This window comes from Miscanthus floridulus, chromosome 2 (assembly GCF_019320115.1).
Source record: "Miscanthus floridulus cultivar M001 chromosome 2, ASM1932011v1, whole genome shotgun sequence".
NCBI classification, from domain to species: Eukaryota; Viridiplantae; Streptophyta; class Magnoliopsida; order Poales; family Poaceae; genus Miscanthus; species Miscanthus floridulus.
In genome coordinates this window covers 130,355,574-130,499,752 of record NC_089581.1, presented here as the reverse complement: position 1 = coordinate 130,499,752, position 144,179 = coordinate 130,355,574, and the positions used below count along the sequence as shown (strand labels likewise).

The following is a 144,179-nucleotide window of genomic DNA, read 5'->3' as shown; positions in this document are numbered from 1 at the left end:
ATTGTTTCCCGCCGGCTATGATAGGTAATTCCCCTCCATTTCGACAACCTTGAATGGGACTGGCGTGCCACCGATATGTCTTCTTCGGACACTAAGCAACATTAAAGGAAGAAACATTAGAAAGCGGTATGTGTGATTAGAAAATAATATGTTATTAGGATCGCTTACTAATTCAGCACTACCACTAGTGCATCTAGATGATGAAATGGTTTTTTCTCTGAGTCCCACACCTCGATTAGATTTTTGGCAAGATTGACACAAATGAAGACAAAATGGTTGCTACAATCATAGAATCCTAATTATTAAATAATCTTAACAAAAAAAGAAGCATAAAATTAAAAGCTGAGAACACATACTCGCAGTTGTAGGCTAGAAGTATGTGGGTTTTCTTCTTCTTCATGAATTTATCGAAAACATCAATCAATCTCTGTTTCAGGTCTTCCACATCACATCCATAGAGGCCTAGACATCTCCTCTCATTGACTCATAAGGGGTCTAAGAAGCCTATGTAATCCCATTTGCTTTTTAGAATGTAAAATTTTGCTATACACCTACATAAAATCATGGGAAGTGCTCAAAAGTTAACAAATTGTCTCGAGAGAGTAGTTAATTGTAATATCGTGCGTGTAGGGTACTTATATAGTCCACAATGTTAACATTTGAACATCGAGCGAGTGTTTCTAGTATAGTTGAAACAAGCACTCCCACTCGACATCTAACTTCTCTTCTTTAGGATAATGGAAAACATGTGGCGAATGGATAATAACCTCAAAACCAAAGTCGTCCGTCTCTGTTGCTTGAGCCATGCAATATTCATGCAACTAGCGCATATATGTTGTCAAATTTTTATACTCGTCATTAAGAACCAAAAGATTGCCCCTTTCATACTTCATTGTCGGTGTTCCCATCCCTTGTACATCATAATAGATGTTCGTAGCCTCTTCCATGGTTAATCCTGGGTTGTCTTCGATGTACTTCTATATGTTCCTTAAATCTTTATTATGTATTTCTTCGTCTCTTGTTGTAGCGTATTTATTCTATGTTTGCCTTTTGAATTCGGAATTTAACAAATATGAAGGCAGTGAGGCACAGAGATTGAAGAAACTAACACAATCTTCCTTCAAGATGTGTGCTGTAAATTTTTCTTTCATCAAGGTGGTAATGCTGCCACTGAACGACCTTTTTCTTTTCTGTTGGTCCACTTTGGGAGCATTAGCGATCGAATCCAAGGACCTTTTCTACGACTTCGAGGATGTCCTTGATCTTGTTTTGGGCTGAGGTGGAGGAGGAGGAGGAGGATGATGATGAGAATTCTATTTTCCCGGTTCTAATGAAGATGGAGGAGGAGGGGGAGGAGGAGTCTCTTTTCTCGAGGCTGATGAAGATGGAGTCAGACAAGGAGGAATAGAAGGAGACCTCTATCTTCTCAGGGGTGATGGCTCTAGATGAGGAGGGGAGTGATCTCTGTTGGGAGATAGTGAGTGATCATCGTGGGTGGGTGAAGACTCGCAGTTATCCTCATCATCAGAGGATAATTGATGATCAAGCTTAATGAAGCGCTTGCGTCAGGCCACTTGAGAGCCCTTATTTTGACCAAGTTTTGGCATGTCTACCGCTATGGGGTACTCAATGGGTATCTTGTTAAACTTCTTATCAAGTATCCTGTCAATGGTGACGCAAGCGTACCCCTGTGGAATTGGGCGGCCATTAATTGTCTCGTCTCCTGTAGGCTAGGCCTGGCCAAGCGCCACCTTGTCCTTTGTCCATTCCTGACAGATGTACAACTTGACATTGATGAGTTTAGTGATGCCGTCCACCAGATGAGGCACATTCACCTCTTCTTCATCGAGCGGGGTCGATCCGCAGCTGCTGCAACCCCTAAACTGTGGGCTAAAGGCAGTAAGAGTAGGGTTTTGTGGTACTCTTGAGCCCTTGGATAGCAAAATTTGCTCGACTCGTGCTTCAACAGTCGTCGCAATCTATGCTTCCATTCTGTCTTCCATGTCTTTTAGTCGCCTCAAATACTCTGCCTCCTATTTCGCTCTACCCCTTGAGCGGCTCTGGTAAGTGTTAGATTCTTGGGGGAATGCTAGTTTCTAAGGTACAACATCGGTTCCTCTAGTGCGACCAGGGTGCTCCTTGGTTCTGAGTGCTTGGGTGAGCACATCTTTCTCCCTATTAGAAGTGCGAGTCCCTTGTCTCACCTCTTGAGTTACCTAGGAGATCCTCTAGATGAGTTCGCTCATGGGTTCATTTGTGGAGCTAAAGCTCCCATCCTCAGCATGCCATACATTCCTCCTCATACAGTATAATACCGATCTGGGCTCCCAATCGACTGTCTCAACCTGAATGCCTTTCTCAGCAAGGCGATCCATCTTTTGAAGTTCTACTTCAAATTCTGGCATCTTTTTGGCGTAGTCACGAGAGCCGAGATGATGAGGATTCATCATTTTCTGTGAGTTCTCCTTATTCGTCCTGCTCAGTGCTAAGCACTCCTTGAATAACCTATATTCCTTGAAATCCTGCCAGAAGTCCTTCTACTTGCTAAATTGTCCACCATTGAAATCTGGCTCTTTATTTTGGAGGACAAAATTCTTATACAATGTCCCCTTGAAATTCTTGAAGCATGTCCCCATGATTTCTTTTGCTTTTTTCTTGACTGACTCCCTGTCATACTCGATTGGGAAAGTGAAATACTCTGGGATCTTGACATCCCATATGTAATCCTTCTCACTTTTGGGAACTCTCCACTAGTCATCATCTTTCCCAATCCACTTCCTATACCTAATCGGGTTGAAGTCCCTAACAAGTAACCCAAGGATAGTCTTGTATTTGGTCAAAGCTATAGGCGGTGAGAGTAGATCCCTGAATTCATCGAACTCAGTAATGTGCCAGTGTGCATTCCTACCAACAGGAATCTTTAACACGCCTCGCTTGGATCTGGCCTTCCTGCTACCCGAACCCTCTGGCTCCTCAGCCAGCAGAGGCTCCTGCTAGAGACACCAAGTAAGCTATTACCCTCTCAATTGATTAGCGTGTGTGGCTACATAGTCACATGATACCAAAGTTACCTAGCCATCTTAGTCATTTTGACCCAGATCGAGTAGGCCGAACGGGGTCCATGGCTGCTTGTTCTCATTGACCTGATTGACACCGTCACCATTTGTCGGATCATGCGGCTCTCCCGTCCTAGCGATATCAGCCACTTCTTGTTGCCGATCTGTTCTTCGGCGATGGGGTAACAGGCGATGATGACTCATGGCTGTGACATGATCATGGTTAGTTTTGGCCATGGACAACTACTAATAGCATATGTTCATATATATATAATATGTTTAATGCAAAGTCTAATAATAAGTCCACATACACCAAAGTCAAATAATAGCATATGTTCACCTAGAACAAATTCATTGTTTGATTGACCACATACAACAAAGTCCACCTAGTGTTCTACGAAACTAAGCCTACATCAATTTCCGAATAAGAAAAGTGATGACCATAGCCATAAATAAAAGTATGACATCTTTCCAAGACCAAGGAGCATTTCTCCTAATCTTCACATCTCTAGTGGGTCTTTGATCTCTAGTGCCAGCGATGGCCATGGTTTACATTCATTGGACCATAGTAGGCTGGTTGCCCATGGTTTACAAGGTAGGCCGGATGACTATAGTAGGCCCTCAAAGCTTCAGCTTCTGTGTTGTATTTTTTATGCAAATTACCATGGTAGCGATTGACTTGAGGATAGCAATCTTCCCAGGTTCGATAAATCCCAGGCATGTGACCAACATACACTACATACCATGCCATGGTTGCCTATATATTTAAGTAAATTAGGTTGTCATTCAAACATGATGTATTCTTATACAATTTAATATATTTACGAATAACACACAACCATTACATAGATAGGAGTGTTTGGAAAACGGCTATTCACGTGCCTTAGTAATAGTTGTTAGATGTAGGAAAGATATAAAGAATATTTTTATTCATTAAAAACCAAATGATGATTTAGAGAGCCAGTTTAAGACTTTTGGATATACTCCTAGAGATGTCTCAGAGTCTTTAGTCTCACTATAAATCCCCCAACCATCGGCGTGAGGTTCTTTCACAAGTATCAGTGCAGATAAGCATCTTTCCAAATTAGTGATACTTTGATCTGAAACTTACATGGTTGGTAGGGGAAAATATGCATCTCATACTATCCCAAGAAAGTGACATGTAAAAACTCATAATAAGATAGGATTGTTGGAAAATATTCCTAGTTTAATGCACAAGGCTACATAACTATGTATTACTTGTAATCTTGCATAAGTTAATAATTATGTATCTTTATGCTGATAGCATGGAGAATTCCATGACAAGTTTGGACATATATTAGTTCTATAGGTCTAAAGTATATATACTCCATCCTCACATCCAAAAACATTGAGCATCGGTGGCACAGTTCCAAAAACATTGAGTTTCCGCCTGATGGGAGCGCAGTTGCAATTGCAAGCTACGAGGTGAGGCCAGCCATTGGTTTCACATATGTATCCGGCCAAGCTCCAATGATGCACAAGATGGTTTCACAGAGAAAACGTAAGTTTGTTTCATAGAGAAAATACAAGTACTCCGAAAACAAACTACCATTAACGTTTAGAGAGCAATTTCAATCAAGTATTATGAGTCCCTGCTATGTTTATCCTGGTAACCAAAAATAAAATTATGCTTTTGTTCTTATTAGTATACAGATGAATAGAGCTGAGCAACATGCTACTAAGTAACAATATAATACTTACTAGCAATGTGTCTAGAAACACAAAGAAACAGACAGCACACACTATGTGGCAAACCTAGGTTCTAGCATTCACAGCTGCATGATAAAACTGTTTGACAGCACACACTGCATGATCAAACTGATTCAAGTAAGCGGATGTGGGACATTTCATCAGACACGTAGCGGGCAGTGAGCCACGCACTCACCGTGGGGGTGGGAAAGCAGCTGTCCGTGCACTCCTGAAGGCCTCGGCGGTGGGACGGATGGCGCGGTGCTCTAGCTTGGCACAAATAGCATGGTCCTTTGGCTTGGGGTGGTGGACGGCATGGGGTGGTGCTCCGGTGTGGGGTGGTGCTCCAGTGTGGGGAGGTCGACGGCGTGGGGTGGTGCTTCGGCACATGGTGGTGCTCCGGCGGCATGGGGGGAGGGGTTGGCACGGGGTTGAAATGAATTGGGATAATTTCAACCCGTGCCACTTTTATAGTAGTAGTTCATCACTGCTAGTTTTGCTTGCAAACCGATAGTGATGGGGTGCATCACTACTGGGTCACTCCCCAAACCGATAGTGATGTGCTGTAGCAGTTAGGTGTTAAGTAGGATAAGTTTCCGTTTTGTTTTGAACTCCGCCTACTGGCGCAATGGTTAAGACCTCTCAACTTAGCCCCTGAGACCCGTGTTCGAGTCCCAGGCGGCCCAATTTTTTTGTTCTATTTTATAAATTATTAATTTATTTTAGGAAATAGCTCATCACTGTCAGTTTTGCTTGCAAACCGACAGTGATGGGTACATCATTGCTGGGTCATTCCCCTAACCAGCAGTGATGTTGTGTAATAGTTAGGTGTTAAGTAGGATATGTTTTCGTTTTCTTTTGAACTCCTCCTACTGGCGCAACGGTTAAGACCCCTCAACTTAGCCCCCGAGACCCGTGTTTGAGTCCCAGGCGGCCCAAATTTTTTTGTTCTATTTTATAAATTTTTAAGCGGCCTAAAGGTCAAAAGGAAAAAGTAAATAACCCTTTGCACACATTCTATACTAGCGCAGCGGTTAAGTCTCTGAACTCTACAGCCCGAGACCCGCACTCGAACACGAGGGCTAGCATATTTTTTTTTAATTTTTATATATCACTACCGATTTTCAAAAATAAACCGACAGTGATAACTAGTATCACTATCGGTTTATTCTCATCAATGCTGGTTTTTTGAAACCGACAGTGATGTTTATATATATTAAAAAATATCTTTTATATACTAAATAAATAGAAGCATATGTATTCTTATGTCAAAATGGCTTGAAATTTTTTTGGCAAGCTTATACACCCAAATTAAGACCTCACACAGGATCTTAGGTTTTTCTGATTAGTTTTTTTTATTTATTATATTTTTCTATGTGCTGAATGAGACAAAAGAGGGTGAATTTCATCTTGGACCCAATACATTTTTTCATCCACCTCCACAAAATTTTTATCCCTAGGGTACATTAGAGCCTTTGTAAAAGTTTGGCACCATTCCGGATCTTTTCATGGATAGACTCAGTTCAACATATAATTAATTGGTGCCGTCGCGCGGAAATTCAATTAAACCTTGAAAAGTAGCAAATCATCTTCAGAAACTCCCAAACTAGGTGTTTCCTTCACACGTGGCACGTGCAAGCCTAAGAAAAAGTTTGAGACCAATACGACACTAGAATGCGTATGAACCACAGAAACCTTGATAACCTATGTGTATAGTCATGGTTTGATGAAAGGGCGCATGTACCTCTGTGAAGCATGTATACTCCGCCTATGTCAAAATGGCTTAAAATTTTTTTGGCAAGCATGTACACCCAAATTAAGACTCCACACAGGATCTTAGGTTTTTCTGATTAGTTTTTTTATTTATTATTTTTTTCTATGTGCTGAATGAGACAAAAGAGGGTGAATTTCATCTTGGACCCAATAGATTTTTTCATCCACCTCCATAAAATTCTTATCCCTAGGGCACATTAGAGACTGTATAAAAGTTTGGCACCATTCTGGATCTTTTCGTGGGTAGACTAAGTTCAATCTATAATTAATCGGTGTCGTCACGCAGAAATTCAATTAAACCTCAGAAAGTAGCAAACCATCTCTGAAAAATTCCAAACTTGGTGTTTCCTTCACACGTGGCACATGCAAACCTAAGAAAAAGTTTGAGACCAATACGACACCGAAATGCCTATGAACCACAGAAACCTTGATAACCTATGTGTATAGTCATGGTTCGATGAAAGGGCACGTGTACCTCTATAAAGCATGTATACTTCGTCTATGTTGAAATGGCTTGATTTTTTTTGACAAGAATATACACCCAAATTAAAGACCCCACACAGGATCTGAGGTTTTTCTGATCTTTTTTTTTATTATATTTTTCTTTGTGTCGAATGAGACAAACGAGGGTGAATTTCATCTTGGACCCAATAGATTTTTTCATCCACCTCCACAAAATTCTTATCCCTAGGGCACATTAGAGCCTGTGTAAAAGTTTGGCACCATTCCAGATCTTTTCATAGGTAGACTCAATTCAACCTATAATTAAACGGTGTCGTCGCCCGAAAATTCAATTAAACCTCAGAAAGTAGCAAACCATCTCCAGAAAATCCCAAACTTGGTGTTTCCTTCACACGTGGCACGTGCAAGCTTGAGAATAATTTTGAGACCAATACAACACCGGAATGTATATTTCTAGTTGCCTAACAAATGTTACATGAATTACATGCATGACAATAATTAAACACACAAAGACGTACTTATTAAAATTAGAACCCAATTAAACTACGACCTTGAAAACCTAGCTAAATAAATATTAATTACAATCAGAATCACTGTCGGGATCGATCGTCCACAAACACTAACATGCCTCTGTAGCCATATATGGTAATTGATGTCATGAATTATGTATCCGCTTGTATCGATGAAGTCCAATGCCCGTATGAGTGCACTCTCTCGTGCCTCACAATACCGAAAGAATGGTCGGCCATAGATATAACCTACTAAACGAGCACTACCCCTGTTAGTAATCCTTATGCAGTACTGGCGTCCTTCAATAGTGAGCTGGCTGAGGTTTCCATTGCAGAAGTCCCAATCGTACCCGAGTTGCTCCATAGCTTGGTCTAGAATGGCCCACAAGCCACATACAGCATAGGTAAGGTCCTGGAGCGCAATCTGCATGCGGAGAAAAAGAAAAAAAAATTAGAGAATGTTATTACAATAATAAACAACAAATAACCACGACTCAGGTATAAGTGACCATTTTACCACATCCGTATGGTTGTAGCTCACAAACCATTCGCTTGCTTGTAGGACGAAGATATCACTAGCATTCAAAGCAAGTGCCTTGAAGTGCGAGAAATCAGGCACATCATAGCAAATACATCAAAGTGCCTCTAAACAGATGCGCACGACACATAATTGGGCGCTTATCACATCCAAGCTCTGTATTCCCGTCCCGTGGATATGGTTCTAATGATTTGAACCCCTCACAGGTATGGAAAAACTGAGTTCACACGTCCATAGCCAACCACTTGTATTAGATGCCATGTTCTCGACGATGTCCGAGATAAAGAACCAGCTAAGTGCTATTCGCAGCCAATCTATTGGGGATATAGTCTGCTACATATATGCATGCAACAATGATATTAAACTAATTACACTTATTTGTTAGCATCAAAAAAACAAAAGATGTTGGAAAATATTTCATACAATAGCTAGAACAGGGAACCGTGGAATGGCCACATTAGAAGTGAATGGCTCATCGCTAGAGTGGATACCTGGTTCTTGTGGTGGGGGAGGTCCGTTGTTCATACCACCTGATCGATAAAATGCAAAAAAAATATGAACATAAAATATATGCACAAAAAAATCTTCCAAGTAAAATGTGGCAACATAATTAAATATAGATCGAATGCAAGGAATAAGAATATATATAAATGTAGAATGCAAAGAAACATGAATATAAATATAGATCAAATGAATATAGATAGAATATTGGAGAAGACAACATATCAATACCATTGAAAAATACAGGAGCCATGATCAAATCACTTAGAGAGAGAGTGGATGTCTTGAGAAGTGAGAGTGAAATGTGATAAATGAGACTAAGAGAGTTCGTGGGTGGGTGGGATAGATGTATGTGGCTGACATTTTGTTTTATATCGGGGGCATGGACATCACTGCCGGTTTATTGTGAGAGGAAAACATTATATCATGGATGATAAGGCCTGGCTGAAACCAACATGCATAGCGAGGCTAGCTCCTGGCTGAGGGCCATTTTATAGGGGCTAGCAGTCGTGGTATATTTTTATTTCTAAACTAAAGTTGTCGGGGTAGGTGGGAGCAGTGTTCCAACTATTGTGGTTATGGGAGCACTGTTGGCATGTGAGGAGCATCTACATATCACTGTCGGTTTTAGTTTAAAAACGACAGTGAATTGGGCCTTCTATGTCGGTTTAAGCAACCAACTGGGTTAGAAGCTATCACTGCCGGGTTTAAAACCAAAACCAGCAGTGAAGGGCCCTGCCGCCATCTTTTAGTAAAAAAAATATAAAAAAGTTTTGGCCCACCTGAGATTCGAGTGTGGGTCACGGGGTCGAGAGTGCGCGGCCTTAACCGCTGAGTTAGGATAGGGAGTTCGGTTAGAATGGTTTTATTTTTTTCTTTTATCCCATCATAATGCACTACTAAATAATAAATGTAAAATCAAAAACTTTGGCCCGCCTAGGATTCTAGCACGGGTCTCAGAGTATAGAGTGCGTGGCCTTAACCGTTGAGCTAGGATAGGGAGTTTGGTTAGTTTACTTTTATTTATTTATTTATTAATAGAAATAATGCAGTTAGTTTATATTCTAAAATAACACAAAAATTTGTGTCTTAATTATTTAATTCTATGATAATTAATTAGTGGTCTATAATTATCAAATAATAGTGTTTGTCAACATCATCTTAATATTTGATTACATAGTCAATAATTAAATTGTAGAGATGCGCACAAAATATAAATTAAATATTCAGTGTGAATTACTGATACAACATCTGCATAATGATTACATAGTTAACAATAATCTAACTATCTTTAGGTGCATCAACAATGAGGGCCTCATTGTGATCAATTCGTATGTAAGCAGGTTCATCACCCTCTTGAAGGATAGGTAGGGGTACGTTCGCCCTGAATGGATGCATTTCCTGATAGCCCCTGCAGTCTTCTTCGTCTGTCACTCTATCGACACCGACAATCTTCCTTTTCCCTTCTAGGACTACTTTTAGCCTTTCTTTTGTCTTGTTGTCCCTTGCATAGAAGACTTGCATAACATCTCTTGCAAGGACGAAGGGGTCGTCTCTATATACGGTCTTAGTGAGATCAATGGTAGTGAACCCTTTGCTGTTAGTGTTGATTTCCTCGAGCTAGACCCACTGGCAGCGAAAAAGAGCTGCCTTCAATGGACCATAGGCTAGCTCCCATATCTCCTCTATGAAACCATAGTATGTCCCCTGTTTTTGTCATGAGCATCAAAATGAACACCACAATTTTGGTATGTGCTCTTTAAACCTTGCTTTTTGTGTAAAATGTGAATCCATTGATCTCATGCCCTTGGTACTTAAGATATGTACTTGAAGGCCCCTTGGCTAAGGCATCCAATTGATTACCCAACTTTATTCCAAGCAAGCAATGTCGCAACCAGCTGACAAATTCCTCCTTATGTTTTTTATCCAGCCAAGCCTATGACCTGCTCGGATACAGAGTTTGCAGCGATTGCCTGTGCTCGTCAATGTATGGTATCACACCCTCGGCTTGCTGGAGAACAGCTAACTGTGCCTGTCTAAAATAAACATGGTCATTTACTATAATAGATTTCTCCCCGATCGTTCCTTTGCCACGTAGTCTTCCCTCGTGATGAGATTCTGGAACTTTAACCCTTTTGATGTCCAGATAATATGTGCAGAACTCAATGGCCTCCTCCGTTGACCATCCTTCAACCATGCCCCCTTCTGGCTTGAATCTGTTCCTAACATACCTCCTAAAAACTTTCATCAATCTTTTGAAAGGGAACATCTGATGCAGGTACATTGGGCCAAGGGCTCTAATTTGGTCAACAAGATGAAAGAGCAGATGCAATGAGATATCAAAGTAAGTCGACGGGAAATGCATCTCAAGCCTAATGAGAGTTTCGGCTGTCCCACTGTAGTTGCTCTAGCGTGGACACATCAATGACCTTTTTTGAGATTGCGTTGAAGAACGAGCAAAACTTTATGATTAGGGCATGGACCTTTGGGGGGAGGATACCACGTAGGGCAACAGAGAGCAGATGAGTCATAATGACATGACAGTCATGGGCCTTCATAGGGCCATAGTTGAACTTGAGTTCTCTCATGTTCACTAGCCTTTTCGGGTTCGCACAGTAGCCCGTTGGGACATTGAGTTCATTGAAGAAAGAAATAAGCGCACACTTTTCTTCCTTCTTTAATGTCCATGATGCAACCGGAAGTTCAAACTGGCCATTCTCTAGCTCGATGGGATGTAGCTCCTTCCTGATTCCCAAGTGTTGCATGTCTAGGCGTGTGGCTAGTGAATCCTTCAATGTCCCCCTGGTGTCCATCAAGGTGTTAAGAGTGTTAGCACACACATTTTTAGTGATGTGCATGGGATCAAGACAGTGGCGTACACTTAGAAATGGGTAGTAAGGTAGTTTCTAGAAAACCATTTTTTTCTTCCAAACGCTCCCATCAGGCGCTTCTACTGCATTGTCCCCCTTCCCAAGGACAACCTCAAGTTTGTTGAGTTCTTAAAGTATCGCAGGCCTGTCTCGATATTTTGGAGCTAAGCATTTCTTAATAGTACCGTTGAAATCTTTTCTGTTCCTATGGTAAGGGTGATCCTTAGGTAGGAACCTACGGTGTCCCATATAAACTATCTTTGAGTTATTTGGCAGATTTACCGCATCGGTGTCATCCAAGCACTCGACACATCCAGTATAGCCTTTTGTCTTCTCTCCGAACAATGAACCTCAACCTGGCAAGTCAGTGATTGTAGCGATAAGTACTCCCTTGATCGTGACATGTTCTTTTTTGTACTTGTCCCAAACATCCGGCACACCCTTTTCAAACATCTCCACTAGTTCATCGATCACTGGTTCCAGAAACACATCGATGTCATTCCCAGGTTGTCTTGGCCCTTGGATCAGTAGTGGCATCTGGATGTACGACTGCTTCATATAGACCCAAGGTGGAAGGTTGTATATATAGGGCATCACTGGCCAGGTGCTATGATTGCTTCTAACCTGGTCAAAAGGATTCATCCCACCTGTGCTCAAAGCAAACCAAAGGTGCCTTACCTCTCCACCAATGTCCTTATAGAACATAGTATTGATAGTCCTCCAGTCATGCCCATCGGCAGGTTGCCTCATCATTGTATCTTTCTTACGCTCTTCGCCATGCCAGCGCAACAACTTGTCTGACTTTGCACATGCAAACAACCTATGCACCCGGGGAGCTATAGGGAAATACCAAATGACCTTTATGGGACCTCCTCTGGTCTTGGTACCCTCATCTGACGGCCCTTCCTTGTACTGTGGAGCTTCACACTTGGGGCACTTGTCCAAGTCTTTGTATTTTTCTCCACGATACAATATGCAATCATTGGAACACACGTGGATTTTTTCAACCTCGAGGCCGATGGGGCAGATCATTTGCTTGGCCAAGTATGTCTTTTTCTGGCAACTCATTTGTTTCTAGGAACATTTTCCTTATTATACCTAACAACTGATCGAAGCCTTTATCGCTCAATTCGTTTGTCGATTTAAACTCTAACAGCATAATGTCGGCTTCTAGTTTGCTCATTGGATAATTCCTATACAATGGTGTTTTGCCATCTTGTCTCATTTTCTCTAGCTTTCTCAACTGTCTTTCACTAAGACATCCGGTCTCTACATTACGTAGCAGCTGAGAAATGCCATCGTTATCCTTGGTGTCGTCAGCTAGCGTGTTCCTAAACACATTATTAACTGTGGCCATAGGTTCCATGTTGACACCGGGTTCCTTATCAGCATCATGAATGGCTACATCAGGCATGTCCACATCGTCATCGTTTTCCTGCAGAACATTCACACCAACCTCGCCATGCATAGTCCATATCGTATAGTATGGCATGAACCCCCTGGTAATCAAGTGCGATCGTATAGACTCAATTTGACAAAAGTTCCTTTGATCCTTGTAATCTTTGCATGGGCAGAACACAGGGTTCCCATTCCTAGCATGGGCTTTGGCATTGGTGATAAACTGGCTGACGCCATGCATGTATCGCTTGTCCATTTGGGACAGATGCATCCACTCTCGATCCATCTATGCACAAAAAATACTGAGACAGTAAATACAAAGAATTAATAAGAAATTGAGCTTCATGAACAACAATTGTAGCTCAAAAGTACCATTTTTGGAAAACATTATTGTACACTAATTATTAGAAAATTGAAATTGGTAGCCCCGGCCCTGTAAATTGAAAATCATAGTAAAAAATAATTATTGCACAATATTGAAGAACAACTATTCTACTCTACTTCTAAGAACTAATTATAGCATCACATACTAACAATGATGATCTTGACCACCATGGAATAATTAGCTAGGAATTTAAATGTGTTCATAGACACCAACCTTTTGGATGATGGATTCACCACAATTTGAGCCTTGCACAAATGTCCAATTGGAAAAGTGCTCTCTAGAATGGAGAAAGAACTAGAATGAGAATCAAGTAATGTAGCCATCAAAACGAAGCTAATTAAGCAACAAAATCAAAGGAGTGAATGTTTGTTACTAACCTTAAAGCAAAAAGATCGAGCCATTCTTCAAAATCCAAGCACTAGCTTCATGGTGAAGAGCAGCCACAATAATGGAGGGAAGGGTCCAAACGCGCACCTCTATTCTCGGGATGGAAGAGGAGGAAGGAGAGGACGGCTGTAGCCTTTTTGTGTTGTAGGCTTATCACCGTCGGTTCTTGGCTAGAATCGATAGTGATAGAGCCCAATCACTGTCGGCTCTTGGCTTAAACCGGTAGTGATGAGTGCCCGCCAAAACACTGCCGGTTCAAGCCACAAACCGGTAGTGATGTGGTCCTTCACTGCCGGTTTTAGCCCAGCCCCAATCATTTTTTCATTTTCAAGCTCATAACCGGCAGTGAAGGTACATCACTGCCGGTTCTCACAAATCCGGCAGTGATGATGCCGGCAGTGATGTGCAAATCTAGCGTAGTGCTAGACATAGTGATGCATCGACCCGCACAGAGAATTGATCCATCTGCATACCAGGATTTGCATAAATAATTAATCGATCTTTCCATAAAAAATGCCCAATGCTTGTTGTTCTTCCAATAAAATCTTACATTCATTCTTGCAACCGAAACAAGAATAAAGGACAAAAAAAACATGTTGGCAAATCATTTTTACTGGTGAACTCACCTATCTAGGTATGCTTGAAGGCTCCAAGGGCCTTTGCCTTTCTAAGTGGGCAAATGGCAAGCTACACCCTAAGATCTCACATTAATCTGCATAGGAGGGGCATTTGTCACAAAGTTACCAATTTGAATGCACAACAAATAATATTAGAAGTAAGGAATATCTCCCCCTCCCTCAACCCCTCTTTTCATTCAAGAGAGCTTTGCTAACTACCAATGCATACAACAAATTTCAAGTAGCATAGTTGTAGCAGCGCAACATACTTAAAAGGGAATTTGAAGGCAACATAATTTGACACTGTGTGAACTTTACAATTGCACATCTGCTCAAATAAAAAATGACATGCAGCTACAAGTTGCATCAACATTTATGTTTTTACGATACATGTATTCAGACAATGTGCTGGTTTACATGATATTCAGATATCTAATTTGAAAAATAAATCAGGCATACCCCTTGAGGATATGGAAAATATAATTAAAAACGTCTTAAACTGCACTAACTAACCAACCTACCATCTCTAGCGAATCAACATGCACACTGTTTAGACATATACAACAAGTTAACAAGTATCCTAGTAATGCTAAAAGAATAACTAAGTCAAATACTGAAAGAATACCTTATCTGAAATTTTTAGACCAAATACCTTATCTGATTTTTTAGACAAAATGCCTTATCTGAATTAACTTAAATAATACCTATATAACCAGCCCCAAACCAATCGCTCGAGAAACACATGCTTCAACAGTTATGAAAAATCCATCTTGGCACTAGAGCATTTGAGCAAACAGGTTATGTGTGCACGCATCAGACAAACCAGAAGTGTCCTGTGCTGGACTAGAACTCAACGACTATGCACTGCGCCACTATCGCTGTGGAAGCCCACGGGTGTCCATCTTCATGAGGAAGAGTACCTTGTGTGCGCATGGTGCCGCCACCGTGGCCGTGCCACGTCAAGCCCTGCATATGGGGAAGAGAGAGTGGAACTAAATGGGAGATTGAGGAATGGAGATGAAGGGGAGAGAGAAGATCGAAATAATTCCCCATCGTGGAAGTTGCTGCACACCTCACCGTAGTCGCCGCGTCATGCATCCTCCACCGCCATGACCCGCGCCTGCTTGGATCTGAAGCATGGGGCCACATCATCGGTCCTAGGGGCGGCGGCGTGGTCCGTGGGAGGCGCATGTTGTTGGGGGCGGCAATAATCAAAAGGTTTGTGACATCATGTATGTGCTTGTGTGATCTAAGCATGAATAGCATGTAGATGATACTAACCAGCAAGATATTGATCGAAAACTTTACTGGATAGCAAACAATAGAAACATACCCAACGACTGAGTTGGATGCACTAGTCGACATAGTGCCCATCGGTGTAGTCGTCCCATTCGATGCAGTGTAGAAGGGAAGCAGTGCCGATCACCAGAGAGCTTTCATTGTGTGCCAAGAAGAAGACCAACAAGACACCTAGGAAGAAGAAGACATAGTGAGTAGTCATGTCGTTAGCGACACTCCCCAAAAACATGAGTACCATCTTCCACCTGAGCAGATGAACTCGTAGATGGCAGGCATTTCGGAGGCCTACTCTCCCAGGACTTGTGCGTGCAAGTACCGGGACAGGGAAAACCAGAGAGCAGCTGAATATGTGGCTGTCTCATGAAGCGAAGAAGAATGACTAAAGGAGGAGATGGGATTATATGCTCATGGCTAGAAAGCGAAGTGGCTCCTTAGGAGATCAAGAGATAGGAGACGAGAGAGCTCTCGCCATCAAGGTTCAGCAGCTATAATGGAGGAAACTCCCATCATAAAATTGCCACTAAATAAAAACAAAAGAAACTCCCATAATTATGTGACTTGATTGACAAAATGCGGTCCCATCCGCTTGACTCGCCATGCCCACGCCCATGTCCACGGCCTGGCCGGCGGCGACAGCGGCGTGCGCATGCGTGTGGCATACCAACATCCTTTTCTCAGCTTCTCAATATAGATAGACAATGTCCAACCATATAAACTGGGTCAATGTCTAGTTAAAATCCCATATGGTATTAAACCATATATCGCGTATTAATATGGGCCATAGAGTTTATTTGATTTATTAAATATTATATGGGCCAAGCCCATAATATATCCAATAATCCCCACCAAGCTCTAGGGTTCGTAGTAAAATAGTCTCAAAACCATAAATCTTTGATATACCAGAGTTTCGACGGAGACTGTTAAGTTGCACATCCGTATAGAACAGAGGCTCCACACATCCACAGCTGAATAATGGACTATGACTTGAATTAACAGTTTTGTGCGAATTGAGTTTCACCAAAGTTCTTCATGGTACTGGGCTGCTACAAGCATCCACTTTGTTTTGAAGCATATAAGTCACACTTCTATGCCTTTCATGAGTATCTAAAGATTACCCACATCTCATAGACTATGATTAGCAGTCAAACTCACATAGGTGTTTTCTTTCTAGGATGTTTTGTAGGACAACATCCCTACTTAAATAAGCCTTTCGAAATACATTAAGGAATTAACCATCCTGCCATACAGTATAGGAAAAACAGTGCATCTCATAATGATTTAGACCTTAAAATAATGGGTTTCTCCATCAGTCAACCTCTAGCTTGTTTCACTATCCTACTTCATGGGATCTCCGATCACATAGGATAGGTTACCACTATGGAATGACCTCAAGTGGGTCTCAAGCCCATCTCCCTTGATACACCATCTATCACATTGCGTGATAGTCCCTTTGTAAACTAATTTGCTAGATTCTTAGATGTATGGACATAGTCCAATGCAATTACTCTGGAGTTTCTTAGTTTTCTAATAGATTTTAGCCGCCTCTTCACATGCCTTGTAGATTTTATGTTATCCCTAGAACTGTTCTCTTTGGTTATCAGAGTCTGGTTATCATAGTTCATGGAAATAGCCAATATTGGTTTTTCAACCATCGGTAAATCTATAAGGAGTTCACGAAGCCACTCAGCTTCAATTGAGGCAGTATCTAGGGTTGTGAGTTCTACTTCCATTGTTGACCTCGTTAAAATGGTCTGCTTGCAAGACTTACATGAAATAGTGTCACCTCCAAGAGAGAACATATATCCACTTGTGGCATAAATCTCATCAGCATTAGATATCCAATTTGCATCACAATAACCCTCTAGTACCCTCAGATATCGGGTATAGTGAATGCCATAGCTCATGGTCCCTTTTAGATAGCGTAATACTCTCTCAAGAGCATGCCAATGATCACCTCCTAGATTTGAAACAAACTGACTGAGTTTGCTCAGAGCAAATGAGATGTCAGGACTCATTGCGCTAGCTAAATACATAAGCGATCCAATTATTTAAGAGTATCTCAACTGATCCTAAGCTATTCTTTGATTTTTCCTTAATAGCACACTTGGGTCATAAGGAGTTAGAGCAGGCATGCAATCACTATATCCAAAATGATTCGGCACCTTTTCCACATAGTGGGATTGCACAAGTGTTACCCCACCATTTCCTTCTCTCAGTAGCTTTATGTTAAGAATAACACCAGCCTCACCCAAGTCTTTCTATCGGGTATCGATATTAGGGATACCCAAAGCAAGAAAGTTAGCACCCACGCTGATTTCCCTGGATGGCTCAAGACGTATTAAAAGGTCTCGCCTGACCCCAAGGCTGCGGGCTCTGTCTCACCAGACCTCAAGGCCACGGGCTCTATCATGCTCGACCTTGAGGCCACAGGCTCCATCTCGCCCGACCCCTTGGGTGTGGGCTCCATCTCGCCCGACCCCAAGGACACGGGCTCTGTCTCGCCCAAGGCCGTAGGCTCCATCTCGCCTGACTGTAACACCTCTGGTGTTTTGACCTAACACTAAAATTTTACATGTCATCATGTGCATTGCAAAGCATTCATAAAGTAGAAAATTTTGAATGCATTCACTAAATAAGTGTTTTTTCATAATGTTGTTATTTTATGTGATGTGATTCAAAACCCTAAATAAAGATCATGACCACAAGGGTCAAATTTCATGTGATCATGTGAGGCCATGTGTCATTTGACTCAAATAACCCTAATGGGCCATGTTACTGGTCAAAAATCAAAGTTAAAGTAAAAAGGTAAACAAATCAAATTTGAATTCAAATTCAAATCAGAAAGGTCCTTTTTGCCCCCTTTTGTCTAATTCAAAATCCATTTGGATTTTGGGGTTGAGGCAAAAAGCAAAGTTGAAGATTATTTTATAAGGATCAACTTTGGTATTCAAAGTTTTTCAAGTTTACATATGAAATTTGGAGTAATTTTGAAATGATTCAAATGCTCAAATGCACCCCAAATTCAAATTTCAAAATGGAGGTAGAATTTGAAAATATTCCTTGAAGCAAAGTTGTAGAGTTTGAAAAATTGAGCAACTTTCATTTTCGGAGATTTTCAACTTCTTTAGAAAATTTGTGAGTAATTTGCAAAATGGACTCAGTGGCAAATCTGTAATTACTTCAAAAATCAAGATAACCACAGGACGCCACCGCCTCACCGTCGACGTCCTTTCTCCGGCCTTCTAGGCGTGCCTGCGACCGCCCTTGGCTTCGCACTGGCACGGGGAGCACGCTGCGTGTCGAGTCCGCGCGCTCCTGGCCGAGCTATAAGACCCAGACGACGTCGTCGGCTTTTCTTTCCTTCCCTCTGTTTTCCCGACGCCGCCGTCTCAACTCCGGCGAGCTTCTCTCATCTCCTCAGCGCAAGTTAGCCCCGAAAAAGCCGTGTTCTAGTTTCGCCCACTCCTTGCGTATCCGACTGAGCTATTGCTGCCGCTTGATTTCGCCGAGAGCTCGCTGTCCACGGTCATCTTCCTCGTGGCCGGCGACCTCAATGGAAACTTCGATTCACCATGGCCAGCATCATCCGGTGAGCCGTTGCCCTTACTTGTTGACTCTATGGCTTCATCTCAATGCTGTAGTGCTTATTCCACCCTTGCCTGCTTATTTTGCCCACTGTAGTCGCTGGAACATTGTCGTCGACGAGGCCCGCTCCACCGTGATCCCGGTCACCGTCGAAACGCGTCACTGTAGCTTCTCCGGTCTCGCTTGTTGCTTCAACACGATCGGGGTGAGCCACTGATGCTTCCTAAACTCTCTGTTTCACCGTTACCGGCCTTGTTTCGCTGGCATAACGCTGCTGTGCCACCGCGTCCGCCATGGCCGGTGTCAGCCTTGTTCCATGTCGTAATCAACCTCCAAAGTACCACTGATCGATGCGCCTAGCTCTTGTGAACATGTTAGTACTTTGGCCGTCGCTATTTGGCTCACCATTGGTGAGTTAGCGCCGGTCAGTGCCATCGAAGCCACGGTCAATGCCCAAGGTTGGGGATGACAAGTGGGGGCCGGCTGTCAGTGAGAGAGAGAGAGAGAGAGAGAGAGAGAGAGAGAGAGAATAGTGTATTTTGGTATTTTCTGATTTTGAATAGTGCTGAATCTTTGGAAATTTGTAGGAAAATAATCATAGCTCCAAAAATTCTAAAAATTTGTGTGTAGCTTCTGTACATGTTCTAGTATGGTTTAAAAATTTGAAACTTGAAATTTGAATAAATTTTTAATGTTCAAATATTCAGTCCATTAATTGATAAATGCAATTTCCATGATTTTTGTAGGCCACTGTATAATTCTAAAAATTATGAAATTTGTTTTGGTACACTAATTTGTCATGAGAAAGCTTACATAAAATTTTGAGGTCAATTGGAATAAGTTCATTTTTGGGCTTATTTCCAAATTAATTCAAAAATAAATAAAAGCAAACCCTAAGTGTTTGATTAGTGTTTGATCTTGTTTTGGTCATGTTTTGTGACTAGTAGGGTTTCAAGATCAGTTTGGTCAAGTCACATGTGTGGTTCTTGATGGTAGAATTGCAAGTTGGTTTTGTTGGCTTGCAACTGTACCGTGAAAAACAGTTGTATTCGAAGTGTTGTTATATTTCATGTACCATGATAGCATCATGTTTACATTATCATCATGTTAAAGCATATGTTATCATTTCATGTAGAACCTGAGAGTGAAACGATTCTAGTTGAGCAAGTTCTAGAAGAATCCCCGGTTGTCACAGGATTCGATAATTGTGGTACTGATCCGAAACCTGAGATCGTCAACAAAGGCAAGCCCCGGTTTATGCATTAAACCCTTACCTTGTTTACTTTGAAAAGTTTATCACCTATGTTACTTATTGCATTAAGTTGATTATGTCAAATGTCACCTACTTGATGCATTACCTACCTTGTTAATTGATTACCATCCTTGAAGATGTTTTCATTTACAAAGGCGTAGAATGCTTAGTATGCTTTATGGTAGGAATTCAAAGTAAAAGTTTTGATACAATCAAAGATGGCATACTGGCCAAAGAAAGAAAGAAAATAGAATGAACTAGAGACTAGTCGGTGACTTATCTTGAATGTTGGGTAATGTTACCGACTATGTCGCTTAAAGGCCACTCATTGTGGATCTTCTGAACGAGACACTTTGTAGTACTGGTCACATACTCCGGTAAGCCTACTTCGGCTAATCCGATACTAAGATGAATGCCCACGCACTGGGAGTGGAGAGATGGTGGGAGTAGCGTGTACCCTCATGGCTGGAATGTGGCTGGATTTGAGGTGTGTTGTGCTCTCGGGTGGCGTGGAGATGGCTTAGTATAGGAGGATCCGGTAGCAAGGTTGATATATGCAAGATTAAGTTCTACATATGTCATGTGATAAGGAATCCCCGGCTAGGACTTGAATCAATTCGAATTGCCGGTGCTCCGCGGATATGGAGACTCGATTCATTACAGAAGCAATGTAGGACTGGTGAATTACTAAAACATGAGAAAAGAATGGAATGAGAAGGAATGGAATATGGGAGATGTACATTTAGTTGAGATAATAAACAAAAAGGACTTAGGGGTAAAATTTGAAAATAGGATAAGAATAGTAAGCTTTTGGCAAAGAACTTTGAATCTTGCTACATCCTTACCTTGCCCAAACCCCTGCATCTCTAAAAAGTCTTACACCCCTTTACGTCGGGTTAGTCTTGTTGAGTACTTTTGTACTCAGGGTTTGTTAACCCTTGTTGCAGGTGAGTCGCATGTGCAGGCTTATTTTGGTCCCTGCTGCATGTTGGTGTTTGAAGTCAATGACGATGAGGAAAGATGAATGGCCTTTGGACAAGGCACTAGTTTGTATGATAAATAAAGTTAATGTAATATTATCCCGCTACTATGATTGTATGACACTTATGGTATTGTAAGTTTGAAAACAACTGGTTTGTAAACTATGTTATCTTAAGACTTCCGCTATCTTTTGCTCTGATGTATATATTTGAATAAACTATTGTAATCTACAATGTCTGTGATTGGGATCCTGTTCGAAAAAGAAACATGGATGATTCGGGTTTCCCGAGGACACCCGATAGACCTGTTAAGTTGTTGGGAACTCGTGTACGCTATCAAAGGTCTGTTGAGACAACGATAGATGCACATGGGCCCGATTTCTCAGGAGGTTCTGCCACACCGACCTTGAGGCCATGGGCTCCATCTCGCCCAACCCCTTGGGTGCGGGCTCCATCTTGCTAGACCCTTTGGATGTAGGTTCCATCTTGCCCAAGGCCACGGGCCCCATCTCATCCGACCTTAAGGCCACAGGCTCCGTCTTGCCTGACCTCGAGGCTGTGGGCTACATCTCGCCAGACCCCTTAGGTGTGGGCTTCATCTCGCCCAACCCCAAGAATGTGGTTTCCATCTCGCCCAAGGTCAAGGGCTCCATCTTGCCCGACCTCAAGGACGTGGGTTCTGTCTCGTCCACCAGGGACCCATACTGCCGCCAACCACTCTAGGTCCAAGCGTATGGGCCTGGGTCAACACTCTAACACCATGGAAGAGGCTGGCATGCCTTGATGTAACACGTGGCCATGATGGGCCATACCTAGGGATTTACATCAAGAACAGTGTCGGGCGTGCCAGTGCTATTTTTCCTAATCCTTGTACGGACGCTGTCAGGTGAGTCAGTTCACCACGATGTCCACCGAGATAGAGTGGAATGCCATGACTGGCATATGACGCCTGCACATGGCGCTAGTGATGAATAGGGCCATGACATGGAGCCATCCCTGATTGACATCTACAGGATTGGTGGGACCCGCATGAAGGAGAAGAAGGACCCGGTAACCTTGGAAGCCTTCTTCTCTCTCTGGTTCTTCTCCTTTTCATCCTCTATAACCCACACTTTTTCTTCGCCTATAAAAGGGGAAGCAGGGCACCCCATGAAAGAAGAGATCGAGACATAAGAGCATGACACAAGCACATGACTGAGCGGTAAATGAGGTCTCAGCACCCATTCACTCCTTCCACTAGAGACTTGGGATCCTTTCCCTCTCTTGCCTATTTGTAACCCCAATAGCAAACCAAGTGCTAGTAACACGAGCAGCAGTAAACTAAACCCTTATGTCCTTAGAGGACACCATCCGAGCTAGATGCGCAAATACAAAATTACTCGTCAGTGGTCCAAAAACACTGACAGTTAGCGCTCTAGGTAGGGGCCTTTTGTGCTTCTCGATGTCCACATCAGGCCTCGGATGGCTAGTCATAATGTCAGCTAGGACCCGAGCATGCATGTATGCTTTGGGAACCTGGACTTCATTGTTACGATGAAGGGAGAGTTGGCGTAGGTTCTCGCCACCGTCCAACCTCTCCACTCCACTGGCCTTGACACGATCATCGAGGCGCTTGAGGAGCTATAGCCGCATGGACTAGAAGCCTGTGCCCCTAGGAGTGACTAGCTCCTCAACTTCGATTATGGGAGGCTAGAGCATGAGCTCGCCACCTTCTAAGGACCCCGACCATCCTAGGAGGACCTGCGCCTCCTCACCTTCTCGTTCACCAATGTCATGACATAACTTGCTAGAGGAGAGCCGCTCTCCCTAAAATACTTCATCTAGAGCACCCCGATAGCACTCCTGTTCAATGTGCGCAACACCACAAAGATCGTTGGCCACCTTGTGGTGCAATGCATGCCCCCATCCCCTACAAATGATAAGTTCATGGGGATGATCGAATACATCGTGAAATCTTTCCATGACCTTCTCATAGGAGAATCGGAGTTGCCCTCTGACTCTGACTCTAGCAGGGGGAGCCATCACCCCTCGTGAGAATGTTTCATGGTAGGTACCCCTGAGGGATACATTGAAAGCATCCATGAGGGAGGGGCTACCCCAATAGATGACCTCGATGATGAGGTTGAGGAGGATGCAGGGGCCCCACCTCGTGTGCGGGTAGAGCAGCTAAGGGCGTAGCACCAGGAGCTTGAAGAAGCACAACTCTAGCTCAAGTAGGAACACACAGAGCTCGAGCAAGAGTTTGAGCGCCATGGAGACGGTGGGTGTGCGCACATCGTGGCCCATGACATGAACTAGAGGATCATCGAGGATGACGAAGCCCTCCCACACTTCACTAAGGCAAGCTAGAACATCGCTGCCACGATGGCCTTGCTATGGGGGCTTCTAGAGCCCATGACACCTGAGGATCGTTGGCCCATTGTGACATTCGCACGCTACCCGAGCGTGTGGCAGCATAGCAGGCCGAGAGCTCGCTATCTCAACAACATGAGCTCGACGCCAGCCAACGTGCGCCCTTAGAGCAACCTGATATGGATGTGTCAGTCCACCAGGCATAGCGAGGCAGCAGGCCATGTGCCGCAGCCTAGATGCATGAGTGTCTCAGCCTCCACCATGACGCATACAACACTCTAGATGCCCGTAGGCACGCCCATGGCGATGAGAGGGAGGAGGCTAGTCACGGCTACCACCCTCATCATGGCAGATGCTACAACAGTGGTGAGGACTGAAGCTTGAGCCCTGACTTGCTAGGACCTTAGGCCTTTGGTTGACACATCATTAATGACATCTTCCCACCGTGGTCCTGACCGCCGACCAACATCCCAAAATACTCTAGGGAAACAAACCCCGGACTATGGCTCAAAGATTATCGGCTTTCTTACCAAGCCGGTGGAACAGATAGTGACAATTTCATTATCCACAACTTTCCATTATTCCTGGACGATTCGGCCTGAACGTGGTTGGAACACCTTTCACCCAACCGAATCCAAAGTTGTGTGGACCTAAAAGAGATCTTCGTGGGAAACTTTGTGGGCACATATGCACGTCCTAGAAACCCATGGGATCTCAAAACACTACCGATAGAAGACTGGGGAAACTCTTCATGGGTACATCCGGCGCTTCTCCTAGCAGTGCAACAAGCTGCCTAACATCGTCGATGCCGACGACATATGAGCTTTCTTGTCCGGGACCACTTGCGAGTCCTCAGTTCACAAGCTAGGACATAAGGGCCCATGAACCTCCAAGGAGCTCCTCGACAACACCACCAGCCATGCCTCGGGCAAGGAGGTGGTCAAGGTGATTTTTGACCACCCCAAGGCCAAGGCAAAGTGGGACAAGGACGCTGGCCAAGGTGCCTCCAACCGCCCCAACAAGAAGAACAAGCAACGGAGCAAGGGCTCGCTTGTGGCCACTGCTGACCGCAAGCAGTGGCACGAGGGATCGCTCGTGGCTAGCTAGATGAAGCATGTGATGTTGCCCTCCTCGGCTCGGCCAAGTACTAGCAAGCATTGTGCCGGTACCACAGCCATCGAGTGCGGGGTTGGGCCTCACTCAGGGGCTAATAAGAGCATATCTATCCGAGCAACAAGAACTGCCACAAGCTCTCTCCGCCAAGGGAGGGACCGTATGTCATCGTGGAGGTGCTCCGACCAGGCACCTATAGGCTCAAGACCATCGATGGCGAAGTCTTTGTCAATGCCTAAAACATTGAACAGCTACATCGTTTTTACCCTTAATTTACGCACACTTTCTCTTATCGGTTTCGCTATCAACTCCTCGATCTTTAGTGATCCCCGACCCCAGCAATAGCAAGGGGTCAGGCCTCACTTGGGGGCTGATAAGAATATATCTATCTGGTAGACATTCTCTATGCCTGGCCCTTTCTCACGTTAAGATCTAGAAGCAAGGGTTGTGGAAATAAACACTAAGTAAAACTGGTCGGACCATAAGAAACATGTGCCCCAGTGGCTATGGCATTTTTGCTCACTAGTGTGATCAGAGTTTTTTGCCCACACCCTGAGCTTTTTAGCCTTAACTATGGAAAAAGTCAGAATACATTAAAGGGTATATCTTCCTGGCAAACATTCTTTGTGCTCGACCCTTTCTCACATTAAGATCTAGAAGCAAGGGTTGCAGAAACGAACACTGAGTAAAACTAGTCGTACTTCAAGAAACCTACGCCCTAGCGGCTACGGTGTTTTTGCTCACCAGCTTGATCAGAGTTTTTTCACCTGCACTCCGAGCTTTACAGCCTTAATGACACAAAGGGTTGGAACGCATTAACCTTTTTATACAAAAATGGAAGAAGAGCTAAAAATCTGTTTGGCCATAATGAAATTTAAGAGCTTGTCCACTTATTACAAGTTCACCGCCTAGCTTATCTACCTAACTAATTTCTTGGGGATGATCTCATCCTCTATTTTGGTAGGTAAGTCCTATGCCAGAGGGGCCACCTCATTCTCGATTTGTCCAGCATGGTGTCAATGTAGATAGGCGTGAGAACCATCATAGGTAAGGAGGGATACAGAGCTAAAAATGCTCCTATGGCCCATTTAGGCCTAGGACTTCGAAGGCTAGCCCTCCGATGGGTTCACAGCCGATCTAGGATGCCCTTAGAGTGAGGGTGGGAAGGGATGGGCCCATTAGCGGCCAGTACCCAGGCGCATGAGCGCTGCGGGCATCCTGGCCCATGTTTGAGTCTTGATCAGTTCCTAGTCCATGGTTTTTCCTCAAAGAAAGGCAATGAGACATTGGGACCAGTCAAATGGACCTAAGAACTATATAGATTGGCCACTAAGAATTTGGAGTTGGTCACTAGCTAACCCATGCCGGGCCCCCATGAATGGGAAGCTAGGGCCCCACTCGAACTAGCCCATTAACAGCTCACCGAGCACCATGTTTTGTCCATCGAGGAAAAATATGGCATGGCTCAGCCCCTCCGTTTTATCAAAAAAATTCTTGAGGGATGATGATCATAAAGATGAGCTGACCCCTGCAACACATGGGGGCTCGAGGGAAGTTGGACTCGCAAGGAGACCAAATGCGTGGTCGTAGGATGACGGCTCTGATCCTAGGGAGGGGTACGTACAAAAAACTAAGAATAACTTTCTAAAACAAAAAAAAACGCTTTCTCTTACCAGTTTTGTTATCGTCTCCTAACCCCAGCAATGGCAAGGGGTTAGGCCTCACTCGGGGACTGATATGGGTATATATATCCATTCTAAAATAGTCACCATGCCCGACCCTTTCTCATGTTAAAAGGCAAGGTTTGCGGAAACAAATGTTGAGTAAAACTGGTCGGACTGCAACAAACCTATGCCCCAACGGCTACGACACTCTTGCTTACCAGCATGATCAGAGTTTTTTGCCCACACCTCAAGCTCTACAGTCTTAACAACAGGAAGGGTCGAAATGCATTAACCCTTTTTACACATAAAAAGGGAGAAAGAACAAATTTGTTCAACCAAAACAAAAGAACAAGCTTGCTTAAACGAAACAAAAGGGATGGAACTTGTCCACTTATTACAAATGCGCCGCCTGACCTATCTGACTAAACTAACCCCTTGGGGGATGATTTCATCTTCTATCTTAGCAGAAAGAACATGCGCCAGGGGGCCACCTCCTTCTCAATGTCATCCAACTCAGCATCAGTATAGACAGGTGCGAAGCCTTAGCTCATCATCATCATATCGATGTTCTCGTAATGAGAATGGGCAATCACGAACTATCAGTGCAGAAAGTGACCAACACGTAAATATTTGTAGTTTTGTTGTACGTTGTGATCGGATATGGCCTAGCACTCAATGACATAGGGTTTATATTGGTTCAGGCAACATGCCCTTCGTCTAGTTTGAGTCAGTCGATGACTTTATTCCTGAGCCTAGGTGCTCGAAGTTTGCTATGGGGTTACAAACAGAAGGGAGAAAGATGGAGGGTGCAAGAGGTCTAGTCGGACTCTGGTCTAAAGGGCTGAGAGTGACAGAAGCTCCGCTGTGTGGTAAGTGTTCAAACATCTATTGTTTGTTGGGATCCTTGGTTGTTCGGATCATGTGTGTGTTGTTTGAGTTGTGAACTAATCGATCTCCTTATTGGGAGAGAGCGCATTCCCTTTTATAGATGAAGGAGACGACCTTTACAAGAGAGAGAGAGAGTGAGAGTACGCATGCCACTAAGTCTTGTTGCCTACGCCATCAGGTACAAGATGATTGTAGGCGCCCATAACACTATTGATGTCAGATGCATGTGGGAAGTTTTTACCGTGTTCTCCATGTAGGGCAAATTGATGACGCCTACAACACTGTTGATGCCTAGAGGCATGTGGGGAGCCTTACCATGTTTGTCATGGTATGGGAGTTGATGGTGCCTACAATACTGTAGGGCAAATGTCGGTGCCCACAACACTACTTGGGTTCTGACATGCCTGGAAGGTTGCAGGGCACCCTTCTAACATGTCCTGTTGGTACTATCCTGTAGGTGTATAGGGTACAGTCCTTGATTTTGTGATTGACTTGAGCGTCCTACTTTACTTGCTCCACCCATTTTCCTAGTCCTCACCGAGCGGGCATCCCCGATTGGTTGATCCCAGTCGGCTCCGACTGTGCTAGTCGGAGGAGACCTGTAAGCAAAGGTTCTGTGTATCCCTGGTCAGAGACGCGGGTCGGAATTGGAAGTATTATTGGTCAGGCCTTCCGATCGGAGTGGTGGGCTAGAGTTGGAAGCGAGGCCTTCTGGTCGGAGAGGCGGGCTAGAGTTGGAAGCTAGCGCTGTTCCTTCTTGGCCAGGCCTTTTGGTCAGAGATTGGATCGCCCTTCTAGCCTATCATTAGGTTTTTGGGCCAGCCCAGGAGTTACGCATCGTTCGCAACGTCATCTGCTAGGCCACGACTTTGTTGGGAAGCTAGTCCATGAGGGACCCTAGGTTTATGAACCCGACAGGAGCCCCCGAGCCCCCAGGAGATTCGGGTAGAATCGTCTGGGGGATTTTTGTCTTGACAGCGAGTGCGCGTGAGCGCACCCATGGGTGTAGCCCCCGAGCCCCTAGGTGATTTGGGTAGAATCATCTAGGGGTTTTGTGTTGCTAGCAGGAGAATTTTTTTGTTTTGTCCATGGGTGCGCGCGAGCGCACCCACGGGTGTAGCCCCCGAGCCCCTAGGTGATTCGAGCAGAATCGCCTAGGGGGTTTTGTTAGCGGGCTTGAGTGTGTGCGCCTTGGTGGGCATAGCCTCCTCTTTAGTTTCTAAGCCATCATTTCTAGGAGCGTGATCCTAGGCATTTCGGTCATGGTCAAGGGACTAGGTGAGATAGAGTCATCAACCAGGGCGTTTGGGTGCGCCGACGGTTCGGGTAATTTAGAGTCACGGATCCTGGGATCGAACAACCTAGGCATCGGGCACAGCCAAGGGATCGGGCGAGATGGTGACGGACTTGTGGACCAAGGCATTGGGCGTAGCCGAGGCATGAGAGGGATCGGGCGAGATGGAGTTGTGGATCTAGGCATTGGGCACAGCCAAGGGATTAGGCGAGACAGAGATGGACTCATGGACCTAGGCGTCGAGCGTAGCTGAAGCATGAGAGGGATCGGGCGAGATAGAGTCATGGATCTAGGCATCAGGTGTAGCCAAGGGATCGGGCGAGATGGACTCACAGACCTAGGCATCGAGCATAGCCGAGGCATGAGAGGGATCAGGCAAGATAGAGTCGCGGATCTAGGCATTAGGCGTAGCCATGGGATCGGGTGAGATGGACTCATGGACCTAGGCATCGGTGTAGCCAGGGCATGAGAGGGGTCGGTGAGGCAGAGTCACAGATCTAGGCATCGGTCGTGCCAAGGTGTTTGGATGTGCCGAGGCGTTCGAATGTAGGTGCTGTGCTCAATGAGGGATCGATCGAGCCGGAGTCACGGATCTAGGTGTTGGGCGCAATGAGGGATTGGGTGAGTCAGAACCGTGGATCTAGGCGCTATGCACAGCGAGGGATCGAGTGAGTCAGAGTCGTGGATCTAAGCATCGGACATGCTAAGGCGTTGGGCGTTTTGAGCCCCCGAGCCTCGTTGGGCTTGGTAGGGGTCGGTCGAGTTTCATGCGCTACCTCATCCATGGTTTCTCACAACCAGAGGGGCTGAGCTAACTTTGCTTGCCTCGATGGCTCTAGTGACATGCTCGGTGAGCTCGCTAACAGGCACGTTCGAGTGAATTCTGGGTCCATCATTCGTGATGAGGTCAGCATAGCCCTCATGTGGCATTCCACTACTCCTTAACCCGTAACCCAGTAGATGGCTATGTCATTCTAGAGTCTAACCTAGGTGGCCCACTGGCCTCCCCTCGATGGAGATTCTATGAGCATGGCTCAAGGTTAGGATCAAACGAGAAGTTTGAGATGACCCTGTCGGCTTTAGAGTGGACTAGGCGAGGGCTGCTCGGGGCTCATCTGTGTTTTCTCCCCTGGCTCTGTTTGACATGGGGTGGCCTCGAGCCCTTCGTGGGCTGACCTTCAAACCTCGATCGGTCATTGCTCATGTTTAATGAGGCAACTGCCGCTTCGTGATGCAACACGGAGCGTTGTGATGCATTTAACTGCATATGCGATGCTTTAGATGTATGGAATGAATGAATGCGTGCTTGGATGAATGAATGTTCATATAAAGAAATAGTGGGGGTTGGTAATGTAACCTTGATGACTCGAGTGATAGGGTTTGAGGAGCTCCTATCAGATATGTTCGATCAGGATCCGTGCTCGTCGTTCGTGATAGAGTCGGCATGGCCCACATGGGGCGTCCCTCTGCTCCTTACCTATCTCTCGGTGTTTGCCTAAGCTGTTCGATCAACTCAGGAAGCCCGATGGTCCCTCCTAGGTAGAGATCCTGTAGTTGGGCCTTTCCAAGTCCCGCCTGGGAAGGTGGAGAGCTGCCTACGCGTAGTTGCACCTTGTTTGACCTAGCACCATCTTGTCGGGTAGGATGTGTCCCATTGGTCAGGGCGTGTCCCTTCATATCCCATCAGCATTGAATGGGGGAAGGGAGAGGGTTTTTTTCCCCAATCCCTCGCATTTCCCAACTATTGTGCCTTCTCATTAAATAGGGGAAGGAAGAGGGCTTCTTGCCACAATCCTTTGCCTATTCTCCAACTGCTGCCTCTCCTCCTTCTTCCTTCTCACCAAGAGTGCTTGTGTGCCATGGCAGATCCTAAGTGAGAGAGAGGGTAAGCGAGGGGGAGAGCTCACAGATCCGTTTGTGAATCTAGAGCGCAATGTCGAGCAGGAGGCTGCCCGAGGTGGTGTTGGCCGCCTTCCCCAAGAAGGTGAGAGAGGGTAAGCAAGGGGGAGAACTCACAGATCCATTCATGAATCTAGAGTGTAATGTCAAGCAAGAGGCCACCTAAGGTGGTGCTGGCCGCCTTCCCCGAGAAGGGGCTACTCTGCCGAAGGAAGTGGCGCACTAGATCCTGTGCATATTCCTTGATGAGTGGGGCCTAGAGCTGCAGTGCCTTTATCCGACTGGGGTGCTGCGTGTCGTTGGCTTCATCACCATCTACGAGGCCTTCTTCAGGATGGAGCCGTACTAGACTTTTTCTGATGGATCTTCCTCGGGCGAGCATTGTCAGAGGGAAGCCACCCACGACCGTGCTGGTGGGGAGTTTTGCCCCTACAGCTGCTCAGGTCAGCCTGTTCATAAAGTTTGATGAGATGTCAGAGACATCCTCCAGCCATGGTAGCCATACATTTGCAGGCAGCGTCCCTAGCTAGGGGCTGCCCTGTCTATATGGGAAAGTCTAGAGCTCCATGTTCTTCTACTGAGCATCTATGGGGGCGACACCCTTGAGGTACCCGTTACGCTTCACTGAAGTCAAGGGAGCAGAACCAGGTGGGGTGTCAACAGAATATCATTAGCAGTCCTCTGAGGGGTATCCCACAAAGGTAGATTGATCGGTAGAGGAGCGTGAGATCAAGAACAAGAAGGCAACAGAGACACACGAGTTAGATAGGTTTAGGCCGTCAGTATGATGTAATACCCTACTCCTGTGGTCTATTGGTTTGTATTAGCTATCGTATGATATGCTGTGATTTTAGAGGGGTCCCTGCCCACCTTATATAGTCCAGGAGGTAGGGTTATAAGTCGGTTAGATCTAAGAGATAACTAGAAAGTAATAACTGATTACAGGAATCTTGGGATCATACATATCCTAACAGATCTCATAGTATCTTCAGGATATCTTCCCGATGTCTTGTGGAAGGCGCCGAGTAGAGTCGTGCCCCGCAAGGCTTCTTCTTGTGGGCTGGGCCACCCCTAGGGGCGCAGCCCATGTGGTCTGCCATGGGTATCCGGGGTCGTACACCCCACAGCTAGTCTCCGAGTGTCTTGTACCCATTGTGCAATGTCATCTTGAGCTCATCCGAGCAGGTGCGAATAATGCCGAGCAGTCAAGCTCATGGTCCAACCACCATGCTGAATTGTCGAGCAGCATGAACCATTACCGAGCAGCATTACCTGTCGCCGAGCAGCGTGACCTATCGCCGAGCACTGTGAACCATCACTGAGTAGAGTGACCCAAGTATGGCTTGCCATAAGGGTGTAAGGAGCTCAAGTTTAGAATCGACAATTTCTCCGCAGTGGACCAAGTGTGCCCACTTAGAGTCCGAACAAAGTTATAGGAGTCAATCTTCCTCTATAAGCACGCAGTCTTTGAGAAAAAATGCCACACACTCACCGTGAGGTGAAGTGTACCCACTTAGTCCCTGAGCCTGACAGCAGATGATGTAGTCATGTGGTGCCAGGGTCAGAAACTTGAAGAATAGTAGAAAACCAGCCGAGCAGGCAGCCAGTCCCTGGGCGTGGCCCAAAAAGAGACAAAACACATTCACCGCAAGGTGAAGTGTGCCCACTTAGTCCCCGAGCCTGACAGCAGGTGACGTAGTCACATGGTGTCAGGGTCAGAAATAGAGAAACAATCAAAGACCAACGGAGCAGGCCGCCAGTCCCCAAGCTGTAGGCAGAGTTATCGGAGAAATCAAACCGTGGAGAAAAAACCGGAGTAACGGTTGTACAATGTTAGTTACTGAACCTCAATAAATGGTGGAGAAGTCGGCGATATTTTGGCTAGGAACAACTGATGGCAGCAAAAAATGAGTGACATGGGCTGCAGTTTCGCAAAAGCCTAGGTAACAGCCAATATTCTGCATCGGAGAAATCAAAGCGGCATAGATCGTGGGAACGGTTCCCAAAAAACCCTTGAATGCGGAACGGCCAGGAAAATCCTATATAATAGTGCCACCACAGACCCCGTTCCCACCTTTTCCACTTCATCTTCCTCCTCATCTCTCGCGCTGCTGAATCTGCAACCACATTTGCCTCTGTCGCCGAACCCTAACTAGATCTGAGAGATGGCACCAAAGAGAGGAGCTACAAAATCAAAGAAGACGAGTCCCAAGAAGGCAGACACTATGGCCCGATGCGACAAGGAGTGGGTGCCATCAGGAATAGGAGAAGCTGAGCTGAACCGATTGGTGGAAGCCGGAGTTCTCCCCGACCGTGCTACCACCGGATGGCGGCCAGCTCTCGGTGAGTCCTTTCCCACACCTCATACTGACAAAGCAGTGGTATTTGAAGATTATTTCTGGCGTGGGTTAGGGTTTCCTATCCACCCATTTCTAAGGGATCTGTTGGAGCTCTAGGGGGTTACTCTGTGCAATCTCCACCCCAATACCATTTTGCACATCTCAATCTTCATCCACTTTTGTGAGGTATACCTCAGAATCTTACCCCACTTCAATCTTTTCCGTCACCTATTCTAGCTAAAGAAGAGAGGCGGCGCTGGTTCCAAGGTGGTCAGCGGGGTGTATCTCTAGCTTTAGGATGGGATGGTGAGTGAATACCTTACCATACCGCTGAACATGTTGCTGAAGGGGTGGAACTCCAGATGGTTCTACATGAAACAAAGCCACCCCACAGTTCATTGTAATGCCGACCACATCCCAGAAAGCTAGAGGAGTTGGTCAGACCTACCGAGCAGCAACGACATGGAACAAGTGAATGAACTCCTCGGCTTGATAAAGGGCGTGAAGACCAATGGCGGATTGGTGGCGGTGAGTTTCATAGTGCGCCGCATATAACCCTGTAAAGAGAGGGCGCACCCAGGCTTTGAATTCAAAGGGGAGACCGATGGTACCCGAGAGAGGCCAGAAACACTGTCCAGGAATGACGTCGAAGAGTGGACTGCCGAGCTATTCGCGCCGCTAGCCTCCTTCAGGTTATCAGGGTACACAAAGCCCTTCAATTACAAGAATCTACCTCCTCAGGTGAATATCCCGACTATGTGTTTCTGAGAAGTATTTTTTTATATGTTGTCATTTGCCGAGCAATAAACTGATCCTACTCATGTGAAGATCCATTCACAGGACAGGGCAGTGTATTTCTCGGGTGTGCTGAGAAAGGATTGGCCACCGTCAATGGATGTACGACGATCAGTTCAACCTAAAGAAAGCTCCATTGTCGTCTCCTTGGAGTCCGGAGGTATGGATACTGGTCTGACGGAGAGTCCTCCCCCAGTATCGGTGAAAACCTAGGGGAAGAGGCCGGCAGTAGATGAGCCGGCCCAGAAGAGAGGAAAAACAGCAGCGACTGCTCCCCGCAAACTAGGCGCATCTCTCTAGATGATTGACCAGACCAATCGAACACGAAGACCCGTGGTGTTCGATTAGTCTGACGACGACGAGATTCTCACGAACCCTCCTCCGAGCACGAAAGGGCCTCCACATAACCCACGCGCAGAGGAACAAATCGGGGTCGGTGAAGAAGTCCGTGAAGCTCCGACAAGGAGAGTCCCCGAGCAACGAGCGGAGGAAATTGCTGCGCAGCAGACGTTGGAAATCCCCATGGGGGCGGGCAAACGGAGGTCCCCAAGCAACAAACGGAAGCAGCCCCGGAGCAGCAGCGGAACTAAGGCCGACCGAGAAGAGCCGAGAATTCCCCCGCCGAGCACAGGAGACGACCCCGCTGCCGCGCCGGAGGCTCAGGCCGGCACCGTTGGTTTCAAGAAATTGAACTGTCAAACCAAACCGTAAGTGTCCTTGTGCTGACGTTACTTTGATTGTATTTCCCTTACTTCTATTGTGACTGAATAACTAATTTGGTACAGTGCAAAGCCAACAACTGATCTAGCCCCACCCGCTCAGACTGAGCAGCAAACAAAACTGGCCCTAGAGCAGTGGAGATGCCAGTAGACCACACCCTGGAGTCCCCGAGTGCTTGGGAGCATGCGGGGGAGCTAATTGCTGCCCCTAGTGGGCTTGATGGCGGCGGGCGACTATCTACAACGGTGAACGAGTCGGCGACAGCACCTTCGGCAACGGTGGAATCGGGAGCGGACAAGCTTTCAGCGCCGAAGGAGCAAGACGGCAGTCCCCGATGCCTCAGAGGGCATGGTTAGACCTGCTATCCAACCACCGAGCCCCTAGGTGGTGTCCCCAGCTACAACGGAGGATGAGGTGGAGGAGATCATGCATGATGAACCTCGACCCCAAGCAGTCCGGATCCTCCACAAGTGCGGCGATGAAATAGTGATTGTCGAAGAGGAGGACACCACCAAGGAGTTCAGGAGACTAGAGACTGCCCTTACCGGTGTGATGAAATAGATCAAGGTGAATACTTTGTCTGGAAAGGTCTGGGTTGTTTATTGGAATTGGTTAACGATACTGTCATCGTGCATTTTGCAGGAAATATCTCATGTTGCCGAGTAGCGTTGCCAGCTAATAAAGCGAATGGAGCCCCTTGCTGAGGAGAATGAAAAACTCAAAGAGGCCAGGAACCTCTCGGAGAAGAATATCCAGAGGGCCCATCGCGAACTGAGACCTTGCAGAGTCGAACACGCGGAGACCTGGAATACCAGAAGGGAGTCCTGACCGAAAAGTTGGCGGCTGTGTCCGAGCAGATGTGGAGCCAGTCCGAGCAGCTAGACGCTGTCTCTGACCAACTAAAAAGTACTTCCGAACAGCTAGAGAGGAAAACCAGACAGCTTAACAGTGTATCCAAATAGAAAGAAGGTATGGTACATCAATGAATGTAGTTTTGTATTACCGAACAGCCATAGTTTTGTTGACAACTGTTGTGTTTGTAGAGCAAGATGCTGAGCTTGGCCAGATGCACTAGGCCATCGACCAACTTTTCCAGGAGAAGGCAAAGGAAATAGAATGGGCGAACAAACTTGCTGAGGAGCTGAAAGGTGAATTCCTCCTTATCGGAATTACTGTTGAAGTAGCTTCCTTGTATAATGGATCATTGTAACGCTTGCAGGCTATCGTCATAAAGCCAAAGCACAGTTCTACGTGCTGGTGCAGGAGGCCAAGGTCCAAAAGGAGAACTTTGACGCTATCATCGCCGCAATTAAGCTGGTACTTGACTGCGTCGATCTTGAACCAGCCACTCAGCACGATGGCAAGCATCAACGTCCTGACACCATAATCCAGAGGTGCAAGACAGCATGGGAGAACTTCAAGACCTTCAACCACGATGCCATTACGACCGTCGCTACCCATGTCCTTGTGGTTGTTCGGTCCCATTACCCGACCATCGACCTTCAGTCGATATGGGGTGGGTTCACCGAAGGACTGGACGACGCGAGGACACAGCAGCTGGAGGATGAAGTGGAGGACGCAGCAAAGATGCTGGCCGGCGATATAGACCTGTTTGGTGAGATGGATGGTAACGGCGAAGCTCAGAAATCTGCTCAAAGATTATCATCTGTAAAAGCTTAACAGTGTGATTAGAACGCGCGAAAGCGCAAGAAATAATTATTCATTGAATAAATGTTATAAGGTGCATGTATATGCAATATATGCAGTTTGCTTGTAGTTCGGCAAAAAATCTTTGCAGCTACAAACCTGACGCGATTATGCATAGTTTAAATAGCGTCCGAACGGTTGGTCTGCTACTGATCCCTATGGCCTTGGCCAGTCCATAGTCCATAACGTCGAGCACCGAGCCCGTGCACATGTAGGAGTAACAGACGTGATCCAAGAACCGTAGCTGACCACCCATGACGTAGAGCATAGAGCCCGTGGCACGTGTAGGAAAAAATCGGTGACTAGGTCTTTTCCATAAAAAATAGCACAGAACGTGTGCTGCTCGGTGGTTGTTATACGAACTTAGAGATAAAGGCAGCATAAGCGGCGTCTGAGCAATGTATTCTATGTTGAACTCTCGGCCTTGGCTGACCTTTAGTCCATAATGTCAAGCATGGAGCCCGTAGACATGTAGGACAAATAGGTGTGACCAAGGGACCACAGCCGACCACTCATAACGCAGAGCGCGGAGCCCGTAGCACGTGTTGGGAGAGATCAGAGACTAGGTCGTCTCCGAAGAGAACAGAAAAGAAAGGATGTTGCTCTCCATTCAAGAAAAATGTTTAGCGATTTGGAGAAAACGTGCTCGGCGATTTGGAGAAATCGTGTTCGGCGATTTGGAGAAATCGTGTTTGGTGATTTGGAGAAATCGTGTTCGGTGATTTGGAGAAACTATGTTCGGCGATTTTGAGAAATCGTGTTCGGCGATTTTGGAGAAATCATGTTTGGCGTAGTTACGGCGATTACGCATTGGAGTTCGTCATGAAGTAGCATAGAGCTCGGTGACCACAAGTGGGTGTTAAACCACAATAGAGACAAAATGGAGACAAGTTATGGAGACTAAAACTTTACTGAATATAAAATTGTAGAGTACATATCTGTAGTGTTTCAAGGATAGAAATGTACAAGGTGTTCGATGTGCCACGAGTTGGGAACATTGACTCCTTCTAAATCACTTAGGCAATAAGATCCTAGTCGAGTAACCTCTTTGACGACATAAGGCCCTTCCCAAGGGGAAGAGAGCTTGTGCAACCCGTCAGTTTTTTGTTTTCTACGGAGAACGAGATCGTCGATAGCAAATGAATGACCTTTGACATTTCAATTGTAGTAACTCCGCAAGCCTTCTAGATATTTAGCTATACAGACGTAGGTGATTAGGTGTTCTTCCTTGGCCCTGTCGATGTCCTCAGACCGAATAGCCTCGGCCTGCTCTTCATTATAGTTTTCCACTCTAGGTGCTCGGAAAGTAACATCCGCTGGTAGTATGGCTTTGAGCCATAGACCAGAAAGTATGGAGTCACACCGGTGCTATGACTAGCTTGAGTATGCAATCCCTAGACTACAGCTGGAAGCTCCTTGAGCCATCTGCCCAGATGCTTTTCTTCTTTCTGATACAGGCGTTTTTTGAGGGCATCAAGGATCAAACTGTTAGCTTGTTCGACCTGGCCGTTGGCTCTCGGATGAGCAACGGAGACATATTTGACTGAGATGCAATGGTCTTCGCAGAAGTCCCAGAAGTGATGGCTAGTAAACGTAGTTTCGAGATCGGTGATGATGCTGTTTGGTAGACCAAATCTATGGATGATATCTTCGAAGAGCTCAACTGCCTTCTTTGTAGTAGCCGAGACGAGCGATTTATATTCAATCCACCTGGAGAACTTGTCAATGGTGACATATATGTAATGGAAACCACCTAGTGCTGGCTTGAAAGGCCTAATCATGTCCAGTCCCCAGCACGTGAAGGGCCAGGAAGCTGGGATGGTTTGTAGCTCTTGCGCCGGCATGTGGATTTGCTTAGCGAAGAATTGGCACCCTTCACAACATCGGACGAGGTCTTCTGCATCAGTGATGGCTGTGGGCCAATAAAAACTAGCTCGAAAAGCCTTGCCGACTAGTGTTCTCGAGGCTGCGTGGTTGCCACAAGAACCAGAGTGAATTTTGAGAAGTAACTTTACTCTCTCCTCTTGGGTGATGCATTTCTGTAGCATCCCTTCCTTGGCACTTTTCCTCATCAAGCTGCCATCCACCAACACATAAAGCTTGCTTCGATGAACTAGGCATTCAGTTTCAGTCTTTTCTGCGGGTACCTTGGCGCTGGTGAGGTACTTGATGAATTGCTCCCTCCAATCGGCGATCAGCGAAGGTACCGCAAGTACCAACTACTCGGCAGGAGGAACCTCTTCGACTTCCTTATCTTCTTTGATGGATGGCACCAGGAGATCTTGAACGAAGACCCCCAGCGGGATCGCGGCACGAGAAGAACCCAGCTTTGATAAGTGGTCGGCGAGTTGATTTTGGTCACGTACCACATGGTGATACTCGATGCTATAGAATTTTCCTTCAAGCTTTCTGATTTCAGCGCAGTAAGCATCCATCTTATTGCTGGAACAGGACCAGTCCATATTGAGCTGGTTGATAACCAGCGCGGAGTCCCCATACACCATGAGGCATTTGACACCGAGCTCGATAGCTATACGAAGACCATGGAGACACGCTTCGTATTCCATGGCATTATTGGAGGCCGGGAAGTGTATCTGGAGAACATAACATAGCTTATCCTTGGTCGGCGTAATGAACAGAATGCCTGCACTAGCACCATTGATGTTAAGGGCACCATCAAAGTACATCACCTAGTGTTCGGGGCAAGCAGCGACAATGGGCTCTTGGATCTCGGTCCATTCAGCGATGAAGTCAGCGAGCGCTTGTGACTTAATGGTAGGTCTGCTTCTGAATTCGATGGAATAGGTGCCAAGCTCAATAGCCCATTCAATGATGTGGCCATTGGCCTATTTGTTGTAGAGAATGTCCCCCAGAGGGAACTCAGTGACCACGGCGATCTTGTAGTATTCGAAGTAGTGTCGGAGTTTGCGCGACGTAATAAGAATGGAGTATAACAGCTTTTGTACCTGAGGGTAACGAGTTTTGGGCTCATTAAGTACCTCGCTGATGAAGTAAACCAGATGTTGTACTTTATAAGCATGCTCGACCTCTTCGTGTTCGACGACAATAGCTGTGCTCATGACGCGAGAAGTGGCGACGATGTATATTAGCAGAGTCTCATCTGGCCTTGGCGCTGTCATGATTGGCGGCTTTGTTAAGAACAACTTGAGCTGCTCGAAAGCTGAGTCTGCCTCCTCCAACTAGGAAAAGCACTCGGAGGCCTTGAGGAGCTTGAAGAAAGGTAGCCCTTTTTCACCGAGGCATGATATGAAGCGGCTTAAAGCAGCCATGCAACCTGTAAGCTTCTGTATATCCTTGACGCATGTTGGTCATTTCATATTGGTGATGGCAGAGACTTTGTCAGGATTAGACTCGATGCCTCAAGCACTAACGATGTAATCCAGCAGTATACCAGATGGAACTCCAAAGATGCACTTTGAAGGGTTCAGCTTCCATCGGTACTTGTTTAGGTTGGCGAAGGTTTCTTTGAGGTCGGTGATAAGGTTGTCGGCTGTCTTGGTCTTGACGACCACATCATCAATGTAGGCTTCAATGTTGCGGCCGATCTGTTGGTCAAGGCACACTGGATGGCCCTTTGATAGGTAGCCCCGGCGTTCTTAAGTCCGAAGAACATAGTTTTGTAGCAGTATGCACTGAAAGGCATAATGAACGACGTCTTGATCTAGTCTTCTTCCTTAAGGGAGATCTAATGATAGCCAAAGTAACAGTCAAGGAAGGAGAGTAGTTTGCAGCCGGTGGTAGAGTCTACAACCTCGTCTATCCGAGGCAAGCCGAAGGGGTCTTTAAGGTAGTGTTTGTTAAGATTAGTATAATCAATGCACATTCTCCATTCTTTATTCTTTTTTCTAATGAGAACAGGGTTTGCTAACCAATCTGGATGATACACTTCTTTTATAAACCCGGCAGCTAAGAGCCGTTTTATTTCTACCCTAATAGCCTCCTTCTTGTCTGGCATGAATCGGCAGAGTTTCTGCTTGATCAGTTTAGCGGTCAGCGAGACATTCAAGGAGTGCTCAATCTTCTCCTGTGGTACCCCCGGCATGTCTGCAGGTTTCCAAGCAAACACATCGGCGTTGGCACATAGGAAGGAGACAAGCGTGCTTTCCTATTTGGGGTCAAGGTGAGCCCCAATCTTCATGGTCTTGGAGGTGTCCTTGAGGCCGAGGCCGACCTCCTTGATTTCCTTGGACTTGGCGGAGGCACGGGGAAGCTCTAGCTCTAGAATCTCCATGTCATCGGTGGGTGCTGTCTTGGCTTCGGCGACCACGCTAGCCATCTGGATGGAGAGGTTGGTGGCTTTGGCAAGAGCGAGACTCTTTGTCTCGTAGGCATAGGCAATGGAGAGGTTGGCCCATAGAGCCAGGACTCCTGCAGGTGAAGGCATCTTCAACACCAGGTACGCGTAGTGTGGTACAGCCATGAATTTGGCCAGAGCTGGCCAACCAAGTATGGCATGGTAGGCGGTGTCGAAGTCGGCGATGTAGAAGTTGATATGCTCAACACGGTAGTTGCTTGCCGTGCCGAACTGTACTGGTAGGGTGATCTCTCCAAGTGGTCTGGATGCCCTTCCAGGTACCACACCCTAGAAGGAGGAGTCCGAGAGTGTGAGATCTGATATCGCGAGGCCCAACTCCCTTAGGGCCCTGGTGAATAGTAGGTTCAAAGCACTGCCACCGTCAACAAGGACTTTTCTGAAGAGCACCTTCTGGACGGTTGCATCAAGGACGAGGGGGAAATGCCCTATGTAGGGTATGTCTGCCCACTGGTCGGCCCTACTAAAGGTGATGGGGACTTGGACCATGGGCGATAGCTAGGGTCAGCGGTGGTTTCCTCTGAAGTGACGGCGAGCACTTGTCGGGTGGCGAGCTTCCATTCCCTTCTACTCTCAGTGGAGGCAAGGCCCCCGAAGATGGTGGTGACCACCTTATCGTGGTCCTGAAAGGCGTTGTTGTTGTTCCTAGGTGGTCGGTGACCTCCGGCTCCATCATTAGCGTCGTCATCGAGCCTCTTGTCTTGGAACTCCCTACCTAGACTAATGCAATCCTTCATCTTGTGTTTGGCATTTTTGTGAAGAGGGCATAGGCCATTGAGGATCTTTTGGTACTGTTTGTCGTAATTACACTTGGCACAAGGTTGACTAACGGCGGCGACGATGTATTCTGGCCAGCGGCGGTGATTTTGGCTAGGCCTATGTCCTCTTGGTCGATCACAGCTGCTATCGCGATGGTAGCTACGGTCATCGGGGCGGCGATCGCTATGACATCGGTCATCAGGGCGATCGTCATAGTGGTGAGGCAGGCACTGAGTGCCTGCATCCTCATTGAAGCGCACCTCGGCTTCCTTGGCATCGGCGTACTAGTTGGCGATAGTTATCATTTCACCGATACCGGTGGGTGGCTTGCGGTTGAATTTGGAGTGGAGCTCGCGATGATGGAGTCCTCGGATGAAGGCGGTGATGACTTCAGCTTCCGTGATGTTGGGAATAGAGTTCCTCATCTCAGAGAAACGCTGGATGTAGCTACAGAGGAGCTCGGATGGCTTCTGGTTAATGCGGCTGAGATCATGCTTCGTGTCGGGTTGAGTACATGTGGCCATATAGTTGTCAGTGAAGACTTTCTTCAGCTCTTCCCATGACCTGATGGAGTCTGGTGCAAGGCTGGTGAACCAGCTCATGGTAGGTGGCGTGAGCATGACGGGGAGATAATTTGCCATGACGCTGGTGTCTCCTCCGGTGGCATGGACAGCAGTGGCGTAAGCATGCAGCCACTGAGTTGGGTTCATTCTTCCTTCATAGGGCTTAACCCCGGTGATCTTAAAACCATGGGGCCACCGAAGTGTTCAGAGTGCTCTTGTGAAAGTTGGAGGCCCCTCAGGGTTGTTGTCACCATCGTCTATGGCGTTGCGGTCGGGGATAGGCTCGAGGGCTGAGTCTGGGTTACCGTACTCCTTTTTGTAATCCTGGTGGCGACGCACTTCGTCTTCATGGCGACCAAAGCGACGTTGCTCGATATGCCGTCGCACATCCCGGAGGTTGCTGAGATGTACTCAAGCATCCTATTCGACCTCCTAGTCATGCTGGCAATGGTGTTCAACGCGATGCCCCCGGGTCCCCCTAGAGAGGTAGCGACTAGTCGGCAAAATAGCTTTGACTAGGGTGGCGATTGGATCTCGACGCAGCTGATCGGTGAATCGTGCTAGTAGAGCACGAAGGTCTCTGATCCTCATGAATCTCATTGACCTAACAGTGAGCCACTTTAAGCACGGTGGCGATCTTGGCGAGCTTAGGCGTTTGAGGGAAACGAGCGAGCTCATTGGCGGCTACTGCCAAATTGGCGCTTGGAGTCTTGAAGACGTTGTGGCCATCGACATGGAGAAATTCTTCGTCAAGGTCATGGTGGAGTGGGAGCGGTCTTCCTTGAGAATCGAGCCGATTATTCTGAGCAGCCTTGGCCCTCGCGATGGCTGCCTTGTTTTCTCGCCGTTGCGCACGATTGATGTTCCAGTTCTCTCGAGCAACACGCTCCTCCTCGGTTTCGCCATTCTGAGGAGGGCTGTCGATGCTAACATTGAAGATCGCACCACCCTGGAAGGGTGGGAGGAGAAATTGATCGGAGAAGGTTTCGGCGTGGGTCTCCATAGAGCCCTAAGACTCAGAGCCCGGAGTTTCTTCTGGGATCATCTGGAGGGGCACCCCGGGGCTTCGCCTAAGTGTAGCATGTTAATGGCTGGCGGAAGCTGGATGGCGACCTGGTCGGCGAGTAGACAGGTGGAGTCCACCTGGTCGACGAGTTTGCCCCTTATGGCATGTTGGTAAGCGGCGGCGGCATTAGTGAATCCAAAGGGTAGGGCTGTAACCCTTGCAGTCTCCTAGTCAACCTATGATAGATCTAGAACAGAGGGTGGTCAGTGCTGAACCAGAGTGTCTAGAGCCGATTCAGCGATGGAGAGACAGCTGGTGAGCTTCAGTCCAACCCGATTAATGGACTCGATCAGATCATCATTATGGATATGCCTCCTCTGGTAGCGAGGAAGTGGACAGTGAGTCATCACCGAAGGAGACCTTGGAATCAACTCCGAGATCGGATCTATAGTTGCAGGTGCGGGGGTGGTCAGCGTAGAACCGATCTGCCCCGGCTCGAGGAGCTCTCTGACTCTATCCGTGTTGATGACCCACGAGATGGATCTGACCGTAAAGATCTGGCTAGGCTGCGGAAGGGACGAAGAGCCTGTGGAAAAAACCATCTTGTTCGACAAGGAAACAGCACGCACACCCCTACCTAGCGCGCCAACTGTCGACAGAATATCATCGGCAGTCCTCCAAGGAGTATCCCACGAAGGTAGATTGATTGGCAGAGGAGCGTGAGATCAAGAACAAGAAGGCAATAGAGACACACGAGTTAGACAGGTTTAGGCCGTTAGTATGACGTAATACCCTACTCCTATGGTCTGTTGGTTTGTATTAGCTATCGTATGATATGCTGTGATTTTAGAGGGGGTCTCTACCCACCTTATATAGTCCGAGAGGCAGGGTTACAAGTCGGTTAGATCTGAGAGATAACCAAAAAGTAATAACTGATTACAGGAATCTTGGAATCATACATATCCTAACAGATCTCATAGTATATTTAGGATATCTTCCTGATGTCTTGTGGAAGGCGCCGAGCAGAGTCGTGCCCTGCAAGGCTTCTTCTTGTGGGCTGGGCCACCCCTAGGGGCGCAGCCCATGTGGTCTGCCATGGGTATCCAGGGTCGTACACCCCACACGGGGCCCTTAGGAGCGTGACTGAAGGCGTGCATCAAGAAGACGTCACCCAGCCTGTGGATGGAGTGGAGGTCAGGTCGAAAGCTTTGTCCAAGCCAAGCGTTGCCCCATCGGAGGGCGAGTAGCCTTTTATCTTTGCTGATCGTGTCATCAACCGATGCCGCCGGGCAGCCACAGTAGACGTAGCCAATAGATGTAATAGTTTAAGTTCATGGGGGAGCCCTCGTATGAACAATTCGTACTAACTAATACATCAATTTTTGTTTTGTGATAAATTTACTTCGTTCGGGGAAGCTTGTCCCGTCCGTTCCTTATTTTTACCTTATCATAGCTTTGTTTTTATTCTTTCTTTTTCACACTTGCCCGTTCGTCTCATAGGCTACAACCTTAAGAGGCCAGCGTGGCCCGCGAGGCTCAACTGCTCGTAACCATAGGTAGAGGCGGGGTGTGATCGGTCAAAATATTGAAGCAAAGTTATGAAAGATAATTAAAGGAATGGACTACCCTTTTGTTTGGGTAAAAAATATATTTACCATATGATAGTAAACAAGAATAGAGGTGGTACAGCACCTCCGTGGAGCCCCCGAGTGACCCGGGCCAAAAGTGTTTGGGCTAGGTTGCTCTGTAGGAGCGAACGTTGAATGAAAAAATGGTAACACCAAATTTTTAAGGGAAGAAACAACATAACTATTCTATGTTCCAAGTGTTAGTGAGGACATCGCCATTGTCATCCTTCAGTCGGTAGGCGCCCGATCGGATCACTTCGGTCACCATATAGGGTCCTTCCCATGGTGGAGAGAGTTTGTGCTTCTCCTTGGTCGATTGGGTCCTTTGAAGCACGAGGTCTTCGACCTCGAGGATCCTTCCTCTAATTTTTCTCTCATAGTACCAACGAAGAGTCTGCTGGTAGTGAGCGGAGCAGATGACAGTCGTCTCACAGGCCTCCTCGAGTAGGTCGACTATGTCTTGTTGAACCTCCACGGCTTGGTCGCGGTCGAAGGCCTTCACTCTCGGGGTGTCGTGGTCGATGTCTGAGGGCAGCACTGCTTCAGCTTCGTAGGACAGGAAGAAGGGTGTGAACCCTATGGATCAGTTCAAGGTCATTCTTGGGCTCTAGAGGATCGCTAGGACCTCTGCAACCCATTGCTTGACATACCTGTTGAGTCAGTCAAAAATGCGTGGCTTAAGTCCTTGGAGGACCATGCCATTAGCACGCTCGACCTGGCTATTAGTGCGTGGATGTCCGACCAAGGCCCAATCGATCCTGATGCCGTATCCATCACTGAAGTCTAGGAACTTCTTCCTAGTGAAGTTAGTTCTATGGTCAGTGGTGATCCAATTAAGAACACCGAACCAGTAGATGATGTCGAGGAAGAACTTGACTGCCTACTCCGAGCAGATGTTGGTGATGGGCTTGGCCTCTATCCACTTGGTGAACTTGTAGACCGCCACGAGTAGGTGAGTGAAGCAGCCTGGGCCCTTTTTGAGGGGTCCTACCATGTCGAGGCCCCAGACCACAAATGGCTAGGTGATGGGGATGGTTTGGAGCTCTTGTGCTGGCAAATGAGTTTGTCGAGCATAGAACTAGCATCCCTCGCACCTGTGGATGACCTCCTCTACATCTCGTAGTGCGGTAAGCCAGTAAAAACCTTAGTGAAAGGCTTTTTTGACCAGCGACCTTGGGGCCATGTGATGTCCATAGATTTCAGCATGGACCTCAAGGAGGAGTTGTTCCCCTTGGTTGGTAGGGGTGCACTTCATGAGTACCCCCAATGGACTTCGCTTAAAGAGTTCATCACCGATGGCGATGACCGTCTTGGTGCGTCGAGTGATCCATCAAGCTTTAGTCCTTTTGGGTGGGAGAACCTCCTTGAGAAGGTAGGCGAGTAGCGGCACTCGCCAATCGATTTGATCTAGTGCCAACACGGTGACATCAACGGGCGACGTCACCATGGAGGCACTGAGGTTGGAGCCCCTAAGCACTGGTTTAGCATCAGGATTGGAGCCCCCAAGTGCTAGGTTGGCATTGGGGTGTGTCTGGATTGGACCTTCCAGGATGCATGCGGACGGCTCATGGAGGTAGTTGATGAAGACCCCGCTTGGAGATAGATCCTGCCTGGTGGCCAATTTTGTGAGAAAATTGGCGGCATCATTGTCCTTTTGGGGGACGTGATGCAGCTCAATCCCCTAGAATTTGTCCTCGAGGTTGCGCACCTCTTGGCAGTATGCTACCATGAGGGGGCTTTTGTAGGAGGACTCCTTCATAACCTAGTTGACAACCAGCTCCGAGTCACCGTGAACATAGAGTCGCATAGCACCAAGCTCAATGGCAATACGTAGTATGTTGATGAGGGCCTCCTACTCCGCGATGTTGTTTGAGGTCAAGAACTGGAGGCAGATGGCATAGCAAAGCCTACTCCCATCTAGGGAGATCAGAACAACTCCAGCCCCCGAGCCGGGCGCCATGATGGTCCCATCAAAGTACATCGTCCAGTACTCGTGGGTGACATCTAGGGTCGATAGCTGGACCTTCATCCATTCGGTGACAAAATCCGCAAGAGCCTAAGACTTAATAGTGGCACGGGGGATATACCTGATGTCATGGCCCATGAGTTTGAGTGCCCACTTGGAGATCCGTCCCGCAGCATCACGATTGCGGATGATGTCTCCGAGCGGGTATGAAGTAACAACAATGACTTTGTGGTTGGTGAAGTAATGCAGGAGCTTCCGGGTTGCCATCAGTATGGCGTATAGGAGTTTTTGCACTTAGAGGTACCATACCTTGGGGTCGGTGAGTACCTCTTCGATGATGTATATGGGTTGCTGGACCTTAAGGTGGTGCCCTGGCTCCTTCCTTTCGACGACTAGGGTGGCGCTCACCACGTGGTTGCCCATGGCGACGTAGAGGAGGAGGGGTTCTCCCCCATTCAAGAGCGATGAGGATTGGGGCCGATGTTAGTGATGTTTTGAGCCTCTCCAAAGCCTATTGCGCTTTCTCAGTCTAGACAAAGGTGTCCATCCTTTTGAGGAGCTTGTAGAGAGGCATCCCCTACTCGTCGAGCTAGGAGATGAACCGGCTTAGGGCGGCTAAGCAACCGGTGAGCCTCTATATGCCCTTGACATTGTGTATAGGGCCCATGTTGGAGATGGCCGTGATCTTTTCGGGGTTGGCCTCGATACCTCATTCAAACACGATGTATCCAAGCAGCTTCCCCTTTAGAACCCTGAAAACACATTTCTTGGGATTCAATGTGATGTTGAACCTTCGGAGGTTCGCGAACGTTGCGGCCAAGTTTGTGATCAGGTCATAAGCTTGAGCCATTTTGACCACTATGTCATCAACATAGACAGCGATTGTTGGTTTTGGACGCTTGATTTGATCAGGCTGATCGAGCAGGTTGATTTGGTTGGTGAAGCATTGCTACATGCACCATTGGTAGGTGGCGCCAGTGTTCTTTAGACTAAAAGACATGGTTACATAACAGGACAAACCATACGGGGTGATGAATGAGGTTGCGAGTTGATCGGACTCTTTCATCGCAATCTAGTGATAGCCTAAGTAGGCATCTAGAAAGGAGAGGATCTCACATCCTGAGGTGGAGTCGACTATCTGGTCTATGCGCGGCAAAGGAAAGTGATCCTTTGGGCACACTTTGTTGAGGCCAGTATAATCAACATACATTCTCCATTTCTCGGTTTTCTTTTAAACAAGAACAGGATTATCAAGCCAGTCGGAGTGGAATACCTCTCTAATGAATCCGGCTTCTAGGAGTTTGGTAACCTCCCCGCCTATGGCCATGAGCCTCTTGTCGCCGAAGCGACACAGGCGTTGCTTGGCGGGCTTCAAGCCCAGGACAAGGCATACTGCGTCCCCGCCTATGGCCATGTGCCTCTCATCGTCGAAGCGACGCAGACATTACTTGGCGGGCTTCGAGCCCGGGATGAGTGGTCTAATCGCCACTAAGCAAGATGCCGCTCGGCATGCGGGGAGCCACACCCACCGTCTTCCTCTTCTTTTGGGCCAACTCATCCTGCACTACCCTTTTCCCTTGGACCTTCTCCGACACCGGGGGGGACTATCCGTCCGACCAGCACATGCGCCTCTGGATTTGGATGAGGTGCTGACTCCCTCTAGCTAAGTGGTTGGCCTAGCATCTACCGCCTTCAGCCAATCACTCCTCGGCACGCCTGAGAAGTATGCAACCCATTCCTACAAATGGATCTTTCCATAAGCAAATCAGATTCACTGCTCGGTGTGACACAGGATAAAAGAACACCAGGACCAATAGTCGAGATTTTTACTTGAGGAGGTGGGTTCATGCAGTTGAAGGCTCTTGGCTACCCTGGCACACTGAACGGCGCGTTTGAAGCGAATAGCTCCATGACCCAGTGTAGCACGGCCTCCTTCATTAGCCTCTCCATCCTCTCCTAGGTGCTGTCAGTATCTCCCTTGAAGTCAAAGCCCAGATGGGCCCTCTCCTTGTAGGGTTGGATGTGGCGCAATATGAAGCTCACCGCCACAGCGACTCTATTCATCTTCACACCCTTTATTAGCCCAAGGAGCTCCTTTACCTAATCCATATCAGTACTGCTCGGCTTCTTCGACTAGCTCCTCTAGTTCTCCGGAATTTGGTCGATGTCGCATCGGATGGCAGGATGGCTCTGCTTCATGTAAAACCACCTAGCATTTCACCCCTTTAGCGAAGTGTTTAGCGGCACAGTGAGGTACTCGCCCGCCATCCCATCGTGGAGCTGCAGATACACACCACCGACCACTTTGGAACCGCCCCCGCCCTTCTTCTTTAGCCAGAACAGGTGTCGGAAGAGATTGAAGTGGGGAAGAATGCTGAGATACGCCTTGTAGAAATGGATAAAAATAGAGATGTGCAAGATGGTGTTCGGATGTAGATTGCATAGACTCAATCCCCAGAATTCCAACAGATCCCACAAGAAAGGATGAACTGGAAGTCCTAATCCACGCTAGAAATAATCTTCAAAAACTACAACTTTGTCGTTGTGCGGCAGTGGAAAGGGCTCACCATTGGCTGGACACCATTCGACAGTGATACAATCAGGAAGAACACACGCCTCCACCATCTCATTGAGCTTTGCCTCCCCCATGAGTGACGGCACCCATTCCTTGTCACGGCTTGCTCCGGTGGCTGCCTTCTTTGGGTTACCACCTCCCCTCTTTGGCTCCATCTCTTAGATCTAGGTTGGGACTAGTGGTAGAAGCGCGTGTGAATGTGAATCAGGAAGTGCGAGGGATGAGGAGGAATATGAATTGGCGAAGTGGCAAAGGTGGGAGCACAGAGTGCGACGGCATAGTTATAAAGCACCCTCCCCACTTTTTGCATTCAAGGGTTTTTGGGAAACTGCACCATGATTTGCGCCTCTCTAAATTCCCCGAAGTGGCATGGCAGGTCGTTACCTGGGCTTCTAAGCAACTATAGCCCATATCGCCCATTTTTCATTGCAACTTGTTACTGCACACTGAATATTCGCCGACTTCTCCGCAATATCATTAAGGCTCAGTAACTCCTACTGTATAGCCATTACTCTGATTTTTTCTCCACAATTTGATTTCTCCAAGATTTCCACTTGTGGCTCGGGGACTACGTCATCACTATGACTTGGTTCCTCACCATACTGGGGATTTTCCTCTGGTTACTGTTGTTTCTGACCCTGGCACCACATGACCACGTCACCTACTATCAGGCTCGGGGACTAAGTGGGCACACTTCACCTTGCAGTGAATGTGCATTTTTTTCATTTTAGGGCTCTGCCCGGGGACTAGTTGCCTGCTCGGCTGGCCTTCTGTTTTCTTCTACTTTGGACCCTAGCACCATGTGTCTACGTCACCTACTATCAGGCTCAGGGACTAAGTGAGCACACTTTAACTTGCAGTGAGTGTGTTTGCTTTAATCTGGAAGACTTCACGCCTCCTAAAGTTGAAGAAGACTATCTCCCTTTCTCATGGTCGGACACTAAGTGGGCACACTTGGTTCACTGCGAGGAAATTTTATGATTTTGAACTTGAGCTCCTTGCATCCTTATGGCAAGCTATACTTGGGATACACTGCTCGGTGATGGTTCACAACTGCTCATCGACTCAATATGGTGGTCGGAATATGAGTCTGACTGCTCGACTTTGTTCACACCTGCTCGGACAAGCTCAAGACGGCATTGCACAGCGAATACAAGGCACTGGGGGACTAGCTATGGGGGTACGACCTCGGATACCCATGGTAGACTACATGGGCTGTGCCCATAGGGGTGATCTAGCCCACAAGATGAAGCCTTGCGGAGCACGGTGCTGCTCAGCGCGCCCCACAAGACACCGGGAAGATCTCCTAAAGATACTATGAGATCTGTTAGGATATGTTCGAACCCATGATTCCTGTAATCTGTTATTACTTTCTGATTATCTCCTAGATCTAACTACTAGTAAACCTACCCCCTAGACTATATAAGGTGGGCAGGGACTCCCTCAAAACACACGTAACATCATATCATAGCCAATACATTCCAATAGACCATAGGAGTAGAGTATTACATGGCGCTGAGGGCCCAAACCTATCTAACTCTTATGTCTCTGTTGCCTTCTTGTTCTTGATTACACGTATCTCTGTCGATCAATCTATCTTCATAGAATACCCCTTGGAGGACTACCAACAATATTCTATCAACAAGAACCCCTCACAATCACCACAATCAAAGCCAAAGACAATCACCAACCTCTACTCGATGATTCTCGCTGCTCCAAGCCATCTAGGTGGCGGCAACTACCAAGAGTAATAAGCGAATCCCACAGCAAAACACGAACACCAAGTGCCTCTAGATGCAAACACTAAAGCAATAAACTTGGATTCACTCCCAATCTCACAAGATGATGAATCAATGATGGAGATGAGTGGGAGGGCTTTGGCTAAGATCATAAGGTTACTATGTCAATGCAAATGGCCAAGAGAGTGAGCTTGAGCTGGCCATGGGGTTTAAATAGAGAGCCCCCACGAATAGAGCTGTTGGATCTCTGTTCCCTAAAAAATCGGGGCGACCGGATGCACCAGTCGTATTGACCGGACGTAGGACCCCAGCTTCCGGTACTCAGATTTTTGCCACATGTCCCCAACTTCAAATATTGATTGCCTGATCTCAACGGTCATCAGTGCACTTAAGTTGTGACCAGATGCACTACAGTGTAGGACCAAACATAGGACTCCAGCATCCGGTCACTTCCAGTAAGGTTCCAGTCACGACTGGACATGTCCGGTCACCCTTGACCAGACTCACCCAGCGTCCGATCACTCTCCCTCTTCTCTATGTGCCACCACATCAGCATGACTGGACGCGTTAGTTCGATCATGACCGAACGCAGGAGGGGCAGCGTCCGGTCAAGTCTAGAGAGCTCCCAGAGCTGCTGAACTGTGACCGGACGCGTCTGGTCGATCATGATCGGACGATGCAACAGCGTCCGGTCCTTCTCCTCTTCTCGACACCGCCACGTCAGTGGGACCAGACGCACCCACTCCGTGTCCGGTCATGAAGTGACCCAGCGTCTGATCAAAGACCGATGCCCGTGTCTTCACTACTTCCACTGACCGGACGCGCCGGTCCAGTTGAGGCCAGTGTCCGGTCCACTCTATGTAACCCTATCTAATCTATATAGGGCGCTAGTGGCACCGTCGGACTATCCGCACTCTACGGGCGGACACTCCACCGATGAAGTTTTGAACCCTTGCTCCCAAGTGCTAAACACAATGTGTATCACCTTTGTGCATGTGTGTTAGCATATTTTCACAAACATTTTCAAGGGTGATAGCCCTCCACTAGATTCTAAATGCAAATGCAATGAGTTAGAGCATCTAGTGGCACTTTGATAATCGCATTACGATATGAGTTTCACCCCTCTTAATAGTACGTCTATCGAACCTAAATGTGATCACACTCGCTAAGTGTGTTGATCACCAAAATGAAATGGCTCCTATCACTTATACCTTTGTCTTGAGCCTTTTGTTTTTCTCTTTCTTCTTTTCAAGTCCAAGCACTTGATCATCACCATGGCATAACCATCATTATGTCATGATCTTCATTTTCTCCACCACTTGGAATGTGCCACCTATCTCATAAACACTTTGATAAACTAGGTTAGCACTTAGGGTTTCATCAATTCACCAAAACCAAACTAGAGCTTTCAAGGGGAAGCAGGGTGCCCCATAAAAGGGGAGATCGAGACACAAGAGCACAACATGAGCACATGGCTGAGCGACAAGCGAGGTCTCAGCACCCGTTCTCACCTTCCACTAGAGACATGGGATCCTCTCCCTCTCTCATCTATTTGTAACCCCTACTGCAAACCAAGTGTCGGTAACACGAGTAGCAGCGAACTAGATGTAAGGATGTTCTGCTTGAACCAGTATAAATCCTTGTGTCCTCCAAACACACCATCCGAGCCAGACGCGCAAATACAAATTTACTCATCGGTGGTCTGAAAACACCGACACTTTCATTTCAAAGTTACTAGACAAAAAGTCTTTCACTTCCTCGATCACATTAACATTATTTTCAAAAATTAGTATATCATCCACATATAAACACAAGATCACACCTTCTCCTCCACCATACCGATAATAAAACACATTTATTAGCTTCGTTCACAACAAAGTCGGCTGATGTCAAAGTTCTGTCGAACTTCTGATGCCACTGCTTAGGTGCTTGTTTTAGACCATACAAAGATTTCAATAACTTATGCACCTTTCCCTCTTGACCCTTTGCTACAAATCCATCCGACTGGTCCATATAGATCTCTTCCTCAAGCTCTCCATTCAAGAAAGATGTCTTAACATCCATCTGATGAACGACAAGACCATGTGAGGCAGCCAAGAAAAATAGCACTCGTGGCAACTAGTGAATAAGTATCAAAATAATCTTCACCTTCTTTTTGTGTATAGCCCTTTGCTACAAGCCTCGTCTTGTACTTCTCAATAGTATCATCAGGCCTAAGCGTTTTCTTGAACACCCATTTACATCCTATAGGTTTGCACCTGTAAGGACGATCAACTACCTCCCAAGTTCAATTAGACATAATAGAGTCCATCTCACTCCGAACAACTTCCTTCCATAAGTCAGCATTGAGAGATGAATATGCCTCTTCTATGGTCTTAGGAGTATCATCCATGAGGTATATAATATAGTCTTCACCAAAGGACTTTGCAGTCTTCCGTCTCTTACTCTTTCGAGTGACTATATTATTATCCTCCTCTAGATTTTCTTCATGGGTTTCAACATCAGTATGTATTACCGGTTCATGTGTTTCAGGTAATAAAATAGATTCATGATTAGAAGTGCCAGGTGTATTCTTCATAGGAAACTCATTCTAAAAAATGTAGCATCTCTTGATTCCATGATAGTACCAACATTCACATCAGGCACCCCAGAATTTATTATTAAAAATCTATAATCCACGCTATGAATAACATAACCAAGAAAAACACAATCAACGGTTTTTGTCCAACCTTTCGCTTCTAGTTAATTGGCACATTTACCATTGACAAACAACTCTATGTTCATAGGTAAGAGAGATTTAATCTCTTCTTCTTCCATTCCTTGAATTGTGTAATTTCTTTGTTTTTAGTGGGCACTCTATTCAGGACATGACAAGCTGTTAATATCGCCTCACCCCACCATTCCTTAGATAGTCTCGCTGTCTCTAACATAGCGTTAACCAACTCAGTTAGAGTGCAGTTCTTTCTCTCTGCAATCCCATTGGATTGTGTCGAGTAAGGCGGTGTCCTCTCATGAATAATCCTATGCTCAGCACAAAACTCAGAAAAATCATTTGAGAAATATTCTCCCCCGTGATTAGTTCGCAACCGTTTGATGTTCTTCTCAAGTTGGTTTTCTACTTTAGCTTTATAGATCTTAAAATAATGCAACGCTTCATCTTTTGATTTTAGTAAATGCACATGGCAAAATCTAGTGCAATCGTCTATAAATGTTATAAAATACTTTTTGTCACCTTTGGTCAACTCACCATTCATTCCGTACAGATCGGAATGAATTAGTTCTAATAGAGCCAAGTCTCTTGCCGTAGCAGCATTGTGAGGCTTGCGAGGTTGTTTTGATTCAACACATACATGGCATTTAGAACCTTTGACTAAATTAAATTTCAGGATTAAATTTAAACCAGCTAAGCGAGTCATACAACCAAAATTAATATGACATAAGCGCGAATGCTAAACATTTTTCTCATTAACTTGGCTCACATGGTTCACAAAATTAACACATGCATCGTTTAAAGACAAGCGGAACAAGCCTCCATTCTCATAGCCTTTGCCAACAAAAGTTCCATACTTAGAAAGTACACACTTATTCGACTCAAACACAAGTTTATAACCATCACGACATAACAGAGAACCACTAATCAAATTCTTCCTTATTGAGGGGATGTGTTGCATGTTCTTCAGCTGCACGGTCTTTCCCGAAATAAGCTTCAGATCGACCGTACCGACACCATGTACAGCCACACGCGCCCCATTCCCCATCAATAAGGAGGAAGTCCGTCTGACCTGATAAGAAGAAAACAAAGAAATATCAGCACATACATGAATATTAGCCCCTGTATCCACCCACCAATCAGGTGAATGAAAAACTAAAAGAACTATATATAATAAATTACCATACCCCGATGTTTCTCCATCAGCCTCAATCATGTTTGCATATTTCTTCTTGGGCTTCCACTTGCCATCCGGGCAATCCTTAGCATAATGCCCAGGTGTAGTGTTCTCTGAAACAATTTCCCTTTTCCTTGTTGTTGTTCTTCTTAAAAGGTGTAGTGTTCTTTTGTTTGAGTTCTTACTAGAATTTCTTCTTGTAGAAGTGTTGAGGATTTTTCTGCACCACATAGGCACTGAAACCTCCCTCAACGGTTTTCTTGCCATGGACGTCCTTTGCTCTCGCCTTCTCTTCAACATCCAAAGAGCCAATGAGATCGGCAATGCCAAACTTCTGTCTCTTATGTTTCAGAGAAGTAGCAAAATCTGTCCAAGCCTGCGGCAGCTTTGCAATAATACAGCCTGCCACAAACTTATCTGGCAATACACAACCAAAAATTTCGAGCTCTTTTGCTAGTGTTTGTATCTCATGAGCTTGTTTTACTACAGAACGGTCATCAACCATCCTGTAGTCATAAAACTGCTATATGACATATAGCTCATTACCAGTATCAGAAACCTCATATTTGGCCTCAAGTGCATCCCACGTCTCTTTACCAGTTTGTAGCGGCACATATATATCCACTATGATATCTCCTAGCACACTCAGAATTGCAGCCTTAAACGTAGTATCAGCATGTTTGAACGCATGCACCTCATCAGGAGTATACGGTCCAACAGCCTTAGATTCAGTGACAAAATAGCAGTGCATAGCAGTCAACCATAGAATGCACCTCTTGCGCCACCTCTTGTAATGCGTGCCCTAAAAATATTTGGTTTTAGCATACCCGCAAAGCCGACTACCGAGAATTGCCTATCATGTTTTTGGATTGTTAGAATTTTAGGCAATTTCAGTAATAATTTAATCCAAAAGATAGCAATAATCAAAAGGTTTGTGACATCATGTATGTGCTTGTGTGATCTAAGCATGAATGGCATGTAAATGATACTAACCAGCAAGATATTGATCGAAAACTTTATTGGATAGCGAACAACAGAAACATACCTAATGGCAGAGCCAGATACACTGGTCGACATAGTGTCTATCGGTGTAGTCGTCCCGCTCCATATAGTGTAGAAGAGAAGCAGTGCCGATCACCAGAGAGCCTTCGCTGTGCGCCGAGAAGAAGACTAAGAAGACACCCAGGAAGAAGAAGACGTAGCGAGTAGTCGTGCCATCAGCGACACTCCCAAAAAACGTGATTGTCGTCTTTCACCCCAGCAAGCGAACTCGTAGACGGCAGGTGTTTTGGAGGCCTACTCTCCTAGGACTTGTGCGCGCAAGTACCGGGACGGGGAGAACCAGAGAGCAGCCGAATATGTGGTTGTCTCACGAAGCAAAGAAAAAATGACTAACGGAGGACATGGAATTATATGCTTGCGTCTAGAAAGCGAAGAGGATCATTAGGAGATCAAGAGATAGGAGACGAGAGAGCTCTCGCCATCAAGGTTCAGCGGCAGTAACGGAGGAAAGTCCCATCATCAAATTGAAACTAAATAAAAAGAGAGAATTCCTTATTTAACACCGGAAAAATGAGTCGTTTCTTTCTTGCTCCTGAAATTTTCTTTGTTCCCTATTTGACACTCACTTCAACTTTTATCCCTAATTTGACACTACCGTCAAATTCGTTAGCTAACGGTGTTAACTGGCTGTTAAAAAGACGTTTTTGCCCCTAGAAAAAAAAAAGCGGCGAAGCAAATTTAAGAGGAAAAAAAACCTACGCCCGCCTCTGATGCATGCGCCCAGCTGCAAAAAAAAAGGCGCAGGTTTTTTTTTCCTCTCAAATTTGCTTCGCCGCTTTTTTTTCTAGGGACAAAAACGTCTTTTTAACAGCCAGTTAACATCGTTAGCTAACGGATTTGACGGTAGTGTCAAATTAGGAATGAAAGTTGAGGTGAGTATCAAATAGGGAACGAAGAAAATTTCAGGGCCAAAAAAGGAACAACTTATTTTTCCAATGTCAAATAAGGAATTCTCTCAAATAAAAACGGAAGAAACTTCGCCACGTAGCGGCGGCGCGTGCGCGTGTGGCATACTAGCGTCATTTTCTCGGCTTCTCAATATAGAGACACAATATACAACCATATAAACTGAGTCAACATCCATTCAAAATCTCGTATGGTATTAAACCATATATCACGTATTAATACGGGCCATAGAGTTTATTTAATTTATTAAATATTATATTAGCCAACAGTTCAGTTCATAGGTTTATCAGGCAAACAACAAGCATCAAAACAGTCTAATTGACATGTTTGTCGGCTTCCGTGTTTAGACCTGTCTTCGCTGCGTGTCTGGGCCTATGCAGCTTCGGACGATTTAGTCTCTACCTGTTGATCAAATTTAGCGTCAACAGTTACGCAGAGGGCAAGGCTCAAATTTCATTTTCCACTAAACAACGGCTAAATAACAACCTTGTGCAATGTTTTTTTTAATGTTTGTACACCTTTTCTGATTTTAATATATATACGCGGTAGGATCCTTTTGTGCTTCAAAAGTATTACTATAAGACATTTTGTCAAGAATCAAGTCGCGTAGTGTTTACTAGAATCTTGCGTCCACATTTTGTAGTCTTTTTACAAGATAGAAAGCGGAGGACGATATATTTTTTAAGAAAAAGGAATGCATGTAGCTAGAGCCTAGAGCTACCTTTCGAGTGAAAGCATATCGCTCAAATTTTATGTTTTTCCGTGGCTGTGACAACTATATACCACGCCAAAGTATCTCAAAGCAAACCCAGCGGACACAAATTTTTCACAGATTAGAGAAAATAAATTATTCAACAAAAACAGCAGCAAAAGCCCAATAACAAATGATCCTTCGGGGACAAAATATGCTCAGTTCCACTCAAATCATTTGCTCATTCGGAGATCACTTCCACGCAAATCTTTTCCCACTCCACCCTAATGATCATCAATTACATAAACAAGGGCCGCCATGTCCGCATCTTTGAAAAAAAAAAGGAACAACCTTCGGCGGCAGCATCTGGTAACAGTAGTTTGGGACTTTCAGTTGCTATATAAAGGGGAGGAATGCAGGAATCTGAGGGCAAGCTAAACGAGTTATCAAGCAACGCGTACCAAGCAGCGCAAGCAAAGCTCCGAGCTTCGCCATGAACATGGGTGGCAGGACCCCGGCGACGATCCGGTGCAAGTACTGCAGCGCGTGCCTCACTGTGTGCCCCGGCGAGCGCGCCGTCCAGTGCACGCAATGCTGCGGCGTGACGCGCATCCGGCGGTCGTTGTCCTCGCGAGTCCCGCTGCCGGCGCTGACGAGGCCGGCGGCGGCGGCGCCCATGGGCGCCTTCCCGTGCGCCCGCGGCAAGAAGCGCGCCGTCCTGGTCGGCATCTCGTACGCCAGCGTGCGCCGGGGCTGCGGCCAGCTGAGGGGCCCCATCAACGACGTCAAGTGCATGAGGCAGCTCCTCTGCCAGCGCTTCGCCTTCCCCAGCGACGGCATCATCATGCTCACTGGTATATACGTGATGTGATGCATTCGTCCATGCGTGCATTTCTCTCTCAAGAAACTAATTGATGCATGCATGGGGCAACTCCGGTGTGTGCACGCAGATGACCAGAAGGACCCGTTCAGGCTGCCGACCAAGGACAACATCCGCATGGCGATGCAATGGCTGGTGCAGGGGTGCAGCAGCGGCGACTCCCTGGTGTTCCATTTCTCTGGGCTGGGCGCGCAGGTCGCCGACGAGGACTGCGACGAGCTGGACGGGTACGACGAGGCCATCTGCCCGCTGGACTCGTTCCAGAAGGGCCCCATCCTGGACGATGAGATCAACGAGACCATCGTCCGCCCGCTGGTGCACGGCGCCAAGCTCCACGCCGTCGTCGACGCCTGCCACAGCGCCACCGTCCTCGACCTCCCCTTCCTCTGCAACATGTCTAGGACCGGGAACTGTCAGTGGGAGGATCACCGTCCCCCGTCGGGCGTCTGCAAGGGCACGAGCGGCGGCCAGGCGGTGCTCATCAGCGGCTACAGCGACGGCAAGACCAAGTTCAGCGTGGTCAGTGCACACTCACCATCCTATAATTCCTATGGTCGCCATGAACGTAACGCACGCTCTAATCTCTTGCGACTGGTTTGACACGCGACACGCCATGTTGTGTTGCAGACACCGGAGGCCTGCGCGACGGTGGGGGCCATGACGCACAGCTTCATCAAGGCGGTGGAATGCGAGCCGCAGGGGGTCACCTACGGCCGCCTGCTCACCTCCATGAAAGCCATCATGACCAACGCCGGCGGATGCAACCAGATGCAGGGTCCTATCGGCGCCGGCGCGCCCGCCAGCAAGGTCGCAAACTTCAGCGGCGTGCAGGTGAGGCTCTGGCCATCGCGATACTGATGAGCTGAGCACTGACTTTACTTCGTTGTCCCTGACATGCAACTCATATAAGCATGCATGGCTCATCATGCAGGAACCTAACCTGTCCTGCTCGGAGATGTTCGACGTCTATCGCAAGCCTTTTGCGCTGTAAACTGCCGTCTCCCTCTCCTCTGGCTTGCCAGTGCAGACTACTACAAACTGCCGTCTGGACTCTATAAACTGCCGTGTCGGAACAATAAACCAGACGGGTTTAAGCATGACATGATGCTTGCATGCTAATGATGTGTGTCTAATTGTCTATGTGTCAATAATGTGTGTCTATGTGTCACCGGCCGTGAGGCAAGCTCTAGCTTGTGGACGACCTGGTTGATCATATCGTCCATGGCTCCCGAGCCTACTCTACCTTATGGCCCATTGTAACAAGGCTATTTTGTTTCTCTTTTATATAACTCTATATAAATTATAAAATAAACTAAGTGTTAAGATACTTAATATCACATTCAGAGATTGATCATAAATTCATATAATCAATCAAAATGACATGGAAACCAATGAGATGGGTGCGGTGGAACTGAAGCCGCTTCCCATTGGCATTTGTCATTGGCTTGTCAAGAATTAAAACAGGACCTCAGCCTTCTTTCAAAGGTCAAAAGTGTGTTTCTTTGAGCACAGAAGAGTTCTCAGACGTTTTACAAGAGACTTCTATGGTCCGTGTGATTACAAAGGTTTTGTTACAATTACAGGTTAGAACAGTTCAAGAACCAAGTAAACGGCAAAATTGCGAACCAAGCACAAGATGTCCTAGCTCAGAATTTCCAACCATCATTGTAGCTTGACCTCCTGAATTAATAGGAGAAGGAATGTTAATGATTCTACAAATTAAACCAACTAGTATTTATGAAATAAGCACTTCAGTTTCTAATAAAATCTGATGACTGACGAGATCTTGTATATGAACAACAGTTCAATTGAACTACAGAAATTAAACTTCTGAACTTAACAAGCAAATAGATACATAACTATTAACTATTACGCTAGATGGTGAGGAGGTCAATCTATATAATTATTTTTGTGATAACGTATTTATTCTTAATAAATTGGAAGCATCACAACCATTGCCTACCTTTCCCCCGATTGAAGCACTCGGAGCCGGTTCCTGAAAAAAATCAATGATGCTCTTGCACACCTCTTTGGACTTCTCTAGATTGGCCGCATGCCCAGCGTTTTTTACGACTACTAATCTAGAATTCTCCCCAAGATGCCTGAGAATATAAAAATTGAAATTTAGCAATAGATAATGTTTGCTTGATACATCACACCCTGCCATTTATAATCAGAGGGAATGAAACACCAAACTGACCTCTCCAACCTATGCGCCAGCTCCATAGGAAAAACCTGATCCTGCTCCCCCCAAATGATCAACGTTGGCTGCATGCGTAGTTGGGCCAAGAACAGAACGCCATCAGTAATCCAAGGTTTCAAGAGTTGCTTGCAATTAAAGAGAGAAATGTAAGCTACCTGATTTATCTTTGGAAGATCTGATAGTTTCCTATCGTTGATGAGAGCATGTAGAAGCTCGGTCTTCTCCTCAAGATGATCTGAGCCCATCACCTGAAGCATCATCAAATTCATCAAGTCAGATGTGAAAGAGCCCAAATTAAGAAAACGAAAGTGACAAAAAAAATAGAAGAGAGTAATCATAGGAGCGGACATTGATGTAATCCTTGAGGAAGCAGGAGGGCATGATGGGCGGTGGCCGGACGAAGGTCAGCTTGACGAGCCGGCGCACCTCCGCCGGCCGCCGGGGCACGAGCAGCTCGGCCGCCTCCCCGACGTCGGCGACGGGGAACAGGCCCGCAGCGAGGTCCCCCTCCTCCAGACACACCCCCGACGACACCAGGACCACCCGTTCCACGGCCTCCGGGTACATGGCGGCCATCCGGTACCCGACGAAGCCGCCGTAGCTGACGCCGACCACGGCGAACCGGCGCACGCCCATGCCGTCCATGGCGGCCTTCACGGTCCTGGCCTGGAAGGTGTCGGACCGGTCGGGGACCGTGGACGAGGAGGCGCCGAAGAAGAGGAGGTCCGGGACGATGGGGTCGAGGCCGGCCGCGAGGAGGCTGCGGAGGTACGGGGCCCACTGCCACGTCGCCGAGGCGCCGAAGCCGTGGAGGAGGAGCACGGGTCGCCGCGCGGGCCGCGGGGGCGCCCAGAGGTGGACGACGGTGCTGGTGCCGGCCGGCGAAGGGAGGCGGACGGAGAAGGGGCGCAGGCCTGCGGAGAGGAACCGGCCCCGGAGGAAGCGGTCACGCGCGGCTGCGAAGCTGAGGAGCACGCACGGGCGCCGCCGCCGAGGCTGCGGCTGGTCCCCGGCGAGCCCTTTGGGAGGAGGCAGAGGCAGCCCAGGCGCCGGCTCCTCGTAGTGGGTGGTGATAGGCAGCCCAGGCGCCTGTTCCTCGGCGGGGGTGGTGGCCATGACCGGCGACCGCCGGCGCGAGGGGGGCCCGGGCTCCCGCGATCGCTGAGGCCTGGGGCGCTGATATTTTCCCACACTATTCGAAACCAAATCCGTTTAGAGGATCCGTTTAGAGGGGTTGAGATCTGTCTGTATTTAAGTCCGGATATCTAACATCCGATATCGTATCCGTATCCAAATACTCAAATCGCATATTTATGATGTCGATATTCAATCGTATCCTATCCGACATAGTTGACACTATCCGTATTCGAATCCGAATCCGAATAGAAATATGAAAACAAATGTAATATCAGTGATATCCGTCCGTATCTAATCCGTTTTTATTCATAGGCGCTGGGCAAGGCGAGGAGGGATGGCGGGGACGGGCTGGTTTAAATGGCGTTGGTATTTTTGGCGGGCCGAGGGCTAATGTTGTTGGGCGTGACACGTGGACCCAAATGCCAACTCGGGAGGATTCCTTTCCAAAAAACTAAAAATGTGGGTGGGGGTGGAGAGGGTTTTGATTGAGTCTAGAAACACTACTATAAAGGACGTTTGAGGGTTGAATTTTTTTTCAAAATAAGAGATGTTTTAGCCCTGGCAGCCTATATACATAGTAGGAGAGTAGGCACCTGTCAATCATGTCGTCCACTACATGGAATAAAAAAAGAGAAACCAAGCGATGGGAACATGAAAAAATCTCGGAACCTTATCTCCTCTCACGGCGGGCACGCACAGCATCCGTCTCCGCGAGCTGCGCGAGGCTGCGCTCACGCCGGACTCCCTCCTCCGCGAATCCTCCTCCCTCCTTCTCCGGTGTGGAAGGCAGCGGCGGCCTCCGCCGATCTGCGTGGTGCCGTCGTCCGTTGGCGCCGCGGTGCCCTGGCGTACCGTTGGCGAGCCGGCGACTGCGCCCCGACGCCCCTCCCTCCCCGTCTCCTCTCCTCGTCCCCATCTCCTCCGCCTCCCCATCTCCACCGCCACCAGATCTCCCAGTCTTCGATCTCCCCCTGCCACCCCGTCAACTACAGCGCATCGGGCATGGCTGGCGCTGCACGGCTCCATCGCCGTTTCCCTGACCGCCTAGCCTAGATCCGCCGTCGTACCGGGTCGAAGCAGCGCGGCGCAAAGCTGAGAAGCAGCAGCAGCGAAAGCGACGGCGATGCGGCCTCCAAGGTCGCACTGAAGGTGGGGGGCGGCGGCGATGCGGCCTCCAAGGTCGCCCTGGAAGTTGGGGGGGGCGGTGATGCGGCTTCCAAGGTCGGCCTGAAGGTTGGCCGCGATGGTGATGCGGCCTCCAAGCTCGCCCTAAAGGTGGGGGGCAGCTGCGGTCCCAACACAGGCACCTGTGGCTAGGATGGGAGCCCGAAGCACATCGTGGAGGTGGGGGGCGGCGGCGACGACGATGTCAGCTACTCTCCCATTTTGGGGTGCTGCAGCTGCAATCTGATCCGAAAGCACCTTGTGGCGGAGGAGGGCGGCTGTGAAGGCACCTGCCCTCGCCACTTGGGGAGCTGCGACTGCTGTGGGAGCCCGAAGCACGTCGGACGTGGTCGTCTGCGTTTGGATGCAGAGGGACAGTTGTACGTTCTCGACTCAGAAGCTGAAGATAGTGAGCTGGAGGAGGGCAAGTAAAGAATCACCTCTTTTTATTTCGCTTGCACCAACTGCTTCCAAGGGATCATGGATACTCCTATCTTGTTCATTTGCAGGTGGCTCGTTGAGATCAGGCCCCTCATCTCCTTCCTCATCTGGAGTTGCATTCAAGTCAAGGGCCATGGCGAGTGAATGGTTTGGAGTTGTGGGCAGTGAGGCAGTGGCTTTAGTAGCCCACAAGTTAAATATGGCGCCTGAATGGCTATTTGAATTTGTTTGTGTTGCTTCTCTTAATTTTTGGCGCTAAGTTTGGTTCCCGCCAGCTGTAAAATTATGTTTTGCTGAAATGTTCATTTGTTTAATGAAAATTGTATAAGCAAGTCGATGCCTTGCAAGTGGCTGCACTGTGTTGTCTGCACATGTAATGATTGCAATTGTAGGGACATGCAAGTCATTTGGTGGTGGCCTTGGTACTCCCCCAAGAGTCTAAAACGTCCTTTATATTGGGACAGAGGGAGTAAGAGCTAAGAACTCACGTATTACTATTTTTTAACCAGCTTATGACAGATAACATGTTGTACATTAATTAACTGGTATGAGATGAGATGGGTGTCAAAGCTTGGCTGTCCGCTGTCGAGTATTTTGTCTGGTCACTAAGCTGACGAAGGTATTTTAACTTTGTGATGGGCCCCGGTACCTTACAAAAGTATGAAACCAAATTTTATTTGAAATGAAATCCGGTGGGGTTTTTTTATATATAGATAAAGCCGAAGTGACGTGCTCTAAGTTGGCCCTGATGTAGGTGCCTATTCCCTAAATGTGCCATTGACATTTCCAGGTTCGCCACCTTCGCCTTTGTCGTGAAGACGCTGGTGAGACATTCACTGGTGCAGGTGCAGGTGCAGCCGTGTCTAGGAAGGACAAAGCTGCAGGTTCCACGTGTCGCAGTAGGTTGTGACGGTAACTAACGTGTTAGACTTTGAGCAATGCTAATAATACAGCTAGTTTGCTGGATGTAAGGTTCTTTGCAGCCTTCTCTCAGTCCACTCGTACAGTGGTTAGCTCTTTACAGTTAATACATGGCTCAATTATCTTTCTCACAGACTTTCTTAGTTCTTGTGTCTAAGCTGACTGTAAGCTTACAGCCCACTTCTCCTCTCTCTCCTCCCCTCTCTCCTCCACCTCAGCATTTAGTCGGCTTACAACCTGCTATTATACTTGCTCTTATAGCTTATCATGTCAATCTGTGTCTCCAGTTCTCCACTGATGATTCACGACCTTCGAGCTACCTGATAATCAAATTCAACAAATAATTCAATTCGCCCACGATAGGACACTGACCACTGTACTTTTAAACCTGCAATGCAAGTCCGAGCGTAGAAAAGAACTCCTGTGCTTTTCTTTGGCAATGGCGGATGTGTATTACTGGGCCATGCTTTAGATATCGCAAATTGGCACCATTATGGCTCGATACGGATGCAGGATTTACAGCTAAATCCATAAAGACGTTGAGTTATAAACTCTATATCAAATAAGTGGCGATATTCTACCGATAATCAGTGCAATGAAACTACGTTATAGTAGTACCAGCAAACGCGAGAAACAGTCAGGGGTGAACAACTAGCTGAAGAATATTTACAGGACTAGTCTGACAAAGGGGAACAAGGAAACCGGTTCCCTGCCTAATAACTGATCTAAAAGGCTCAGCTTCACCAAATGGCAGACATCGGGGCATCATCTATGCAGATCAAGTCCTCCAGTCCAGCCATGAAGTCGTCCGCACCACCAGCCGCCTCGCTTAGCATCTCATCCTGCATCATCTGTTCCAAAGTAGCTAGCATCAAAGCATGATCAAATCAAACCGGGAAAAAAAAACAAAGAACAGGCCTGTAGCAAGCTTCCAAAGCATAGGAGTGATCAGATCATACCCTGGACTGTTTCATTTCAGCAACGCAGGTTGTGAGCCTGTTGTACTGCTCTCTTGCTTCTGGATACTGCGACATAGAGCGCACCCGGGCAAGTGCTCTCTGTAGCCTGGCTTCGGCCTGCCTCCTGCCGTCGTGCAAGAAATCGTATTCATCCACGGCCTTTGCAGGTTGGATTTGTGATGGACCTTCTAGTTGTTTCTGAGGCTGAAATCCACGTAACCCAGGCCTCTTTCTCCTCCATCTCAGTATGACTTTCTCGACGATACCAACTGACCAGACTACCTTCCGGTAGTTCTTCCTCACTTGATGTCCTCGTACATGAGCCTGATCACAAAGACAAGTTAATAAATCTTAATGCTTGCACAGGACAGTTGGCATTTTGAGAGTTGTACGTCATCATTCATGGCATTACATTTAGCCAGTCAGAAGAAACTAAGGATTTGGCAGCTCACACCACATCCAAAAGTACTTACAACTTATGGAACTGATATGCATGCTTTGCATTGAATATAGCACGAAAATTCTACAGTAAGCCTACATCCAAAATTATCAAACAAATATTGACTGTGATGCATGCTACTCTGAAGGCTGAGCTGCTACATATATCTACGAATACAATTTTAGTATTCACACTACAGGGAGAGCAAATTCTTATGTTTGTGTACCATGCAACAAATTGTGCAAAAAAAAAGGTTAGCAACAGCCTACTAGCTTGATGAATTCTGTTTCTAGCATGCATAAGAACCTTTGAGCTACACTACTGTGCTATTTCAAATAGATGAATTGCTTTTAAAAAAGAGGAAAGAAGAGATCATCTATTGTCAAAGGAAGCAAAGATTCATCAAAACCATTCAAGCAAATTAGTGGAACAGATGGCTTCTGTTATTAGCTAAATCATGCAAGACAGGGTGTTAGCATTGTAGGTCAACTAAGTGGTGTTATTTGCAAACCTCTAAATAGTCAGGGAAATGTAGTAGGCACGAATATAAAGTTGCAAAAAATCATTATTGTTAGCATTACCTGTAACTTGACAATTCTATGGCGAATGATCATAAACTCCTTTCTTCCCTTCCATCCACGAAACTTGTTCTGTATACGAACAGCAGCAGAATGCAGATGTGTATCATGTTGTCCTGGTTTGACATTTTTAAGAGAAACAAGTGAAAGTGTACGTTCATCAGATAATCCACAGTCATCATCTCCGTATTCCACAACTTTCTTTCTGTGGAATGACTCCACCCTGAATGCTTGAAATATACGAGCTGCAGCTTGAGTGGATTTACGAACAGCACTTAAAGAACCTTCGAGTGATTCAGTATGAGGACCCTCTACAGCGAGCTGGGCAGAATCAATGCCAGTGAGATCTTCAGCAACTGGTAACCCACACACTTCTACAGTGCTATCATTTGATTCTCTAATAGTAAGTGCTGACAGATGGCTTGTCAAAGCAGATTCTGCGAGAAAACCAGCAATCCCCTTGTGTCCATTTACTGAAGCTAAATCGGCTGGACTTCTTCCAGAAGGGAACTCAGAAGTTGGATCAGTCAGTGCTCCTGCAGCAGCTCCATTTGCCATGAGAACACTAACTGTTCGCTCCCTAAAAAAGCATAAAATATGGGGTTCAATAATAGAAAAAGGACCAAGCTCCTAATAAAGTACAAACAAAGTGCAAGATAAAGGGATGAGAAAGAAATAAAGGTAGCTTCTTTTACATAAAACTCTAGTGAAGCATGGACATCCCAGTTTAAAATAGCTTTAATGTGTGCAAGCATACCTTCCCAAAGATGCAGCCCAGTGGAGTGCAGTCCATCCATGAGCATCCCGGAAGTTCACATTTACACCAGCAACCATTATCGGTCTTATAGCCCAATCATAACCCAGTGCTGCTACTAAATGAATTACACCCTGTCCTTCCTTGCACAAAACATTGGGACCCTTTCCATCATCGTTTATTTTGCAGATGAGCCATTGATGCAGCTTCTCTTTCACCAGTTTCTTTAAACTTTGGACCCTAGCAGTGGAAACTACTTCCTTGACAGAAGAAGATTCTTGATTTGACCATTTCCCATCAAGCATTAAGGAATTTATAGCATTTATTATCTCATATTTCTCATTACCACTGCTTATAGCAAGCATATGATGGTCATCTGGCCCCAAAGTGAGTAGCTTCTCAAGACGAATATGTAGATGCATTTCATTTACACCATTGGCTTGGGAACAAGAAGTCTCCATGTACTGAGCATCAGAATCACGATACTCAAATTCTCGCACTTCACTACAAGCCACCCTGTTTGAACAGGTCACATAAAATGGAACTCTTCCTGATTGATGTGCTGGTGCACAGCAGCGTAGGGTGCCATCAGTCAAAACCTCAGCTGGTACTTCAACATCCCCAAACATACATGACCACTTGTGATTTTCCACATGTTCTTTATTCACCAAGAATGTACCAGTAACCGAAACCTGCATCGTTAGAATAATTAACAACTAGAAGGAGACATGAGTACTACAAACTGCTAAGTAACTAACTAGAATTATCAACCTGTAGTCTATGGAGGTGAAAACCATAAATACTGTAAGAATAGAAGCAATTAATAGTGCAAAACACCTTACGCACCTTTGTATTTGTACCAATATATGCACAACTTGGTGAAACATCTAGAATGCTAAATAGTTGGTCTTGAGAAAGTGAAGGGCTCACTACATAAGCATCTAGCTGTTCATTACTCAGCACATTAGAACCATCAGGCACCTTCACTGTCTCAATGCTACTCCAGAAAGCATCAGAAGTGGATTTAATACCCAAATCAACCACTTCTTCAAGTTCTTTACTCATCCATCTTGAAAAGCTGTCATGTTTCTTCAAACCAGGAGTCTCAATCGACAATAGATCCAATGATGACTGCTTCAAGAGTGGATGTTTGATGCTACCATCATTATATCTATCTCCGTTCACCTGAAAAAATTGTACAAAAGATTTTTTTTCTTTTAAAACAGATAAAACACCATCAAATAGCTGTACCCATGCTCACACTATAAGGGCCATACAAGCATTAGATGTGCATCTGCTTTCATAGCATATTGTTCTATTTTCAGCTCCTTTTGATCAAATGTATCATTAGCAATTGATGTACACCTAGTCTGAACGAGCTACAATGCTTTTGATGCAACAGGTATTACCCTGGGTCACCTGCACTAACACCCAAAGTAAACTCCCACCCGCCTCTACAGACTCAAAGTAAACAAGACAATCTGAAGTACCTCTGATGCCAATATGCCAGTGAAACCCAGTGCATCAGCTTCCTTCTGGCTGACGTGGTTAGTGTATAGAGCCTCAGATGTAAATGTCTGCAAACAAGAGCTATCGTCCAGATTGTTAGCCTCTAAGAAGGCAAATGAAGAATGGAGTGTTGGCTCTGTGAACCCAGCTGAATAATTTGCGAAGGGCTCGTTGAATGGCACTGAATCAAACAGAGTGCTGGAAACATCGCTTAGCCCAATGTTGGTGCCATCAAGCATTCTAGCTATGTCGTGGTGAGAAAATGAAGGGCCATCTAAGTTATCTGTTATTGGCAGCATTTCACCATGATAACCTGGGAAAGTTCAAGGGGAAATGATTTAGAAGATAGTATTAACACAGAAACCCAAAATCTCAAATACAGGGGAGTGACTCTTGCCTTGTCTACTATCAACAGTTGAAGCGGAAGGGTATAACATGTTTTCCGTTATGACTCCATCCACAAGCTGCTGCATCTCAGCGAGAGGGTGGTATCTGGAGCTTGCTCGGCAATTATCTGCTGCACCGAATTTCGCTTTAGATACACTGAAAGAAGGTGCATAATTGAATCTGCATCAGTTAATCTATACTTAGAGTAGATGATGCAGAAGGAAGATAGAGAAACTGCAAGACCTGGTTCAGTGTCTTCATATTCTGAAATCTGTCCGCTGATTGGGCTTTCAGCAGCCTCCATATTTTGTGGGTCCATCTGGTTCTGACTAGTGATAGAATTTGAACATGAAGGACTATCAACATTGGATAACTGCATAAATTCTTCTTTCACACGATTGAAACTTTGCTTGCATCCCTGGAAAGTTAAACATAAACAAGCGAATAAACAAAATGCCTCAACATTTTTATCAAATAGCAATAGGAATGTAAGTTATCCTTCCATTCAACAAATTCCATACAGTTATATTCATAGTCCAGAAGAATTTATTTATTGTATATGAAACAAAAGTGGGCCATTTCCAAATAAATGACTCCATGCAAATCATAGTCATTTGTGTGCACGCACTTCAGAAAGGTATATAACCAAAATGTGTACCCTACACCTGAAGAGAATGGGGTGTGTTGACTGTAGTGGCAAAGTGATCACCACAAAATGCAAGAGAGGATCCCAAGCGGGGTGTAGAACCAAGTATAGGTTGGAAGGGAAGTTGTAAACCATAGCTAACAAGGCCATTGGTACATGTCAGTGATGTCACAAGTATGCGAGCGAGCATAAGCTCATGTGGTATTTCAGATATATTTGTTACTACAGCCGGTGAAGATAGGTGTTTTAGACACATTTCCTAGCACAGGTGGTAAATCCAATGTGTACTCATTAAATAAGATCTCCACAAGCCATTTTCCAGTGACAAGTCACCCAACAAGGAAATACACAAAAACGGGAAAGATGAAAGAGAAGGTTAATGGACTATGAAATAGAATGTACCTTGACTTCTAGGTAATGTACAAGAACAATATGAGTGAAATCCCTGAAAAATAAGAGAAGTCATTTGATTACAGTCACACTTTCCTCTGAGTATGAAGTTAACTACCAGTCTACCATCCAAATGAGTGTGGAATCACATGAATGCAATGGTCAGCACTTACTCTTCCAACAGCCAATATGTTCGCCTTTGAAAGTTTTCATTCTCCTCTCCATGGGCATAGTAGCAATGGAGTACATCAATGCTGCCAGCCTAAAATAAATAGGACTAAATAAAAATATATACTAGTACCAGATAATTAAGTAGGACTTCTGCAGTTCTACTTGCAGTAAATCTGACATAATTTATGTTTCCTTCATGTCATAGTTGTATACAAACTCGTGGGTTGTGAAACACATCTTTCATGTAAGGGGGTGTTTAGATGCTTTTGGAATGGCAGAACTTTTGGCCCTAATCTTTTGCTGCAAATCTTTAGGCATTCAAACTTTACATCTTGGTGTTTAGATGCATGACAAAACTTTAGCACTGTACCAAACAAAGACTGATTTTCCCTCATTATCTTGTTCCTCTGCTCGTCCGTACGCCGAGCTCGTGCACATCGGCCGCGCGTGAGGGGCAAGCAGCGGCCTCACCGGCGTGCCCTGCCCCTCCCCAGCAGCCAGCGGCTTCCCTGCCCCGACGGCCCGCCCCGCCGCCCTGCCCCGTTGCCTCGCGCGTGGCCGGCCACCGCGTCCTGCGCCGCCCTAGGAAGCCCTAGCTCGAGCTCGCCGTGGCGGTCAGCGCCCCGCCCAGCTCCGGTGCCACGCCCCGCCAAGATCCGGCGGCCACGCCCCGCAGCCCTGCCCCTTTGCCTCGCCCGCGGCTGGCCACCGCGTCCTACGCCGCCATGGGAAGCCCGAGCTCGAGCTCGCCGTGGCGGCCAGCACCCTGCCCAGATCCGGCGGCCACGCCCCACCCTGCTTCGGCGCCGCGCCCTTGCAGGTCAGCCGCTCCAGCGCCCGAGAGACCACGCGCGCGAGACAGAGGACACACGCGCGGGGGTAGTGGGCGTCCGGCTCCCGCCCCCAACGTGTTTTTGCCCAGTTTTTGGCCTCTTGGGTCCCTAATGCAAAAAGTTTAGCAGCTCAGGTTTTGCTCTTTTTTGCCCATGCTGTTTAGATCCATTTTGCCAAAAGATGGGCTAAAACAGCAAAAAGTTTTGGCAAAAGAGGGGAAATAAACAGGGCCTAAGTATCAGTTAACAGGTAACATGCTCAGTCAGTGAGATGATGGAATTATGCCCCAGCCTATGGGATGCAACACTTCCCACCTGCATGCAACAGCTTCTCCCCCAATGTAAAGTTCATTGCTTAGGTCTAAATTGAATGTAGCAGCATAAGATAGAAGTTGTTAGCAACTCCATAAGTATGGATAGCAGTGCCATCTGCAAGTTGTTAAAAACTCCACAAGCATGGACACCATCTATAGTGGATAGGTAGTATTATAGACACAAAAATATTTATCACCACAACAGCATATGCTCAGGTTTTAGCAACACCAAACCGATACAGGAGTTACAGAATGCACAATAACAAGTAGCAAATGTCAAAAATGACACAGAACATCCCAGCATCCACAGTTAAACTTTCAGTGCATCCTTCGAGATATTTATTTTCTTTGAAAAGAAAAAGAAAATAAAAATATTTACTCACTTTCAGTTTCTCATGAGCTTCTTTGACAGTCTTCCCATCCTTTTTCTTTCTCCAGTTGTGGCCATCCTTTCTGAAGTACCTCAGTACTTTGCGATCAAATAGAAAAAGGGAGCCACCTATTGCAGTCACATGGAAGTTTAAGTAATGAGAATCAGTGCCAATGAGAGGGTGACCATTACAAACTATAAGAATAGCTTTGACCAAATGAAGCAATCAAACTGTAGAGCTAATACTATTATAAGAATAGCTTTGACCAAATCAAGCAATCATACTGTAGAGCTAATGTAACTGTTGTGCTATTCGTGCTAAGGGAAACAAAACTATATTTTCTTGTAAAGAATCTAAAGAAAGAGGATACGGAGCATGGCTAACGTATCATCAGTGATGACTTAAAAGCAAATCATCATGCGGTGGTGTTGTCTAGCAAAAATCACAAACCATTCACCATAAAATTTGGGCACCAGATCCCCCAATACATCAAGTTGCCAGAATTCTGTTTCAGAATGAGAACATACTTCTGATGGCATCATAGCAAGCAGAGGAAGATATGTTGAGCCCACAAAGCAAGCGAAATTTGTACCACAAGCTGTATCACTATCTACTCCCAAGAAATATACACAGCCTGCCGAAATGCACATGCGAAGGTGACAGCAGACAACAACTCTAGACTCCATAGTCCATAGCATAAATACATCATATAATTGCTAATGGAATTAATGAGCATATTTATTAGGCCAGTGTTCAGAAGCCACCAGTACCTAAAGAGAGCACAAAAACATAACAAGGAAAAGTAAATAAAAAAGGAAAAAGAAAGTAACCATACTCCTGGGCATGTTGGGCGGCTCGGCCGCGATGGAGAAGAGCTTGTAGTTGGACAATATCTCGCAGATTTCGGTGGGCCGCAGCCACCGCTTCTGAGCCTCCTGCAGTATCTGCGAGATGTCTGCAGATTCACGACGATGTTTTAGTTAGTCACCGGTTAGTCAACGCCAACAACTGCTCCCGCCACCACTCGCACCGGTCCTCGCGCTCGCGCTGTTTGGTACCGAAAACCCTTTTTGTCCGCTCTGAATTATTGGGCGGAAAAGTCAGCAAAACGCCAGAGACTAGCCAATCGCTTTCTTTTGAAAAAAGAAAAAGAAAATACGTGGCCGATGAAAGAGAAACTGATCCAGCTCAGAATTCCACAAGGCGATAAAGCAAATTTGCAAAGACCGGAAATGGAACGGAATTCCTTTTTTTTTAAAAAAAAAAGAGCGTGAGATTTCGCGGGGACTGCAAGAACATACTCCAGGACGCACGGCCTTTTCTCAGATGTACTACTCCGTTTAAGACGGCTTGTCCTCGATCGACACAACACGTGAAGGTTTTTTTTTTTCCTTCTCTCAATCTTGAGACGAAAACGCATCCGTAACCGTAACAAACCAAACCGCCAGAAAAGGAAAATCCATCGAATTCTCCGTGCTCTCTCTCCCGTGGGAAGCGCAGAAAACCCCAATCCCGGAAGCAGAGGCGACGACTCGTACCTGGGGGCTGGCCGGGCAGCAAGAATTTGCGGGTGTCCGCCATGGCGCCTCCCCGATCAGACAGACAAGCAAGCACTCCTCCCTCCCCCGTCTCCCGAAGCGGTCGGAGGCGGGCGTGCTTAAAACGGGGGGGAGGGGATCGAGGAAGCGCGGACGGAAGCTTCGGGGGAGGGAGGAGGAACGAACGGAGCGGGAGACGACGAGGGGAGGTGGTGAGTGTGAAAGGGAGGTGCGCAGAAAAAGTAAAGGCGTCGTGGGCGGAAATGACGGGGGTGTCCCTGACCCTGAGGTGAGAGAGTGGAGGAGGAAGCCTACCAGGAACGGGTGGCTGGTGTGGTGGTCAGTGGTCTCACTGGTCAGGCGGTCTCCAGTAAGACCCAAAACTTAAAATAGACCGTAACAGATTTAAAATCAGTATATACCTATACATAAGATTTATTTTAGGTTGTCTGAAAGACACAACTTAAATATGAGTATCCTCTCTTCTGGAAACCTATTTATAGAAAGGATTTTTTTTTGAATCTTGTTGTTGGAGAAGATACATAATATGTATTGAACCTTTTATTTGTAACGCTACTCAAAAGATAAATAGATCTTGTATTTTAGGTGTCGCTGACGTGGGAGGTAGCCTCGTGTCACCGGGGGTGGGTGCGTCTGTGTTGTCGTCGCTACCGCCGTTTTCGGATCAGCTCCTCCCTGCCTGTCCTCTCCTCTAGTTTTAGTTTAGGCCTTGTTTAGTTCACGAAATTTGGATTTTGAGTCTACTGTAGCACTTTCGTTTTTATTTGGTAAATAGTGTCCAAACATTGACTAATTAGGCTTAAAACGTTCGTCTCGTAATTTACCACCAAACTGTGTAATTAGTTTTTCTTTTCGTCTACATTTAATGCTCCATGTATAGGCCGCAAACATTCGATATGACAGGTACTGTAACAACTTTTTGGAAATTGGGTAGCAACTAAACAAGGGCTTAGTTTGGGGGCTTTGGGCACATGTTTTTGGTGTGCAAAATTTCGTGTACCACTATATTTTATGCGAAGAGCACTTTAGGGCGCGATTGGTTCCATGATGAGGAGAGCCTGGCCAAGTTGCTTGCTGCTTGGTTGAGTGCATAAGTACGTACAGGACGAGTACATCCATTGTTTGGTTGCCTGGTGCATCTATACAATAGTATAAAAGGCGTGCAATCTGAAATCTCCGACCTCTCTCACGAAACACTGTTCTTACCGGGTTTCCATGAACAGTAACCGGGTACGATGAACAGTATTCGACCCATTACGGAGCAGTACCAGCCTTTTTTTTTAACGGCCCAGTACCAACCTTTTTTTCCCACTGTTGCCCGCGCTTTTTTTCCCACTGTTGCCCGCGCAAAGCGCGGGGTTGCCTGCTAGTTTGGTTATTATTGCTGCACGCCTGCACCCACTCTCTCACGAACGAGTCACAAGAAGCGTCCATGCGAGCCGGGCTCCAAAGAAAGGGAGGCCAGCTGCGTTCCTCCCGAGCCTGGCCCGGCGGGGCGGTTTCCATGCGGCGGGACAGGCCCTGGCCTCGCTGCAGGACACCAAACGCATGGTTTCTGCATGCCGCTGGCCACGCCGGCTGGGTGCAGGGCGCCAGTCACGCCATTGATCGCTGGCCGAAAGCAAAAAGGAGAGATTGCAAAATTTTCCGTGCTCTTTATCCTTCGGTCATATAGGATTTTATTTTATTGCTTGATATAAAGTTAACAATTTTTTTAAAACTTGATTGGTAAGTTTTTTATAATTTTAGTCTTGAAACATTAGTACTATGTGAATCGAGTGTAACTCAGCTCGTTAGTTAGGTTCCATGTGTTGGAACAAGCCCTTTCATGTTCAAATTCAAAATCCTAGACTTGACATGATGTCGTCTTATGTTCTAAATGAAACATGAGTATTCGTTTGTGTTGAAATTGGAATACCTTTAACAAAAAAAAGATACTTCTGATAGTAAAGCCTAGTCAAATGGTCTTATTAGACGGGTTATGCAAGAGTCGGAGTTACTTTTCTCGAGGATAGAGAGGCTAGCTAAAAAAAATTCCTAACGATCACCAGAGTCCTCACTTGCCGATAGGCTAAAAATAGGAGATGTTGTTTGGCCCACCTTGAGGAGTTATTTGTTGGGCGCTTGGTGGAGGGATGAGGTGTATCTCGTGGGGCGCTCATTCCACCTCAAGAATGGGTAGAAGGTGATTCACCATGGGCTTCTAGGGTGGAGCAGAATCTTTGGCTAGGAAGCAATGGCCTTCAAATGGTTGTCTAGTCGTGCGAGGCTATGATCTAGGCCCCCCACCCTCATCCCCGGAGGGTCACGCGGTGGGATCAGGCTCAGGAGAAAAAGTGCCAAGAGGACGAGATCAAGATAGCGCTCTTTAGCTTTCCTGGTCATAGTAGTCCAATTGATCACAAACTGGAAGAGGCCTCAAAATCCCTTGAGGCAACCATATGTAAGATTCCATCGCAGCCATGGCAGATAGGGTGGGAGGTGGAGGAAAGAAAGGGACAAAGAAGACTAAGGTGGGTTGCAGATTCAGTCCAGAAGCAAATGGGCCATCGCAAGAAGAAATTAGTAGCCCTTTAGACAATATCGTCTCTATCCACTCGTGCATACCCCAGCATCCTCATTGTGGGTTTGAGTGTTAAAAGATAGGGTTCTTATGGCGGCAACGGAAGGGGTTCCCAGCCTGAAGGGAGGAGATCAAGAGGTTTGGGGCTATAAAGAAGATCGTAGCAACAGAGGTAAAGCTTGTTGATGGTCACTATAACACAAATCCGACCATAAAGTTCTCAGTACAAGTGAAGATTACACTAACATTTCTGTATAGTTATAATTTAAATGTTATGGTTCCGCATGTATTTGGAGCATGTGTCCTTACCAGAGACAACATGGCAAAATGGAACAAAAGTGGGCCCAAGAGATAGATCACCGGACCCCATTCTCGGTCAACTAACATGGCCCTGGCCCTGGCCCCAACCAAGCTACTAGCTTGACACGTTGATTCAAGGCCGGTTTGATATGAAGGCCCTCTTTGGTGCAGCTCCGGGCGGCTCCGGCTCCCTGCTACGACACTGTTCACAGCCTATGTGGACACTGTTCATCAGAGCCGGTTTTCTCTCTCTTCGTTTCCTCTCATAGAGCTGTTCTGAGGGGGAGAAGCTCGTTTTTTGGGCTCCTCCGGCTTCGGCTATAGTGTCGCTGTAGTGTGGGAGCCAGAGCACGCGGGAGCCCGGCCAAACGGGGCCGAAGACTACCAAGATGTCATCCAAGGATTCAAAGGCCCATCAAAGCATGCAAACGTGAAACATACAAGCCCAAACTATTGGAAAACTGATTTTGGCCAACTGTCAAGCACCTTGGAGGAGCAATGTCCTTAATAATTCATATTCTGATGATACTAACAAATTATTTAGAATTTTTTTTAATACCTAACATGGATAAGTTGTTACTTTAGAGATTTATTTATACACTTGAACAAAAAGTTTGACATATCTACATTGATATTATAACAATTAATGCACATATAATTCCTTGATACGAAATGCAAACATCTTGAAAACAGGTGTTAGTGCAGATCATAGGTGGCTATACATGTTGTCCTTTAAGATCTCTTTAGAGTAAATAGTAATTATAAAGCTTAGATATTAATATGCTTGATATTAGCGCCGCTACCCCATCGTAGACCTCAATTCAAGCTCTAGCACTAACCTTATATGATGTGATGAAGGTTATAAATGATTATTTATGCCATTATAGTACTTAAGAGTGTAATCTATGGCCTAAGATTCTTATTTTAGAAAGTACAAAAGGAGAGTTCATAATTGATATTATAAAACGAAGAGTTTCAACTTCAATTGAGATAACAAATTTTGTAGCAATCAATAAGATTAAATATTTAAAAAAATCAGATTCATTATGTCATATAAGAAATGTGCTGCAATATGAATCACTATAGTTAAAGTTAAGGTTTCAATTAAATGAATATTAAAAATACACAAAAGGTGACATGCAAGCAAAGTAAAAAAACAATGGATATGGATGAAAACATTTAGCTTAGTAATTGATAAGTTTATGACAACTGGATAGGAACTATAGAGTATTTATTATATTGCATTAGAAAATAAACAAAGAAAAAACATGCAATTTGTTATAAGTAATTTGATTAGCTAGAGGTATTAAGCAGTAGCTAATGTTGATTCTAGCCCGTGCGAGAGCAAAGGTTGATAGACTAGTTTCTACTAATAAATAATTATATTTGAGCTAAAAACTTACCCATAGATATATAATCTACTCCCCATACTTTGCCTATTTTTATTGAATAAAAAAATATTATCTATACTCTGCCCAAATGGGATTTATAAATAAATGTTTGATTATACTCCCTCTATCCCTGAATAAATAAATTCCTAGCACAAAAATTTGTCTACAAATAAATCAATCTCTAGAAGATTTAGTGGTCTCCTGGCTCATTTATTTTTCTCAAAGTCTCCACATATTTACCGCACCACCTCACTTCTCTCTCTTTTTCACAAATCCACTCTTGAGTTTATGCAACTTATTTTTTGATAAAGGAAGCTTTTATTAAAACCTCAGAAGCAATACATCGAGTTGATAAAAAGCCAAAGAGGGCAACTTCCGCCCTCTGCCTAACATGAGGCACACAACCAAAGAAAGAGAAGAAACCTGGCACAGTCTAGTGACTATCAACTCGTAAACTAGACCGCCATCCATGTGCCTGGGAGAAAAAAAATCCTTGGGCACTTGCGTCAACTGTTGTGATACCGCTACAACTGTATCCTGCAAATTCGGCTTCTGTAGGATAACCCAAGTACGTAGCCAGTGGGTAACCAAATAGATAACTTGCACAGGAGAAACAATTTTTTCCTTTTCAAAAACAATATCATTCCTGCTAAGCCAAATAGACCAACAAGTCGCAGCTCCTCCTAGTAGGAGTAAAAGCTTGACATCTTTGTTGACACCTCTTAGCCAGCCATTGAACATATGACTTATACTGTGGGGTTTTAAAAGACCTGTCGCAACATGAATAAAAAGACCAAATTGAACAAGCAAACCGACAGTCAAAGAACAAGCGCTTAATTGTCTCTTATTTGTGACAAAAGCAACAAGTTTTACTACCTTGCCAATTACACTTTACTAGGTTATCCTTTGTCAATATAACTCCTCGTCTTAGGTACCACAGGAAAATTTTTATTTTCAGTGAGGCTTTCACTTTCCAAATGAGTTTGTTAATATTTGGGATGTCAGTATGTAATAATGCAAATTTTCAGTGGGGCTTTCACTTTCCAAATGAGTTTGTTAATATTTGGGATATCAGTACGTAATAGCGCTTGATAGTATGACTTCATCGAGAATTTTCCATTTGGATTTAAATTTCAGTGAAACTCATCTCGTTCATGGGCCAACTCTATATTAGCAATACGGGGCAACAAATTATTCCATGCTACTAATTTGGGACCAATGAGGTCTCTTCGCCGAGATAGGTTTGGTGAAGGACCACAAAGAACCTCCGCAATGATAATGTGTTTAGGTCTAGCAATGTTGTAAAGACACGGGTACTGTTCGTGTAAAGACGAATTCTCTAGCCATTTGTCTTCCAAAAACGTGCTTGTCTTCCGTCTTAATTACTCCACAACTCGAACAAATGTGCAAACTACTCCAATTAATGAAGGATAGTATAATCTTTTCTCTATCATAGTAATTTGTTCTAAACTTTTTAGAAATCTATTTATTTAGGGACAGGATAATTCTTACCCACCGACAGGTATCATATACTTCGCATAGATGTCGAGCCTGTTCAAAGTTACGTCTTTATCAAGCATGAATCTTTCAGCTTTTTATCGGTGGCCCCCGACTCCCAAGAGGCAAGACCGCAACAGGGTGCAACACGGGGGATTTTTTTTTTAGCCAAATCAAGGTGTGAGTGCAGACGTGCAGTGGAGATGGGAGACGAGAGCAACGAGCGGGAGGCGACTCTGCTCCAAAGGTTCTCGTGGCAGCTGTGCTCCAACACGGCATGGCGGGCGCACGCCGGGATTGTCCTCGTCCAGCTCGCCTTCAGCGGCTACCACGTCCTCACCAAGGCCGTCCTGAACGCGGGCATGAACCAGGTCGTCTTCTGCGTCTACCGCGACCTCGTCGCGCTCGCCATCCTCGCCCCCGTCGCCTTCCTCCGCGAGAGGTACGGTGTGCACCACGCGTGGCGGCGGCGCCGCCTCATCGCCTGTGCTGCTGGTCTCGCTCGATCGCTTCAATTCATTTCCTCCGTTGTTGCAGAAGGGTGAGGCCTCCGGTGACCCCTCAGCTCCTCGCATGCTTCGCTCTTCTTGGCTTCACTGGGTACGAATTCCGATCCTCTGCCCATGCTGGAACAACTAGCCTCGACGTACAAGCGCCGACACTGATCTTCTTCTGCAGGCTCTTCGTGAACCCGCTGCTCTTCCTCGTCGGCCTCCGCTACACCAACGCTTCTTACGCCGCGGCGTTCGAGCCATCTGTGCCAGTCTTCACGTTTCTCTTGGCTGTGATTGCCGGGTAATCATCAGATGAAAATGCACTCCAATAATTTCATTGGCAATTTCAGGAGACGTGGCCAAATTGAGTGCTCATTTGGAAAGCAAGGCCTGGCGGCTACAGTGTTCTGAATAAAACTCTAATTAAAACTCTTTCAGCGTTGAAGCGATCAACATCTTCAGCAAGGACGGCATCCTCAAAGTCATCGGCACAGCCGTATGCGTCTCCGGTGCCCTTCTGATGGCTCTGTACAGAGGCTCGTCCTTGATTGGCCTGGGAGGCGCCACTGCATCACCAGCAAGTGAAAATGCCACCACCATTCCTGCTCAGTGGCTGACATCTACCGTGCTCGAGCTTGGTGCCTTGTGCCTTATAGGACACTGTTTCTTGGTGGGTGCTTATCTAGTCATACAGGTAATGGAAAATTTGGAGCTTATATCTATGCTTCATTGATCCTGATTGTGGTGTTAATATTTATTGACCGTACCAGACCACCTTTAATTTTCTGTTGTCTTATTAGTTCTTACCCAATTAATGTTTGTGCTCATGATTGATGCAAATTAGCACCTTTTTCTGCCGTGACGATTACAGGTTTATGTGATTAAAAGCTATCCTGCAAGCTTATCCTTGACAGCTTATTCCTATTTTTTTGCCACCATCTTTATGGTGTTCACGGGAGTAGTTGCAGCCAATGGGCTCCATGAGTGGGCACTGACAAAAACTGAGATCGTAGCTGTTCTATACGCTGTAAGTGTCTCTATCTAGAAGACTAGAAGCCTTTATGCTTAGACCACATCACTTGCATAGCAATGATGCTAAGATTTAGGAAGCGCTCTGTTAGTTATTCTAACCAAATTAAAATTCTTACTTGTACCTTCAGGGAATTGTTGCATCTTGTATGAGCTATGCACTCATGACATGGGCAAACAAAATTCTTGGACCTTCGCTGGTTGCCCTCTATAATCCACTCCAACCAGCTTTTTCTACCGTCCTCTCAACTATTTTTCTTGGCGCGCCAGTTTACGCCGGAAGGTTTGATTCCACACACTGCCTATCTAAAATATAAGTTATTGAAACATTCAAAAAATTATTCTAAATTATAGGGTACTCTAGATGAGCTAACTTCCGAAAGGCACCAATCACATGTGTATTAATGTGTACCACCAGGTCAAAATATACTAAGCACAAGGTATTCCGACTTTTAAAAAGAGGGTTACATGCATCATTTTCTCTACACTATAATCTGTACTAAAATCCGTAGTATACATTATATTTCATGATAGAGGGATTATTGGATTATTCGTCAAATCTTGGACCTTTTGAACTAGCTAGTAGCTCTTGAATCTTGTTCTTATTAGTTGTTGACTTATACACTTGCAAGCCAAAAACAACAACATTGAGGTACTTGGTCAAATATGAAACTGGTGAACTTTTAACAGGTGTGTGTGTGTGTGTGTGTGTGTGTGTGTGTGTGTGTGTGTGTGTGTGTGTGTGTGTGTGTGTGTGTGTGTGTATTCTTTTATTCTCTCCTTATAAACTCAACGAAAGTTATGTAACTCACCATAGAGAAAACAACTTATGTAGCAAAGTAGTATTGATCCTAACCTTTTGTGCACGCTTGTATTCAACTGCTTTCAGCATTATTGGGGGATTTTTCATAATTGCTGGCCTATATCTAGTTACATGGGCTCACTACAATGAAGCGCAACGAGCAACGACGGATGATTATTTGGACCCTCTTCTTGTGGGTCATCCAAGAATCACTAAGACACAAGAAAGTTCTTTCATGGATCCTTAAATATTAGGGGATCAAATTGTTGTCTCAATTGTTTTCTCCAAGACATCACTGGAAGCAACATGTATATAGATTCTTTTATATATAAAAGATTGATTCTTGTAAACTAGGCCGGTCAAACCATTGACAATTTGACCTTGGGAGATTAATTTGTGCAGTTCCTCATAGAAAATATGCGCATCATTGTATTGGGCTTGGAACATAAATCGATAACATGATAGCAAGTGTATCATCCTATAAATTTAGGTGTTTCGTTGTGCATAAAAAAATCTCAAATTTCCAAAACCTTTTCTTGATGCTTTGAATCAAATAGATTTAAGGTCAAATTAAGTGAGGACCTCAACCTCTCCCCTGGATTCTTAAATTAATTTTTAAATAACATGTGTGTTGCATATAAATGTGTGGTTGTATGAAGTGGTTTGGATTTACATCGTCTTAATCGAATCCTTTGTGGGGTTTAATCTGAACCAAGATTCAAGTTCAACTTATAAAAACTATTTGAATAAATGGTTAAACTTCTTCATTCCTAGCTCATAATCCATCTCATGCCTAAACAAGCCCAACAACATAGGCAACATATCTTTCTCTACCACTCTTTTCCTCTATCTTCTAGTCCAACCCACCTAGCCTAGCCAATGTGGGTTGAGGTCGAACCACCTTTTTCCTTATTTGTCACCCTTCTCCACATATTGTTGTTATTCTAACCACTCTCATTTTAACACCATCGCCTTGACCTTACACCTTAGCCTACCTCATCTACCAGTGCTTCTCATATCAGTTCACCAATTGTCTCCAACATCAAGCCATCTTTCCTCTTTTAGGGTTTTGTTTGTATTAGCTGTAGTTTTTTAGCTTTTGGCTCAAAAGTTGGCTTTTTTGGCAGCTCTTTGCTATTGTCTTTTATAATTAATATTTAGCTTCTCAGCACACCAAAAAAGCCAGAAAAGCTCTTCGGAACGTACATTTCAATTCTAGATCATTTTCTCAGAAGCTATCTTTCCAATTTTTCAAAAGCCAACTGGTAACCAACCGAAAGTTTCTGGTTTCCAGCTAGCTAGGCTGAAAGCTGAGACAAACATGCCCTTAGCCCACAATAACCCCATATCAACTTAATCTAGTTGTCAAATCCTCCAAATCCCTAACCCTAGCATGGTAAAAAAAAGGTCCTCCCAAAAGTGTAACATGTAAGTAGTTAGAATAAGAGGAGATAGGACAGAACTGGGAATTCAGGCCTGCCTAGCTATTGTTGCACACTAACTTTATATCCTTCCTAATTTATAGGAGTAGAGATTTTGATGAAAAACATACACTCTAACGATTTCAAATATAGACATTCATTATTTCAGATTTCTCACTAGCTATAGAAAAAATGTTGGAGGGCATGAAAATATAGAAAGCGAATTCTATTTAAATAACTCTTCAAATAATAATTTATAGAGTAAACTTTAGAAACACTTTCGAAGATTTCTAACTTTTTATATAACTCCTATCTGAGTCTTGAGAGAGGGAGAGAGAGAGAGAGTCAGAGGAAGAAAGCTATCGGATAGAGAGGAGGGGGGGGGGGGGGGGGGGGGGGGGGGCGCAAGCAAGATTTCCGCTCTTGCGTGTGGCCAGATGTTGCTATGTTGGGCGCTGGGAGCACTGACGTCCTCCACTGTGCCTGGCGTGTCAAGTCCCAACTCCCGTAAGCCACGGGAAGTCCGCAAGGCGACATTGTTTTTTGTTTTCGTGATGAAGAATCCCATTCAAGCAAACAAAGCAACGCACTTCAGTGGAGACGAGAGTGGAGGGCGATGGGCGGAGACCGGAGAGCGGCGGCGCTCCAGCGATACTCGTGGCCATGGAACGTGAGCGGCCGGCGGCTGCTGATGTCGAGTGGGGTGGACGACGACGACGACAACAACGACAAGGCGTGGCGGTGGCGGGCGCACGCCGGGATGGTCTTCGTCATACTCGCCTACGGCGGCTACCACGTCCTCACAAAGTCCGTCCTCAACGTGGGCATGAACCAGGTCGTCTTCTGCGTCGACCGCGACCTCCTCGCCTTCGCTGTCCTCGCCCCCGTCGCCTTCCTCCGCGAGAGGTGCCCTGCCCCTGCCCTACCCTTCAATTAATTTCCTTTCCTTCTTGGATCTTGCTGCAAGCAAAGCAAGGGGAAAATCACATCTTCTCCTGCCGTTTGGTCCTTATCCGTTGTTGCAGAAGGGTGAGGCCTCCGGTGACACCTCAGCTCCTCGCGTCCTTCGCTCTTCTTGGCTTCACTGGGTACTAATAATCCCTCTGCTCTGCTGACGGAACATCTATAGAGAAGAGTCTGTACAAATTCTTCCATTGGTGATACTGATCCTCTGTCCTTGATTCAATTTATACTGTATGTCTGTATTATTTATATATGCAGGCTGTATGGGAACCCGCTCCTCTTCCTCGTCGGCCTCCGGTACACGAACGCTTCCTACGCCGCGGCTTTCCAGCCCTCCATACCTGTACTCACGTTTCTCTTGGCTGCGATTGTCGGGTGACTACTGACTATCATAACACTCAATGTCATCAGAAATTCAGGATGTCTTTTGTCTCACTGACTTGTCACCCCTGACCCACTCTTCAGTGAAACAGTCCTGAACTGCCATCAATTTGGGTGTTAATAGTACTGAATAAGACTAACTTTTGCAGTGTTGAAGCCATCAACATCTTCACCAGAGACGGCATCCTCAAAGTCATCGGCACGGTTGTATGTGTCTCCGGCGCCATTCTTATGGCTCTGTACAGAGGTCCATCCTTGATTGGCCTCGTCAGAAGCATGCCCAACGCATGGACGACCAACTCCCTATCCTGATCCCAACTGGTTCACATCAGCCGTGCTCGAGTACGGTATAGAAACATGGCATCTTGGTGTCCTGTGCCTTCTAGGAAACTGCCTCTTGGTGGCTGTTTATCTAGTCATACAGGTAACGTAACTTTTAGAGCTTGCAATTAATCCTGAATCCCTTTCCTTTTTGTGTGTGTGTGTGTGTGTGTTCTTGCCGGCAACAAGATAGGACTTCACTGTTTATGTTCATCGTTGATGATGCAGATTAGTTTCCTTTTCTGCCCTGACTGTTACAGGCTCCAGTGATGCTCAAATATCCTGCAAGCTTATCCGTGACAGCTTATTCATATTTTTTTTGCTACAATCTTTATGGTGTTAACCGGAGTATCTGCAACTAATGGCCTACACGAGTTGGCGCTGACAAAAACTGAGATCATAGCTGTTCTCTATGCTGTGAGTAACGCCCTTTATGCTTAGCCTACATCACTTGCAAGTTGCATGCATAACAGTGATGCTAAGATTTCCTCCCCGTGGTTAATTGTCTGACCAAGATTCTTGCTTGCACCGTCAGGGAATTGTTGCGTCTTGTCTGAGCTACTCAATCATGACATGGGCAAACAAAATTCTTGGACCTTCTCTAGTTGCCCTCTACAATCCACTCCAACCAGCTTTTTCCACCACCCTCTCAACTATTTTTCTTGGTGATCCAATTTACATCGGAAGGTTTGATTTCACACACTGTGCAATAATTACGCTGAATCTGCTGTTTGAACATTGTTATTGGATTATTCACCAAATCTTGGACCTTTTGAACTAGTAGCTCTGGAGTTGTGTTTTTATTAGTTGTTGCATGATACTCTTTCAAGCCAAATAAGAACATTTGCGGTGCTTTGCGGAACGTGAAAGTGATTACACACACAGTCCTTATTGAAACCTCAATGAATTTATGTAATTGATAAAAAAACTTATGTAGCAAACTAGCATTGATTCTTTTTGAAACGAAGTAGCATTGATTCTGACCGTGTTCACTTGTATTCAAATCCTTTCATTTCAGCATTATTGGGGGAATTTCCATAATTGTTGATCTATATCTGGTTATCTGGGCTCGCTACAATGAAGAGCAACGAGCACCTATGGATGGTTATTTGGACCCTCTTATTGTGGATAATCCAAGAATCCCCAAGACACAAGAAAATTCCTTCATATAGATCCTTAAATGATCAGTGAATTAAATGGTTGTCTCGGTTTTCACCAAGATGTTAGAAGTAACATGCATAGATTGCCTTAAAAGATACTATACTTTTATGATCTCTTATGTTTGTTAAACTTTACATATATATTCTAATAAAGAAGTGGTCAAAGATTCACGTTGGAGAATTTGTCATGTCCGTCACGTACTTTAACTTTTAGCTGAGAGTATACATAGAGGGTGCTTGGATTCACCTACCTGAAGAGTCCAGGGTCACCTATAATTTGTTCTACCTTCTTTTAGTGAAATACGTGCCTAGGCACGGTCACGATAAAAAAGAGTCCAGGGACATTTCCTTACATGAATCGAACTTTAGTGACCTCCTAAACAAGCATCTTGTTTCTCTTCTACACCAACAGATGATTTAAAGCAGAGAGGCACTATTAAAGGGGTGAAATTTGGTGAGGGTAACACAAAAACTTTTCATGTCAATGCTACTATTAAACACTAAAAAACGCTATAACCTCCTTGCAAAGCAACATTTTTTTAAAGGATAAGGAGGGATTTGGACTCCTACTGTTTAATATATTAGACAAAAGCGTTTACAGAAAGGTAGAAAGCAGGATTGCAAAGCAAAAGTGGGCAACTATTTTTGACCACGAAAGCAAAGCAGATCTACTCTGGAATGCTTACAAAGAAAGGCTTGGTTGTTCTAAATATAATTGTAATCACTTCGATATGGATTCTGGACACTCTCTTAATGTCTTCAAATGATTTGGACGGTCTAGAAGAAGCACCTTTCTCTAAAGAAGTTGATGCAGTGGTCAGAGATTTACCCTCAGATAAATCTCCAGATGGTTTCAGTTCAAACTTCATGAAGAAGGGGCGTACCCAGTGCAGAGAGTTCCCGCTCTGTGCGGGGTCTGGGGAAGGGTGTTAGTCTTAAGCCTTACCCTCGTCTGTGCAATGCGAGAAGACCGCGACTCAAACCCGGGACCTTCCGGTCATAGGCGGTAAGACTCTACCGCTTGCACCAGGCCCGCCCTTCAAACTTCATGAAGAAATGTTGAAATATATTTTGCAACGACTTCTACAAATTAATTGAGGATTTTATAATTATCCAATCTGTCTACAGAGCAACAATGGGTATCATATCACATTTCTTTCAAAAAAGGACACTCCAATTTATCCATCTGACTCCAGGTTCAGTCAAACTCTCACAAAACTCCTGACAAATAATATCACAGGGTCAAACTATGAATCCGATACACAAAAATAATATGCCAATATCTTTTTCCTCAAGGGACTATTGAACACTTTTACTGCTTCTTCTAGACTAAAAGTTAACTACTCCGAATCAGTGGTGATCCCAATCAACGTCCCAGATAACAAGATGCACATCCTGGATTCTGAACTTTTCTGGGGTAGGTAATCCATAGACATGCCATTTAATTAGTCACTTAGTTCTCCCTAGCGGTATTTTCATCCCTGAGTTTGCCTCCCCTTTCTTTCAAATTAGGTCTTAGAGTATGCCCCGTTCGATTTACCCCATATTCAGCTTGTTCGGTTTCTTTTTTCAACCGGAACAGTGTTTTCTTTCACAACAATTCAGCCAGAACAGTGTTTTTCAGCCAGTTTCAGTCAAAATTCTGCCAGCCGAACGGGGCCAATGTTACCAATGTGGGGACCAAGCAGTGGCTAGTGTGATAGAAGTGATGACAGATGCCGATATTATTATTCGAGCACGTTAAAGAAACAACTAAATGAATATGCTTGCAACTTCACTTAATTTTCAAGTTCAACTATTGGAACATGTGATAGATTGCTCATTCCAAGTCTGAATAGCTCTTTCATGACCGGACCATGCAATTTACCCAACTGCAATTGATCTGCAGATATGACAGTGAGAGATACATAAAGATAGCAGCCGTGTTACTATTAATAATATTAGTATATCTTATATATTGATTATTCTAAATACATATTATAATTATGTTATATTTTATCTTATGATTGAATGGAAGAAACAATAAAATGGTATATGAAAGATCTTGTTATTCTTGATTATAGTTACATGTATGCATTAAACAGTTTATAGACAGTCAAACAGACAATTCGTACGATCCATTGTGTAAACTATCTATTTAGTTGTCTACACATACTCCCTCCATCCCAAAAAAAAAGGACGTTATGGGATACGTGCAGATCAATTTTTTTTAAAATTTTAATTAGATTTGTAGAAAATACGTGCAACATTTATATTTTCAAATAAGTTTATTATAAAAGTATATTCAACGATCAATCTAATGACACTAATTATGTATTATAAATAATAATAATCTTTTATATATAATTGGTCAAAGCTAAAAAATATTGACTTATCTGAAATCGCTATTTTAGGACAGGAAGAAAAATTAACTCTTCCTGGCTTCCCTGGGCTGTATGCGAACGCGCTCTTGTTCGTGGTCGGCCTCGGCTTTCCAGCCCTCCATACCGGTCCTCACATTCCTCTTGCCCGCCATTGTCGGGTGATTATATAACTCATGCTACTAGAAACTTGTATCTGAATATAATTTCTGACAAGCATCTGAATGGAAATTGATGCTCTAGCATCGCATCGAAGCGATGAACTTGTTCACGATAAACGGCATCCTGAAGGTTGTGGGCACAGCGGTATGCGTCGCCGGCGCCGTTCTGATGGTCGTCTACAGGGGCCCGTCCTTGATTGGCCTGGGAATGGGAGGCACCGATCCATCAACCATGCTTCATCAGTATGGTAATATGGTATAGAGACTTGGCATCTTGGTGTCTTGTGCCTCATGGGAAACTGCTTCATGATGGCTGCTTATATAGTCATTCAAGTAATTGATGCAAAATCTTGGTACTGAGTACTAATTATAAGTGAGAACATATATTTCTTTAGGGAAATCGACAACGAGCCTGTTCGCTGGTTGGTTTCTAGGTTGATAAGTCCGGCTGGTGCTGGTTTGTTGCGAAAGAAAAACACTGTTGACTGACCGATAAGCCCTGACTGAAATCAATAAGTGAACAGGTTGGACATGTTTTCATTTTGTTCGGAAAAATGAAAGAGACAGGAATACTATACTATATGCTCCTAGCTAATTTACTGTTAACGTTTTTGTTCATGGTTGACACGAATGGTCGTTATCCTTTGGTGGAGGTTGCAGGCTCGAGTGGTCAAAAACTATCCGGCGAGCTTATCCTTAGACGGCTTATTATTCTTGTTTCTTTGCCGCCATTGTTATGGTTCTCACTGGAGTATTCGCAATCGCAACGAGTGGGCTCCATGAGTGGTATATCTGACAACAACCGAGATCATGGTGTGAGTCGTTTCTCACCAATCCCGTTTTAGTCCCGTTCGCTGATTAAAACTTAGCTAAAAAAAATACTATTCTACCTAAATTGTTTTGGAAAAAAAAACATTATTTTGATTAGAAAAATAAATCGAACAAATTAAATATGGAGTAAGCCGAACAGAACCTTAGACAGACCAAAGTATCCGTCCATAGCCGGCTAGCTGTCGCCATAATGCCATCTGAAACAAACTAAAAAAAGCACGACGTTTTTCTTTGAACGGCTATAATTTTTTAATGTTGTATCTGTTTTCAATTTCGTCTGCACCCGTGTGTTCTATATGACGAGGCGAATAAAACTAGATCTCACTTGCCTATATTTTAAAGAATTTTATTTCAGTAGCAATTCATGTGTAAAAATGTGCTTGCCATGTAATACTAAACTTGCTACTTAAAAATATACTCGTTTTTACATGATATGTATAAGCTCGGGAGCAAAGAAAAATAAAAAGAAGTTACTACCGTATAAAACTAAAGTCGCCACTCAAAAATTAAAAAAAAAACAGCGTCGCAATGCTGCTGCCGTACGCTCCATAGCGCATGCAAGCAGTCTGAGTCACGCATGCAGGCAGTCCAGGCCGCATGTACGCAAGACCCACGTGCAAGCAGGCCAGACCGCCTACACAAGCAAGCAAGTCCAGGCTGAAGGAAACAATGTATCTCTGAAACGTAGATAAGAGAATAAATATCTTACTCGGATAAAGAAATTGATTCCTCTATACCGTCCTGGCGTAGTTGTACCGTAGCCGCGTGGACGCTAGTGTTGTGGAAACTCGGTGCGGTAGAGTCCAGCGTAGTGGTGGCGATGCAGAGACGACGGTGCCGCGATCCGGTGGTGACGACGAAGTCAGTGGGTCTTTTCATCGCTGGCAGCACTCTCTTTAGATCGGGTTAGGTTTCGTTGTTGGTGGGTCTCACGGTGGCTTCGGTCAACCTCGTAGTTAGAGCCCTGATCCTCACCTCTCTTTATAGTGTTGGGCGACAGGGGCCCACCAACTATATTAGGGTTGGACGTCCCTGATCAGAGCGTAGATCTAACGGTGGTGTAGATCAACTAATATTCTTCCCCTTGATCTTACTACCATCTTTCAATTTCATACCATTTACTTTTGTTCATTCCATTACAGATTAGTGCATAGAGCATGTTTCATCGTCACGGTCAATTGCCGATAGATTTAACAACTACAACACACCACTCTGTTCTGAAATAGATACTTAACTTTGGGCCTTCTTTTGTCCAGAAATTATAGGCTTTTCCTTAAACTTATGCCGGCTATATGTTTTCTGAACACGTTGGGTGGTAAGCCTTTTGTAAGCGAATCCGCGAGCATCTTTTCGGTACTTATATGCTCAAGATTTATGATATGATCTCGAACTTTATCTTTTAAAATATAATACTTTATGTCAATGTGTTTGGCAGCACCACTTGACTTATTGTTGTGAGCATACTGTACTACCAGATTATTATCGTAGTATAACTTAAGTGGTCTATAGATGTCGTCAACCACCTTCAAACCGGGTATGAACTTCTTTAGCCAGTTCATCTGCCCCATTGCCTTATAACACGCTACAAACTCGGCATACATTGTAGACGATATAGTGATAGTTTGCTTTTAGCTTTTTATGAAATAGCTCCTCCTACGAGAGTAAATACATATTCAAACGTGGATTTTCTATCTCTCGCATAATCAGAATCTGAATATCCCACTATATGGAGTGAATCTGATCTTCTATACGTCATCATGAGGCTTTTTGTTCCTTGCAAATAATGCAAGACTTTCTTTACTAATTTCCAGTGTTCTGTTTCAGGATTGCTCTGGAATCTGCCGAGTAACCCGGTAACAAATACCAAGTCAGGGCACGTACATACTTGAGCATATTGCAAGTTTCCGACAGCCAAAGCATATGTAACCGTTTTCATTTGATCGATCTCATACTGGTTCCTGGGACATTGAAAATCCCTATATCTGCCGTCCTTGACTATAGGAGTAGGTGAGAGACTACATTTGTGCATACTAAATTTCTTTAAGATCTTTTCTATGTATGCCTTTTGTGACAGTCCTAATACCCATTTACTTTTATCTCGGTGAATCTCGATCCCTAGAACGAACGAAGCTTCACCAAGATCTTTCATATCAAATTTTGAGAAAAAAAACTTATTTGTCTCCAGCAGTAGACTGATATCACTACTAGCAAGTAAGATATCATCCACATATAGGACAAGGAAGATAAACTTTCCATTCTTAACTTTGCATAGACACAATTGTCCTCTATATTCTCTTTAAATCCAAAATTCTTTATTATCTGATTAAACTTCAAGTACCACTATCTTGAAGCTTGTTTTAATCCATAAATGGATTTCTTTAGGCGGCATCCCATTTGTTCTTTTCCTTCCATGACAAAATCTTTCGATTGTGCCATGTAAATATTTTCCTTTAAGTCCTTATTGAGAAATGCTGTCTTTACATCCATCTGATGTAATTCTAAATCGTAATGTGTCACTAATGCTATTATGATTCTGAAGGAATCCTTACATGAGACTAGAGAAAAGGTCCCATTGTAATTAATGTCTTCTCTTTGCATAAAGTCTTTTACCACAAGTCGCGCTTTATATCTCTCTATATTCCCTTGAGAGTCAAGTTTTGTTTTGTAGACCCATTTACAACCTACTATTTTGGCTCCTTTAGGAATTATTTTCAAGCCGCAAACTTTATTGGCATTCATAGATTTCATTTCATCTTCCATGGCCTCAAGCCACTTTGATGAATGATCACTTTTTATGGCTTCTTCAAATGAGGTGGGATCATCCTCCATTTAAAATTTCTCAGTGTTGTAGACTTCATAGTCAGCAGAAATAACTGATTTTCTAACTCTTTGAGACCTTCTAGGGGCCTTCACATTTGGCACATCTTCTGTTTGAGGCTGTTGTTGCTCCCCCTCATATGTAGCAATAGGTTCTATAGGATCCTGAAGAAAAGGTTTCTTATCGTCATTCATTGTTGCCACAGGTGGAATGACAACAAGCCGTGAAGGGTGCAAAGGTATATATTCTCAAAGAAAAGTTTGCAAGCTTCAAGATGAAGGAAGATGAGAGTGTGCCGGACATGTTTCATCGGATGGAAGTGATTGTCAATGATCTCAAAGCACTTGGTGAGAAGATAGAGGACAAGGACTTCTCAAATAAGTTCTTGAGATGTTTACCCACAAGATTTGGCATGTTGGTCACCTTGCTAGTAAAGACTGGTTTGAACACGATGACACCAAACCAAATCTTGAGAGATATCATGACCGATGATGCTTATAGAGATGATGATGAGAAGGAAGAAAAGGAGAAGAAAGATAAGAAGAAGGATGAAAAGAAGAAGAGCATGGCATTCAAGGCCACATCATCCAAGGGCAAAGCAAAGCAAAAAAACATCAAGTGGAGATAATGATTCATGGGATGATGATGATGATGATGATGATGATGATGATGATGAAAAGATGGCTCTCTTTGTCAAGAGATTTGGTAAGTTCATGGTAAAGAAGGGCTATCATGCTAGAAGAAAGAAGTCTTCATCCAAGAGCAAAGAAGAGTTAAGAAGGTGCTTTAAGTGTGGAAGCAAAGATCATCTTGTTACCTAATGCCCATATAATAGCGATAATGATGATGACAACAAGAAGAACAAGAAGAATGACAAGAAGAAAAAGAAATAGAAGAAGGATAAGATGGCCTTCAAGAAGAAGGGTGGTTCATATGTGATCACTTGGGATGGTGATGCTTCATCAAGTGATGATGATGATAGTGATGATGACAAGACCACCAAGAAGAAGGCATTTGCAAGCATTGCAATCAATGAGAAGTCTTCTCTCTTCAACACTCCATCATGCTTCATGGCTAAGGCCACTAAGGTACAAACTTGTGATGATGAAAGCGATGAAGAACATGATGATGAAAATGAACATGGAAATGAAAATGATAGTGATAGTGATGATGATGAACCTACTAAAGATGAATTATTTGACATGCTAGAAGATGCTAAAGAACACTTTGACATTAAGAGAAAGGAATACAAGAGCTTGAACAAGGAGATAAAAGCCCTTAAGCAAGCCCTTGATGAGCTCAAAGCAACTCATGAGAGGCTAGAGGAAGCCCATGAGAAGCTTGGCAAAGCTCACAAGAAACTTGAAAAAGCTCATTCTTCTTTGCTTAATGAACAACATAAGAAGAAGCATGTTGAAACTTGCAATGTAGGCTTAACTTATGATTTAATTGATACATCACCATCTATGCCTATCATTGTTCCTCTCACTAACTCTTCTTGTAGAACTTTCACTTCTACCTCATCTAGTAGTGATGGTCTCACTTGTGATGCCTCACTAGTGGTTGAGAATGAGAACCTCAAGAAGAAGGTCAATAAGCTCACTCACACCTTGGCTAAGGCCTATGGTGGTGAGGACCGCTTGCTTATGTGCTTAGGTAGCCAAAGAGCTTCTCTCTACAAAGAGAGATTAGACTATACCCCCAAGAAAGGCAAGGCGACCTTTGCTCTTCATAAGACTAGTTTTGTGAACAATGATCGATTTTGCACTAGTTGCAAGCAAGTTGGTCATAAAGAGCATGAATACAAAAATAAGAGCAAAAATGCTAATGTATCCTCAATTAAGATTAATTCTTTTTATGCTTACTAAGAGTACAAATGGTGTGAAGGCTAAGTTTATTGATAAACCATGGATGGGCTCAAAGAAGAAAGTCATTTGGGTACCAAAGAGCTTAGTGACTAACATTCAAGGACCCAAGCAAGTTTGGGTACCTAAAAAGAATTGATCTTATTTTGTAGGTCAATTACAAAGCCGGAGGAAGGCATTGGGTTCTTGATAGTGGGTGCACTCAACACATGACCGGTGATGCAAGAATGTTCAACTCAATCAACACCAATGGCAATGATGGTTATGATAGTATCACATTTGGTGATAATGGCAAAGGCAAGGTCAAAGGACTTGGTAAGATTGCAATATCCAATGACATGAGCATATCCAATGTGTTGCTAGTAGAGAGCTTAAACTTTAATTTGCTATCCATGGCTCAATTGTGTGATCTTAGATTCAAATACATATTTGGGGTAGATGATCTAGAGATAAGTGTAGATGGCTCTAACTTGATCTTCAAAGACTTTAGATATGAGAATCTATACTTAGTTAATTTCAATGCTAGTGAAGCTAGATTATCTATATGCTTGTTCACTAAGTCTAGCATGGGTTGGTTATGGCATAGAAGGCTTGGTCATGTTGGAATGAAACAATTGAATATATTGGTTAAGCATGACTTGATTAGAGGCTTGAAAGATGTTGTGTTTGAAAAGAATAAGCTTTGTAGCTCTTGTTAAGCTAGAAAACAAGTTGGAAACACCCATCCCAAGAAAAATATGATGAGCACTAGTAAATTATTTGAGTTATTGCATATGGACTTATTTGAGCCAACACAATACACTAGCATTGGTGGAAACAAATATGGCTTTGTGATTGTGGATGACTATACTAGATACAAATGGGTATTCTTTCTAGTGGACAAAAGTGATGTGTTTGCAATATTCAAATCATTTGTCAAGGGTATTCACAATGAGTTTGAAACAACCATCAAGAGAGTTAGAAGTGACAATGATAGTGAGTTCAAGAACACTAGAATTGATGAGTTATGTGATAAATTTGGAATTAGACATCAATTCTCGGCCAAGTACACTCCACAATCAAATGGCCTTGCTAAGAGGAAAAATAGAACACTCATTGATATGGCAAGGTCTATGCTTAGTGAGTACAATGTGAGTCAATCTTTTTGGGCCGAAGCTATCAACACGGCTTGCTATTGTAGCAACCGTCTCTAGTATCACCCATTGAAAGAGAAGACACCATATAAGCTCTTGAATGGTAGAAAGCCCAACATTGCATATTTTTGGGTCTTTGGTTGCAAATGCTATATCTTGAAGAAAGGCACTAGATTGAGTAAGTTTGATAAGAAATGTGATGAAGGATTTCTACTTGGTTATTCCACTACAAGCAAAGCATATAGAGTTTGGAATTTGGATAGTGGTACTCTTGAGGAAGTTCACGATGTTGAATTTGATGAAACCAAGGGTTCACAAGTAGAGAATGAGAACTTGAAAGATGTTCGAGGCATTCAACTTTTAAATGCCATGAAGAACATGGATGTTGGTGAATTGAGGCCTAGGCAAGTGAATGATGATGAAGATGATCAAGTGAAAATGCTCTCTAACTCAAATGTGCAAGATGATACAACTCAAGCTAGTACAAGTGGCTCTTATAATAATGAACACGATCAAGTGACTAGTACATCATCTCAACCCAATGATCATGCAAGTGTAAGAAATCAAGTTCCAATCCTTCAACCAACCAATGCTGCAAGGGATCATCCATTGGACACTATCATTGGTGATATTTCTAGAGGTGTGCAAACTAGATCAAGATTGGCTTCATTTTGTGAGCATTTCTCATTTGTATCATCTATTGAACCAAAGAAGATAGATGAAGCATTGAAGGATGTTGATTGGGTAAATGCTATGTATGAAGAATTAAATAATTTCACAAGAAATTAAGTATGTGAATTAGTAGAGAGACCAAAGGGACATAATGTGATTGGAACCAAATGGGTCTTTAGAAACAAGCAAGATCAAGATGGGATAGTAGTAAAAAACAAAGCAAGATTGGTAGCACAAGGCTATACACAAGTTGAAGGTCTTGACTTTAGAGAAATATATGCCTCGGTTGCTAGATTGGAAGCAATTAGAATCTTGCTAGCCTATGCTTATGCCCATAACATCAAGCTCTATCAAATGGATGTTAAGAGTGTATTTCTCAATGGCTACATCAATGAAGAAGTATATGTTGAGCAACCTCTTGGTTTTGAAGATGATAAGAAACCCAACCATATTTACAAGTTGAGAAAGGCTTTGTATGGATTAAAATGAGCACCTAGAGCATAGTATGAGAGATTGAGGGATTTCCTACTCTCTAAAGGATTCAAGATGAGAAAGGTTGACACCACTCTCTTCACTAAGAAGCTTGGAAATGACTTGTTCGTAATGCAAATCTATGTTGATGATATCATTTTTGGTCAACAAATCAAGATTTTTGTGAGGAGTTTGGCAAGATGATGGCAAGTGAGTTTGAGATGTCTATGATTGGAGAGTTAAGTTACTTCCTTGGTCTTCAAATCAAATAATTAAAGAATGATACATTTGTGAGTCAAGGCAAGTATATCAAGGACATGATCAAGAAGTTTAGCATGAGTGATAGCAAAGCCATTAGCACACCAATGGGAACCAATGGCAACTTGGATAGTGATGCAAGTGAAAATATGGTGGATCAAAAATTATATCAGTCTATGATTGGTAGCCTACTCTATGTGACCACATCAAGGCCGGATGTCATATTTAGTGTATGCATATGTGCAAGATTTTAAGCCTCACCAAGAGAAAGTCATTTGAAGGCTACAAAGAGAATATTGAGGTACTTGAAGTATACATAAAATGTTGGTTTGTGGTATCCCAAAGAAGCAAAGTTTGAGCTAGTTGGTTACTCCGACTCGGATTATGCGGGATGTAAGGTTGAAAGAAAGAGCACATCAGGCATATGTCAATTGTTAGGAAGATCACTTGTTTCATAGTCATCAAAGAAGCAAAATAGTATTGCATTATCAACCGCCAAAGCCGAATACATATCCGCCGGTAGTTGTTGTACACAAATACTTTGGATGAAGGCCACTTTAAATGAATTTGGAATTAAGTTCAAGAAAGTGCCATTGCTATGTGACAATGAGAGTGCAATCAAGTTGACCAACAATCTGGTTCAATATGCAAGAATAAAGCACATAGATGTCCGCCACTATTTCATAAGAGATCACCAACAAAAATGGGACATTTGCATTGAAAGTGTAGGCACCGAAGATCAACTTGCCGATATATTCACCAAGCCATTGGATGAGAAAATGTTTTACAAGCTAAGGAATGAGTTGAACATATTGGATTTCTCAAATATGTGTTGATGCACCCCCCCACTCATATGACATGCCTCTCATTTGAGCAATCCAAGGTAAAAGTTGATTGAGATGGCATACATCCTTGCTAAGAACATATTTAGTGCATCTAAACATCTTTCACATTTAATAGGCTCATTCATGAAAATCAAATGAATTTGATGATTGTATGGTACCACTATTGCTTCTATGCTTATTTTGATCTAGTGATAGCATATGACATGTTTGTCGGCTTGTAAACCTAGTGTTTAATCTAGAAAATGAGCTCTAAGTGTTTAACTCAACATGGTACAAGATAACCCTTATTTGGAGGTGTGAAGAAGCTTATCCTTGGATCAAACCGAGTTAAATATCTTTGGTAAATGATCTAGATTGAACCAAATTTGGAAATATGATCCCCACCCCATTGAATGACATTGATAATCTCTACCTATCTATATTTTAAGTCTTTGTGGTCATTGATGACAAAGGGGGAGAGAAACAAAGATATAAGTGAAACAAAGACAGAAGTGATAGGGGGAGGAATAGAGAAAGAAGTGTACTAAGATAGTGAAAAGACAACAAAGAAAGAGAATTTGACATAGGGGGAGTAATATGACAAAGGAAAGGGATTAAGTAAAATTTTGAGCACACAAGTAGGGGGAGCAAGTTCATGAACTTGTATGGTGCATATGAATGTGCATTTCATATGTTTGCTTGCATGGCATAAGTTTTAAATTTCAACATCCATGCTTGTGTGGTGTATGCTAGTTGTAGGTTTGAATGATAAAATGAAAAACTAGCATGCATAGGATATCTAATGATTTCATTTCTAAGTGTTTCCAAGTGGTTTCAAGCTAACCATGGTGCTAAGGATGGTATAATGGTGCACTCCAATTGGTATCATGCTTCAAAAGTCCATCTTTTATACCTTAGCATCATTTGATAGACATTGTCTCCTATATTTCCTATCTAAACATATGTGCAAGCTACAATCTAAACCCTTAGCACATATGTAGGGGGAGCAATTGCTACCATTTGGGGTTCATAAAACTTGTCCATATCCTTTTACACATGGTAAATATGCTTGGGCAAGTAACATGGATTCAATTGAATTTCAATTTATATTTTTGTGAAAGGGTTGTCATCAATTACTAAAAAGAGAGAGATTGAAAGCTCTAGTTTGATTTTAGTGAATTGATGAAACCCTAAGTGCTAACCTAGTTTATCAAGTGATCATGAGATAGGTAGCACATTCCAAGTGATGAAGCAAATGAAGATCATGACATGAAGATGGTGATGCCATAATGATGATCAAGTGCTTGGACATAAAAAGAAGAAAGAGAAAAACAAAAGGCTCAAGGCAAAGGTATAAATGGTAGGACCTATTTTGTTTTGGTGATCAAGACACTTAGAGAGTGTGATCACATTTAGGTTTGATAGCCATACTATTAAGAGGGGTGAAACTCGTATCGAGATGCAGTTGTCAAAGTGCCACTAGATGCTCTAACTCATTGCATATGCATTTAGGATCTAGTGGAATGCTAACACCCTTGAAAATGTTTTATAAAAATATGTTAACACATGTGCACAAGAAGATACACTTGGTGGTTGACACATTTGAGCAAGGGTTAGGAACTTCACTAGCGGAGTGTCCGCCCGTAGAGTGCGGACAGTCCAACGGTGCCATCGGCGCCCTAGACAGAAAAGACGGATGTCACTGTAAGTGATCGGACGCTGGTCTCGGTTGGACCGGCACGTCCGGTCAGTGGCAACAGAGGGCATGCGTTTCGGTCTCATGACCGGACGCTGGGTCGCTCAATGACCGGATGCTGGAAGGCTGCGTCCGGTCATGCTGACGTGGCAGCATAGAGGAAGACACCGTGTGACCGAATGCTGGCTGTGTCTGGTCAAGCATGACCGGACGTGTTCGGTCGAAGAAATTCGTTTCTAGAACCTTACTGGAAACGACCGGACGTTGGGGGTTTAGCGTCCGGTCACTGTTAGCTGCTGCGTCCGGTGGTCTTCTAACCATTGAGATCGGGCGCATAGCATTTGAAGAGAGGGACACGTGGCGTGCATCGCGTGACCGGACGCTGAGGTCTAGCGTCCGGTCGATCTGACCGGTGCGTCCGGTCGGCCCGTGTTCAGCCCAGTGATGGAGTACAATGGCTCTATTTCGTGGGGGCTTCTATTTAAGCCCCGTGGCTGGCTCAAGCTCACCTATTTGGCTATTTGCATTGACATAGCAACCTTGTGAGCTTAGCCAAAGCCCTCCCACTCATCTCCATCATTGATTCATTATCTTTATGAGATTGAGAGAGAATCCAAGTGCATTGCTTGAGTGTTTACATTTAGAGGCACTTGGTGTTCGTGTTTCGCTGCGGGATTCACTTGTTATTCTTGGTGGTTGCCACCACCTAGATGGCTTAGAGCAGCGAGGATCGTCGAGCGGAGGGTGGTGATTGTCTCCGGCTCCGATCGTGGTGATTGTGAGGGGTTCTTGACCTTTCTCTGGCGGAGAGCCAAAAGGTACTCTAGTAGATTGCTCGTGGCTTGTGTGATCCTCATCTTATATTGGTTGTGTGGCACCCTATTGAGGGTTTGACGTGTGAAGCCAATTAGCGCGTGAACCTCCAAGTGAGTGAATCGCCACAACGAGGACTAGCTTGCCGGCAAACAAGTGAACCTTGATAAAAAATCATTGTGTTCATCATTTGATTCTGAGGTGATTGGTCTTCATTGTTATTCATCCTTGTGGTTGATTGGTTCCTTCCTCGATAAGGCGGTATAACCCTCCTGATCACTCTCTTTACATTTACCGCAAACTAGTTGTCAAGCTCTTTAGTGTAGCTAGCTGTGAGAGCTTGTTTGCTTGATTGGTGTGGCTCTTTAGTTAGCATTTGAGAGCACACTAACATAAAGTAGTGTCATAGCTATTGTGAGGATAGATACTATCTAACTAGAATTGTGGTAGGTGGCTTGTATTTTGAGTAGGCTAGCGCAACACTTGCTTCGCCTCATAATTATCTAACCATTTTATTAAGTGTTGTTGTAGAAATTTTTATTAGGCTATTCACCCCCCTTTAGCCATTAAGACCTTTCAATGCCGTCGGACCAGATCTGGCTCCCCTTCCATTTCTCTTTCTCTTCTCCTTTCCCTCTTCTCTCTCAGCCGCAACGCTCCAAGTGAGAACAAGGAACAGCAGCTGCTGCCATCCATGGCCAAAGGAGAGGTACAGCGCCGCTGTAGGCCCCCTCACCGGCGCGCGTGTTCGCCCGTGGTTGAGCACGCCACTGTCGAGCTGCCTTGCGATGGCGCCCTCGGCGCCCACACGTGGAGCTTCTCGGGCACCGGCGAAGTGGCAGCGCGCCTGTTCATCCCGCTCGACGGTGGTGTCGGCAGCGGTGAGGTAGGCCCCTGCCCTTCCCTTTCTTCTTCCCCTTCTGGATCTGGGTCTTGCGATTGGGGATTATGGTTAGGGTTTGACTCACTGGAGTCACTGTTCATCTTCCCCATCGAGTTCTTCGTGGGTTTGAGTTCGGATTTGGGTTCTTCTTTAAGCCGAGTCCCTCTTCTTACTCCTTTCCTTGGCTCTATTCTTTTCTTGCCACGCGCCGGTGAAGACGGCGGTGCGACACCTTTCCCCACGCGGTGGCGGTGGTGACCGGCAGTTGAGTGACGCCCGCCACCCCTCGGTCTCTTTTTATTTTCTTTTACCCGGTTAGGGTTATGGTTTCAATCCGAACCAGATCGAACCCTCTGTTACTCTTCAATTTCTTTTCAATTCTCTACCCCATACTAGATCTACACACCGGCAACCCAGCTCTGGTACCATTGAAGGAAACAATGTACCTCTGAAACATAGATCAGAGGATAAACATCTTACTTAGATGGAGAAACTGATTCCTCTACTTCGCCCTGGCGCAGTTGCGCCGCAGCCGCGTGGACGCCAGTGTCGTGGGAACTCGGCGCGGTGGAGTCCAGCGTAGTGGTGGCGATGCAAAGGCGACGGTGACGCGAGGTGCCGCGGTCCTGTGGTGACGGCGAAGTCAGTGGATCTTTCCGTCGCTGACAGCACTCTCTTTTGATTGGGTTAGGTTTCGCTGTTGGTGGGTCTCACGACGGCTCCGATCAACCTCGTAGTTGGGGCCCTGATCCCCACCTCTCTTTATAGAGTCCATTGATGGAGATTAACTAACACAGGCCGTGTACGCATGCAAGCAGGCCAGGCGAGTCGTGCGGTCATGCAGGAGCACGACGGGTCGCGAAATAGCTTTTGCGTTTCTATATACTCAACCAAATTTCTTACTTGTAACTCGTGCACTAGGGAATTGTTGCATCTTGCCTGGCCTACACACTCGTTACATGGGCAACCAAGGTTATTGGGCCTTCTTTTTGGTTGCCATCTACTTCCCGCTCCAGCCAGCATGTTCTACCTTGCTCGCAACTATTTTTCTTGGCTTCCCCAATTTACATATGAAGGTACGTATGACCAACACAGCAACACTCCGCACCATAGCAAACAGTTATGTCGTCACCGTTTGGCCATTGTTTTGGGAGTATGTGAGCCTACTTGGTTGGGGGCTTCCAATATAGGCGAAGTCAAATATTTAGCAACCAAAAGTTAGACAAAAATGTTTGCTATAGATTTGGCAAACTAAATAGGAGGTACGGCAAATTTTGGCAACAAATCAAATAGAGGCAAAAAAAAAAAAACTTGGCTTGATTTTTTTTAAATAAACTTGGCTTGCTCAAGTTTTGGCAACCAAATATATGACTCATTTTTTTCTTTGCTTCTTATACTCTAAGAAAGACTAACCTTGTACAAGCTTCCTATTCACCTGTCAGTATGATCGGGGGAGTCTTTGTAATTGCCGGTCTATATTTGGTTACTTCGGCTCGTTACAATGAAGCGAAGCGAGCGCTCACTGATGGTTATTTGGACTCTCTTCTTGTGGGTCACCCAAGAGCTCCCAAGACACAAGAAAGTTGCTTTAGCAGCTCCATCAATCCTTAAATCTCAACAGGTAGATGGTTGTCTCAATTATTTTCTCCATGACAACAGAATCAAATTTATTTCATACATAAGTTCCTTTTTCAAGATATTTGAACAAGTTCCATGTTCATCACGAAGACATGAAGGGTAGTTAAACTCGTCGTTTAAACATACTCTGGGACTCCGACAAGCTATAGTCAGCATTTTTTTTTCTTGGCAGTGGCAGGAGAGACATTTGGCCAACAATGTGCCATTGCAAGTTATCCTCTAGAGTCTAAATTCAGCAGTTGTCTTCATAGGACCAGAGGTTGAGACATCAATAACGAAGGTCCTTATCTCAACCATTTTGTTAATGAATTATCTTTTGGCATTTGCTTACTACATACTCCATTTGTCCCTAAATAAGTGTCGTTCTCGTTTCACGGTGAGTCAAACTCTTTCAACTTTGACCAAATATAGATAAAAAACTATTAATATTTGCAGCATAAATAGTATCATTAGATAGATCGTTAAATCTATTTTATAATAAATTTATTTGAAGGTACAAATGTTGTTAATATTTTCTATAAACCTAATCAAACTTAAGAAACTTTGACCGGTACGAATACTATAACAACACTTATTTAGGGACGGAGGGAGTATCAAACACCTCCATGTATCCTGTTAAAATCCAATAAGCTAGTTTAGTTGTATTGCGCATTAAAACTTGATATAAACTTTCTTGCTAGTAGTCTATCCAAACTTTAAAGGCATATACAATCCATTATTCCTATTACATATATTTTTTTTCTATGATAACTTTATGGACCTGTTATTATCCTTTGCTTCAGGGGATTACTGATGGATCCAAGTTCTCTACCTTACCAAGTGTATTTATCTTGAGAGCACAGGATGTTCAAGGTTAACCAAAATATTAATTCAAATACTCAATATGTAAATTGCTGAAGTATCGTGTTGTGTCTTTACTGTTTACATCTGGATCTTCCACTCTATTTCCTATGTAAATTGTTGTGTAATATAAAACATAAATGATAGTTATTTGTAAGAGCTGTAGGTTAAAATGAAATCCCAGCATGCTTCGCAAATACATATCACCTGGACAGTGGCCATATACGTCTGAAAATCAACACTACAATGTGTGAGCTTTTTTTTATACTTGCTCCGGTCATGGATATAATTAATGACAATTAAACCTTTTCAATATTTACCATCAATAGCTAAGGGATTAGATAAATTGATAAATAATACTGATGCCAATAAATTCATCATGAAAAGTGCTTTCATTTTTTTTAGAAAATGGAAATGTCTTTGGCATCTGTGTGACCACACACAATATAACATAAGCGCTTTCATAGCAGATAACATTTTTTACTCTAAGTGTCATATTTCATAAAATTGCAAGTCAAAGGTCCACCTTGATGTCCTAAACGACTTATAGTTGTGACTAGAGATTATAAAACTATGGAACTACAAATCCTTTTCAATTATACAAATATATAGATTATGAATTGTCCAGAATTCGAGCCTCTCCCTTAATTAATCCTGTACGAACCTCTGCTTGTCTTTGTTGGAATCAAATAGGACCAGATATACACAGATGCGAATGCAAATACAGATTTTTTGAATGTCACAGAACTAGTATAGAGATAGAGCGCAATCAGATCGAAAATGGATTTAAATAGTCAAATAATATGTGGATATGTAGAGAATTTGTATGCTTGTCAAGAATTAATTTAGTAAAGAGCCAATAACAAATATTTTGTTCATTCTAAATTATAAGACTTTTTTTGCTTTTCTAGATTCATATCTTTTGATATGTATTTAGATATGCACTATGTTTAGATAAATAGTAAAATCAATGTATCTAGAAAAGTCAAAACGTCTTACAATTTGGAACAGAGGGAGTATACTAGACAATAATCATGCATTGCATTCTATGTTGTGGCTATCACAATAACACAATTAACACTAAAAAAGGTATCTACACTCGCAAATAATAAGTTATTAGCCAATTTATAATAATAGCCAACAAGATCTCAATTCAAAATTTAGATCAAATAACTATATCATAAAATAAGAGCTCTGAACTATAACAAGTTTTTTAAAAATTCTAAATTCCTCTAAATTTTAGTCTAGCAAGAGAAATTGTCAAATGTCCTATTCTAAACATTAGATAACCCACATAGAATTTGCGGATAATTCATAAACGCCGGATTTTGCTGATTTCGCATCCTACCTTGTATGCCCATACAATTAGATTAGGATAATCCATACTCGTATGGGTATTAAAAGTTCTTCTCCATATCCTTAAAATTTGAATTCGGGTCAAAATTACCCACATATACCATTATGAAAGAAAATTCTGAGCAACTTCCTAAATTTGTAAATAGATTATCCACATTTGCTATTATGAAAGAATAATTCAAAATAACCTTTAAATTTGTATCTAAATTACCCATTTTTGTTGTTATAAAAGATAATTTAAAATGACCCTCCTAAACCTGATGCTGATGAGAAATATAACACAAGTTGATATGTGTTTACACTTGGAGGTGGCACTATTTCACGAAAGTCTTTACAAGCAAACCAAGCAAAACTCACAGCATTGGATACAACCGCTAGTGAGGTTGAGAGGATTTGTGAGCTCCTTATTGATTTATTGATAATTGAAAAACTTATGCTGTCTATTTCTATGGACTATAATAATCAAAGTGAACAGTTCTAAGGTTAATATAAAATCAACGAGGCCGGCAAAGAGGCGGTACGGGATTAGCTGCGTGACCATAGACAGATGAAGTAACCACTTTGGTTTTAATATTATATTATGGACCAGGTAGCGTGGCCATGCGTTGCTACGGGACAACTAAATCTTTTATACTAAAAACACATGGATCGCACGATAAGATAACAATACTGTTAAATTAAATACCGACGTCAAAGTGATATTTAATTCAAAAAGCAAAGTTCGTGAAATTAACACAGTCACGGAGAGCGCGACGTCGCAGGCTCATAAACTCTACTGTATAGACTTTTTCGTGATACGGCTAAGATAATATTTTATATTGATAAAAAAATTCTACGATATCCATTCCTTTCATGCACCAATAAATCCATGAATAAGTTCCATTGCATCTTCATATAATCATGTACACATAGGTTCGAGTATATATGCAAATAGGTTCTTGCCCGTACGTTGCTACGGGACAGCTAAACTTTTATACTAAAAACACACGGATCGCACGATAAGATAACAATACTGTAAAAGTATATGACCGACGTTAAAGTGGCATTTAATCCAAAGAGCTAAGTTTGTGAAATTTACACAGTCACAGAGAGCGTGGCGTCGCGGCTCACAAACTCTCATGTGTAGATCTTTCTGTGATGCGGCTAAGATCATTTTTTTTATACCGACAGAAAGAGATTTCCGATATCATTTCTTTCGTGCGCCAACAAATTCTCGAATAAGTTCCACCATATCTCCATACCATCCTGTACACGGCGCTGACAAGCGAATTAGCCACAACTTATGTAATTAGTTTTATAATTAGCTCATATTTAGTCCTCCTAATTGATATCTAAAAATTCAATATGACAGGGATTAAAGTTTAATCCTTGGATCCAAACACCCCTGACTCTCGACTCCTGCTGACTACTCACTTGCACCACCATGTCTATATGTCTGCACGTATATACTCTAATGTTAGAACGTCTAAGATGGTCTTTATTGTCCACCCTTTAAAAATATCATAACTTTAAGGTTGCCATTTGTGTATGCTGTAGGATAGGGATGCTTTGCACGGATCCATGAGGGTGACCATGAGAGTCGAAATTTTTGATACCATTATGATGTCTAAGCTTACCAATTAGACAGAGACGAACTTGATTGTTAAAATATTTTCAACACTGCTTTCATATACTTCCTCTGTCCCAAAATAGAATTCATTCTCGCTTCCCAAGAAGTTAATTTTTTTTAACTTCGACCAATTATATATAAAAGAATATTAATATTTATAATACATAATTAGTATCATTACATATAACATTGAATATATTTTCATAATAAACTTATTTGGAGATATAAATATTGCACGTATTTTTTATAAACTTAGTCAAAGTTGAGAAAGTTTGACCTACACGCATCCTATAACGACTTATATTTTGGGGTAGAGGAAGTATATGCTAATATGAGTAGTCAACTAGAAGTGGTGATGAACACAATAATACTTTTATATTATGTGCTAATGGGAGCACGAAGAAATGCAGGAGAATAGACCTATATACTAATGGTGGGAATATTCGTTTAGAAAAATATAGAAGGTTCACCAGTCTCATCATGTATAACCTGCACATATTTTATTTGGCACCACTGATGTTTCTTTCCATGCATGATTATTGTTTCTTTACATGTATGATTATTGTTTCATGTATGATTATTGTTTTCTCTCATGCATGATTATTGTTTCCTTCCATGCATGTGGCGTCAGGTGATCGATTTGTTTTCTTCAAAGTAGGTGGGGATCACAGGGATGATAATTTCTTTTTCTATCGCGCATTTCCTTTTCTCGCTTGCCCGTTGGACAGCGTGTGAGGTGAGATCGATCGCATGGAGTGGTAGACGGACGAACCTAAGGCAATTATCGTACCAAAACGATGTTTACACTTTGCTTTTTTTAGTTGTAGGAGATAGGAAATAGAAGTGGCTATACAATATGATATTATTGCTCAGTCATATTTCCTTGATCCCAACAACCGTGCAGAGTAGATAGCTCGTGAGTGTTGAGCCAAGAACGAGAGAGAGTTAGGATAAAAAAAAACGAGAGAGTCGCATACGCCAAACGGTGCGAACACCAACGAGAAGACAGCACAGCACGCAGCAATGGCCATCGGTCGCCTCGCGGCAGCCGTCCTCCTCCTGCTGCCGACGCCGGGGACGATGCTGCAGCGCTGCTCGGCTTCAAGCACGCGTCGGTAGCCGTTGGCCAGTGCGGAGTGCTGGTGGGCTGGGTCAACGACACCTCTGGCTCGCCGTGCTCATGGACGGGCTCTCTTGTGCCGATGGCAGAGTCCACGCACTCAACCTCAGCGGCATGTCGCTCGCCGGCCGCCTCAGCCTGGACTCCCTCCTCGAGCTGCCCCGGCTAAAGAGCCTCGATCTCAGCAACAACAGATTCTACGGTAACCTCTCAGTCTCAGATCACACCTTGTTTAGGCCAACGATCCAGCCATGCGTGCTCGAGGACATGGACTTGTCATCGAACAATCTGGACGGGACACTGCCTAGCGCGTTCTTGGAGTCGTGCCTCAACATTTCTGGGAACTCCCTCACCGGCGGTGGCTTCCCTTTCCCTCCATCGCTGCGCACCCTCGACTTGTCCAGCAATCAGCTGTCAGATGCTGGCTTGCTGAACTACACCTTGACCGGCTGCCACAATGTTCAGTACCTTGATCTCTCGGCTAACCAGTTCGCTGGAGGCATTACTGCAATATATTGCACCGTGCAGCAAGATTGCCGTCCTTGATCTGTCGTCGAATGTCTTGTCTGGAGCACTCCCTGCCAATCTTGTGGCTGCAGCGCCAGCAACCATGAGTCCATGACACATTTAAGCGTTGCTAGGAACAAGTGAACAACTTCTCTGGGGACATCTCGGCATACGAATTCGGTGTGTGCGCGAGCCTCGTGGAGCTCAACTGGTCTTACAACGGGCTAACTGGAAAAGGATTGCCGCCAAGTCTCGCGAATTGCCGCCGCCTGGAGATGCTCGACATGTCAAGGAACAAGCTCTCGTCCAGCTTGATACCAGCTTTCTTGGGATACTTTCCATCACTGAGGAGACTAAAATTGGCAGGAAACAGGTTCTTTGGTGAGATACCAGACAGCCTAAGCCTGTTGTGCACACATTGGTTGAGCTAGATCTGTCAAGCAACCAGCTTATCGGCAGCTTGCCAGCAAACTTCATAGAATGCATGTCACTTAGGCCCCGTTTGGCCGGTGTCCTGCGTGCTCCGGCTCCTATACTGTAGGGACACTGTAGCCGGAGCCGGAGGAGAAAAAAACGAGCTTCTCCCCCTCAGAACGGCTCTGTGAGAGAGGAAACGAAGAGAGAGAAAACCGGCTCTAATGAACAGTGTCCGCACATGACGTGAACAGTGTCACAGCTGAGGGAGCCGGAGCCGTCCGGAGCTGCACCAAAGAGGGCCTTAAGCTGCTCGACCTTGGTAGTAACCAGCTTTCTGGGGATTTCGTGGCCACCATCATCAGCGGCATGCCGTCCCTCCGTGTCCTGAGGCTGCCATTCAACGACATCAAGGGAGCAAACCCGTTGCCTACGCTGGCGACCGGTTGCCCATTGCTTGAGAAAATCGCCCTTGGGTCCAATTTACTCGACGGGGACGTAATGCCTGACTTGTGCTTGTCACTGCCGATGCTACGGAAGCTCGTACTCCCAAATAACTACCTCAGTCGAAGGATACCGCCATCGCTTGGCCGTTGCGCCAACCTAGAAGTGATAGATCTCAGTTTCAATCTGCTGGTCGGTCCAATTCCAGCTGAAGTCCTGCAACTTCCAAAGCTTGTCGATCTGGTCTTGTGGGCAAACAACCTCTCCGGTGAGATACCAGACATGCTATGCTCCAACGGAACTGCACTGGAGACCCTGGTGATGAGCTACAACAACTTCACCGGAAGCATCCCTCCGTCCATCACCAGGTGTGTCAACCTCAACTGGCTGTCCCTCGCCAGCAATCAACTCACTGGCAGTGTGCCTCTGGGTTTCAACCTCCAGAAGCTTGGCATACTGCAGCTCTACAAGAATTCACTCTCTGGCTTGATCCCCGAAGAACTTGGCCGCTGTAACAACCTCATCTGGCTTGACCTCAACAGCAACTACTTCACCGGTACGATACCACCGGAGCTAGCAGCACAGGCAGCGCTCGTCGCCGGGGGCACTATCTCAGGGAAGAGGTATGCATTCCACCGAAACGAGGGCGGCAACATTTGCCCTGGTGCTGGCTTGCTGTTTGAGTTCTTGGACATCCGGCCAGAGCGTTTGGCTGAATCCCAAGCTGCTCAGTTTTGCCCATCGGCGAGGATATATGTTGGCACCAGCACCACAGCGAACTGGTTACGCAGGAACGGGAGCATGATTTTCCTCGACCTCTCATACAATGGCCTGACCGGCACAATCCCTGCGAGCTTGGGGAGTATGGTGTACCTTCAGGTACTTAACTTAGGGCATAACGACCTCACGGGTGCAATCCCAGATGCATTCTCCGGGCTGAAGAACATTGGTGCACTAGACCTCTCACACAATCACCTCAATGGAACCATTCCTCCAGGGCTTGGTGCAATGAATTTTCTCGCGGACTTTGATGTCTCCAACAACAACCTGACTGGTGAAATCCCGAAATCGGGGCAGCTCATGACATTCGCTGCATCACGCTATGGTATATTTTTAGGGTCTTTGCACCCTTTTTAGCTGGTGATCGTAGTGATAAGACAGGTGTCCATCATGTCAGTCAAATTATTATCAGCTCTACCACGGTTTGAGGGTTTTGGACCGGCGGCCAGGGGCGGATCCACGGGGGCTGCAGGCCTCATTTCTTCACTAAATCACAGTTGCTTGCCTTGTTTGGTTCACCCCTAGTCACTTTTATCATTAAAATGTCAAACACCCATATTAAAGTTTAAGGGCCACTAAAGTTTAGTGGCTTCAAGATGTAGCTAAAAGTGACTAAAGTATACATGGAACAGCTGCTTTAGTGGTCTTTAGTCACTATAATCAAACAGGGGCGTCACTAAGCTTTAGAGGGATCACTAAACTCTAGAGAGATAACTAAACTTTAGGGGTGGAACCAATGAGACTGGAACCCGCAAGAGGTGAGATGATTTGCAAGCTTCTCGGCCAACTGCTTGTGCCAATCTTTGGTACCCTTCGCTTCAGGTGTCATCCACACAAAGAAAGAGCAGTGGCCTTTTCGACTTCAACTGTAGCTGCAGCGACCTCAGGCTGACGAAAACAAAGCCAAACGAAAACAAGCCTGTGGCTGAAACATTGTTCCGGCTGATTTGTTGTGAGAGAAAAACACTCTTCCGACTGAAGAAGCGTGCTTCAACTTCAGTGGTTCAACCGATGCTAGTATAATTGCAATCAGGTTCAGCTCAAACCAGCAAGCACACAGCCTGTTCGGGAGGCCGTAAACGATCGTGGATTATTTACTGCTGACTGGTTTGGTATGAGAGAAAAACACTGTTCTTGGCTGAAAATTTACGATCGTTTACGAGCAAGCGAACAGGTTGACAATGCCTGCTATATCTTGAATCCTCCTTCCTCCAGAACAAACTAGATGGACTTATGTTTGTCATGGGAGAAAGAGAGTACCTCGAATGCTGTAAATTGCTAGTACATATCAGGCACCTGTGCTGTTGTGCATGGAATGTATTCCGGTTTGCCTGCCTTACTGCTGTCAGTCAGGACCAGATCAGAGCACTTACTACTGGGCCTTGTTTAGATCACCTCTAAATTCTAAGTTTTTTCATTCTCTTTCCATCACATCAATTTTTAACCGCTTGTATGGAGCATTAAATGTAGGTAAAAAAAATAACTAATTACACAGTTTAGTTCGAAATCACGAGATGAATCTTTTGAGCTTAGTTGGTCCACGATTGGACAGTATTTACCAAATAAGACGAAAGTGCTACTATTTATCGGTTTAAAATTTTTTTCAATCTAAACATGGCCCTGATTGGTAATTTGGTACGGTCTGATGAAATGGGACATGTGGTGCATGAAAGCCTGATGGCAGGAACACGTGAAGCACACGACTGCCACAGCAATTCCGGTCTGCAAAAAGCCCAGCGAGCAAGGTCCAGTTTAGTTGTAAAAAATTTTGTAAAATTTTTTAAGATTCTCCGTCACATCGAATCTTTGGATGCATGTATGAAACATTAAATATAAATAAAAAATAAAACTAATTACACAGTTTAGACGAAATCTACGAGACGAATTTTTTAAGCCTAATTAGACTATGATTGGACACTAATTGTCAAATAACAACGAAAACTGCTATAGCGCCGTTTTGCCAAAATTTTCGAATTCCCAAATCGAATCTGTTGGACTTGGACTGTTTGGACATCACATAACGAAACGCCCGCCGCGAAGCAAACGGTGGGCGAAAAGGATTACCAGGCTGTGCTGCTGTGGACCTGTGGTGGCCGCGAAGCAATGGAGGCCGCGGTGGCCACGAGTACGAGGGTGCCCCTCCCTTTCCCTCTGCCCACCGCGGGGAGGCCCCTGCTCCAGTCGGGCCTGGCGCGGCCCCGCCTCCATCTCCGCCACCTCCACATTAGGCGCAGGCGGCGGCGGCGGTGGGGACGACTCCGGTGCCGGCGCGGCAGCGGCCGCCGCGGCTGTGGCGGCTCTGGGTGAGGCCGAGCAGCAGGCGGACGGCGACTCCGACGTGTCGGGGTAACGCTCGCTCGTGCGCGTGTCTGATTATTCTTGCTGCTACGATTTTGTTCCGATTGGTAGCCGCCGATATGAGATGCTGCGTGCGTGCAGGGAATGTCGTGCGGCGGATGCGCGGCCAAGGTGAAGCGGATTCTCGAGAGCCAGGTCCGTAACTCCGTATACAGCTAGCAGCAGTGCAAAGCTTGCACTTCTGCTTCCTCTCGTATATATATATATCGTCTCTCCATTTGGTGTCGGTTCTGGAAACAAATTCAAAATCGGATGCACTAATTTACAAATCTTACAATCTAATGTGGTAGATTTGCAAAGAACTATTTGCTGTGATTGATGCTACTGTAAAATCAGCACTTGTATCGGCCGATGGGTGCTCCCCACCTCATCAGTTCTTCATTGTTAGTTGTTAACCAATTTGTAGCTACCTTGTTTTGTATGTTGCTTCTGTGATACCTCCAAGTGCCATCATCCTGTAACAAGTTGGCTTTTTTTTTACTTGTTTTTTCAGTTGAAACAGTGTTTTTCTCTCACAACAAATCAACCGGAACAACATTTCAGCTTGTATTTTCAGCGAAGCGAACGGGCCGTACAGGCTTGTTTTCGTCAGCCTGAGGTCGCTGCAGCTACAGTTGAAGTCGAAAAGGCCACTGCTCGTGTGGATGACACCTGAAGCGAAGGCTACCAAAGATTGGCAAAAGCAGTTGGCCGAGAAGCTTGCAAATCATCTCACCTCTTGCGGGTTCCAGTCTCATCTGCAAGGTGTGAAGGATACATTTCCGTCTTTCAGTTGTGCGGATTAAGATGTTCTTGTCAGCTGAAGCATGCCACCTTCCCTTTTGCTCTTTGGTTTTTTTGCAGATGAAGGTGAAGCTGAACAAACTGATTCTTGACCTCAGCAGTGCCTTATGTATGACTATGAATAGCCAGTTACGTTAAAAAAAACTGAATGGCCAGGAAGTTTTAGCAAGGAGGGGTCCTTGAATAAAGACAAGGTCTCCTCCTTACTTCAGAAGTTGTACACGCGGGTCTACGATGTACATTTGATTGAGAGTTATATAGTTCTAGGAGTGCCCAGGAAGTTTTATGCCATTATATTGTTGTTAGGGATTTTTGCTTCAACTTCGTAACACCTGAACTATTGAAGGCAAACTAGTGATAAAATAAAATGGATGAAGACTTTCACATCTTGCATATTGCCATAGTAAGAACATCAAAAAGTACACTATGACTGTTCTGTACTTCATCCGTTCTAAATTATAAGTCATTTTGCTATTTTTAGATTCATAGTTTTTACCATGTATCTAGACATAATATATATCTAGATGTGTAACAAAAACTGTGAATCTATAAAAGCCAAAACGTCTTATAGTTTGAAACAGAGGGAGTAAAATAACTTTCTAAAGATAAGCATTTGATAAATCTTCCCCTCATCTTTCAATATGCATGTGTTTCGTGTTTGCTATCTTTTAGGGCACGCAGTTTCACTCCTCTTGTCCGGTTTTCAAGTTTATTAAAAGTATTGGAGAAAGATAAAAATCAAGCTCCTTGCTTTTATTTTGATTTGTCTAAAATAATCATGGGAACTGCTAGCACCCGGACGTTCGATCGGACACCGATTCGTTGGACGGTACCGTGGCCGTGCCCATGCGAGAGGCCCGCGCCGCCTGACCGCACGCGGGGACTGCTCGCGCCCCCTCCACTTCTCATGCGCATGCACGCGGGACCATGTGCGCCTGTTCGATGGCGTCCCAGCAGCTGCAGCAGGTGTCTGCGACAGGTGGGTCCCCTTACAACATGTGCAAACTAGATCTATATTTGCAACATCCACATGAAACACTTACAACATACGTCAGAAATAGCTAAAACACTTGCAAACACCAGAAAAAACTTGAAAACACATGTGTAGCCATTGCAAACATATGCAACATTTAGATAAAACACTTGCAACATACGTATAAAACACCTCAAACATACACTTGCAAAATGCATGTATATGCAACATCTAGATCTACTTTTGCAACATAGTCTGAAACAGATCAAACATTTGAAATATACACTTTAAACATATGTGTATAGCCATTGCAACATATGCAACATTCCGATCTACTTTTATAACATCCTGATCTACTTTTGCAATATCTATATAAAACACTTGCAACATACCTCTGAAACATATAAAACACTTGAAACATACTTTTGCAACATGCGCTTTCAGCGCAAAATCTCCTTGTTGCTTCAGCGAATGGAGGCTCGTCGGTGCATGGAGCCCCCCGTGTAGAGCTCGTCGGCAATGCAGAGCTGGGCGGCAGCACACAGAGGGCGGGGTGGGGGCGACGGTGGAGCAGAGGGTGGGTGGGCGCGACAGCGGTGACGCAGAGGGTGGGTGTGGGTGTGGCGACAATGTAGAGGGCGGGTGGGGACGACAACGGTGGCGCAGAGGGTGAGGTGGCCGGGGCGGGGCAGCAGCAACGACGCAGAATACGGGTGGATGTAGCAGCACCAGCACACAAAAAGAGTGGAGCAGGCACAATCTCAGGAAGGGGCGTCCGTGAGCATTAACGAATAATCATTGGATATTGGTTTACCAAAGTGTTTTAAGGAGCTTTTGAAGATATTCTAACACTTGTATATGCTGAAGGAACCGACTATGTCAAATATACTTCGAAGCTACAGGGCGATGACTACTTGACTACTTCCTATCATTAGTATATATCATATAGTGTTGAAACGATGGGATACACATGTGAACTTTCACATATTTGCCCAGTGCAACATTTAAAGTTTGGATGCAACAATGCAGCTAGCCTTTTGTTCAAATGAACTTGTTGAACAACTGAATTGTGTTGCTTGAATTAGAATTGAATGCTTTAAAAATAAGACATCTCGGTGATAATCTATTCAGTCCAAGGTATTTTAAGAATGGTTAAATCATATACAACTCAGTAGCTAGAACAATTCGTATAAATAATAAAAATTGATTTGAATCCGTTAATTTCATATAAAACATGTCCTTGATGGCACATTTGCGATCTTCCGGAAGTGAAAATACGCCGAATTAATTTACGAGGTAAAATCATTTTTTCCTCGTCTTCCCTGACCGTTTACACCCGTCCTAAAACCTAACCAAAACCCCCACGCCGCAATTAAATTAAAAAAAAAACACGCCGCCGCCATCTCCGGCGATGTCGCGCTTCGGGCGCTCCGGGCAGCCGCAGAACCGCGACACTTTCTCCCTCCTCGTCCTCAACGTCTCCTTCCGTAAGTAATCTCGCTTGCCTGTCCGCCCCTTGCTGGCTTACCCCCTCCCGCGCGCGGCGCGCTCTCCCGGACACCGCGTTCCGCGTACTCACGACCCCGATGGATGAATCCCTGCTGCAGGCACTACGGCTGACGATCTCTTCCCGCTCTTCGACCGCTACGGCGAGGTCGTCGACATCTACATCCCGCGCGACCGCAGGTGGACGCCATTGTCACTTTTCACCGCGCGTCGGGGGCTGGATTTCGAATCGTTTTTTGGTTGAGCTTGCGTCTCCTTTTGCAGGACTGGGGATTCGCGAGGGTTCGCGTTCGTGAGGTACAATTACGAGGATGAGGCGCAGGATGCCATTGACGGGCTTGATGGTGAGCGAAGGAAAAATTTCACCCGTCTTAGGTCTTCGACATTCTTCTAAGACTTATATTCCATTATTTTTTTCTGGTACAGGGATGAGGTTTGATGGGCGGGCGCTCATGGTGCAGTTTGCCAAGTACGGGCCCAATGCTGAAAAGATGTGAGATCTCACATGTAACCTTTGTTATGTAACGATTAAATTATTTGTTGCATTTCATTGTGGCAGAAAATCTTGGGCGGTATGCTGTCATGTACCAGTAACAGATGCCAACCTGCAGTAGAACTAATTTATTTTATTATTTCTAAGAGGTTAAATAAGGGTTTCCTTGAGGCTTTAGTCATTTGGATGGTTCTGTAGTTGAATGAAACATTGATCTGTAAGAGTATGGCTGTAGTTTTATGTTTGGATATTCCATCATTACTTGATCTAATCATCATTTTTTTCTGTTCAGCTTTCATACTTAGGCCCTGTTTCAGTGCAGGGAAAACTTCTGGTGTTGGATTGGAATGCACTGTAATTTCTAGTGTGGTTGAAACATAGTCATCCATAGTAATGCCAATATAGAGTATAAACACCAACCACCTAAGTACCTAATTTAGCTAGGTTGTTTCATGCCCGCAACAGAGTATTTGAAGGTAGACAGGAAATCACATGTATAGGCATGGATGTGGCTACGCAAAGTAGGGTCGAGGAGTGTTTTTCTGAGTGAAGTTTCACAGTGTTAACCTCTCTTTGCTTTTGTAATGATAGCTTGGATTGTTCATCTGTTGAAGCATCCCTGTGGTCTAGGTTGATGTATGTGTTCAATGGATGGAAATCACTTCAGGGGCTTACTTGTGGTGAAGTTTTTTTGAACTAAATTATTGATGCAGTGGCTATTGATAGGTGGACTTGCTTCTGCTACTGCTGCAGCTGCAGCACCCTCCTTGCCTTGCACCAGTGAACTGCAGGTGGCTGGCTGCTGCAGCTTGCAGTAGTACTACCGAACAGGCTCGATGTGAATTGTGCTGAAGTTTTTGCCTGTTACCATTTCGTTCTAGTTCGTTGGTTTCATCTTTTTGTTAGGTTGGGGTAGGTGCATCCATTGATTGATTTACTTTCATGGACAAGAACTTTGACTCTACTTGTATATGTCTGAACGAAGTTCAGAAATGGCAAGTAAGAGTGCTTCTATTAGACATACAAACCGAAATTACTTGTTTACACATCTAGCAGAAGCCCAAAAGTCACATTACATGGCCAGTTTAACTCATTGTTTCCTTTTCTAAAAAACACTCATTACAAGAATGCCGCTTGCTATCATGTAAAATATGTTGATACTCTTGTTTTTCTATCTATTAAGTGCATCAATACAGCTCAGAGAATGGCAAAACACTAAAAGCAATGTCACTTGCTAAGCATTACTTTCTTGTTCGTGTTTGCAGTCATAGGGGTAGAATTACAGAAGAAAATCCAAAGCCAAGGGGTCGTTTCAGAAGCCGCAGTCCAAGACAGAGGTAAGAAATAGGCTGCATATTCGAATATTGGCAATGACATACTAGGTACTCCCTCTGTTCCCTTTGTGTATGATGTTTCAGAATTGCATACACTGAAGGAAAAGCTAGCTATGACCTCATGCCCCTACTGACTTTGTGTGTCTTGCTACCTACTAAATTTGTTTGTCTCCCAAACTACTCATATTTAGTCATTAATATTAACCAATAAACAAAGAAAAGTGTTGCTTGCACTAAATGAAATAGGTACACTTCACTATTTTAGTAAAGATATATCTATATCTCCTTTAACTGCTACAATGCCAAATAAAGAGGATTAAAGGAATACCATTCCACTATAAAATATGAAAATAAAATGAATGTATGCTGCACACACTACCTTTGTGATAGCCTATAGCATACAAGGGCCCCTGCAAAATGGTGTTGTATTTCATTGCATCATTGCTCAAGTGCCCAAATGGTGCCACCAAGTTAGACCTACAATACAGCTTAAGACTTTTTCAGCTGTTATGATAGCTCTGTTTCTCATAGTATTAAAATCGGTAAAGTATTTCAGATGATTCATCTTTATTTTTAATATAAGTGCTAGCCATTTGTGAAGGTATCGAGAGGATTATCGGGATAGAGACTATAGAAGGAGAAGCCAGAGCAGAAGTAGGGAGCGATATGAACAGGACAGGTACAGAGATAATGATCATCGTCGCCATAGGACTTGCAGTATCAGTCCTGATTATGACAGGAAACATAACAGACACAGGTATGTCCAATGGGGTTGGAGATATACTATTTTCTGTTTTGTATTGTCATATCAGAATGCATTATTTTTTACACCATTCTTTAATATCAGCAGTGGGTCTCCTGTTCGTAAAAGCCCCAGTCATAGCAGAAGCCATTCACCTCGTAGGGCACCTCATGAAGGAACACCTAGCAAGCCCAGAGATGGCCGCGCTGCATGTTCAGGAAGCCCTTGACCCTAAGCTGAATATCACACAGCGTCTCATGGACAGCTTGAGGCATCTAGACAGTTCTCATCATTTGTATTTTCTTTCTTTTAACTGGTATGTTACTAAGATGGCCTTTGTTTCAGTTCAGGTTGAGTAGACTGAGCTTCGGCAAAAACAACAATGTTTGCTTGGTTACTGAATCTACATGGTGCCAATGATGGAATATTGTGTCTCACTGCATTAAACTTCCAATACTGCTTTTTGTGAACATATAAGCCTCATTTTGGGAACTATATGCACATAGGATGTTGCCATTTCTTACTATAGGTGGTGAATTGTACGTTTCTCGTTATATGATATGAATGTCTTCTTGTAGTAGTATGGTTATACGGTCTACAGAAACACACAACTTTATTGTCACATTTGAAGGTTAGACTTAATGAGGGCATCGCTTTGGCACATTCCGGAAATCGAATAATTTTATAAATATATGTAAGTTAGCATTGCATATGTTAGCAAAATGAAATGCAAGTGTTTTATTCTTCATTTATGTACGTTTTTTTTATGAAACAATGTATGACTATTGTATCTTATCATAGGTTTGGGCATCTTTCGTGTCGCATCGACCCTATATTCCCAAGTGCAAAAGTTTCTACGCGACCCGTCACGCTGGAGAGCGACGTTGCAACTCCACTCCCTCTCCCTCTTGTGTTGTTGCGCCCGTGCTCTTCCTCCATCCTGCAACCGCGACCTCGCTGGAAATGAAGAAGATGAGCCAGGGTGGCTAGGGTTCTAGCGACCTCACCGTAGACGAGGAAGACAAGGCATAGAAGATGAAGAAGATGACGAGCTCGTGCCTTCATGGTCTCACCCCCTCTCCTTCCCAACTCTGGCGGGCATAGAAGGGCTTGGTCGAGGGGAGGTAGGCTGGCCAGGCGGTGAGAAAGGAGGCCGGACGGCTTAGGGGCCCTAGCGGCTAGGCCAGGGAGGGGTGGGGGCGCCATGGCCGGAGGGAGGTTGGCGCTGCCGGAGCTCGCCATGGTCGGAGGGGGAGGGGAAGAAGGCGGCCGTCGCGGGCGCTAGGGTTCACCAAAGCTTCGGTGAACCCTAGCGCCCGCGGCAGGGTGGTGGCCAATGGCAGGGGCGAGGACGAGGAGGAGGGCGGGTGTCGGGGACCAATACTAGGGTACCTGAAGAGGAGGGGCTAATGATCGTTATACGTTAATCCTTTCAGACGGTCAAAGGTGCGACTACGGCTCCAACCGACACCAAGGCCGCGGGCTCCGCCTCGCCCGACCCCAAGGTTGTGTGATCCGCCTCGTCCGACCTCTAGGGGCGGGCTTCGCCTTGTCCGACACCGAGGCCATGGGCTCCGCCTCACCCGACCTCTAAGGGCGGGCTCTGCCTCGCCCGACCTCTGAGGGCGGGCTTCGCCTCGCCCGACCTCTAGCCGCGGGCTCCGCCTCGTACGACCCCAAGGTCGTGTGATCTGCCTCGCCCGACCTCTGGGGGTGGGCTCCGCCTCGTCTGACACTGAGGCCATGGGCTTCGTCTCACGCGACCTCTAAGGGCGGGCTCCGCCTCGCCCGACCCTAAGGTCATGCGATTCGCCTCACCCGACCTCTAGGGGCGGGCTTCGCCTCGTCCAACACCGAGGTCGTGGGCACCGCCTCGCATGACCTATAAGGGTGGGCTCTGCCTCGCTCGACCTCTGGCCATGGGCTCCGTCTCGTCCGACCCCAAGGTCATGCGATCCGCCTCATTGGACCTCTAGGGGCGGGCTCCGCCTCATCCGACATCGAGGCCACGGGCTTCGCCTCGCCCGATGTCTAAGGGCTGGCTTCGCCTCGCTCGACGTCTGAGGGCTGGCTCCGCCTCGCCCGACGTCTAAGGGCGGGCTTCGCCTTGCCTGATCCCTCAGGCATGGCCCCTAACGGAAGCTCACGTCGCCGCCAACCACTACGGGCTAGAAAGTACAACCCAAGGTCAAACTTCTGGCATCGTGCAAGGAGCGGTCATGTCTCAACATGACCTGTCCCCGCGGCATGTCTTTCTAGGGAACTCACATTGCCCATAGTGACGGACGCGTGGTCACTATACTGCCTACTCCCTGTACGGCCGCTAATCAACACGTTGGTTTGCCACACCGCCCACCGGGGCGGAGTGGGACGTGACGACCCGCTAACAATGCCAGGGCATGGCATCATCGGTGGATAGGCGCTTGACGTGGAGCTGTCCCTATCACCACCTGCCGTGTCAGTGGGGTCTGCACAAAGGAAAAGAAAGGCCCGACGACCCTGAAGGATTTCCTCTCCCTCTTGTTCTCCTCTTTTCTCCCGTTGTAACCCTTGCTTTCCCTTGTCCTATAAAAGGGAAAGTAGGGCGTCCCATTAAGGGTCATTGCATCGCATCAGATTAAAATCACTAGCATTGAACCTCGAACACATAGCCAAGCAGCGACCGAGCTCTCGGTACCCATTTGTTCTTTTCACTAGAGACTTAGGACCTATCCCTCTCTCGCCCGTTTGTAACCCCTACTACGAACTTTTTAGTGCTAGTAACACGAGCAACAGCAACGAACTGGACGTAGGGACATTCCACCCAAACCAGTATAAACCCCGTGTCCTCTTAGCACACCATTCGATCCAGACGCGCAATATTAGAAATTTACTCGTTGGTGTTTACTCGAAACATCGATAGTTGGCGCGCCAGATAGGGGCTTTTTGTGTGTCTTGACATCAACACCAGGCCTCAGATGGCTAGTCACAACATCACCTAGGTCCCGGGCGTGCATGTGCGCTTCGGGGGACCTAGACTTCATCACCATGACAGAGGGAGAGCTAGCGTGGGCACCCGTCGTCATTCATCCTCTCCACTGCGCTGGCCTCGACGCGATCATCGAGGTACTTGAGGAGCTATGGCTGCACGCACAAGAGGCCCACACCCTCGGGAGCCGCTAGCTCCTCGGCTTCGACTACGAAAGGCTAGAGTGCTAGCTCGGCGCCTTCTTGGGACCCCGACCGTCCTAGGAGGACCTGCGGCACCTCACCTTCTCGTTCGCCAACGTCATGGCATAGCTCGCTAGGGGAGAGCCCCTCTCCCTACAATACCTCATTCAGAGTGCCCCGACAGTGCTTCCGTTCGGTCTCCGCAATGTCGCAGAGACCGTTGGCCACCTTGTGGCGCCACACATGCCTCCATCTTTCGAGAATGACGAGTTCATGGGGGTGACCGAATACATTGTGGAATCTTTCCATGACCTCCTCGCGGGAGAAACGGAGTCGCCCTCTAGCTCTGACTCCAGTAGGGGAAGCCATCACCCCTCTCGTGAATGCTTCATGGCAGGTACCTCCGAAGGACACGTCGAAAGCGTCCATGAGGAGGAGGCTACCCCGATGAATGACCTTGATGATGAGGTCGAGGGTGATGTAGGGGCCCTACCCCATCTGTGGGTGGAGTAGCTGAAGGCCCAACACCGAGAGCTCGAGGAAGTGCGACTCTAGCTCGAGCAGGAATGCGCGGAGCTCGATCGCGAGATCAAGCACCACAAAGACGGTGGGCACGCACGTGCCTTGGCTCGCGACATGAACCAAAGGATCATCGAGGATGATAAATCCCTCCCACACTTTGCCTGGGTGAGCCAAAACATCGCTGCTGTGGTGGCCTTGCTCTGTGGGCTTTCGGGGGCCGTGACACCCGATGAGCGTTTGGCATATCACGAGATTCGCACGCTGCTCAAGCGCGCGGTGGCGTAGCAGGCTAAGAGCTTGCTGTCTTAGCGATGCGAGCTTAACACTAGCCAGCGCACGCTCTCAGAGCGACCTGACAAGGATGCATCAGTCCACCAAGCGCTACAAGGCGGTAGGCCACGCATCACGGTTCTAGTGCATGAGCTCCTCGGCCGCAACCGTGACACGTGCAACACCCTTGATGCCGGCAGGCGTACCCATGGTGATGCGGGGGAGGGGGCCAGCCATGGCTACCACCCTCGACATGGTGGACGCTACGACAGTGGCGAGGATCAAAGCCCGAGCCCCGGCCTGCCAGGACCTTAGGCCTTCGGCCGACACATCCTCAACGCCGCCTTCTTGCCAGGGTACCAACCACCAACCAACATCCTGAAATACTCTAGGGAAACGAACTATGGACTATGGCTCGAGAATTATCGGCTTGCCTACCAAGCTGGTGTGGTAGATAATGACGATTTCATTATCCGTAACTTTCCATTGTTCCTGGCTGATTTGGCACGAACATGGTTGGAACTCCTTCCGCCCAATAGAATTCAAAGTTGGGCGGACCTAAAAGAGATCTTCATGGAGAACTTCCAGGGCACGTACAAGTGTCCTGGGTACCCATGGGATATCAAGAACTACTGACAAAAGGCCAGAGAAACCCTTCACGGGTACATCCAGCGTTTCTCCCGGTAGTGCAACAAGCTGCCTAACATCACCGATACCGACGTTATAGGAGCTTTCCTATCTGGGACCACCTGCGAGTACCTGGTTCACAAGCTAGGATGTAAGGGCCCATGAACCACCAAGAAACTCCTTGGCATCGCCACTAGCCATGCCTCATGCGAGGAAGCGGTCGAAGCGATCTTCGACCACCTCAAAGGCAAGGCAAAGTGGGATGAGCACATCAGGGAGGGCACCTCCAACTATCCCATTAGAAAGAAGAACAAGCAACGGCATGAGGGCGCGCTCATGGCCACCGCCGACCGCAGAGGGGATCGGAAGCCCACGGAGGGTACTCCGAACCACTTTGAGAAGCTGCTCGAGGGGCCATGCCCGAACCATGCCTTCCCTGTCAAGCATCTATACAAGGACTATGGCCTCATGAAGCGGTTCTTGTCTAGAGGCTCCAACAAGGGGGAGCATGGGAAGCACTCCGACCTGATCACGGATGACGCCGAGGGGAAGGACGATGACTTTCCAATGCCAGATGGCTACCTCAAGATCTTTGGGGGGTCGACAGCCTATGACTCCAAGCACCGTCAGAAGCTCACACGCCATGAGGTCTATACGACTAAGCCAGCCATGACCTTTGATTAGATCAACCACCCGGAGAGCGTCCCGTAGCTAGGGATATCCGCTCATGGTCAACCTGATCATCGGCACAAAGTGTCTCTCTAAGGTACTGATGGATGGAGGCAGTGGCCTCAACATCATGTACGCTGAGACTCTCAACGCCATGGGCATCAGCCGATCCCGCATCTATAACACCCTAGGTGTTAAGCATGCATTTAGCCTTGGCATTGCATGAGCACAAACATCATTGATCATTCATGAGCATAAGCATCTCAAATATTATCTCTATGTTTGCTTATATTGCATGTGTTGTCACTAAGATGCTTTGCATATGCTAGGGTACATGTAACCAATGTACAAAATGGTTGTAGAACCCTAGGAGTATGTTAAACATGTTTAGAATGTCGTATGGAACAACTTTGGTATTCATGACTAAGGCTAGTTTGGTCTCTAAGTCATGGTTACAGTGTAAATCATCATTTTCAAGTTATATGTTTGACCTAAGTTAAACTATGTCATAGAGTGTTTGCATGGTAGTGCACCCTTAAGCAAAGTTGTAGTACTTGATTAGAGTAACAACTTTTATTTTTTGGGTCAAGGTCTAATTCTGTGCCTAACTTGGTCATTTAGAGCTCACAAGAATCAACATTGTACTATTTTTGGAACTTAGGAATTTTTCTAAGTCAAAGTGAGTTTACAGTTTCGATGTGCTTGACTTTTTGATGATGCAACTTGCTAACCTTTGCGAGTTAGACCTAGATCACATAAGCAAAGTTGGAGTTGGTATGTAGATCTACAACTTTTATTAATAGAATTAGTGCTATCAGACGAACATTTGGTGCTCTGATGGCCAACTCGGCCTGGCCATCGTGGCCGACCGAGGCTAGAGCTTGTCCGCCGTGTGGCCACCACTAGCCGGCATTGGGCCCCTATCGCAGCAAGGTGGCGTGTGGTTAAGACGAAGCCACGCTGCTCATTTTAGTTCCTCGGTCGCACTCTCTCCCTCTCTACTGCTCTCTCTCGTGCGCACGGTGGGAGCACTGAGCTCACCGCACCACCGCATTGCTCCGCTGTTGCCCGGCGACCTCACCACCACACCATTGCCGCCTCTAGCTAACCACCAGCTTCTCCATCTTCCTCTCTACCTCCTCGACGTTGTAGCAGGGCCAGGCAAGCCACGGTGAGGGCGAATTCACCATTCTTGCCCTCGCTAGGATCTCAGCTTTCATGGCCACCTTCATGGCAAGCTCGCCGCTGCTCGGCTCGCTTGCCCCTTCTTCCATCGTCTCTGTGTTAGCGCTAGTTTAGTAATGGAAATGGGGATCTTAATCTTCCGTCAAGTAGTGATAACTATCATTGTGGCGGAGAATGACACACCGATCTAACTTCAGATCGAAAGATCGAACCCTGCAATCTTAGCACCACAACTCCTTTGGTTATCAACCAAGACACGAATCTGGTTGACCTCGCCAAGAAGGCTAATCCCTACCTGCGCAATGAAGAACACAAGCAAGAACAAAAAAGAAAGCAACCAAATTGTAGATGAATGATTAATCTCATGAAGTTGGGGTCTCACAAACCGATGAATGGTGAAACTATTCTTGATAGATTAATCTAAGCAAAACCCAAAACCTAATGTCGGCGGTGGCATATGATTATAAAGGTCTTAGAGTCATCGCCTACCCTAGATACGCCCCCTAATGGGCCCAAACACGATACACGGTCCATCGGACCAAAAGACGGTGTTGCAGCACCCTGGCAGATTCTGGATGCTGACTTGTTTTGATGATTTCGGTTGATTCTGGAGGCCTTTTGATGTGAGATCACTTGAATTGGCTTCCTTATCAAATTAGCTTTTCAACCATATGTGGATCGTCGAAAACAGAGTCCGGATGTGTCCTGGGTGACCAGTTTAAGGCAGACTGGTCCTGGAGGCCGAGGCAGACTCGAAATCATGTTGGACCGGGCCTTCGGTTTCTGTTGAACGTCCTTGCTGGTCATCAATGCCTCCACCTCTTCCTCTAAGTCCCTCATGACCCTCTCCAATGTTTCTAAGCAAGATAACATCATTAGGTAGTAGTCTATTCTCAAAAGTATGAAAAGGATTGCTTAAGAACGAGCTCACCTCTAAATTGAGTTGACACATTCGAGCTCGGGTCATTGGACCTTGCATGACGTTTGGAGGATCAGCGGGTACATCCGAAGGAGTGATGTCCTCATCATCCTCCCCCTCTTGAAACCGAGTCATCCTTCGACTCAAGCTCATCTTCTTCTCCCATATAAGGCTTCAAATCTATAATGTTAAAGGTGGGACTAACCTCGAACTCGGGTGGCAACTCAAGTTTGTAGGCATTATCATTTATTTTCTCAATTATCTTATAAGGACCAGCTACTCTTGGCATTAATTTAGACTTATGCAGCTCAGGAAATCTATCTTTTCTCAAATGTAACCAAACCAAATCACCCGGTTCAAGTTTAATTTCTTTTCTACCTTTACTACCAGCAATTCTATACTTTTCATTCATTCTTTCAATATTTGCTTTAGTTGTTTCGTGCAACTTACGAATGAATTCAACATGCTCTGTAGCATCAATATGTGTTCTCTCAGTGGTAGGTAAAGGCAAAAGATCAATAGGAGCGCAAGGGTTAAAACCATACATTACCTGAAAATGACTTACCTTGGTGGTGGAATATTCCGCCCTGTTATATGCAAACTCCACATACGGCAAACACTGTTCACACATCTTCAAATTGCACTTCAAAATGGCTCTCAACATGGTGGACAATGTTCGATTCACTACCTTAGTTTGCTCATCAGTTTGGGGATGACATATTGTAGAAAACAACAGCTTGGTCCCTAATTTATTTCATAAAGTGCGCCAAAAATGACTCAGGAATTTTGCATCGCGATCTGAAATAATAGTAGAAGGCATACCATGCAAGCGAACGATTTCTTGAAAGAAAAGGTCATCAATATGAACAACATCGTCGCTCTTATGACAAGGAATAAAATGTGCCATCTTAGAAAAACAATCAACCACCACAAAAATACTATCCCTCCCCCTCTTAGTCCTTGACAAACCCAACACAAAATCCATAGATATATCAGCCAAAGGAGTAGAAGGAACAGGAAGAGGCATATACAAACCATGTGGGTTCAACTGCGACTTAGCTTTTTGACATGTGGTGCACCGAGCCACGTACCGTTCTACATCTCGCCTCATCCTAGGCCAAAATAAATATGTGGAGAGCACCTCCTCTGTCTTCTTGGCTCCAAAATATCCCATCAATCCACCTCCATGTGCCTCCTGCAACAACAAAAGACGAACGGAGCTAACTGGAATGCATAGGTAGTTAGCTCTAAACAAAAACCCATCATTGATCATAAACTTATTCCATGTACGTCCTTCTCTACAATTTAGCAACACATCCATAAAATCAGGATCAAGCGCATATTGTTCTTTTACTGATTCAAGCCCAAAAATCCGATAATCAAGTTGGGACAACAATGCATATCGTCTAGACAAAGCATCAGCAATCACATTATCCTTCCCTTTCTTGTGTTTGATAATATAAGGAAAAGATTCAATAATTCAACCCATTTAGCATGCCTACGATTTAGATTATGTTGAGAGCGAAGATACTTAAGTGATTCATGATCAGAATGAATAACAAATTCTTTAGGCTACAAATAAAGATGCCACGTCTCTAAAGAATGGACAAGTGCATACAATTCCTTATCATACGTGGAATAATTAAGAATAGGACCATGCAATTTTTCACTAAAGTAAGCAATGGGTTTACCATCTTGCATCAAAACACCCCCAATGCCAACTCCACTAGCATCACATTCTAGCTCAAAAGTCTTACCAAAATTTGGAAGTTATAGCAATGGTGCGTGTGTGAGCTTGTCCTTCAAAGTGTCAAAGGACACCCCATGTGCCTTTCCCCAATGAAACACCACCCCTTTTTTCATCAACTCATGCAACGGGGTAGCAATGGTGCTAAAATATTTGACAAACCGACGGTAGAATCCTACAAGACCAAGAGAACTCCTCACATGTGTGATGGTTTGGGGAACCGGCCAGCTCTTTATGGCTTTAATTTTCATCTCATCCACCTCAATTCCCTATAGAGTTACAACATAACCAAGAAAAGAAACTCGATCCGTGCAAAAGATGCACTTCTCAAGGTTACCAAATAAACGTGCATCATGTAAAGCATTGAAAACAACACGTAAGTGATCCATATGTTCATCAAAAGACTTGTTGTAAATCAATATATCATCAAAGTAAACTACCACAAAACGACCAATAAAAGCTCTTAAAACCTCATTCATTAAGCGCATAAAAGTGCTAGGTGCATTTGTCAAACCAAAAGGCATTACTAACCACTCATACAACCCGAATTTGGTTTTAAATGCATTTTTCCATTCATCTCCAAGTTTCATTCTAATTTGGTGGTAGCCACTTCGCAAGTCAATCTTGGTGAAAATTATAGAACTACATAACTCATCAAACATGTCGTCTAGCCTAGGAATAGGATGACGATACCAAATAGTAATATTATTGATGGCTCTATAATCAACACACATACGCCAAGTTTCATCTTTCTTAGGAACCAAAAGTACAGGAATGACACAAGGACTAAGGCTTTCACGTACATACCCGTGGTCCAAAAGGTCTTAGACTTGCCGCTGAATTTCCTTAGTCTCCTCGGGATTGGTTCGATAGGCAGCACGGTTGGGCAAGGTTGCTCTCAGAATCAAATCGATTTGATGCTCTATCCCTCTCATAGGTGGCAGCCCCGGGGGTATCTCAGCTAGAAAAATGTCCTCATACTCCTGCAAAAGGTTAGTGATAGTAGGAGGCACCGAGCTAACAATATCATGAAGCGAAAATATAGCTCGTTTGCATACCAAAGTATAGCAAATATCATCATCAGAAATTTCAACAAAGTCACATTTTGTTGCAAGCATAACACCACCCTTCAATTTAATCCCCTCAGCCTTAGAAATAGATGTAGACTTATCCTTTTTAGGTGGGAGAATAGACTTAGCAACTTACTGATTTTCAGATTGAACATCATTCAAACTAACAACGCGTTCTCTATTAGCTTGTATAATTTGAGCAGGGGTCAAAGGTACCAAAGTAATTTTCTTTTCTTTATGCTCAAAGGTGTATTTATTACTTCTATCATGGTGTGTAGCATCATTATCATGTTCCCAAGGATGACCCAATAAGAGTGAACATGCTTACATAAGTACCACATCACAATCAACAGAATCAGCATTAGAACCAATAGAAAATGAAACTATGTAAGTTTGTGTTACCTTGGCTTTTCTAGAATCATTTAGCCACTGAATATGGTATGGATGTGGGTGTGGGCATGTGGTCAAGCCAAGCTTCTTGACCAAATCAGAACTCACCAAATTATTGTAGCTACCTCCATCAATAATGACACGTTCTCGACAATTGCTGATGACGAAGAAAATCTGGAATAGGTTATGGCGTTGTAGCTTCTCAGGTTGCTGCACTTATGAGCTAAGCGCCTGATGTACAATGATGCTCCTATAGGCCACCATGGCCTCGTCACCAAGGACTTCGCCGTCCTCCTCATCTGTATCTTGGTCTTCTTTATCCTCAATGTTAGAGGTGCTGATGTAACCATCTTCTGTAGCAATATATGCTCGCTGACTTGGACAGTCCTTCTACATATGGCCAATGCCATGGCAGCGGTGGCACTGAATGCCTGAAGTGCGTCTCATTGATGCAATGAATGAGGCACTCTTGGTAGGCACTGCAAAGAATTTTTACCAGAATCTGAAGGTCGTGCGGGAGGTGCCTTAGGTGTAGCGGTAACTCCAGAGGCTGTTGGTCGCTTGCTCACTGGTGGAGGCGCCCGAAAAGTGGTTGGCTTGGTCAGCCCTGAAGATGGTACCGAGCGTGGCGTGTATGTGGTGCTAACCTTGCTCTTGCTCTGCTGTTCACACCCCTACAATTCCTTTTCTGCAAGCATAGCAAACTGAAACAACTAGTTGATAGTGTTAAATTCTTTATAATCAACAATGTCCTAAATCTCACGCCTCAAACCCGAATAAAAATGACAAATGGAATCTTCGTTTCCCTCGACAACACTACAACACATCAATCCCTTTTGGAGCTCACCATAGTAATCCTGTACAGATTTATCTCCTTGTTCTAAACGCATCAATTTCTTACGCAAGTCTCTATGATAAGGAGGTACAAAACGATCATGCATAGCTACCTTAAGTTCTTCCCACGAACCAGGTAAAACATCCTATGCAACTAGCCCATTCCACCAAATAATGGCAAAATCCTTAAACTCACTAGTAGCTTGTCAAACTCTATGATGCTCAGGCACAAGGTGGGCGCTAAACTTTTGTTCTACTGTCATCTCTCAATCAAGATATCCCTCAACATCATAATGATCCAAAAAATATGGTATTGTGAACTTAATCTTAGCATAAGGATCATCGGGCACATGGTGATTATTACCTTGATGGTGGTGGACACCACCCATACCTGTCATGTTACAGCGAAGATGCCATTGTAATCTTGCTTGTCAGAAGGCTGATTGATCTATGTTCCCACTGGCATCGTGCACCATGTCTTCTAGCAAGAGACCATCGGTGTTGTTGCCGGAGACATTATTTCCCGCCACAAAGGTTTCCAACTCAGTAACCTTGTCGATTAGCGTGGAAATTCGTTTGTCCAATCTCTCCATGTTGTTGCCAATGTTGAGTTCAATGAGTGCATCAGTGACAGCCTTCCTGACGGCCTCATTCATCCTTTTTTGGGTATCCTCTACAACAGATTGCAGTTGCTCTTGGCTAACACACTCACTGAAACCCTTAGGATTGTTATCCCCAGTCTGATCACCTCTTGCCATTGTAAACACAAAAACAGGAACAAACAGTGAAAATTATCCCTAACAAATGACTACGTGGTTGCAGTTACAGTGGTCTCACTTTTCACAGCAAGTGAAAGTGTCTTACTAAGCTCTTACAAAGTTCTTACCAACACAAGCAGTGGGCAGTACAACCGATGACTGGTTCATGATACCTGTGAGGCAGTGGTACCGAGATTGCAAGACCCTTTTTCTATACTGATTTGAAGAGTTTGTGGAGCTTGGAAGGCACACAAAGAATAATATGTATATATGGCACACAAGTCAGTAACAGAAAGTAATGCTGAATTATAGTCCAAAGTACTTATTCTTGTTGCTGGTCTAAAATGTTCCAAGTACCAGGTGTGTAACAAACAAGTATGGTGGATAGCAAGGTGATAAGGGTGTGAAAAACAAGTATGGTGGATGGCAACAACAACACAAACAAGAAACCAGACAGCACACGCTAACATAGCTCACTTTGGTCTTCTCTATGTGCTCCTCTAGATATTGTTCCTCTTTTGCCCCTCTCTTTTTTCTATTTTTTGGGCTGTCGTTATTTTTTTGGGAAATTTTGACTTTTTCTTTTTATTTTTTTTTGATATTTTTCCTTCACTTAGGAGCATAAAATAAGTAACCATAGAAAATATGAGCTTAAACAAGTGAAAGGCATGGCCTGTGGAAATTTTAGAAGACATGCTTAAAATCGATAAAAAGCTTATGACCACGAAAAGAGGATCTTGTGACCAGTTTTTGACAAAATTAAAAATCTCTAACCCTAGTCTTACCAGGGATGGATGGATACAAAAAAAATTTCTAATCGATTTTGATATATGGAACGTCGAAATCTGAGTTCGTATGCGAAAACTAGACTAGTTTTAAGAATTGACTCTGAATTAGAGGATAAAACGGGAATAATGTACGCAAAATTGGTCACGGAAGCAAAGATTTGATGGAAACGTTGGGGGAAAACACACAAACTAGACTCTAACATGACCTAACCAGCAACAAGAGCTAGACCAGGACACAAACTCAACACGACGGACTCTGAAACTGAAATATGCAAAGGCTATGGCGCGGAAGGTTCTAGGACAGGAAAAAAATATGGCACTGGACTATGGGACGAATGTGAAACACTCCAAACTAGGGGATAAATATGAACCTGATGGTATACCTTAGCTCTGATTACCACTTAATGGAAACGGGGATCCCGATCTTCCGTCAGGTAGTGATAACTATCGTTGTGGTGGAGAATGACACACCAATCCGGCTTCAGATCAAAAGATCGAACCCTGCAATCTTAGCACCACAACTCCTTTGGTTATCAACTGAGACACGAATCTAGTTGACCTTGCTAAGAAGGCTAATCCCTACCTACGCAATGAAGAACACAAGCAAGAACAAGAAAGAAAGCAACCAAATTGTAGATGAATGATTAATCTCACAAAGTTGGGGTCTCACAAACCGATGAACGGCAAAACTGTTCTTGACAGATTAATCTAAGCAAAACCCAAAACCTAATATTGGTGGTGGCATATGATTATAAAGGTCTTAGGGTCATTGCCTACCCTAGACACGCCCCCTAATGGGCCCAAACACGATACACGGTTCATCAGACCAAAAGACGGTGTCGCAACACCCTGATAGATTTTGGATGCTAACCTATTTCGATGATCTTGTTGATTCTAGAGGCCTTTTGACGTGAGACCACTTGGATTGGTTTCTTTATCAAATTAGCTTTCCAACCATAGCTTTCCAACCATATGGAGTCCGGATGCGTCCTGGGTGACCAGTTTATGGCAGACTGGTCCTAGAGGCCGAGTCAGACTTGAAATCATGTTGGACCGGGCCTCTGGTTTCTGTTGAACGTCCTTGCTAGTCATCAATGCCTCCACCCCTTCCTCTAAGTCCCTCATGACCCTCTCCAATGTTTCTAAGCAAGATAACATCATTAGGTAGTAGTCTATTCTCAAAAGTATGAAAAGGATCGCTTAAGAACGAGCTCACCTCTAAATTGAGTTGACGCATTCGAGCTTGGGTCATTGGACCTTGCATGACGGTTGGAGGATCAGCGGGTACATATGAAGGAGTGATGTCCTCATCATTAAGGGTGTGGCCTAGCTTCTAGTATGACCCTATGGTGAACTGTAGCTTCGCCGGCATCGAACTCAATGGCCAGCGCCGCTGCGCTCTCGCCACCGCATCACCGTGCACGTGGACAGACCCTGTCGGCATTTCCCACCTAGCCTATGTAGCCTCGGTAGGTTTGTGTGGTCACCGTGGAGCCTGTGCGCTTATTGCCAAGCCTTATCGTGGCCAGTAGCGGCCGGTGCACCTCCACGTAACGTCGCCGTGCCGCCATGGCCGGCGACGAGCATGCTCTGGTGCGTCCGTGCTTCCACCACCGGTACTAGTCGACGCTGGTGATTGAGTAGAACACGATGGTGGGGTTGGTTTTGCCGGAAAGCTCGCCATCAGCAAGCTAGCGCTGGCCAAACCTGCTCCTCTGTTTTGGTTCACTGACAAGTGGGGTCCGCTGACCCGTGGGTCCCATGCGTCAGCGACTGCAGTTAGGGTTTTGTTTATTTCTTTTCTATAGTTTTGTGCTAACTTTGGAAAATCATATCTTGAGCTAGGAGTGTCTAATTTTGGTGAACCAAATTTTGTTCGTTCCCCATGAAGTGTAGTATTTTATAAAAATATAAAATACACTGTTTCTGGTATTTTTCAAGGTGAATAAAATGTAACTAAATAAGTGCTTTTTGAATGTTTACAATCTTGTAAAATGGATAACTTGAGCTAGGAAAGTGATAAAATTTTTATTCTAATTTTGTTGGTCTTGTGTTGATATGCTCTAGCTAGGAAAATATTAAACTTTTAGTAAACTTGATTGGAGTAGGGTCTTTCTATTTATCTATTAATAAATGGTGTTTTCTAAGGAAATTTTTAGGGATAAAAATAAGTAACATATTATCATGCAAATTTTTGTATAGTATTATGGCACTAGGATAAAGCTAAGAAAAATATAAAATATGTTGTTTAACACTTTTCTATAGGGTTAATTATTTTCACTAAAATAGACCTTGCTAGCTTATCATTTTTGTAGAGAATGTTATACATGTTCAAATGGTATAAAATTTTTACAGTAGTCTTTTGGGGCCACTTGGAAGCTACTATAATGTTCTGAGAATTTATGGAGCACATTTGATATAAGTTCATTATTTCACCTAATTATATAATTAAATTAATAAAGCCATTGAAATAAATAAATTAGGCTTGACCATTATGTTTTCTTAAGTTTATTTGATATTCCTGCACTGTTGGTATAGTTGGTGATGTCCCATTTTGAATGCTTATATGCAATGAAAATATTATTGCGCTATAATTCAATTTAGAGTTGTTTTTGGACAGATTCTGTTGTTAGGTATGTTCCATAGTTAAAATGAAGTTTACTGTAGAAATGGTTAGTAATAAAGTTGTAAAGAACTTCTTCATATATCTAGTGTCAAAATTTTAGGGTAATAAGTTAAATGGTTTAGGAGTTATAGCTGTTTAAAGTTGGTCTCCTGAAATACTTGCTCTCTTGAATTTTTGGACAGAGCTAGATAGATTGTCTGTTTTGGTTAGGACAGAGTTTGAATTACCTTTTGATGATTAAATAAGAGTTGTAGAAAATTTTATAAGATTTTCAGAAAGTCAAAGATCATAGTATTTGGATAATTAGAACTATAGTTATGATGTAAACTTGTAACTACTTTGTGTAGCTCTGAAATTGTCTTGTGAAGAATATTGAAAATTGATAGAGAAGCGATATGCACCTACTCAGTAAACAAGGAGTTAGCATTGTTATCATTGTGTAACTTAACATCATTATCGCAGCATGTACATTCCCCTATCACATCGTCCATGATCCTTCTTATGTGTTCATGGAACTTACTTATGCATATGCTTGCAATAGGTGCAACCGAGGAGATCACGTTGGTGGAACTCGACGCTGATCCACAAGAGGAGAGCCAAGAAGTGTAGCACCAGGAGATTCTAGGAGAAGGAGAGCCTAAAGCTAATCATCTTCTCGAGTGCCCAGATCATCAACCTGCCATGTTCATGAAAGGCAAGCCCCGAAGCATTATAAGTCTCCCTTTTTTATTAATATCACCTAAGTTACTCATATTGATGCATTACATGATAGGAGTTGTTTGGAAACTCTTGCTGCATATTACTTTTCCTTATCTAGAAATATCCACCTTGAATCCTATTTAGGTCCAGGAACGCTCTTTATGCTTAGCTATGCTTAGACCGGTAGAAGTCGGGTGATTTCCTGTCACCTGCGAGCTATAGGCGATAACTTGATCACGATTGGCTATATTGTGCTATCATGAAACATAACCTGGTGATGATGAATAATTGGAGACCGGGTGGAGTCTTATGTTGTGGTTATCATAGTGATTCTATCTATGTCGTTTAAGGACTGGCCCTTGGATGTCATCTTGTCATGTTGAATGCATGCCTCTCACATAGTTGGCTGGATAAGTTGTTCCAACCGTGAAGCCAAGTAGCTCAACTCAGGCCGGGGACACGAGCAGTTAAAGTGTGCACCCTGGAGGTAGTAAGGACATGCAAAAAGCCAATGGCGTAAGCCCAAGGGTGGGTTAGAGTCCCGAGCCTCATGGTAGATTGGTTGTATCTTTGAGGGTACAGCGCTGGTCTTACCCGTGATTGAACTTGAGTTGTACCAAAGGTGACCTAATGCGACCCCAATGGGGGAAGTATGGGTGTGTGTTAGGAATAATTCCCCAGCTAGGTAGGAATCAATTTGAATCACCGTTTCTCCTGGATAGTGAGAACTTGACAGGAGTACGCTTCATTGTAGTAATTAATGGAAATGCTGGTTATGAGATTATGAAAGAACTCAACTGGATATGGTTATTATTATGTTGATTTAATGGTACCAACATGTTTGGCATAGGATAGTGGCTAATCTAGTATGAGATAGGATTAATAACTGGTGATTCACAATTTAAGAGATATTGGACAACTAATGCTTTTTATGCAAATAACGTCTACCCACTCTACTTATAAAGCTTTGCATACTCCTTGGTGTCTTAGTATTTTAGTTGATGATGGGTAAGTCTAGCTGAGTACCTTCTCATACTTAGGGCTTTATTCCCATTGTTGTAGATAATGTTATGTACCACAGCTACTACAAGAACTGCTTTGCTCCTGCTGTGGATGAGGAATAGGACGATGGGCATGGTCATTCTGTATATCATCTCACCCTTATGCTTTTGGTTGAAGATGACTATGAAATTGGCTATGTATTAAACTATGTGTGATGTTGATGTTAAACTACTTTGCTTCCGCTATTTAAACTTGGTTTGTAATAACTATGGGAACTTCGATGTATGTGAGATATTTGTGAACTATGATGTAACATGTGACTGGTTATGTTGAATCATGTACAATCTTGGCTTGTATGTTGGTTGAATCGAGATCCTTCGTGATACTCGATGGACTACCAGATTTATGTGGGCTCAAGTGTGATGGTTTGACTGCCTTGGTGGTTGCTATTGTATTTGTGCCCTTATAAATTGGTTGGTTCTATGACAGCTGGTATCGGAGCAAGGTTCAACATTAAACTTGTTGTGTGTATTTAAAAACAATGGTTTATTCTATAAAAATCTAAAGTATGCTAGTGGTCATCTCCTTTATGCCTAGTTAAGGACTATTAGGTGACTATTTAAGTACTAACATGGGTTTTTTACTTTCATCGTCCATACAGCATGCTATTGTATGGATGCCATTCACTTGAGTGGTAATGTATGGATCAAATGCCTCTATGCCAATGTAAGTTGATGAGTGACATAACCGCAAGAAGTGAGCATGCGGTCAGGGAGAGCTAGCTTTGATACGGCTGTATATGCATGCTTGCATGTGTGTATGGTGTGTATTTAATTGTGGGTAATAAATTGTCATCGGATAGCTTTGATACGGAAGTATATGTATGGGTATACATATATGGAAGTATTTAGTTGCAACTTAGAGCCCACATTTACCTTTCTGTACATGTAACTGTTGGGTTGGGCTAAAATAGATCTTCTGCAGGTACACTAACAACGAAATGTGTAGCTCTTTTAGTTATGATTATATCGAGAGAACGTATGTATGCCACCGCGTATGTCGTTAGGATTTATTTTTCTAAGTTTGTGAGGACATACGAAACGAGCATACATCATGATGCATCATTTAATCATGTTATTGCATTGTTTCCCCCCCTTGCATGATCTTATTGTTAAGTAACTCGTTTCTATAATCGTGTTGTCTCACTCAATTATAACCTTTTACTATAGATGGCAGCCCTAGGAGCCCCCATTGCTAGCAACACCTTTTTGGCATTGTTTGGGACTCCCACCTTACTGTGGAGGGTACTGAACTCTGTCAGGTATGAGGAACCGCCTCGCTACTTTTGGAGCGAAGTGGTAACTGAGGGACAAAGGTGGTACGATGTGCGGGTCACTATCATAGCCCATGTGGACAACCTTCAGTGGCAAGGATGGAGTGTCAAGTCAGATGGATAGACCCCTTGGGAAGGTACCCAAGTGACCGCTTTTGAGGTTCTCAGCAAAATCTATCAGGAATTCGATGATGAGCTTGTCAATGGGCATGTTGGATCTTTCTATCGAGTGGTTGCATCATAGACCGCTTGGACCCAGCTAGGTGGTAATGCTTTGGTAAGAGATAGGGATGAAAGAGCAAGAAGTAGTAATGCTGCAATGAGTGCCATGTATGTAGTTATGAAGATGTTGTACTCTCGCCAAGATAGCTACATCAGCTATATGCAAGAGCTCCAAAGAGCATAGGCTGCACATCACAGGATGCAAGGACATGTGCGCATGCACCAAAGGGCAGTTAGAGCAGCCCAGAATGAAATAGGTAATTATATGATAGCCTTAGAAGCTTGTCGGGGGTAGTTTGTCCATGCTGTTGTAGAAAGAGATGCAACTAGGGCTAAGTTATGGGACATCTATGCTGAGAGGGACGATGTCATTCGCCTTCCTAAAACTAGGGAGGTAGCTAGGATCATGACTGTGTTTTAGGCTAGTAGGCAGGCAATGGAGTTCGATCGTAGAGAGCAGGAACTCATATGTCAGATTGTGGAGCTTCAGCTTGATGTTCATCGTCTCAACAACATGGTGAACCCAATTGTCCCTCCAGCTCCAGTGGTGGAAGAAGGTCATAATGTGTTGATTGCTGAGGATGATGGCATGGAGATGGACGCCAAGGAGAAGCCTAAAGATGAAGAGGTGGAGCCTTTTGAGGACGACCATGGTGATGGTGTGTCCAACATCAACAATGATCATCCCGAGGAGTAGCTTAGCTATAGTAGCTAGCTAGATGTATTAGCTCTTTATCTCCAATCCTCATGTAATGAACTCATAATGTAGGTCTCGATTTCATGTTGTACCCCTTTCAATGTTATTGGAACTATGCATGTACTACATGTGGTGATGGTACTCTTTAATGAATTTCCAGTTGTTTTTGGCAAAAAAATTGGCATGTATGGAACGCGTTGTGAGTATGATAAGTGATCCATTTGGTGATGATTATGTTGTGGAAATGAATTATTGTGCCTCTGTGTTATTGTATGAATTTATGATTCTCTCCAGTAATTATAGTATGGCATGATTATACAATTCTTCTGCAATCTCTTGACATCATCCAATAATCACTTGTTGTTGCAACTTTGTAGATGACTCACACTTGTGGAGGGGCTGGTACCAGTCGGAATGGTGATGATGATCTCCCACCACCACCGCACCCCACTCCAGCGGAGATGATGGCCCAACTCATGGAGACCCAATGTTCCATGGGAGAAGTGCTGCATGGGGTCACGTAGAATGCTGGCCGTGGACAAGAAAGGGACCAACACCAAGGACCTAAACCTAACCAGTTCAACACTTTCAAGGACTTCCTTGACACCAGGCCTCCTATTTTTAAGGAAGCAGAAGAGCCATTGTAGGCAGATGAATGGCTAAATACAATCAAGTAGAAGTTTTGTCTCCTAAGGCTCACCAAGCACCTAAAGATAGAATATGCGTCGCACCAGTTACATGGACCTATAGGTATTTGGTGGAGTCATCATCGATCCACTTTGCCTGAGGATGTTTAAATCACCTGGAACCAATTTAAGGCTGCATTTAGGGGACATTATATTCCCCCAGGTCTGATGAGTATGAAGCATACATAATTCATGAGGCTGATGTAGGGTACCAAGAGTCTAACTGAGTATCTGCATGCCTTTAACAACTTATCAAGGTATGCCATAGAGTTTGTGGATACTGATGCAAAGAAGATTGCTAGTTTCAAGAGGGGGCTTAGTCTAAAGCTATTGAAGACACTAGCTGACAGCAAATGTGCTACTGTCAATGAGTTTGTTAGTGATGCTTTAACTCAAGAGAATTATAATAATATCTATGCTGCATCCAAGAGCCACAAGAGGGCCTTTGAAGCCAGTGCATCTCAGCAGAGAGCTCTAGTGGTGGTAAGAACCCAATACCGCTCACCTGCTCCAAAATACCGGCCACCATAGAAAAAGGCCTAGCCAAGCCAAGCAAATAAAGGGTATTGTCGGGCATACTCCATTGCTCTACCGCCTAAGGGTAGCACTAGACAAGGAAGCTCCAATGTTCCACCTAGCAGTATGCCATGCTGGAACTGCAACAAGACTGGCCATTGTTCAAGGAATCACCCCTATCCCAAGAAGAACAACAACTAGAAGCTGGGTAATTCAAATGGACGTTAGGGACACATCCACTATACCACCATGGAAGAGATTCCCTCTGGTGAGGTTGTCATAGCTTGTATGTTTCTTGTGAATCATCATCCTATAGTCGTTTTATTTGATTCTACAGCTTCACATTCATTCATGAGTCCAACATTTGCATCCAAGTATGATCAGAAAATATTTGTAGTAGACAAAGGTGGTTATTGTATAAGTGTAGCTAGGAGTAACATTTCTACCAATCAAATAGTTAAAGATGTATGTATCCAAATAAGTGAACATGAGTATACTGCAAATTTAGTGATATTACTAGGATTGGGTATAGATGTGATCTTGGGTATAAATTGGATGAAGAACCATGGTGTCCTTATCGATACGTCGACTAGAACCATTATGTTGAGAGATCCCAAGAATAACGATGCTTTTCTTGTACCCCTTCCTAGGGAGTTTGATCTCCAAAATGTGGCCAATGCTATCCAGCCTATGGCCCATGCTGATATTCCAGCAGTATGTGAGTTTCTAGATGTCTTTCCTGATGAACTACCAAGGTTACCACCAGATAGAGAGATAGAGTTCAAGATAGAATTGTTACCATATACCGCACCTATTTCTCGAAGACCGTATAGAATGCCACCTAATGATTTAGTAGAATTGAAGGTCCAGTTGCAAGAACTCTTAGAAACAGGTCTCATTCGCCCTAGTTCATCACCTTAGGGTTGTCCTACCATATTTGTGAAAAAAGAAGGACAAGTCTTTATGGATGTGTGTGGACTATCAACCACTAAATGCTGTTACTATCAAGAACAAATATCCTTTTCCTTGCATTGATATCTTATTTGATCAATTGGCAAAAGCAAAAGTGTTCTCTAAGATTGATTTGAGGTCAGGTTATCACCAAATCAAGATTAGGCCGGAAGACATACCTAAGACACCTTTTTCCACTAGGTATGGCCTTTATGAGTATTTAGTCATGTCCTTTGGATTGACCAATGCTCTTGCCTATTTCATGTATTTGATGAACTCGGTGTTCATGCCTGAACTTGACAAGTTCGTGGTTGTGTTCATCGATGATATCTTGATTTATTCAGAGATGGTAGAAGAGCACGAGGAGCACTTGAGAGTGGTATTGTCGAGACTAAGACAACATAAGTTGTATGCAAAGTTTAGTAAATGTGAGTTTTGGTTGAAGAAGGTACCTTTCCTAGGTCACGTATTATCTGAAGATGGAATTTCTGTAGACCCATCCAAAGTGCAAGACGTGATGGATTGGAAAGCTCCCACCTTAGTGCATGAAGTTTGAAGTTTTCTTGGTCTAGTTGGATACTATCATCGGTTTATCCTAGATTTCTCCAAGATATCCAAGCCTATGATGAGGTTACTTTAGAAAGATGAAAAGTTTGTATGGACACCAGAGTGTGAAGCAGCTTTTCACACTTTGTGGACTTTGCTAACTAATGCTCCTATTTTAGCACAGCCTGACATTAAGAAACCATTTGATGTATTTTGTGATGCCTCAGGTACCGGTTTAGGGTGTGTTTTAATTTAGGAAGGTCGAGTCATTGCTTATGCCTTGCGCCAATTGAGAAAGCATGAAGTCAATTACCCAACGCATGATTTAGAGCTTGCAGCAGTTGTCCATGCTCTAAAAATTTGGAGACATTACCTGCTTGGTAATGTTTGCCACATCTACACTAATCACAAAAGCCTTAAGTACATTTTCACTCAACCTGAGTTAAACATGAGGCAGCGTAGATGGTTAGAATTGATCAAGGATTATAACCTAGAAGTGCATTATCATCCAGGAAAGGCCAATGTGGTTGCTGATGCCTTAAGTAGGAAGTATCATGGAAATTCTTTGTTAGAAGATGGTTTTAACTTATTGCATCTAGCAGTCCTACATAATATCACTGTTAGTTGCTCTCTCGAGTCAAAAATCATTGAGCTCCAAAAGACTAATTTTGGTATATTCCATATCAAAAGGAAGATGAAAGAAGATGAAAGTAAGCATTTTCGATTGGATGAGAATGGTGTTCTATGGTTTAAAGATCGACTTGTAGTGCCAAAAGACAGGGAGTTGAGAAACCAAATTCTAGAGGAAGCTCATTCTTCCAAGCTATCCATTCACCCGGGTAGCAGCAAGATGTACCAAGACTTGAAAACTCAATTTTGGTGGACAAAAATGAAGAAAGAAATTGCAGCATACATTGCTAGATGTGATAACTGTTGCCGAGTTAAGGCCATTCATATGAAACCAGCAAGGTTACTTCAGCCACTATCTATTCCAAGTTGGAAATGGGAGGACATTAGTATGGATTTTTGTTGTTGGACTTCCAAACACCCAATAGGGTCATGATTCTATATGGATAATTGTTGACCATCTCACCAAGTCTGCACATTTTATTCCTGTCAATGTCAAGTATCGACCTCATCAATATGCAAAGTTATACATTGAACAAATTGGAGATTATGTGTATCTGAAGTTGTCCCCAATGAAGAAAGTACAAAGGTTTGGAGTGAGAAGAAAACTTGCTCCTAGGTATATCGGACCATATCAGATCATTGCACAAAAAGGACCAGTAGCCTACAAACTCCAGTTACCTCCAGAAATGAAAGCTATATTCAATGTTTTCCATGTCTCCCAACTTAAGAAATGTCTTTGTGTGCCCAAAGAAGCTCCCGCTAGTGTCAAGGTTCAGTCGGATTTGATCTATGAAGAAAGACCTATTCGAGTGCTTGAATAAATGGAAAGAGTAACCCGTAGCAAAGTTATTAAGTTCTACAAGGTGATTTGGAATAATCATAGTGAGCAAGACGCTATGTGGGAGTGTGAGGACTATCTTAGTGAGGTTTATCTGGGTTTCTACGAGGAATGGTAGGTCATACTAATCTCGGGATGAGATTTCTTTAAGGGGGAAGGGCTATAACACCCTAGGTGTTAAGCATGCATTTAGCCTTGGCATTGCATGAGCACAAGCATCATTGATCATTCGTGAGCATAAGCATCCCAAATATTATCTCTATGTTTCCTTATATTGCATGTGTTGTCACTAAGATGCTTTGCATATGCTAGGGTTTACATGTAACCAATGTACAAAATGGTTGTAGAATCCTAGGAGTACCTTAAACATGTTTAGAATGTCATATGGAACAACTTTGGTATTCATGACTAAGGCTAGTTTGGTCTAAGTCATGGTTATTGTGTAAATCATCATTTTCAAGTTGTACATTTGACCTAAGTTGAACTATGTCATAGAGTGTTTCCATGGCAGTGCACCCTTAAGCAAAGTTGTAGTACTTGATTAGAGTAACAACTTTTATTTTTGGGTCAAGGTCTAATTCTGTGCCTAACTTGGTCATTTAGAGCTCGCAAGAATCAACATTGTACTATTTTTGAAACTTAGGAATTTTTCTAAGTCAAAGTGAGTTTACAGTTTCGATGTGCCTGACTTTGTGATGATGCAACTTGCTAACCTTTGTGAATTAGACCTAGATCATTTAAGCAAAGTTGGAGCTGGTATGTAGATCTAAAACTTTTATTAATAGAATTTTTGCTAACTCGTCATGGTTTAGGAGTTTGGAGAGGTTGAATTAGCGCTATCAGACGAATGTTTGGTGCTCTGATGGCCAACTTGGCCTGACCATCGTGGCTGACCGAGGCCAGAGCTTGGCCACTGCATGGCCGTCGCTGGCCGGTGTCGGGCCCCATCATAGCAGGGTAGCGTGTGGTTAAGATGAAGCCGCGCTGCTCATTTCACTTCCTTAGTAGCGCTCTCTCCCTCTCTACTGCTCTCTCGCGCGCACGGTGGGAGCACCAAGCTTGCCATGCCACCGCATTGCTTCGCCATTGACCAGCAACCTCGCCACCACACCATTGCCGCCTCCAGCTAACCACTAGCTTCGCCGTCTTCCTCTCTACCTCCTCGACATTGTAGCAGGGCCAGGCAAGCCATGGTGAGGGCGAATTCACCGTTCTTGCCCTCGCTGGGATCTCAGCTTCCATGGTTGCCTTCATGGTGAGCTCACCGCTGCTCTGCTCGCTTGCCCCTTCTTCCATCTTCTTCATGTTAGCGCTAGCTTAGGGTGCGACCTAGCTTCTGGTGCGACCCAACGATGAACTATAGCTTTGTCGGCATCGAACACGATGGCTAGTGCCGCCGCGCTCTCGCCGCCGCACCACCATTCACATGGATGGACCGCGTCGGTGTTTCCCACCTAGCCTAGGTAGCCTCGATAGGTTCACATGGTCACCACGGAGCCTGTGCGCTTCTCGCCTGTCACAGAACCGACCAATTTATAAGAGCACAAGTACAAAAACAATCACCGAAACGATCAAATTCTCACACTTGAGCCCATATAAACCCGGTAGTCAACTAAAATCTCGAAGGATTTCAAACCAACTTGCATACAACCAAGATCACATTAATTCAACATAACATATCGTATGTTACAACATTTCACAGACGTTTGCAAATAGATTACATCACCTTAGAGTCATCGTTATTACAAAACAAGTCTTGTAAAGTACGCGGAAGCAAATAGTTTAACTTACACACCCGAGTTCAAATACAAATACTGGTTCACTGATCACAACCCACAAAAGCATTCAGATAAGAGAAACAGAGATCATGCCCATGATCTAGTCTTCGTCACCCACCGAGTGGAGACAATACATACAGAATCCCTGATATAGAAGTTCATCTGCAATAAGAGGGAATGAACCCTGAGTACGAGAATATACTCAGCTAGACTTACCCATCGAAAACCAAAACAAATGACACCAAGGATTATGCATAGCTTAATTTAGTGGATCTGGCTGACACTTTCTTTTTGCAAAAAAGCATAAGTAATAATGATCAACTCATAACCTGAACTAGCAGTGACTTTTAGCCATTAGCCTATCATCTATATTAGCACCTGTACTAAGCAATCATTTTATTAGGGTGCAAACATTAATAACCATATCAGGTATACATTGTGGCAACATTATCATCATCATCCATTTAATCATATCATTAAATTAATTGAATCTACATTGCCGCTGCTCAGTCAAGTTCTCACTATCTGAGAGAGACGGTGATTCGAATTGATTCCTATCTAGCTAGAGGGGTATTCCTAACACAAACCCTGCTTCCACCGTTAGGGTCACAAACGAGTCACCTTTGGTACAACTCAGGAGAAAAATAAAAGAAAAGACATGGGTCTGGGCCACCCTGCATTCTTAGAGAACCACTCTGCCAGGAAGTGTAGGATTTTAAGCACCTGACTCCCCTTGGACTTATGCCAATGGCTCTCCGCATATCCTTACTTCCTCCAAAATTCATCCAACCCCCATGGATCCCAGCCTGAGTTGAGCTACTTGGCTTCGCGGTTGGAATGACTTATCCGACCAGCTAAGTGCTAGGCTGCATTCAACATGACATGAGGACATACAGCGTACCGATCCTTAAATGACACAGACGGAGTCACTATGTTCAAACCTACACAAGACTCCGCCCGGTCTTAATTCATTATTCACATGGTTCTTTTCCACGATAGCACATATAGCCAACCATGATCCACCTCATCCTAAAGCTTGCAGGTGATAGGAAATCACCTGACTTCTACCGCACTAAGCATGGCTAAGCATTTAACCCATTCCTGAACTTAAATAGGATTCCAGTGCGATATATGGACAAGGATGGATAATTATAATGCAACAATTGGTTCCAACCAATTCCTATACTTAATGCATCACCAACAAATAAAAGGTACTCAATGTATTTGTAAAAACATAGGAGGCTTAATATGCTTCGGGGCTTGCCTTTCAGGAAAGAGGAAGGACGGTGGTCAGGGCACTCGGGCAACTCCTCCTCGGCGGCTGCTTCATCAGCTTCCTGCACCTTGGGCTCCTCCTCCTGGTTGGCTCCCTCAAACTCCAGCAGCGTCACTCCCTCTGGCACACCTATTGCATGTATGTGCATGATAAATATCATGGATGCACATGAACGAAGTTAGGGATGCTTGGGGAATGCACATGCTCACTGCAGTCCGCATATTCCACTTAAGCTCTATTCAAATCACTTTAACTTACCAAGTTTATACAACCTAATGTATAATTGCTCATCTTCAGTTAAGGATCTAGCCCCTGCACCTAAGAATGTTCTCAAGTTAGGTTAGCTCCTAAATAATCAACAAGAACATTGCAACAAGCATACACTCAAGCATTTGTATCTCAACAAAATGGAGACTATATAGTGGTACAGTAAACTGGCCATAACTAGAGATTTAGAACTCCAAATGACATGCAACAAGACAATTTGGAAAGCTTATGAAATTGTCTACAATTCATTTTCAGACCTCGAAGCATGATTACAACCTTTATCAGGTCGAATTCTTAAATCAACAGAACTCTATC

At 44.7% G+C, this 144,179-nt stretch overlaps 5 protein-coding genes and 2 pseudogenes across 7 annotated transcripts; 5 read left to right on the top strand and 2 right to left on the bottom strand.

The window, feature by feature from the left end:
• Positions 1 to 57,654: 57,654 nt before the first annotated feature.
• Positions 57,655 to 59,425, top strand: LOC136539680 (metacaspase-1-like). Its single transcript, XM_066531645.1, has 4 exons — positions 57,655 to 58,062; positions 58,159 to 58,607; positions 58,716 to 58,919; positions 59,020 to 59,425. The coding sequence occupies exons 1-4, from the start codon at positions 57,702 to 57,704 to the stop codon at positions 59,077 to 59,079; spliced, it is 1,074 nt and encodes a 357-aa protein (XP_066387742.1). The 5' UTR covers positions 57,655 to 57,701; the 3' UTR covers positions 59,080 to 59,425.
• Positions 59,426 to 59,503: 78 nt separating this feature from the next.
• On the bottom strand, positions 59,504 to 61,471 carry LOC136539679 (uncharacterized). The gene is made up of 5 exons (XM_066531644.1): positions 60,640 to 61,471; positions 60,447 to 60,539; positions 60,289 to 60,356; positions 60,052 to 60,190; positions 59,504 to 59,768 (listed from the first exon to the last, which is right to left on the bottom strand). The coding sequence occupies exons 1-5, from the start codon at positions 61,405 to 61,407 to the stop codon at positions 59,751 to 59,753; spliced, it is 1,086 nt and encodes a 361-aa protein (XP_066387741.1). The 5' UTR covers positions 61,408 to 61,471; the 3' UTR covers positions 59,504 to 59,750.
• Positions 61,472 to 64,460: 2,989 nt separating this feature from the next.
• Positions 64,461 to 73,100, bottom strand: LOC136529977 (calmodulin-binding transcription activator 3-like). 2 transcript variants are annotated; one of them, XM_066523032.1, is made up of 13 exons: positions 72,844 to 73,100; positions 72,141 to 72,260; positions 71,318 to 71,433; positions 69,790 to 69,878; positions 69,629 to 69,671; positions 68,824 to 68,998; positions 68,591 to 68,710; positions 68,175 to 68,506; positions 67,531 to 67,869; positions 66,688 to 67,376; positions 65,934 to 66,510; positions 64,914 to 65,237; positions 64,461 to 64,805 (listed from the first exon to the last, which is right to left on the bottom strand). In XM_066523032.1, the coding sequence occupies exons 1-13, from the start codon at positions 72,884 to 72,886 to the stop codon at positions 64,695 to 64,697; spliced, it is 3,078 nt and encodes a 1,025-aa protein (XP_066379129.1). In that variant the 5' UTR covers positions 72,887 to 73,100; the 3' UTR covers positions 64,461 to 64,694. The 2 variants fall into 2 exon arrangements, with proteins under 2 accessions (XP_066379129.1, XP_066379134.1); XM_066523037.1 differs by having other exon boundaries at positions 68,591 to 68,707.
• A 5,620-nt stretch (positions 73,101 to 78,720) lies between these two features.
• On the top strand, positions 78,721 to 81,990 carry LOC136539678 (WAT1-related protein At3g45870-like). The gene is made up of 7 exons (XM_066531643.1): positions 78,721 to 79,057; positions 79,153 to 79,215; positions 79,294 to 79,410; positions 79,548 to 79,803; positions 79,981 to 80,136; positions 80,270 to 80,421; positions 81,028 to 81,990. The coding sequence occupies exons 1-7, from the start codon at positions 78,819 to 78,821 to the stop codon at positions 81,185 to 81,187; spliced, it is 1,143 nt and encodes a 380-aa protein (XP_066387740.1). The 5' UTR covers positions 78,721 to 78,818; the 3' UTR covers positions 81,188 to 81,990.
• Positions 81,991 to 82,790: 800 nt separating this feature from the next.
• On the top strand, positions 82,791 to 85,367 carry LOC136539677 (WAT1-related protein At5g45370-like; annotated as a pseudogene).
• Positions 85,368 to 87,804: 2,437 nt separating this feature from the next.
• LOC136537064 (brassinosteroid LRR receptor kinase BRL3-like) lies at positions 87,805 to 109,036 on the top strand (annotated as a pseudogene).
• Positions 109,037 to 114,147: 5,111 nt separating this feature from the next.
• Positions 114,148 to 117,385, top strand: LOC136539676 (serine/arginine-rich splicing factor SC35-like). 2 transcript variants are annotated; one of them, XM_066531641.1, is made up of 7 exons: positions 114,148 to 114,280; positions 114,401 to 114,479; positions 114,564 to 114,643; positions 114,726 to 114,792; positions 116,058 to 116,129; positions 116,728 to 116,883; positions 116,977 to 117,385. In XM_066531641.1, exons 1-7 carry the CDS (start codon positions 114,205 to 114,207, stop codon positions 117,095 to 117,097), a joined length of 651 nt encoding a protein of 216 aa, XP_066387738.1. In that variant the 5' UTR covers positions 114,148 to 114,204; the 3' UTR covers positions 117,098 to 117,385. The 2 variants fall into 2 exon arrangements, with proteins under 2 accessions (XP_066387738.1, XP_066387737.1); XM_066531640.1 differs by having other exon boundaries at positions 116,974 to 117,385.
• The last annotated feature ends 26,794 nt before the right edge of the window (positions 117,386 to 144,179 follow it).

Excerpts from the sequence above, each read along its gene's own strand:
- LOC136539680 (XM_066531645.1), top strand. The coding sequence starts at position 57,702 with ATGAACATGGGTGGCAGGACCCCGGCGACGATCCGGTGCAAGTACTGC. Across the intron at positions 58,063-58,158 it reads CGGCATCATCATGCTCACTG|ATGACCAGAAGGACCCGTTC; the intron begins GTATATACGTGA and ends GTGTGCACGCAG. Across the intron at positions 58,608-58,715 it reads GCAAGACCAAGTTCAGCGTG|ACACCGGAGGCCTGCGCGAC; the intron begins GTCAGTGCACAC and ends GTTGTGTTGCAG.
- LOC136539679 (XM_066531644.1), bottom strand. The coding sequence starts at position 61,407 with ATGGCCACCACCCCCGCCGAGGAACAGGCGCCTGGGCTGCCTATCACC. Across the intron at positions 60,540-60,639 it reads TCCTCAAGGATTACATCAAT|GTGATGGGCTCAGATCATCT; the intron begins GTCCGCTCCTAT and ends ATGATGCTTCAG. Across the intron at positions 60,357-60,446 it reads ATCTTCCAAAGATAAATCAG|CCAACGTTGATCATTTGGGG; the intron begins GTAGCTTACATT and ends CTACGCATGCAG.
- LOC136529977 (XM_066523032.1), bottom strand. The coding sequence starts at position 72,886 with ATGGCGGACACCCGCAAATTCTTGCTGCCCGGCCAGCCCCCAG. Across the intron at positions 66,511-66,687 it reads TGGGCTGCATCTTTGGGAAG|GGAGCGAACAGTTAGTGTTC; the intron begins GTATGCTTGCAC and ends ATGCTTTTTTAG. Across the intron at positions 65,238-65,933 it reads ATAGAATTGTCAAGTTACAG|GCTCATGTACGAGGACATCA; the intron begins GTAATGCTAACA and ends CTTTGTGATCAG.
- LOC136539678 (XM_066531643.1), top strand. The coding sequence starts at position 78,819 with ATGGGAGACGAGAGCAACGAGCGGGAGGCGACTCTGCTCCAAAGGTTC. Across the intron at positions 79,804-79,980 it reads GTGCTTATCTAGTCATACAG|GTTTATGTGATTAAAAGCTA; the intron begins GTAATGGAAAAT and ends TGACGATTACAG. Across the intron at positions 80,422-81,027 it reads GCGCCAGTTTACGCCGGAAG|CATTATTGGGGGATTTTTCA; the intron begins GTTTGATTCCAC and ends AACTGCTTTCAG.
- LOC136539676 (XM_066531640.1), top strand. The coding sequence starts at position 114,205 with ATGTCGCGCTTCGGGCGCTCCGGGCAGCCGCAGAACCGCGACACTTTC. Across the intron at positions 114,281-114,400 it reads CGTCCTCAACGTCTCCTTCC|GCACTACGGCTGACGATCTC; the intron begins GTAAGTAATCTC and ends TCCCTGCTGCAG. Across the intron at positions 114,793-116,057 it reads GGGCCCAATGCTGAAAAGAT|TCATAGGGGTAGAATTACAG; the intron begins GTGAGATCTCAC and ends TCGTGTTTGCAG.